Source organism: Lissotriton vulgaris, chromosome 2_1 (genome assembly GCF_964263255.1).
Source record: "Lissotriton vulgaris chromosome 2_1, aLisVul1.2, whole genome shotgun sequence".
Classification (NCBI taxonomy): Eukaryota; Metazoa; Chordata; class Amphibia; order Caudata; family Salamandridae; genus Lissotriton; species Lissotriton vulgaris.
Genome location: NC_141687.1, coordinates 1,090,387,804 through 1,090,531,982, shown reverse-complemented (window position 1 = coordinate 1,090,531,982; position 144,179 = coordinate 1,090,387,804).

Here is a 144,179-nt window from a genome sequence, read left to right as displayed (position 1 = left end):
AACATCATGTCTGCTTATATGTTGTCAATGTGGAAGGAGTGCGGGGTAACCTACAAGTTATCTACTCCCTACCATTCACAAACATGTGGGTTTGTTGAAAGACTCAACAAGACCCTGAAGGGCATGATTAGAGAACTGCCTGAAGCCGTGCAGAGTAAGTCTCTTGCCGTGCCTTCTGGTTGCATACAGAGTGGTGCCACAGAAGGGAGAGAACTTCTGCCCCTTTGAGCGTCTTTGTCGACAGACAGTCAGAGGACCTCTGAGTTTAGTGAAAGATGGGTGGAAGCAAGCTCCTAGGAAGACTCCCCAGAATGTAGTGAGCTACATGCTGGACTTCAGAAGCCAAATGACTAAGTCGTGGAACAAGATGCAGTCAACTTAGAAGCTCGTCAGAATGTAATGAAACATGGTATGACCATGCTTCTACAATTGTGCACTTGCAACCTTGAGAGATAGCGTGGGTTATGGAACCTGTGGCACTCAGGGCCCTCCAAGACTGTTGAACTGGGCCCTCTGAAGTGATTGAAAGGTAGACTGAGGCCACCTACCTGGTGGAACTTAAGACCCCTAGGCAACCCCACAGGGTGCTCCATGTCAATCGTCTCAAACCCCACTTTGGGAGGTCTGAGCTCACCATGCTGTTGGTGACAGAAGAGGAAGAGGAGAGTAACCCTCTCTATGACATCTTTGCCTCCAAGGAGAAAGATGGGTCTGTGGAGGGAATAATCCTTCTGCCAGGCTTACTCCTGAACAGCAGAGGGACTGCCACCAAGTGTTTGGTCAGTACTCCTTACTGTTTCCCCTCATCCCTAGAACTACCGTCCTGTGTACCCATGCTGTCCTTATAGGAGACAAACCTCCTGTCAAAAACAAATCTTAGAGTTGTCTGACAAGACAAGGGCAACCAATATGGAAGAGGTTTCCAAAATGCTAGAGATGAGAGTGATAGTACCCTTCAGTAGCCCCTGGTCCAGTATGTTGGTACTGGTACCAAAAGCTGCCTTACCGGGTACCACATCTGAACTCAGGTTCTGTGTGGGTTATAGAGGGCTCAGCTTAGTCACAAAGACAGATGTTCATCCCATACCCAGGGCTGATGAGCCTATTGACAGGTTAAAGGCTGCCCAGTAATGAAGCATCTTTTATCTTACTTAAGAGTACTGGCAGATCACCCTAACAGAAGGGGCAAAGGAGTGGTCAGTGTTCTCCACTCCAGAGGGCCACTATCAGTTTAGAGTGATGCCTTTGGAATCCAATATGCCCCTGACACCTTCCAGAGGTTGGTGGACCAGGTCCTTACTGGTATGGAAGCATTCAGTGCTGCCTATCTGGATGATACAGCTGACTTCATGTCAGAAGGCTCTCACCCAAATCCACATAGGAGCAGTACAATGTTAGTCCAAATGCCCCTCTCAGAACTTCCCTGGCAGTCAAATAAACTCCAGACTGACAGACCAGCCCAAAGGGGGTAAAGGGAAATGGGATATAGAAGAGACAGTCATGTCCAGTTGAATTCCTTTCCAGTATAACACCTCGCCCTTCTTCCTTCTGTGTTCTCCTGTACTATTCTGCTGTTCTTCTCTGCAGATGAATCTGCTTTTAAGAGATACAAACAGAGACAATACAATGCTAGCTCCTACAGCTATTCTATCTGCTAACTAATTCACAATCCTGACTTGTTAACCGCATCGATGCTGCGGCGATTTTTGCGCTGTGCGGCTGTTTTCCCTTTTCCGAGATACATGACCAGCTCAGCTCGTCATCAGTACACGCCACCCGGGGGTGATGACGAGCATCGAAAGGGTTAATTATCCAACATTTCTATGACTGCTGCCTCTCTTCTTTTGACTTATCTTTCTGTCTTATTCAATTATATTCTTGTCATTTTTTAAACTTTCTATGTATATTTGCTTGTACATTCTTCTAAACACATGTAGTCACTTTTACTTTAAACTGTTAGTTTTCAATGTCAATATAATTGTAATCTTTTGTATTTTTTCCCTAGGGTACTTGTGTATTTTCAAGACTCGTAGATAGAAGAAATGAATCGGACATTCTCCTTCCAATTCAGGTAAGTGTGTTGCTCTCTTTTCTTTTCTTTCTTTTTTTGAGTTCTTAATGTTTGTTTCAGCTTTGGAATTGGGAAACCTGAAAGCCTAGCCCTCAAGCTGTTTTGGAAAGGCTTCTGAGTCTTCTGCAGAATGTAATATCAACCCTACGAATGAAAATGACTAGAAAACTGGGAGGTTTTAAACTTCTGACTGACTTCAGAGAATGCGTTCATACTCTGTGAGGAACGCAAAACATATTCATCAAGGTTAGCAACCTCAGTCGGCTTGCACTTTTCATTCGATGGGAATAGCAGAACAAACAACAACGCGACCAGCTACATGTCTTACTCACTGCCACTACCCTGACTTGAATTTCACAGAGCAATGAGAATTTCACCTGACTCGGAATGATTCTTTAGTCAACTGTACTATTCTGAGGCAGCCTGTGCCAAACATGGCAATTCAGTCTTCAGAGTGACAATACTAGAATATAGAGATGATAGTAGTCTTCCGACAGCCATCTTGGAGTTTCTGACCTTTGTCCAAAAAATCCTACAGACACTCTCCTGCCTATATTTTGGCAAGTATCTTGATTTCTTTCTTATTTCTCTCTGTAACTGTGGGGTTCTGACAGCATCCCCAGGCATGGATGAATCTTTCGGACGAGGTTTGCTTGAACATTTCTTATGAAATGCCTTGATCAAATGAGGGGCATGCACGTCAGAATGTAATTCCCAAGACCCTTCCTCAGGACCATTGCCCTTCAATTCAATTAAGTAAAAGACCTTACTCTTGAATTTCTTTGAATCTAAAATTAGTTTTACTTCAAATTCTGTTCCTACTTTAGTTTGCACAGGTTTTGGCAGCAGAGTTACTCCTAAACCCTTTTACACCTTTTTTTGTAAAGAGACAAGAAACACTGGATGCTGTTGCGGTCTGAATACTGTGTTGCTGTTCTTACTTGATGTGTTGTTTTCCTTCTTTCTTCCTGTTTCTGTTGAGGAATCACAGGGTGGGATCAGCGGGTAGGCTCACGGGGCGGGATTGCGGGCGGGATCACCGGGCAGGATCATGGGCGGGATTGCGGGCTGGACTCCTCCTTTCTTCAGTCCTGTGTATGCGATTAGCTTTCTTTTGCACAGCCGCAGGTGGGGGTCAGAAGTCGGAAGGTATGTAAGGGCCATCTGCCCTTCCCTCACTGCTTGGGTACTCTTCTGGTTGTGGCCCCAGAAGCACTTTGGTTGTTGGCGTCCTGGTGTCCTGTTTCAGCCTGATTTGCTGAACTTCTGGATTTTTTGCCTTGACCTGTGGATGAGTCAGAGCATCACGTGGCAGGATTTCTGTCAGTTCCGTCTGGAGCAGACCTGCATTGTGTCTTCCCTGCATTCCATGTGATTTTTCCAGAGACATCAGTAAAATAATAGGTGGAACAATAAGGATACTAGGAGTCAGTTGATCCATCCAGGATTGTGGCTTTTTCATTTCATTTCATTTCAATCTTTATTTCGATCGATTTAGATCATAAAAGATGTACAAACAAGTATTCAATCAATATACAGTTAATATCCGCTAAACAACATTAAAAAGGCATTATAAAAGCGTATTAAAATCATTTGCTATGCATTACAAGTACATATCATCTATACAGTTCTTTTATCCCGCGTCTAGCTCATATTTCAAAAGACGGGAGCGAATGTGCCACATCGCAGTTAGAAATGTTGCTACCGCAAACACAATCGGAGGTGAGAGATCCATCTTTAGAATTCTATAAGCAGGGAGGTATCTGCTGAAGCCTAAGTTTTTGAGAAGGGGAACAAGCCAGCATTTCCTGGATCTTTGGTAAGCCTTACAGAAAAAAATTATGTGCAGTTCATCTTCCAAATGGTGTGAACATGACGGGCACTGTTCTCTAAATGGACACTGGGCCCAATGTTTTGTGAACGCCCTTATGGGAAGTGTTCCATAGCGCCATTGCATGAATAATTTTCTAGTAAGGACAGGAGTAATACCATCTAACACACATTCAAGTTGGTACGAGTTTTTAGATTTAATGAACAGATCTCTCAGAGACCCCTCCCGTATATTCCCCTTTGTAGCTGTTAGCTTCAGATCATAAAAGCTCCTCAAAGGAGTTTACGTGGAATCCTACTACATGCATTACATGGATCTAGCCATAATTCTGGTCTACCTAAGACACAGAATCTCTTGAAGCTCGTTCCTGTAGTTCGTAAGTTCAGGTGTACTCCAGATACGGCGCCAGAAGGTTATTGGTCTTAATCCCAGTTCCTCCGAAATTGTTCTGAGACTGAGATCAAGTCTCAGTGGGAGAAGCGGGGTGCTTACAGGTAATGCCTCCAACTGCCTGATAAATTTGTTTTCAGTAGTCTGCAGGTTTTGTGCGGGAGTATGACCCCACATTTCCCCTCCTTGTAGAACTGCCCCTCGAGCCTCCATTTAAATTTCGAGGGCGGCACCAAAAGGTTTGTAGGTCGACCTACTTGCCATCCTAGAAATACCACCCGTTAACTGGACCAATTTCATATTAGCCTTGGTCCGGTGCGTGTCCCACGTCATATCCTGATTGATGGTTACACCCAGGTATTCAAAGGTGAGAACCCTCTCTAGTCTTGATAGACCTATAGTAGGGTTGTGGCGTGTTGAGGGAGGGGGGTTGAGGATCATAAATTTGGTTTTTGAAGCATTGATCTCAAGCCCCCGCTCCACACAAAAAGCTGAAAACCCGTCCAGGACCCTTTGTATTCCCATGGGGGACTTGGACAGCAGCAGGGTGTCATCCGCAAACATAATAGCGGGCACCCTGCTGCCGTTCGACTTGGGCGCATCAATGTCATCCATCCTGGTCAGATGGGCAATCACCCCATTGACAAAGAGGCAGAACAGGGTCGGCGCAAGCACACAGCCCTGTCTCACCCCCCTGTCAACGGGGAACCTACCAGAAAGTGCCCCATTTCTTCCACACCTGACACGTGCAAAATTTCCCTGGTGTAATCTTATCAAAATGGTCAGGATGTCAGCCGGAATGCCCAGCTCCGACAATACGGTCCAAAGTCTATCTCTGGGTACTAAATCGAAGGCCGCTCGCAAGTCCACGAATACCGTGTACAAGCTCCCGCCCTCGATTACCGCAGTCTTCCAATACAGGAGATTCAGGCGGAAGATCTGGTCCATAGAGGAGACCCCTCTTCTGAATCCCGCCTGATAGGGACTAAGAATGGTAAATTCCTCTATCCAATTTTGGAGGCGGTCTAATATCAACCTGACAAATAGCTTCTGGGGTACATCTATGAGGCTAATCGGCCTGTAGTTGGCTGGGAGCAGAGGTGATCCCTTCTTGAATATGGGAACAATCTCTGTGCCCAGCCAAGTACAGGGGACCTCCATACCCCTTAAGACAGCATTAAATAGCAGGACCAAGTAGGGAGCCCATACGCCAGGCTCTTGCTTAAATAGGTCACCCGGCAGGCCATCCAATCCTGGCGCTTTGCCTGGTGCCAGCCCTGCAATGGCTGCTCGCACTTCCGTCTCTGTGAAGAGATCCCCCTCCACTGTTGCATTAATATTAGGAGGAGTGTCATTAATGGCATCATCGGGGGCCTTGTAAAGGGACTGAAAGTGGTCCTGCCAGGTCTTAGCAGAGATGTTTGGCTCAATTGCCGAGGCTTACTCCTCGGACCCCGTGTTAACAATGCGCCAAAATTTACGGGAGTCCCTAATAGTCAATGATGTAGTGAGGTTTTCCCATATTTCGTGTTCCCATTCATCTTTGGCATTGGTGATCAGGCGCTTGTAATCCCTTCTTCTTGCCTGGGTTACAAGCCTATCTGCACCATCCTTGATCGATGTCAGAAGATCTGATTTGGCCTTCTGGCAAGCCTGATTATACCAACTGGGGCAGTCGTGATGTAGCCTCTTTCCTGTTGTGAAAAGGACTTCAGCCACGGACTCAATGAGATTCTCATGTGCCATCCATAGTTCCTTGTGTATGTCCTGGGAGGTGGGGAGCTCCATTGTTATACAGACCTTTTCAAGAGTCGGTATAAGCCGGGGATAAAGTTCACAGACCCTCTCCGAATTAGAGGCTAGCTTCTCCCACCTCACTCGCCGACTGTTGTTTGTCAGTGCCAACCCTAGGGCAACATCATCTAATGCAGCCCCTCTGTCTTCTAGGTCGGGAATGGCGTATTCCAATTCTAGCGCATCGTGGTCGCTGTCTTCCCTGGATATCACCTGAAAGTCAGTGATATGCGACCACAGGGAGAGTTGAACCAGGATATAGTCCAATCTGGACTCCCTGCCCTGTCTATGATATGTACATTTGGGTGGAATATTTGAGCCTATGCGTCCGTTACAAGCCCGCATACCCCACTTCAGAGTTAGGGCAGTAATTTGAAGAGCTAGAGGAGTCCAGGCTCTGGGGGGAGGAGCTACCGAAGGAGGTATCAGCCACACAGCGTCCTCCTCCTGGGATAATCCATCCAATAAACCTGGAAGAGGCTCAAAGTGGCAGTTGAAGTCACCTCCCACCAAGAACGGTGTACCCTGAGGGATATCACTAAGGAAAACCGAGAGTTGATCAATGGTATCTGACTCTTGTGAGATGTTTACTGGTCTAGAGTAAACATTTACCACGATCAACCTACTCGAGTTCGGCCACTCCAACAAAACCCAGAGGATGTCATTGGAAGCTGAAGGGAGAGGTGTAGCCTTACAGCCCAGGTCAACAGCCACCCAGGTTGAAAGGCCTCCCGAGGGGCGCTAAAAAACTGAGGATTCCCTTTTCATCTACTTTAAGTAAAGAGACTGGAGTCTCTAGGGGGTTTAAGCCAAGGATAAAGGGTGAGCCATATGTTGTATCTAAGGTTGCATAAAGAATGACAAATTTACAAATTATAACAACTTTCTTATTTCTGTAATCTTTAAAAACAATACATCAAAATTAAACTGATGAGAATGTACACACAAAATGGGATTTTTTCTTCAAGAATTTATTATCTGTTCATACCAATGTTAAGTTTAAAAATTATCACATTTATTCATAAAATACATTAAAAAACTTTGTACATCGAAATACAGAAAAATATGTCGACACGGCGTTTCGGTGATATGAGTCATCACCTTCTTCTGGACAGTAGTTCATTTACAATGAACTATGAATTTAAAAACAGAAAATATACAATTACTTCGTATCAAATATCATGGTAGTTGTTTACAGAATAGAACTCAACAATCGTAGGCTCACCACACTTTAGTCTCCCCATTGTTATCTGTGTCTGATATCATATGTTCTAACATGTACATCCTCATCATTTATTTATAAACAATTTTTATATATTTTCTTAAAAGGTTAAAAAAAGAGAAGGAAAGATAAACATTCCTAAGTTTGACAAACTTGTATGACTCTCGTGGCCATCTTATCATTCCTCAACTCAGATTCGCATCCTATTCGCACAGTTGTAGATTGTGCATAGTTCTATTAGATTTCGCATTATTGTCCTATATTTAAAGTTACCGGTTGTATTCCTGATACTAATCTAATCTGCATCATTTATTTATGTTTACATTGCAAAAAAAGGGGGACACCTACCCTCGTGTGTCTTCACATCTATTGCGGCGGCCATCTTGTTCAAAGGGGAGGTTAAGTTTTGATCGCATTAGAATGGTGGCCATCTTGTAGTAGCTGGATGTTCATTATTACCGGCTCTAGATTACATATTTATCGAGTTTATTGTGGACCTCTCATGTTATGTAAATTTATATTGTCGGGTCCTGTTTGTGCAAAAATGAGACGTTTGTGAGGTATCTAGAATTATTACGTTCTTGTTACTTGTGAGAAGTTGGCCTGATATGTGGTTTTTCCAATTCTGGAACCACCTTGTATCAGTCCAAACAATCCCTTACGGTGTCTGGTTGTAAGTCAACCTTATTAGACAAGCTATCCTAGGGGTAGGATGGACTAAGCAGCCTTAAAGGCTTAACTTAAGAGGTTGTGTTAAGCGAGCTGTTTTACCACATACAATCCTGTAATACCAAATGAAAGGACACCACACAAGTATATATTATAAAAATATATGTGTTTATTTCTAAATTAATCCCCAGTACTCTTTATGAGCAAAGGGGCACAAGCGTTAAATCAAAAGCACAGTATAACATATAAAGTTGCACAATTATGGATGAGGGCGGGTGGCCACTCAGACCGCATACTAAAAAAGTGGTATAAGAGATACCAATCGAACAGTGGTTAGGCCTAGGGCCTAGAGAATCGCTAGGAGCAGTCAGGACTAGCAATGCTGAAGTCGGGAGAAGCCCGCAGAATTCACGTGCAGCACGTAAAGTGCGGCTTGCACCAATGCAATGCCTCACCCACAGGAAGTGGGTGCACAGGGTCGAAGTGGCGTTGGGCTTTGACACGCAGGCTCTTGGTGCTTGGAGCTGAAGATGCTGCAGGCGATGGGAAGCAGAAGTGTCCGGTGTGATCCAAGGGTGGATTGAAGCCAAGATGAATCTGAAAGCAGAGGGGACAGAGTCTGGGTCACTCAGCAGTGACCAGGGTGGAACCAGGACGGAACCAGGCAATGTCGGGCGCAATCAGATGGTTGTCGAGAGGCTTCTCTCTGCTGTCACGTGGGCTCTGGGGCATCTGCGATGTCCAGGAGCCGGTCACGATCTGTCCCACGCAGGCTCTCGCCGTCAGCGCCGTCGGCTTCAAGATTGCAGCAAACAGCACTTGGCAAAAGCAATCCACGCGGGACCGGGAGATTGCTTCTCACTCAGACCAGGAGGATCAGAGCGGGGGCTCCTTTTCACAGGAGCTGGTGCAGATCTGGAGCAACCAGAAAAGCAAGTCGGTTTAAGGTTTTCGTTGGCACAGGGGCCACAAGCCAGCTGGCAAGTGACCGGGCCAACGCGTCGAGCCAACACAAGCAGAAGGGCCCCACGCAGCACTCGTCAAGTGTGGAGGGGGTAGCTTTGGTGCAAGTGTAGCTCAGGGTTGGGGCTTCTCAAATCCCAGTGTACAGCTTCGAGGGTCACTCGTGGGCTGCACGGTCAGCGTCTCGTGGGCCTTTTCAAGATGGCGTGCCCCACGCTTCCGGTCGCCTCCATGGGTCTCAGCTATGCAGGGACTGTGGATCGGGCTGGAGGAAGGCAGGCAAGCTTGATCTCGTCAATCTCTGTCGCTCGAGTTCCAGCAGGAACTGCAACAAAGCAAGGGTCGAGGTGCTGGATGGTACCTGTTTGCACAGGGTGGTCACTCCTTGACCACAAGGGAGATTCTTCAGTCTTCTACGTTGAGTGGGGTGTCGAAGGGTCCAGAGTTTCATTTCTTATGTTTCTTCAGGATAATCTGAGTTGCATTGGCACTGCTCACACTCTTATTCGAATCTGGTGGGCTGGACATCCTGCTAGGTCCCCTCCTATGGGTGGGACCCAGGAAGGGGGTGGATACACCCCTTTCCTTTGATCCAGGCCGCGCTGGGACTGGGGCTGGTGTGCCCCAGAACCGGTTTGGCCGGATTATGCAAGGGGCAGGCTTGTGCTCCCCAGGCAGTGTCTGGTTTCTTTGAAACCTCCCTGCTACAATCCACTATCTCCTGTCTGGGGTGGTGTAACACCGCCCTGCGACAGGAAACCCTTTGTCCAGGCCACCATTTGCTGAGTTTTGGTCAGCAGCAGGAGGCCAGACCCGTGTCTGTGGCAGAGGCATCCATTTTGTGGATTTGAGGCTCTTTTAAAATCAACCGCGTTTCAATAAAGCAACATGTGTTCTCCCTCTAGAAGGGTGGAATGCTGGGGGTAGTATTCCAATTCGTATGACACCTTACACAACATGTTTTGATAAAGCCAAACCAAAGTTGCTATATAACCGCGAGGATTATAAGGCACTTAATAGTATATGGTATGGCATTATCCCGGATCAGCTTAGGGAGTTGTTCCCGACAGCTGCAGACAGGCTCAGCTCATGCCAGAGCTCCATCTCACATAAAACCACGCACTCTGCCTCCAGGATTGATAAGGCCTTCCATAGGAGTGACTCACAGGTTTATATGTGTCCAGATATAGGTTTAGATATAGGTATACTATATCTAAGCAAGGGGTGATTACACCCACTTGCGCCAGCTGAGTGATCAGCCAGTTGTGTCAATTTAAGAACCAGCCAGGGGTGGCAAAAGATATGCTGCAGCCCCTGGTAGGCCTTGGTGGCACCTATGCCCTGAGCACCTATAGTGCATGGTACAGGGGGTGACAAGGAGTCCATTTCCAATTGTGGTATGTACCTATATCACATGTATTATAAATGTAGAGAGAGAACAGCAGGCTGGGGGTCTGATTAGCATGCCCACAGCCTCAGTAAGTCGAAAAACAGTGAAGCAAAAAGCAAAAATTGGGGTGACCATAGGATAGCAGACCCTACTCTCCTACGTACTAAAAAAATGATCTCGAGTATTAAACTTAATTATTCATCTTGGTTAGGGCGGCCATGTTGGAGTATCTAAACTCGCCGGGGGTTTTGCCCGAAATAATTGGTTCTGTATCAGGATTATTTTTAACTCTAATTTATTTTGGGCAGGTTCTTAACGTATTACTGATGTTCTCAATGCAGTTTATTTCTTCTAAATGTTATCTTTGCCATTATTTAAAACTTATGAAAAAAACATTTTTGTGGGTACTCAATTGAATCTATTTTATTTCTATTTTATTTCTCTACCAGATTATACTCTGTAGATGGTTAGGGCATTGGTTTGACCTACTAAGGCATTTATGTACTGGGATCCTTTTTTCTATTCTACTGTCGTCCAAGTTTAGTCTATTCTTTTAGAGGGCTTAAAGTATTCTGTCCCACTCTTCTCGGCTATTCAGACCACTCCTAAATGTATTAAATTTGGACATATAGTATTGCTCTCTCTTTTTCCGTTTTGCTTCCAAATTTCCTCCTCTCTTATTAAGTGTTACAACTTCAATAATCCACCATTTTAAGTCCTCAATAGTGTGTTTGGACAGTTCCCAATGTTCTGCTAGGGGTGCATTGGTACGTTTGGTGCGGATTGCAGATTTATGCTCGTTGAGCCTGAGTCTCATTTCTCTCGATGTTTCCCCTATGTAGGCTTTTTGGCAGGGGCATTGTATCATATAAATCACGTTCTGGGTTCTGCAATTTACTAGTTCTTTTTGATAATGGGTAACTCCATTGTAGGTAATTTTAGAGCCCTTAATGATCAAACTGCAATTTTTACACGAACCACAGGGGAAATTTCCCATTGGTATTGTACCATCTATGGTTCCCATCCTATTTCTTTTGCTGTCATCTGGGTATGTATGTACTAAACAATTTTTGCTTGTTTTATTCCGTCGGAATGCAAAAATGGGCTTTGGAAGGGGTGTTGAGTTCGAATTTTGAAGCAAGTTCCAATTTCTATTTATGAGATTCTTAATTTTGTTACTTATGTTCGAGAAATTGGTTACACAAACGAACTGTTGATCTTTTGTTGGGACTTGTATTTTGGGCTCGAAAAGACTTTCTCTGTTAAAGTATTTTGCTCTTTTATAGGCCTTCTTGATCATTTTCTTCGGGTAGCCCCTTTCCAAAAATTTGTTAGTTAGGGTTTGGGCATGTTTTTCAAATTCTTTTTTATCGGTACAATTTCTTTTAACCCTTAAAAATTGACCAAAAGGTATGTTATTTTTTGGGTTGCTGGATGGTGACTTTCATAGTGCAGCATTGTATTGCGATCCGTGGGTTTACTAAAAAGTTCCACTTCCAAAGTACCTTCTACATGTTTTATTTTAAGATCAAGAAAATCACAACTTTGGTTGCTGTATGTGGAGGTAAATTTTACATTTTGATCTCCTAGGTTGATCCATTCGAAGAACAATTTCAGTTCTTCTTCCCTCCATGACCATATGAAGAACACATCATCAATGAAACGGGACCACATTCTTATAGAATGGGGCCATTTCATTGAATATGTGCTTTTCCTCAAAGGCTGCAACATACCCTTTATCCTTGGCTTAAACCCCCTAGAGACTCCAGTCTCTTTACTTAAAGTAGATGAAAAGGGAATCCTCAGTTTTTTAGAGTACCTAAACCCCCCCTTTTCATAAAAAGGGTTTCTCCTTAAAACTTCTTAACCTCCCGAGGGGCGCCGCTTACCTCCTCACTTTGCTGGAATCGAAAATCCTGCGAAACCTGTGCGAAGGACAGCCTCTCTAGCCCAAGTTTCCTGGAACAGGCATATATCTTTATCCTTGATAAACGAGCTCCAGTCAGGACAGTTCAATTTGTTCCCCAGGCCGGCCACGTTCCAGGACAGTATCTTGAGTGAGGGTGATCTGGAATTCGGGACGGGAGCAGTAGATGTAACCATATCCATTATACTAGACTGTGATAGAACACTGGAGGATCGTTCCCGTGTTTCAACTCTGTATTCCACGAGATTGGTTAGGGGACATCTAGTATTTGAATGAACCATTTTGGTATTATTGTTATCCTCACCATAGTGATTGTTCTTCAGGATGCTATCAAAGCTTACGGTGTGGGGACTAATGTTTCCTTCTTTGCGGACCCTATGAGAGTCACCCATCTCCCACCTCCTACCCTGATTGTGTCAATCCACCATGTCCAGACAACTGTATCTATTAAATGTTGGACAAAAGTCTGGCTGGTGCGATCTGGGGTAGTGGAAGTCGCCCCTAGCTCTATCAACCCAGCCTCTCCCCCTCCTAGGAATTGTATGCCAGTCCTCCTCCTCGTATGAATTATACAATGGTGGGTAAAAGAAGGATAGGGGTATCGACTGGATAGATGTTCCCTGTTCGGAGTGCGACCAACTATAGATATGAGAAACAGTCCTAGGATCCCTAAAATTAATTATGACGCAATCTCCATTAATTGATTTCTCTGTGTGGCCCAACCATGGGAGTCTCCTAACCATGAGAACCCCGCTCGTGATTCCGTGAGGTGAGGGCCTATTTATAGAGAGCCAATTGATAACCTTGTTTTTCAGAGCAAAGATGGATTCTTTAGCCAAAATGACTGTGTACGGGCTTGCCTCTGGCGGCAGGTTCATTGGCACAGATTTTTTAGTAGTGGCATGTACTTCTTGCATGGCAACAACTTCCTTTTCTGGGCGGATAGATCTTGAGTTACAATCAATTACCTGAGGAGTGGCAGTGGGTGCTGGCAAAGATTGTGTTTGTAAAGTAGAATCAATCACCAGAGGGGTGGCAGTGTGTGCTGAGGGAGGTTGTGTTTGTAATAACTTAGGAACTAGCCCAGCGTCCTTGTGTGGGGGCTTGGGTATGGCCTTCTTACTCCTAAGCTCTACCCCACCTTTTGCTGTATTATTATTTATTTTAAACGTGTCAGCAAGCTGAACTGTTGTTTTTTCTATCGGCGCTAGTCTGGCTTCAATCTTTGATAATAAAACAGGTGATGGACCGAATGTGGATCGATGTCACACACTCACCCCAGTCCAAAGATCTGGGCCCAAATCCATTGTTTTTTTGCTCTCCACACCACCCTGGGTTAGACAATGGCGATATGCAAATCAGCTCTGACCCTGTGCCCCATGGGAACAGTCCAGTCCGAACTACAAAAGCCATGTCCTTCCCAGAACGGAATCAAGCATCCGAGGACCGGACCGGTTTCGAGGTAACACCTCTCATCAGCCCGGCTAGCTTGACTCCAGTGGTGTGGATTGCCTGGGACCCACGTCTGGGCATCCCCAGCGCACTTAGGGCGAAATTTGCAAATAAAACAGGTGATGGACCGAATGTGGATCAATGTCACACACTCACCCCAGTCCAAAGATCTGGGCCCAAATCCATCGTTTTTTTGCACTCCACACCACCCTGGGTTAGACAATGGCGATATGCAAATCAGCTCTGACCCTGTGCCCCATGGGAACAGTCCAGTCCGAACTACAAAAGCCATGTCCTTCCCAGAACGGAATCAAGCATCCGAGGACCGGACCGGTTTCGAGGTAACACCTCTCATCAGCCCGGCTAGCTTGACTCCAGTGGTGTGGAGTGCCTGGGACCCACGTCTGGGCATCCCCAGCGCACTTAGGGCGAAATTTGCAAATAAAACAGGTGATGGACCGAATGTGGATCAATGTCACACACTCACCCCAGTCCAAAGATCTGGGCCCAAATCCATCATTTTTTTGCACTCCACACCACCCTGGGTTAGACAATGGCGATATGCAAATCAGCTCTGACCCTGTGCCCAATGGGAACAGTCCAGTCCGAACTACAAAAGCCATGTCCTTCCCAGAATGGAATCAAGCATCCGAGGACCGGACCGGTTTCGAGGTAACACCTCTCATCAGCCCGGCTAGCTTTACTCCAGTGGTGTGGAGTGCCTGGGACCCACGTCTGGGCATCCCCAGCGCACTTAGGGCGAAATTTGCAAATAAAACAGGTGATGGACCGAATGTGGATCAATGTCACACACTCATCCCAGTCCAAAGATCTGGGCCCAAATCCATCATTTTTTTGCACTCCACACCACCCTGGGTTAGACAATGGCGATATGCAAATCAGCTCTGACCCTGTGCCCAATGGGAACAGTCCAGTCCGAACTACAAAAGCCATGTCCTTCCCAGAACGGAATCAAGCATCCGAGGACCGGACCGGTTTCGAGGTAACACCTCTCATCCGCCCGGCTAGCTTGACTCCAGTGGTGTGGAGTGCCTGGGACCCACGTCTGGGCATCCCCAGCGCACTTAGGGCGAAATTTGCAAATAAAACAGGTGATGGACCGAATGTGGATCAATGTCACACACTCACCCCAGTCCAAAGATCTGGGCCCAAATCCATCGTTTTTTTGCACTCCACACCACCCTGGGTTAGACAATGGCGATATGCAAATCAGCTCTGACCCTGTGCCCCATGGGAACAGTCCAGTCCGAACTACAAAAGCCATGTCCTTCCCAGAACGGAATCAAGCATCCGAGGACCAGACCGGTTTCGAGATAACACCTCTCATCAGCCCGGCTAGCTTGACTCCAGTGGTGTGGAGTGCCTGGGACCCACGTCTGGGCATCCCCAGCGCACTTAGGGCGAAATTTGCAAATAAAACAGGTGATGGACCGAATGTGGATCAATGTCACACACTCACCCCAGTCCAAAGATCTGGGCCCAAATCCATCGTTTTTTCGCACTCCACACCACCCTGGGTTAGACAATGGCGATATGCAAATCAGCTCTGACCCTGTGCCCCATGGGAACAGTCCAGTCCGAACTACAAAAGCCATGTCCTTCCCAGAACGGAATCAAGCATCCGAGGACCGGACCGGTTTCGAGGTAACACCTCTCATCAGCCCGGCTAGCTTGACTCCAGTGGTGTGGAGTGCCTGGGACCCACGTCTGGGCATCCCCAGCGCACTTAGGGCGAAATTTGCAAATAAAACAGGTGATGGACTGAATGTGGATCAATGTCACACACTCACCCCAGTCCAAAGATCTGGGCCCAAATCCATCGTTTTTTTGCACTCCACACCACCCTGGGTTAGACAATGACGATATGCAAATCAGCTCTGACCCTGTGCCCATGGGAACAGTCCAGTCCGAACTACAAAAGCCATGTCCTTCCCAGAACGGAATCAAGCATCCGAGGACCGGACCGGTTTCGATGTAACACCTCTCATCAGCCCGGCTAGCTTGACTCCAGTGGTGTGGAGTGCCTGGGACCAACGTGTGGGCATCCCCAGCGCACATAGGGCGAAATTTGCAAATAAAACAGGTGATGGACCGAATGTGGATCAATGTCACACACTCACCCCAGTCCAAAGATCTGGGCCCAAATCCATCGGTGTTACCTCGAAACCGGTCCGGTCTTCGGATGCTTGATTCCGGTCTGGGAAAGATATGGCTGTTGTAGTTCGGACTGGACTGTTCCCATGGGGCACAGGGTCAGAGATGATTTGCATAAAGCCATTATCTGACCCAGGGTGGTGTGGAGTGCAAAAAACAATGGATTTAGGCCCAGATCCTTGTACTGGGGTGAATGTAAGACATTGATCTACATTCTGTCCATCAAATTGTTTTTTGTAATTTTCTCCCTGAGTGTACTGGGGCAGCTCAGACGTGGGTCCCAGAGCCTCCACACCACTGGAGTCAAGCTAGCCAGGTTGATGAGAGGTGTTACCTCGAAACCTGTCCGGTCCTCGGATGCTTGATTCCGGTCTGGGAAAGATATGGCTGTTGTAGTTCGGACTGGACTGTTCCCATGGGGCACAGGGTCAGAGCTGATTTGCATATAGCCACTGTCTAACCCAGGGTGGTGTGCAGTGCAAAGAAACGATGGAATTATGCCCAGATCCTTGTACTGGGGTGAATGTATGACATTGTTCTACATTCTGTCCATCAACTGTGTTTTTTGCAATATTCACCCGAGTGTGCTGGGTATACTCAGACGTGAGTCCCAGGCTCTCCACACCACTGGAGTTAAGCTATCCAGGCTGATGAAGGCTGATAGCCAGAAACCGGTCCATGGATGCTTGATTCCGGTCTGGGAACGACATGGCTTGGTAGTTCGGACTGGACTGTTCCCATGAGGCACAGGGTCAGAGCTGATTTGCATATAGCCAGTGTCTAACCCAGGGTGATGTGGAGTGCAAAAAACGATGGATTTAGGCCCAGATCCTTGTACTGGGGTGAATGTAAGACATTGATCTACATTCTGTCCATCAAATTGTTTTTTGTAATTTTCAATCTTTGATAGGCGTGTGTCTAAGGGACTTAATAATGTCTTAAAAAGTGCTTCAATCCTGGGTAGGGTGAGATCATAGGCATCTATATTTACAGGGGGGGGTGAAATTGCCGAACTTGGTATCTGCAATGGCAGCGGGACAGTGGGAGGAGGCATAGTTTTTTCCGGTAAAGTGGGTCCCTTTTTGCTTGGTCCTTGTCTGCTACCCTCCACTATACCATTATGTTTAGGGATTTTCGCTTTTCACGCTCCATTATTTTGTGCCCCTCTTTTCCTTTTTGGTATGGCACCTTCCCTTTCCCCTGCGTGAGGCAGCCTGCACTATCAGCGATATCATCTGAGTTAGCCATAGTGTCAGTGGGAGAGGGGAGGGTCTGTTGCACTTGGATCTGGGGTAGGGGTAAAAGGCTAAAATGGTCAGCAACACTTATATCATTATCAATATTGTACAGGGTAGAGTTAGTTAAGTTAGATAAGGCTAACGCCCCACCAACCGCAGTCTATTTTCCGGAGTCTTTGCGTGCGCTATGGGCCCTATATAAGACCTTCGAACCCATTCTATTTCTTGGGATATGCGCCTCTCCAATATCATTATCTCATCGATCAAGAGAGACCCAGCTTTGGCAAAATAATTATCCAAAGTCCCTTTTGTTGCTCCGGCAGTCAGCGTACTCTTGCTCCTGGTTTCTCTGGTCGCCATGATTCGTCTTTTTGAAGCGCGGTAGTAAAACTCAGAGTTAGTAACCGGAGCAAGGGGGGTGGCCTGGCCCCGGTCTTGACCGTTCTCGAACGGCTTCAAACGGCCCGCCCTTTGCCCGGGCTTAGCCCTGCGCCAGCCCGTGCGCGTCCCGTGTGCGCGAGCCCCTGGTCAATGAAATAGAGGGAGGAGGTGGGGGCAGGAAGAGGACCAGCTGCGGCAGATTAGCAACGCACTGCCCGCTGGTCCTCGCAGTCCCGCTGGGGTCCAGAATGAGTCTCTTGACCGCCCTCTGTGCAAAGTCTCCTTACTTGAGCGGCTCCCGCGAAGCGGGGGCCGCGAAAAGTGGGCAAAAGTCCTGGGGGTAAAACAACGAGCAAGCACACCACTCCCGTGGGTTCAGGAACACAGAAATCCGCCGAGATACAGACAGCACGGCACTTTACTCAGTCCGGGAGGTGGGGGAGGGAAGAGGACCAGCTGCGGCAGATTAGCAACGCACTGCTTTGCAGTCCCGCTGGGGTCCGGAATGAGTCTCTTGACCGCCCTCTGTGTAAAGTCTCCTTACTTGAGCGGCGCCTGTGAAGCGGGGGCCGCGAAAAGTGGGCAAAAGTCCTGGGGGTAAAACAACGAGCAAGCACACCACTCCCGTGGGTTCAGGAACACAGAAATCCCCAGTGCACTCTTCAGTGCACTGGGGATTTTTTTAACGTCTTTTTGGTACCAACCCTTTTCTTGTTACCCCTTTACAAATACCCTTATTTAACAGAGACTAGCGGGTTTTTGTCACGCTATGCATTGTTCTTTTTTCATGCATATACTTGAGGACTTTGTTTTATGGGACATAACCAGGAAGCCTACAGCCTGACATATGGTATATATATGGGTAAGCTGAAGGAATTGGGTGGCTCTTTATGGGTATAGACTAGCTCTAGGTTGCTATCTCTTTTGGGTTTATCTTGTGCTTATTTGCCTCTGTTGTCTTTTTCTGGTTTTCTGCAGCATGTTCCTGTTATGGAGTGTCGATATGTCTGTAGCCTAGAGGATAGCTGTTTGAATTCTCATACACCTCCTTATCTGTTACTCCTTCCGGTTTCCCCTTGGTGCGTTGTCCGCTCGTGTCATATTTTCTTTCTCGCACGAGTGGCCAAGCCATTGGGAGAAGGGTGGATCGGGCTATCCTTGTTCCTGTACTACCTGTGGGTCAGGTGAGTGGGGCTGGAACAGATGCATCTTCAGTTACTGGTGTAGTTTTACTTTGTAGTTTATTGAGTTTCTCTTTTTTACTATTGGATATAGGTCCACAAAGCATGGTTGGAATTCCCTAATTCCTTGAAGTGTAAGGTTCTTTGAATTGAGCCAGACTTGATCTCCAATCTTTAAACCTGGTTCCTTTCATCTTTTCCTATCTGCATATAACTTGTAATTTTCTTTAGCCTTGGTTAAGTTCGCAGCTGCCGATTGATAAAAGGGAGCCATGTGTTGTGCTAAGTGTTGTACAGCTGGGACTAACACTTCCTGAAAGGTCACAGAAAAATTTGAATGCGGACCAAAATTCAGATAAAAAGGAATGTAACCTGTGGATATATTTTTAGCATTACTGTCTGTGAACTCAGTTGCCTATAAGAACTCTGGGCAATCTCCCTCTAGATCTAACAGATATAACCTTAAGTATTGTTCCTGATTAGTTCTCTAGGTCTGTCCATCTGTCTCGGAATGATAACTAGTAGAATACTTAGGCCCCGATGTAGGTAATTCTAATTTACCACTTCTTAAATTCCGAATCATACCGATTCGGAATTTAAGAAGTGGTAAATTAGAGGGGGGGAAATGTAGGTAAATCAAAATCGGTAAATACCGAATCGGTAAGATTCGGTATTTACCGATTCTGTAAATACCGAATTGGTATCCCCCATTGATTCCAATGGGCCTTGAAGCCCATAGGAACCAATGTGGAATACCGAATCGGTATTTACCGATTCGGTAAATTCCGATTTTTGCAAGGGTGCAGGTGGTGTCACTTTGACAGCCTCTGGCACCCCAATTCCGGACTTGTGTGCCATGTGGCACACAGACATGCCCTAAGGGCATGTCTGTGTGTCACATTGCACAGGTGTGCATGCACAGATGTGCATGACACCTGTATTCGGTATTTTACCACCCAATAGGATTGGGTGGTAAAATACCGAATCTGACTGGCCTTTGGGACTCAGAAGAGTCCCACCTACATATGGAAGTTACCGAATCGGTAAAATAGGCCAACTACATCAGGAATGACCATTTACCGGTCGGTAACGGCCGAATTTGGCCGTTACCGGTCGGTAAATGGCAACCTACATCTGGCCCTTAGTGTTTATGTTCAGCTCTGCTGTAAAGGCCTTAGAGAAAGTGCAACATAATCTGTGTGCCTCGGTCTGAAACGATTACTTTTGGAATTTCATGAAGCTTTACTATGTTCTGACTGAAGACTTGAGCTACCTTCTTAGCAGTGGGAACTACCTTTAAAGGAACACATTGAACCATCTAGGGAAAGGCATCTATACACACCAAGATGGTGTCAAAGCCTTGACTAGAGGGTAAATTAACTATTAAATCTAAGGTCATTGTATGCCAGGGATAGGGAGAGTTGGGCAAGGTTGCAACAACCCCTTGGGTGATCGCCTCTCTGATTTTCCTTGAGCATAGATCTCACAAGTGTCCACATACTGATGGATGGCTTTAGTCATTTTCGGCCAATAATATATTATTTTCACTAAATCTGCTGTCTTTTGCATTCCTTTATGCCCTGCCAACAGATTGTCATGGCACTCATAAAGGGATTTTTCTTATAGTTCCTGTGTTGGTTAAAACAGAGCCACTTCAAGCAATGGTAGATCTCCTCACCCATCACTTCATCTCATCCTCTGTCATCATATCATATATACATTCTTCCTTTTAATATAGCTCCCAAAATGCTGGCCTCTAAAAGGATGTTTCGGTTGTCAATCACCTTCTGCAAATTTTCTGTACCCATCCTTGATAATGCATCTGCTTTTCCATTTCTTGATCCAGGCCAGTAGGTAATAATAAAGTCAAAATCTGCAAAGTTTAAAGACCACTGAAGTTGTCCTGGGGTCAAAGTTTTTTGCTGATTTTATGAACCTAAAGTTACAATAGTTGGTGTATCCTGTCACTGTATGCCTAGCTCCCATAAGGTAATGTCTCCATTCTTTAAAGGCATCTTTAATTGCCAGCAACTCCTTCTTCGTGTTCTTATAATTCCACTTCAGGTGGTGTTAACTTTTGTGACCGATAAGCCACAGGAAGAAGCTGTCTGCAACCATATGTCTCTGCGACTGAACTCCAACTAGAGCTAAGTCTTATGCATCAGTTTCTACAAAGAACAGTTCAGATAAGTCAGCATGTGGTAGTACGGGTGCAGAGGTAAAATCTTTTTTCAAAGATATACAGGCTCTTTCAACATCATCTGGCCACACTAATGGGATTCCTTTTTTCAGGAGTTGAGTGAGTGGAATTAATTTTTTAGAAAAATCCTGAAGAAATCTTCAATAGAAATTGGCAAAACCTATGAAACTCTGGACCTCCTTCTCTGTTCTTGGACACTTCCACTCCATGACTGCATTTATTTTCTTCACATCCATGGTCACTCCTGCTGGAGATTGGACAAATCCTAGGAATTCCACAGAGTTCACATTAAAGCACACTTCTTCAGTTTTGCAAATAGCCTGTTTTCTCTCAACTTTTGAAGCACTCCTCTTACATGTTTTACATGTCCCTTTTTTGAATTTGAGTACATCAATATATCGTCAATGTAAACTATGGCACATTGGTCAATTAACTCTTTCAAAACATCATTAATGAAATGTTGGAAGGCCGCTGGAGCGTTGCATAGAGCCCATATTTTGTTGTGAAGGACGTCTCCCATTCCTCACCATCCTTATTTCTAATTAGATGATAAGCCTTGCTGAAATAAAGATTTGTATACACTTGTGATCCTTTTACTTGGTCTCACAGGACTGAAATTAAAGGAAGTGGATAAAGATTTGTTACTGTGATCCGATTGTTGGCTCTGTAATCTGTTCAGGGCCATAGCTCTCCTTCCTTTTCGGGGACAAACATATTGGTGAAGACACTGGGGATTGAGATGGTTAAATAATCAGTTTTCCAAATACTTCTAAATATTTTCTTTCAAATGCTGATCTTTTTTTCTGTTAAGGCATATATTCTACTGCAAGGTAGATTGGAACCAGACTCTAGCTTTATCATTCAATCCTAGGTTCTGTGGGATCGCAATTTGTTTACTTCTTCTTCCTTGAATATACCCTGGAAATCCGCATACTCAGAAGGAATTTCTGTGGTTTGTACCACACAAACTGTGGTTTCACCATTACAAATTTGTGGTTTGAGTATTTAAAAGTTGCTGGAGTTGTCTCATGGCCGGCTTCTTTTTCTCCAAAACAATGTTCTTTATAGTACTCAGAATTCATCACTTTTGATCTTGCGCTTCAATATTTTGTGGGATTCTACTCTGTGAGCCAGGGTAGACCTACTATCAATTGAAATTGGGGAGGATCAATTTTAACTGTAGGATCTCATGATGTCCTTCCGGAGACGTTAGCTCAATGGGTTTAGTGTAACTTATTATTGGAACAGCAGATAGATGTGTTCCATCTACGGCCCAAACTGGTACATTCTTGTCCTTCAAAATTGCCCTCAACCAAATCTTTTCTGCAAATTTCAAATCATTATAATTTCCTTTTGTTCCAGAGTCTATCATCACTACTACCTCTTCTAACTCTGTTTCTCAAAAACTAAGGGTCATGGACAATATCAAGTGAGGAGATGAAGATTGTAAAGTGTTTGCCAATTGATGATCCTTGGGAGTTGAGTTTAGATCTGCACTTGTCCGCCCAACTCCTCCTACTTCTTGTGCTGCAAGTTTTCCTTTGTGGGTAGCTTGGGTTTCTTTGGACAGTTTCTCACAAAATGCCCACCATCTCCACAATAGAGACACTACTTATTTTGACTTACTCCTTTCTTTCTCTTCTTTTGACAATGATCCTCGAACCTTTCCTATTTGCATTGGCTCCACACCATGCTGACTCCCTTCCACAGTCTTAGAAGTCTCTGCATTGATGCAATTAAATCTAGGCACACTGGGATAAAAATCATGCCTTCTTTCTCCTCTTCTTTGATTTTTGAGAACGTCAATCTCTAATACCAAATCTATCAATGCTGACATTACTGTGGGTCTATTTAACAGTTGAGCAAGGGCATTCTTTAATTCATCCTTCAGACATCTGTAATAAACAGCAGCTTTCTTACTCTCTGGCCACTCGGTTTCTACAACTAATTTGTTGAACTGAGCTAGATATGCCACCAGGTCTCGATTTCATTGTCTTACTTACAGCAACCCATTGTCAGTAGCTTGGGATGCCTTTCAACTGTCAAATATTCTGAGAAACTGCTTTGTAGACTTGTCAAAATCATACAAAACCAGATTGCTCCTGGTGACTGGTGGCATAGACCAAGAAGCAGCATCACCACTTAGGAAGGACAATATGAAGGCCACTTGAGACTGTGCATCGGGGAAGATCGCCGGACAGCACATGAAGTGTAATTATTGAAATGCTCAGGAGAGGTGAGGGGAATAACAGGGGACAAAGAGTGGCTAACCTGTGTTGTGGCCTTGGGCATTGGATTTGGTGTGCTTTGTAAACCTTCTTCTACTGATGATGAGAAACTTAGACCAGCACTTGCTGCAAAATTATTCATTTTTATTACTAAATCTAACGTCTTCCTTCTTGAAGTAACTATTTCCTGTTTTAGATTTTTGTTTTCTTCCATAACCATGATTATATCCTTTTAAATGACCTGCAGTACCTCTCCTAACTTCCTAAGGTTCAAACTCTCTGCCATACTGCTCGTGTGCAAGGAAATACATGGCCACTACACTCTGTCAGAAGGCTGTCACTAAAATCCGCACTGGTGCAGTGCAACCTTAGTCCCAATGCCCCTCTCAGAACTTCCCTGTCAGTCAAATAAACTCTACACTGACAGACCAGCCCTCGGGGATGAAGGGATCCAGGGTCTGGCCCTCAAATGGCTTACGTATTTTCTAGATGACAGCTCTCAATCTGTCCGTCTCTCCAAATTCACTGCCTCTAAAGTCAAAATGACATGTGGTGTGCCACAGGGATCCTCCATGTCCCTGCACCTATTCAATTTGTACCTCTTCCCATTAATTCAATCCTTAGGTAAAAGAAAGGTTTGCACTTTGAACTACACAGACAATCCTCAATTGATTTTTGCCAATGATAAGTCTGCCGCGTCCATCACTAATTTTCAGACAACCATGCAACATATAAGTAGTTGGATGAACAGCAATCACCTAAAATTGAACCCAGACAAAAGAGAATTGATCTTAATTAGGGGCCACCTACACCCCTGGAATTCAAATGTTTTGCCTGTTGAGTTGGGAAAACAACCCTTACCCTCAATTTCAACTAAAAGCCTTGGTGTTACAATTGACAATGGTCTGTCTATGAAATCCCAGAATGGGGACAGTAGATTTTATTTTTTATTTTCGTTTTAGTTTTAGTCATTTCCCATACTGACAACACAAACTCACTTTACTTTGGCTTTCCGGCATATTTAACAAGAAGACTGTAATTGGTGCAAAACCAGGCTGCTAGATTAATCTATCATCAACCAAGATGGCACCACGTTACCCCCTTAATGAAGAACTACACTGGATCCCTGTAGTAGAGTGCTGTGCATTCAAGATGGGATGTCTCATCTTTAAATCTCTCCACAGCACTGAGGTTCCGTGACAATTGTAAGTGGTGTTTTTGACTCGCACGAATATGGTCGAGTCTGGTATCTTTGAACCGCAAATGACGAGTTTAGTAAGTGTGCGCAGTTTCGCTGTGCTAACTTAAACCGTTCGTTTGTTATGTGGGTTTTTCATCTGTACCCACGGGTTCCATCTTAGATACGGCATCCATTTTGTCTCTTGCCCTCAAGTAGCCAGCGAACGGACGATGTCCGCTTCGCGACCCTGGGACTCCCAAGATATTTGCGGAAGACACATGTCCTTTGTAAGTGTCTTTATGACGAGGGGGATGATATTGTAAGGCAGATGGCCCCGCTCGAGGCTCATCTCGCCGTGCCGGTTTATTGTCTCAGCCGTGCATCTCATTAGGCACGTCCCTTTGATGCCTGTATCTCGTGTTTCCCGATACCTCCCCTTTTACACCCTTTCCGATCTCCCCACTGTCTCCGTCTTCCTCTGCACCTGTCTTTTGTTCCTATTTCGATCTATTTTACTGCCGATCGGAATGCACTAATGTTGGGAAGATGGGTTTTTACAGTTGGGAACAGCCAAATGTTTCCGCACTTATGTTCCGGACCTTATGTGTATCAAAGTGACCAAAGCGACCCCTCTGGGGGATAATTATGGGAACCGGGTTGTAAACCTTTGTGTACCATGTTGTTCTATGGGTAAAAACTGTATAAAAGGAGCGATCCGCAGAACCAATTGGAAGCAGTCTCCCCAAGTTGCACGTGTTGTACTTGTCGTGACTTCTGTGTTCCCTGCAGTAAATAAACCTTGAATCTTTGACGCCGAAGGAAGTGTCCCGTGTCTCTGTCATTCGTACGCCGGAGCAGGTTACCCACGAAGGTTTCAGGTGTTGTGCCCTGGCACCGCTGGGTCTTAAAGAACCCAGTCCTTCAGTTGGCGCCCAACGTGGGGCTGCATCAGTGGTACCGGTCCAAGCCCGACGATCATGAGGAACTTCATGTGAAATCTCCGAGGGAAGGTGCACTCCGCTTCATCGATCCTGTTGTCGAAACAAGTGGCCCGAAGACTTTTCCCGCGAAGATTCCCGCCTCCTGACGGCTGCGACGGACTGCTGCCCTGACTGTAGACCTGTTTTGGCGCCTGGCGTAGACCTTGGTATAGCGAGACGATTGACGGGCCTTCCTGGAGACGCCATCGATCTTTGAGTTAAGTATTTGTGGGTCGCTCCCAGAGTTCTTGGTTGTTGACACTTTAGCGAGTGTTTCTGTTGTTGACGCTGTATGAGTGTTTTTGTCGGTGACACTTGGCTAGCGTACTTTGTTGTGTTATTTGACGACTGCAGCCGCCAAAAACCGAGGGTTTTTGTTCTTTGCTGGGACTTGGTAAATCCCGTAACCCTTGAAGTTTGTGAAACTCGGCTAGTGTGCAAGATGCCTGGTCGTAGTACTTTGTTTAGTTGTTTCAAACCTTGTGGTGTGGATTCCCGACTGGAGGACTCGTGTCCGATACCTCCGGTTGGAACTCCGACTTATGAACTGTACAGTAAACATGGGCTAGGCCTGATTACTTTTAATGAATACTGGATCAAATACACGAAGAAGGACGGTGACCTTCGCTGGCCACCACATGGTAGCTTCGAGGCCCCGATCTTAGATAATCTAGAGGTTAAATTGTTCGAGAAAAAGTCAAGGCCAGCCATGTTTGATGCCTTTCGGTTGTGGCGTAAAGAAGCCCGACAGAAAGAAATCAGACAGACTAAACGAAATCAGAGAGATAATGTTGCTACCATTGTAAAGAAAGCAGAGCAGTTTCAGCATGATAAGGAGGTTAAGGAAAAGGAAGTGTTTGACAGATTACAGCGTATGACTATAGATAAGTGCTATCCTGCTTTGCCTACGGAGTCGGAAAAGAAGGATGAGTCAGTTGAGGATCCTTTAATGTCCTATCTTATGAAATCGCCACCTCCGTATGTACAGGGTACCACAGCCCCTGTGATTCCCCCTGTACCTGTTCCTGCACCTATTCTTCCTTTGCCTGTTCCTCAACCTGCACCCGTTCTTCCGACTGTTCCTGCTCCTTTGACTGTTGCTATTCCTACTGCTCCTCCGCTTCCACATACTCCTGCTCACGCTACTGCTCCTGCTCTGTTAACCCCAGCTGTTGTTTCTGTCTCTACTCCTTCACTTGTTAGTCCTGTGTCCTATACTTCTCCCTCTACTCGTAGTCGTAATTCTCCTCTTGCGGCTAGCTTCTTTCATTCGCTCGGACCTGTTCTTGGGTCCGCTGGTTCCGATGGTCCTCAGAGATGTAGTCAGCTTCCTGGTAATAGGGAACGTGCTTCGCTATATAATATGGCGATGGGTTGGATGACGCACCCCCTTAGAAATCCACCACGTATTGTACTCAACACATTTTGTCAGTTCAATATACCAACCCAGAGATTTGTGTTCGAGGAAATGTGTAAGGTCCTTCGCGATCAGATATCGGCCGATGCACCTGACGAGGTGCTGACCGCTTTGTCCGATCTACAACTTCAGTTCTCGGCTGGACTGATAGTGGATACCAATGTTCGACGTGCTGTTGAACGATTGTTATCTTTTCGTCCCACTCCTATACCTCAAGCCTTGTTTGTTGAGGATGTCGAAAGACAGCCAGATGAGTCTGGTCAGTTTCCTATGCGTGAAGTTCCACCCGTGTTGATGCCAGGTGATGCTGCTCACGTTCCACCTATCCTGCCGTATTTTCAGAGAGTATGGATACATCTCCCATGGAAAAGATCAGAAGTGTTGCAGGTGAAGCAATCTTTGCCTGACCCTCGCAAAAATCCTGCAGGGTATTACAAAGAGTTATCGCAGCTTGTAGATGCTACGATAATGAATCTTGCCGATATTGATATGCTGTTTGGCAATGTTGTACCGCAACCGGTATGGGCTAAGATTCGTCAGGAAAATCACGCAAACGAATTAGGTGGTGATTGGGCGGCCATTATAGCGGCGGATGGGTTGCAAGTTGGTGGTGCTAAGCCTGAACAGTTGATTACTGCTCTCCCTCAAAGAATAATCACGTTAATGAAAACTCTTATGCCAGCTATGAGGGTAAATTGGGACAAATTGTCAGCTTGTAAACAGAAAAAGGACGAGAGTGTCTCCGACTTCTTTACGAGGTTCGAGGAGGCATTCATCGACCATAGTGGTCAGGATATGAGCACTGAGGGTGGTCAAAGGTTGTTCGTGGATAAATTTGTTTCGAACTTATTGCCCGATTTGAGCAATAAATTAAAGAATTCGGAAAGTGCATGGGCCGTTTCTACTTCAGCTCAGATATTGGCTACAGCGCAATATTATGAGAACAGAGAGAAAGAAGAGAGCGACCGTGCTGATAAAAAGACGAAAGAGCTAAAAACTAAAGTGCTGCTGCAGCAAGCGTATCCTCCACGTTCGAATCAGAATACTTCGCAACAAAATAGATCACAGCCGCAATCGAACAGATCACAATCTCGTAATGACTCCTCTTCCCAAAGATCTTCATTGGGATACAATCAATGTGCCTATTGTAGACAGGAGGGTCATATCAAATTCAATTGTCCTGTTTTAAATGAACGTAATAGTGGTAACTCATCTAGAGGAGGTCGTGGTGGTTCGCAGCAGGCACCACGTGGTAGAGGTCGTGGTGCCCAGAACGATCGCTCAGATAACTCATCAAATTCCGATAATTGTTTTGATCAACGTGGATCGTCGCAAGGACGATCTGCACAGTACAATGTAGACGATTATTACGTCGATCAGGGAACTGACGACAGTAATTACTAGGACAGCCATAGACAAGGAGAGGGAGTGGTATCAGTTCCGGTTGATCAGAGAGGGCCTTACGTCGCAGTTGCTACATCGGGCGTCGTTGAGCCTTTTCTGTTGGACACTGGTGCAGCGAAAAGTTCCATTAAGCATTCGAAACTCCCTGGCGCACCTTTGTCTGGCTTAACAAATGTTTCCGTTGGATTCTCTGGCGCCCCGGTTAGCAATCCAGTTTCGCGCCCTTTGCCCCTTACAATTGGGCCTCGTGAGCTAGAAGCTCCGTTGATTTTAACCACGGGTTGTGGGGAAAATCTTTTGGGCCTGGATTTGCTTAAACGATTGTATGCGACTTTGTATTGTTCTCCTGCGGGTGTAAAGCTTACGTTGGGAGAGAGGGTTGTCTCTCCCATGTACTTGTCTCTCGATAAGCTTCCACCGGAATTGAGTTCTCTTCCTGCGTCTTTGTGGGCAACAGGTCCCAATGATGTGGGCCTACTTGATATCTCACCTTATGTTGTTCAGTTGAAATCTAATGTGCGATTGCCACGTATTCCCCAATATCGTATTTCCCTTGATGGTGAACGAGCACTGTTAGCGATCATCTATGATTTGATCGAGAAAGACGTTATTGAGGAAACACGGGGAAACGTGTGCAACAGCCCTGTACTGCCCATTCTAAAACGTACAGATCCTTCGAAACCACCTGTTTATCGTTTTGTTATCGATTTACAGGAGGTGAATAAAATTGTGATTCCTCAGTTCCCCGTTGTGCCTGACATCACGGCGCTACTGACTCTGATTCCAGCTTCTGCATCGTGGTTTACGGTGATTGACTTGAAGAATGCGTTCTTCAGCATCCCGATTGCAGAAGAGAGCAGAGACCTTTTCGGTTTCTCTCTTGGTGGACGCAGCTTCCGGTTTAAACGCGCTCCTCAGGGCTACTGTGAAAGTCCATCGATTTACAGCCAAGCCTTGAAGGGTCAACTGGATGCGTTTAGGTTGCCGGCTGGTGCGGCTTTAATCCAATACGTCGATGACCTATTGGTAGCTGCAGATACTCAGGACATTTGCAAAATTGCTACGGTGTCGCTGCTGCAACATCTCTGCGAGTTAAATCACAAGGTGTCACCTTCTAAACTCCAATATTGTTGTCAAGAAGTAACCTATCTAGGTCACTTATTGTCAAAGGAGGGAAGGCGGTTGACCCCAGAGAGAATTGCAGCGATTGCGTGAATGGCTGTGCCAACAACCCAAAGAGATGTGCGTGCCTTTTTAGGTATTACGTCGTACTGCAGGCAATGGATTCCTAATTTTTCATTGCTAGCGAAACCATTGGTGGCTCTTACGTGCAAGGATGTTTCGACTCCTTTACCATGGACGGAAGAATGTCAGAAAAGTTTTTCTGAATTACGTGATTCATTGTGTTCGGCTCCTGTGTTAGGTACTCCTGACTATAGCAAGCCGTTTACATTATATGTTCACGAGAGAGAAGGTTGTGCTTTGAGCGTCTTAACGCAACCTTTTGGTGGTAAGCAACGTCCATGTGCATATTTTTCCTCGACCTTGGACCCGGTAGCTAGAGCATTGCCGAGTTGTTTGAGAGCAACAGCGGCAGCCGCGGTCTCCATCCGACAATCAGCAGGATTGGTCATGGATAATATGCTTACGGTGATGGTTCCGCATGCAGTCGATACTCTTTTGAATCGTACGAAAACTCAGCACTTGACGAGTGCGAGGTTGTCTGGGTACGAGTTGACGCTGTTGGCAAGCCACATTCAAATAAAACGTTGTAATGTTCTGAACCCGGCAACTTTGTTACCAATTAGCTCAGAGTCAGATGAAATAACGGAACACGATTGTTATTTGAGGACAGAGGAGGAAACAAAAGGTCGAGTGGACCTTAAAAACACCCCATTGGAAGAACCAGATGGTACACTGTATGTGGATGGTTCATGTTTCAAGTTGCCGAATGGTGACGTGACTACTGCTTATGCTGTTGTAACGTTGAATACTGTTGTTGAGACTGCAAGATTAAATCAGAATTCTGCCCAGGCTGCAGAGCTGATCGCTCTCACTAGAGCGTGTGTGTTAGGGAAAGGAAAACGTGTGAATGTGTTTACCGACAGCCAATATGCATTTGGCGTCGCCCATAGTTTTGGACGTTTGTGGAGAGAGAGAGGTTTTCTAACATCGCATGGTACGAAGATCCAGCATGGCCAGCTTGTGAATGATCTTTTGGATGCACTTACGTTACCTAAGCAAGTTGCGGTTGTCAAATGTAGTGCGCATCGTAAGGTGACGGATGATGTTGGTCGAGGTAATGCGTTTGCGGATGAGACTGCTAAGGAGACTGCCCGGAACCTTAGCACTCGAATGTATGTGACGAGTTCGGTAAGGTGGCCTACAGAATCGAGCATGTGTGAGGACACTATCGAGAGTGTAAAGGCAATTCAGAATGAGGCTACCGAGACTGAAAAGATGAAGTGGAAAGAGAGCTCGGGAAAGTTGGATGCGAATGGTTGTTGGATTGATTTGTCGGATCAGAAAAGATGGATGTTACCAGATGCGTATGTGCTGGCCGTTGTGACAATGGCGCATGGGTTAGCACATATTAGAGCGAAAGGTATTTGTAAGTTGCTGTCCCCTGTGTGGAAGAATGATGGTATTACGAAATGTGCTGAACGCCTGGTTAAGAACTGTATGGTGTGTATGATGTACAATCCTGGCAAGGGAACCCCAACTCCTCCTGGCAGTTTTGCTCCCCCTTCATGTCCCTTTGAGGTGATTCAATTGGACTTCATCCATATGGAGCGATGCAATAACCTGAAATACGTTTTAGTTGCGCATTCTCCCGATGGATCGAGGCCTATCCTCTCAAAGACAATACTGCTTTGTCTACTGCGAAAATCCTACTGAAGGAATACTTTCCTCGGTACGGAATGCCTAGAATCGTGTGGTCAGATAACGGGAGTGAGTTTGTGGGGAGTGTGATAAAGAGTGTATGCAAGGGCCTTGGAATTAATCAGAAATTCCACAGCGCCAACCATCCCCAGTCAGCTGGTTTGGTTGAAGGGTATAACGGCACCCTTAAACTAAAGCTAGCAAAGATTCAGGCTACGACTGGTCTTTCGTGGCCTGACGCTTTACCTTTAGCACTACTGTCAACGAGGGCGACTGTACACTCCCGAGTAGGGCTTAGTCCCTACGAAATAGTGTTCGGTCGTCCTGCGAATGTTTGGGGGGTTCCTAGGCCAGGTACTTTCTGTGATCTTGAGTACCCAATGTTGATCGATTATCTTCATGACTTGACTGCTAAACTGAGGTTAATTCACCAACAGGTTCACGAAGCATTGCCGACGCAGACGGAGGGTCCAGGCCACCAGCTCCAGCCCGGAGATTGGGTGGTGACGCGGAACTTTTCGCGCAAGACCAACTTGGACCCTAGGTTTACTGGACCCTACCAGGTCCTCCTTGCCACGAGAACTGCAGTTCGTCTTGAGGGGCGGAAGAATTGGGTGCACGCCACCCATACAAAGAAAGTCCCTATCCCGTTGCCAGCAGACTCGTGGGTGAGGAAAGGCATTGCATCAACTGAAACCGAAGGATTGCCGGCGTTTGTACCTTTCAGCGACGCACAACCTGTCGGAGAATCCTCAGTGCAGCAAAAAGACATTGTTGAACATTTGTCAGCAAAGGACTCAAGACCAAAACATTCAGCTGATCAACAGGACGTTGTCCCTTCAACGGATCCTTTGTTTGACGAACAGACACGTCCTGGGAAAACCCGATACTTTTTGCGATCCAGCACTAAAGACTAATAAAAGATCCTGTTCTGTCCCTTGATAATTGCATTATCCCGTTTTCCACGATCAGTTTGAACATTCGTACCATTGTAAATATTTTGTATATATTCATTGAGCTTCGTTCCTTACACTTTTTGCTTCCACAGCTGAGAGACATTGTTTTTGCATATATTTGTGAAATAAAGGCCGTAGGGCCGCGCGCGTACTTCCTTCTGGTTAGTAGGTCTTGACGCTAGGTTAAAGACCGTCGGTTCCTGGGAACTCCTAGGGATTGACTATTGCTACACGGAACGAAGTGCGTCAAGAAACGTTGCGGACGGTCATAGGGAATGGCATTCTCGAAGCTGAAGAACTTGGAATGAGCTCAGGCTCATAGATTCAAGCTGCAGCAACTCAGTCGTACCAAATGTTTTATATTCCAAATATTCGTATTGTTTTTGACTGTTTCTGCATTATTGGCGGGTGGGGTGTATTACACGATGTCTTACTTCTTACCTTCTGCTATACCTACTCCTACCCCTGACCCTAAACTTACCTCCACTGCTTCTCCTCATTCTTTTCATATCTTACCTGAACACGAGCAGGCTAGACGTGCAGAATTCCGCAACAATTCCTTTATTCAGCTCCTCCATCAGCATCAGTTAGTGGTTAACACTACTAATTGTTGGGTGTGTGGGTTGATGCCACATACTACGGATAAGGGAATTCCATATCTGGTGTTACCGTATAGTTCCCAAGGGTCTGCTCGAGCATTTCAGACAATGTTTCGAAGCGCACTGGGTTTCCACCCCATTCGAGAACCACGTTCCCCCTACTCTGGTCCTACCGCGTATCAAAAACCTTTGTCTATAGCAATAGAGGATTTAGATAGCGATATCTATGATCCCTCGCTTATTCCTGAAGAAGAGGTACAAGCCTATAGGGTCCTAAGTAGAGGCGAATATAGTGTGTTCACTAGTGAAAAACAGCTTAAAAGCTCGCCTCCGATATGGGTCGTACCCCACATTGGTAATTTTTGTCTCATAGGTCGTGGCCGAAGATCGAAAGCCCGACTTGGAGAGAGTGCTTGCACTGAAAATTACATTCTGCCGATGGTCTCGTCCCCTCTGTTCCTGGCCGCCAAGGGTACATACTTTATCTGTCATGATCGTGCATATGCATGGTTGCCCGCTGACTTCATGGGCTCATGCTTTATTGCAAATTTGTTGCCTCCGACGTTCACTGTAGATGCAGATTATCACAAGACTAGAGTTGTGAGAGGCGTAATTAGCGAAGAGGATACTGCCGGTCAAGAGGCAGGAGACTTTTTCAAGGGTTTCCTCCCGTTTTGGGGACCTATGGTTAATAGTAGGAACCTGAGACAGTTGACTCGAGTGGTAGAGTCGACAGCTAATATTACTGCCAGTGCCCTTGGTAATATCACCACTGAACTTCAGGCGGATAGGCTTATGACGTTACAAAACCGTATGGTTTTAGACGTGATCTTAGCAGATCGAGGTGGGGTATGTAAGGTGATCCATTCGAGCTGCTGTATTTTCATTCCTGATAATGCTCCGACTGTCTATCAAGCCATCTCGAAGTTGCATAAGATCTCCGAATCCATACACGTGGATGTAGGGGATTGGACGCTACTTGGGTGGTTTTGGGGCCTGATGTCGACTTGGGGTTGGAAGATTCTGATGATCATCGGAGTCGTTGTGGTGTTCCTGTTCACGTGTTGCCTTTGTGTGCAGTGCGGTCCTGCCTTATGTGGCCTCTGTGCTACAACGTGTATGAGACAGCCACCTGTTACCAAGGGGACTCGGTTGGACAGAGCTATGCTACAGCAACATCTCGATGGTCTGATGAATATCGAATATGATTCCGACTAGTGCTTGCCTACATGAGGGCAAAAGGAGCGTCTGAGGTTCCGTGACAATTGTAAGTGGTGTTTTTGACTCGCACGAATATGGTCGAGTCTGGTATCTATGAACCGCAAATGACGAGTTTAGTAAGTGTGCGCAGTTTCGCTGTGTTAACTTAAACCGTTCGTTTGTTATGTGGGTTTTTCATCTGTACCCACGGGTTCCATCTTAGATACGGCATCCATTTTGTCTCTTGCCCTCAAGTAGCCAGCGAACGGACGATGTCCGCTTCGCGACCCTGGGACTCCCAAGATATTTGCGGAAGACACATGTCCTTTGTAAGTGTCTTTATGACGAGGGGGATGATATTGTAAGGCAGATGGCCCCGCTCGAGGCTCATCTCGCTGTGCCGGTTTATTGTCTCAGCCGTGCATCTCATTAGGCATGTCCCTTTGATGCCTGTATCTCGTGTTTCCCGATACCTCCCCTTTTACACCCTTTCCGATCTCCCCACTGTCTCCGTCTTCCTCTGCACCTGTCTTTTGTTCCTATTTCGATCTATTTTACTGCCGATCGGAATGCACTAATGTTGGGAAGATGGGTTTTTACAGTTGGGAACCGCCAAATGTTTCCGCACTTATGTTCCGGACCTTATGTGTATCAAAGTGACCAAAGCGACCCCTCTGGGGGATAATTATGGGAACCGGGTTGTAAACCTTTGTGTACCATGTTGTTCTATGGGTAAAAACTGTATAAAAGGAGCGATCCGCAGAACCAATTGGAAGCAGTCTCCCCAAGTTGCACGTGTTGTACTTGTCGTGACTTCTGTGTTCCCTGCAGTAAATAAACCTTGAATCTTTGACGCCGAAGGAAGTGTCCCGTGTCTCTGTCATTCGTACGCCGGAGCAGGTTACCCACGAAGGTTTCAGGTGTTGTGCCCTGGCACCGCTGGGTCTTAAAGAACCCAGTCCTTCAGCACATGCCCAGAATTTGTATCTACCCGGGTTCAAAGATATGGTGCCACTTGGGATCTTAGGTCTTCTGTTCTTAACCTCTTGGCTACTCCTTTCTTTAAATGCAAGAGATTAGGTGGACTACGATTTTCTGTCTTGGCCCCTCACTTTTGGAACTCTCTTCCTTTGAACATATGATCCACAACAATTTAACCTCAATTCAGGAAACTTCTAAAAACTGTTCCATCAGGCCTATGAAGGAATGATCTAGCAGCAGGATTCCTTTGACCCCTAGTGCCAAGAAACTGTTTGGTGTATGTGCACTCTATAAGCACATTTAACATAACATAACATAAAAAAAGGGGGAAAAGGGGAATGGGAGAGAGAAGAGACAGTCACTTCTGGTTGAATTCCTTTCCCGTATCACACCTCCGCTCTCTTTCTTCTGTGTTCTCCTGTACTATTCTGATGTTCTTTTCTGGAGAGGAATCTGCTTTTCAGAGATACAAAGAGACACAATACAATTTTTCTACATCTCTAGCTAATTCTTTATCCTGATTTGTCAATTACCCAACATTTCTGTCACTGTTGCCCCTCTTTTTTTTACTGTACTGTCTGTCTTATTCAATGCTTTTCTTGTCATTTCTTAAACTTTCTATGTTCATATGCTTGTACTTTCTTCTAAACGCATGTAGTCCTTTTTACTTTAGACTGTTAGTTTTTATTGTCAACATAATTGTCATTTTTGTATTTTTCTCTAGGGTACTTGCGCATCTTTAAGACTCATGGATGGAAGAAATAAATCAGAAATTCTCCTTCTTCAGGTAAGAGTCTTGCTCTCTTTTCTTTCTTTGAGTTCTTAATGTTTATTTCAGCTTCGTAATTTGGAAACCTGAAAGCCTAGCCCTCAAGCTGTTTTGGAAATGCTTTAGAGACTTCCTGCATAATATAATATCAACTCTACCAATGACAACAACTAGAAACCTGGGAGGTTTAAATCTCTGACTGACTTGGAGAATACTCTTTGAGGAATACAAATAATATTTGTCATGGTTTGTGACCTATCTCGGCTTGCAGTTCTCATTCAACGGAAATAGCAGGTAAAACAACAAAGCGACGAGCTAAACGTTGTTCCTCACTGCAACGCCACTACCCTGACTAGACTTTCATTGAGCAACGAGAATTTCACCTGACTTGGTAGGATTCGTTAGTGAAGTGCACTGTTCTGAGGCAGCGTCTGCCAAACATTCCAAACCATGTTTAGAGTGGCAACACTACAAAGTGGAGATGATTGTTGTCTTCTGGAGGACATCTTGGAGTTTTTTTACCTTTTTCCTAAAACTCCTACAGGCACTCTTATGCCTAATTTTTGGCAAGTATACTGATTTATTTCTTATTTCTCTCTGTAACTGTGGGGTTCCGACACTTCAGTAGCCGCTGGAAGTACCACCCTTTTCACCTGCTGGCAGTGCTTCAGGCTCTGCAAGAAACAGGCTTGACTTTAAAGACCAGTAAGTATCAGATAGGGCAGAGGTCTGTGACGAACTTGGAACACCTGGTGGGCAGGGGTAAGGTGCAGCCCCTTCAGGCCAATATAGGGACTATGATGGCCTAGGAGTCCCCCTAAACCCAGACAGAGTTAAAGCATTCTTTGACCTCACTGAGTGCTCTAGACAATTGTCAAAGGATATGGCACCATTGTTGCCCCTTGACAGAGCTGACTTCATGGAAGCAGCCCAGAAATTGATTTGGATAGAGGCATGACAAAAAACATTTGTTACCCTTAAACAGGACATGTGCACAACCCCTGTGCTCAAGGCCTCTGACTGTTCGATGGAGCTTATTGTTTAGACAGATGAGTCAGAGCATGGCAGAGGGGCAGTACAATCACAGCTTAATGAGGAGGGCCTAGTCCAACCTGTAGCCTTCATCCCCAGGAAACAAAGGTGTAGTGCTATAGAAAGAGAAGCTTTTGCTGTTGTCTGGGCACTGAAGAAGTTGATATCATAACTCTTTGGTACTCACTTCCTGATTCAGACTGACCACAAGCCCTTCAGGTGGCTCATGCAATGCGGGACAATAATCCAAAACTGTTAAGGTGGTCAATTTTCCTTATGGTTATGGAATTCAGCATTAGAACACAGACAAGAGGCAGACCACGCCAATGCTGATGGTCTATCCAGGTTTTTCCTCCCTAGTGATGAGGACTCCCTAAAGGGTCGGGTAGCTCTCTCCACATTCAGCTGGCGTGTAAGACCTGTTAGCCTTAAGGTAGTCTTCCACCAAACATTTTGCCCCCTTACATCCTCTTTTTGGTGATTATTTTTGTCGGCCTTAGGACTCTGAACACTTTACCACTGCTGACCGAGGCTAAAGTGAATGTGCTTCTCCACTAACCATTGGTATATAAACAATTGGTATATTTAATTGTATGTTCCTTTTGGAGTGGTATATCATGTACCCAGTGGCAGTAAATAAAAGGCAACTTCTGTGCCTGCAGCTCTGATTCTGCCAACCACTCAAGCAGCCCTTTCAACATGTCTCAGGCCTGCCACTGTATTTATTACACATAATTCACGCCTAAAGTAGTCCCTAGGTAGCCCCTAAAGCAAAGTTCTGTGGACGTCAATATAGCAGGACATGTACTTTTAAGTTTTGCTGTCCTGGTAGTAAAAAAAACCCTCTAAACTCACTTTTTAACTACTGTGAAGACTAATTCTCTCATAAGTTAACATTGGGAACTCCTCCATACACTTTTAAGCTGTAATTCCTGATTGGTGAAGGAGTGGCAGTGTCATGTTTTATATCTCTGATGCTAAATTTTCTTTACTGATAAAGTGGAATTTAACATTACTATTGCAGAAATGCCACTTTTATAAAGTGGATATTAATCTGCTCTTACACTCTGTGTGCCTGCAGCCTGTCTCTACTACACATCAAGGGCGGGTGACAACTGCACTTTGTGCATTCCTCTAAACAACCACAAACACACGAAGATTAGCTGTGTCTGAGTACTAATCCGCATTCTGAGGGCTCTTCTTGGGCAGGGAGGGAGGGAGCGAGGGAAAGACACTTACTTCTGAATAGGCAATGCCCTGTCCCCACCCAAAGGGCTGATCAGCACATACTGATAGTCTGGCACCAGAGCTGGGAAGAAAGGACTTCTGTGCACTTCAAATATCCTTCTTTGAAGTCATCCCCCACTTCAAAGGCATAACTGGGTATAAGTACGGAGGCTTTGACCTCATCAAATCAGACACTTTGAGACCTACAACTAGAATCTGTCAGAAGAACTGCCATGCTGAATCGAGGATTGACACTCTGCTGGACTGCAGACATGGAAGACTTGCTATTCTGTTGTGCTGCCCTGCTGTCTGCTGCTTTCTGACCCTGTTGGGGAAAGTTGCACTCTGTCTTGCAACCAAAGTGATCTCCAAATGTTGTATGGTGTTTTAGGATCCGAGCGCAATTTCCCGATTCATGCCCTTATATAGTTACAATTCACGTTGCCCTAATATAGCCATAGAAATCATACCCATACTTAGACATAGCCCATGCAGTCCAAATACAGGAATGGCTACTTCCACCTGTACCAGAAAACCACAACGATTTCTTAGAAAATCAGCTTAAGCAGTCAGGGACATCCCCTTGCTTGAATATTGATTTGTCCAAGAACTCAAGGAGTTTTCAAAGAACTACCATTCCTGTGGGGTTCTTTACTGACGTTATTATGCCCGTCTTTACGTTAAACTAGGCACCTGCATGGTATAAGTATGCCTACACTTGCCCTAGCAAACACACATGGTGGTTAGGAGCAGCTCGACTATCTACTTGCCCGACGCAGCTCACTACAGAAAGTGCCGAAGGAAGCCGACCCTCCAGCTGACCCACTGATCGAGAAGCTGTCCTTTCTCTCGCTGAGAAACCAGCTCCAGTGTTTCCAAGATCCCCTTGCGGGGTGTGGGGAAATTGAGTCCCGAGACAGAGATACCAGACCTCCTTCATTCTAAACTAAGGTATGGAGCTTATTAGACCCTAAGAGAAATCTTGGATAGATTCTTGGCAAAGAAACTAAACCTATGCTACACCACACTTGCTTCTTCCCTCGTACTAGACTTAGGTTAGGTACATTGTGGTAGGCGTGTTTTAGAAGCACCAGTTGAGTACTTTGGTATTTATGTATGTATTTATCTATGGTTTAGAAACCGTACAATACTTTTACAGTATTATTTTATAATACTCTTCACGCTGTACTCATTATACTTTGCAGCCTGCATTTTGATTGTAGCAGTTCACTTTACTTGCATGAGAAAGAAGACTGTTCAATAAATCCTTTTATTGAAAACGCCTGCGTCTCTATTTTCTCTGCACCTCTGATGAAATGAAGCATGCACGATTGACTGAGTAAAATATCTATCTATTATTTCCACTACTCTGAAGATACGTTTATTCTTGGGGAAACAAAGTTGTCATGTTTATGCTGTTGTCATAAACTAATCCCTTCTTGTTTATTCGAGAAAGTTTCTAGTGACCTCTGAGCTAGCTGGCACTCACAATTAAGTCTAATATATTCTATAGAGACCTAGTAGACCTCAGTCCTACGTCAAATCTATAGGATATATTATTCCAATGCGCAGAGCCTATTGGGAATATAGGAACTACACTACATGGCGCCCAACGTTTGGTAAGGCACTAATTTACCGCTAGATACTAGAGTAACTTAGTCGTGCTTTTCTCAGAGACCCCTTTTTCCCATAAAAAACTGCAATAGACTTCTGGAGTGGGTAAAAGGATAAAATATCAGCCATAACTGAGTAGGACGAAAATCCTATGTATTAGTTTTTGATTTTATTCAACGTTGAAGGATACAGTGTTCCAAAATATTGTGCACCTTATCTTTGTTTCCTTGAAACTTGCTCTGCAAACTTTCAGTCAACAAAATGAGTGACAAAGAGAACGGTGGACCGGCAGGCAATAATGCCCTACCAGATCTTAACGTTACAGGTTTCCAACAAAAAGATCTGGATGCTATAATCATCCCGAACAACTTAAGGAAAGCCATCACTATAAAACTTATAGCACATGGCCTATCGACAAGAGGGGGTAGGGTAATTTTTGTCATAGAGGCACATGAATATCGGCAGACAGAGGTATTCTATTCATGGATTTTCTTCCCTGAAGCAAATTCAGTAACACATGTGTTTCACTTCTACAAAAAAAGGAACTTCCAACCGAATACACTCCTTTCGAGGATGTTGAAATTCCACTAACTTACCAAGAGCATGCTCTCTGGTTTAAAGGCACCCTACAACATCAAAATCACATTACCAGGCTCGGTCCATTAGGTAGACCGGGAGCAACATGGCCAGTTCTAGCCAGCTATACACCACATCCTGCCATTGAAGAAATGACAGGTGTAGAACTATTAGTTCAACTATAACAACTAATCAAAATCCATAGACAATTGGTTCAATATGTCATGAGGACTCTAACAGTCCAACCTCCTATAAGGATTTCACAACAAACCCCTCACCAGGGGAACACAAATAAAATCACACCACAGACTATACAATCAGTCATTGGTAAATTGCCCGCAAAAAGGGAACAAATTTCATTCTGGATAGCTAAAAAAATTACTCAAATCGAGGCAGTATTTCCCGATACTACTCCTCATGAGAAACACAGGATTCTAACAATCTGTTTATCAATGGGGATCGCACCATACCTGGAGACTGTGACCCTTGGGGTACAGTCTTTGCTGCAATCTACACAAAAACATATGGTGTTCCGTCTATGGCAGTAATACCAGACGTCCTGAAAAAGTTTCAAAATGAATACGGGGCAGAGCCTGCTTTAAATCTGGGTATGAAATTACTGAGAGATTTCAAACAGGTCTCAGCTATAATATTAGCTAATATTAAAGGTGAAGCAGCATCCGTGGTGATCCGCCAAAAGCTAAGAGAATTTGATGAAACTGAGCAACCATATGAACTGGCCAGAATAATTGAAAAATCCTATGGAGAACTAGGTAGCACTAGTTTGGGTAGGAAACCAGTAAAACCCCATCTAACTGAAAGTCCTGACAAGGTCTATATTGACAACACTCTCACTACTCCCAAAAAGAAGTGGGAGAACACTAAACAAACTTCTAAAGAGAAGCGTTCTCAGTCCAGAGGTAGGTCTCCTCAATAGGAGCCCTCTGAAAAGAGATATAACCTCAGGAACAGGGATAATTTGAAAAAACCTGATAGATATCAAGATACTGATACACGTTACTCTCGTACCTTTCAGACTTCCTCACAGAAACTGGAAAGAAGAGTACGGTCAGAACACAAGGAAGAATGCGTGAAGTCCAAAGACAATCAACACGTTTCAAAAAATAAGAAAGCCCAATACACCAATAATAAGGTAGCAGGTCTAAAAATCAGACATGCCGAGGATCTTGAGGGCACAACTCAAGAACGGGGAGTGGGCCCAAACAATGCTGGACTGCGCAGCAGAAGTCACCATAGCTCGCAAGATCTTGAAGGATCATCTGGAAACAGTGGACTTGAATGAGTACATCCAAGTTGAAACTGCCAATACCAAGGTTAGTGTGCCCCATAAGTTATATGAAGTAACGCTCCGGATAGAGGGGGACATAACTAGGAAAATAAGAGCACTCTTTTGGGAGAAGCTCTCTAAGGGTTATGACATTCTTCTAGCTGAAAAAGACTGCCCACCGAAATTTGTCAGGGAGTGCCAAAATGGCGAAGACATCATTATGCCAGCCTTCTCTAATCACATTCCAATTCACAGCTATGCTAGAAACTGGGCTGTAGCCCTGGCTCCAGCATTATATAAAAATCATATGGGATGAGGAATTTCCTCACCATAAAATCCAGGTAAAAACTCAACCAACTGCACAGAGGCAGTATCCAGTTAAGCAGGACGCTAAAAAACAGGTGAGGGAGATTTTAGATCAACTTGAATATCAATGGGTGATTGAAACATGCCCCTTGTCATTAAACAATCCTTTGTTTCCTGTCTCCAAACCAGACAATACATATTGTCTAGTTTTGGACTACAGACATTTACACTCTTGTTGCCAAACCTTTGCAGTACAAAATGCACACAGTGCAGCACTAATGAATAATATTGTGCGTAAAAAATATAAAACTACATTAGATATTTCTAACGGTTTCTTCTGTCAAAACAATGCACCTGAAAGCAGGTACTTGACCTCTTTCTCAATTATGGGGACACATCGTCACTTCTGTCGTCTCCCCCAGGGATGCAAGAACAGTCCAGGGTTATTTTCAGCTAGCGTAACAGAGTTACTACAAACGTATGATGATGAGGCATTATCTTATGTCGATGACATCTATCTAACAGACAATGACTTGGACAGGCACTTGAACAGGGTAAACACCATAATACTTGGCTTCGCATCTGAAGGGTACAAATTCAATTTTAAGAAATCAAGAATTGCCCACTTCAACGTCCTTTTTCTGGGATATAAGTTATCAAGTGAAGGCAAAGGCCTGACAGCCAACTTTTTAGAAAAGTGTGCATTGCGTCAACCTCCAAAAATGCTGAAAAACTTACAGTCAATTCTAGTTTTCCTAAATTTCGGAAGAACTTACATTCTAAACTACGCAGAAAGGGTTAAACCTCTCTACGAATTAAGCAAACCTGATTTCAAAATGAATAATTCCACTAAAAAACACACAGAGAATTTGCGTTCAGTGCAAACAGATGCGTAAACATACGCAACCTTGTAATCCGAATCATTCCAGGAAGATTAGGCTTCTCGTACTTAACCTTTAATGAAGGTGAAAAAGTACCAATTGCTTATAAATCACACTTTTACACACAAGCTGAAATGAAATTCACTTCCCACTAAAAAATTCGGAAAGCAGTTCAAACTGCAGTAGGAAAAGAAAGAGCCCTCAAACAGGGAAAACACATAATGGTCGTTACTCCTGTACCTGCTTTAGAAGCAGTAACAAAAGCGAGCATGCCGAATGCAAAGACTTTACATCCAAGATGGATACAATGGGTTAGCTCTCTTGCTGCAACAGACGATGAATACGTTTTTGACCCCTACTTGAAAACACAAGAATTTCCACAATACGAACAAGAAAGTCCTCTACCCACTGTGATTCTGCCTCTAGAACACTATGAATGTATAATTTATACAGACAGATCAGCACAGCCCGCAATTGGGGGTAAACAAGCTTATAGTGCTGCGTGCATGATTGCTAAAGGTCGCTGGCGCGATAGTAAATTCCGACCTATGGTAACAAAAACACAATCTCTCAGAGATTGTACAGCCAGCGAGCTGAACTACAAGCATTCAAGATGGCGCTTGAAAATACCGATCGCGAATTCCCCACACTCATAGTGTGCGATTAGTATTCCTGCGTTCAATCTTACAATGAATACTTGCAGAATTGGATTCAAAACGGTTTCAAAGATGTGAAAGGTGGCACAATCAAACATAAGTTGCTTTGGGAACAAGTAGCTCAATTACAGAAAGAACTACAAGAGACTCACGTGATCCATACACTGAGTCATCACCGTGATGGTGTTCATGTTGCAGGGAATTCCTTGGCTGATGAAGTCACGTAGGCAGCTGTGCAAATGGCTTCCATAGCTGCAATCACTCGTTCTAAAACAAAAATAGACAGCAAAATAATGCAGACTGTTGCCGCTTTCAACAAAGACAGCGGTAAAACTTTACCAAAAGGCTTTCCTCTCAAATACTCGTATATAACTGATGTGAATAATGTTCGTTTTGCTCTAATCCCTGGAGTGGAGGATAGAGTAATTCTAAACATGGGACATAGATTAGGACTAATTTTAGCAGCACATGAAGGGCTCGCCTTTGCACACGCAGGTGTTTCTGCCACAGTGTCATTATTAAAACAAAGATACTGGTGGCCACGCATGAGAAACAGACCAGAAACTATGTTTTGGGATGTGAAATCTGCCGGAAAATGAAGGTTTCAACAATGAAACATCCGGCACAGACGCCCCTGTTAATTTCAGATAAACTATTAGCTTGCATTTACCTGGACCACTGCGGTCCCTTACAGAGGGATGGCAACTATAAATATATCATGGTCACAGTGGATTCATGCTCAAGATTCATTTGGATGTGGCCTCAGCACTCGGCTGACGCCCGAACTGTTATAAAACATTTGCCAATCTTTATCGGCACATATGCAGTCGGCACGCTACATTCTGAACAGGGTCCTGCGTTTAGCTCCTAAGCTTACACGGAGGCCATGGCCAATCTGGGCGTTGCATTGCGGTATTCAAGTCCATTCCATCCTGAGGGAAATTCTGTAGTGGAGAGAAAAAAACGGGACATAAATCAATCTATAAAAGGTAGGGTATTATGCTCGGGTGACGGGTGGGTCAAACATCTAATAAGTGTCCAACTTGGTCTAAATAATAAATAATCTGCCAATAAATTCTCTGGGTGGAATCACTCCATATGAAATCCTTTTTGGCACTAGAATGATTGTCCAGGACCTTGATCATCACACTTCAGTGGTAGAACAAAAACCCTTTGATATGAAAGACTGTTTGGCTGTTTTGCAGGACTTAAATGAAACAAGGATAAGTCAAAGCAACACATTACAGAAGCCAACGACGACTGAAGGGGAACCATCCGTCCCAGCAAGACCTGCCTGGATTCCAAAGATTGGGTATTAGTCAGAGAAAAGATCGCAGACAAGAAGGAATTTGGACATTCTTACAAACAACCAGTACCTGTGCTAGCAATCCACGGATCAAGAACAGTGTTACTGCCGCCCCTTGCTGGAAGAAAGGAGAACAGGTAAAACCACATCATGAGGCCAATAATAAGTAGTAGGTCCAGTGGACTCCAAAGATGTAGCAGGTGACCAAATCTTGCTACTATCCAAGAGGTTGAAACTGAGAGACTCATCACCTTTGAGGAATCTTCAGTACGAAAAGAAGGACTAAGCAATAAAGCCATGGAACTTGTGTCTCTTGAGACCCAAATAACAGTTTGTCAAGACACTCCTGTCTACAATGATATAGCATCTGACTATACTAATATGACAAGGGATCCAGTAGCTCCAGTGATTTAAAGTAATCCTGATGCAATACCTACAATTGACAGAACTGCCTCTGGCTATTTTATTAACTTTGATACGTTTTCCGAGGATCACAGTGAGCCTGAAATGACGCCAGCAAAAAGAGCTTTCAAAGAACAAGCAACAGAACTTTTTCAGTAACTTGAAAAAACTTATCTGGTTTCACCATGGGTTGAACTTTGGATTGTGCTAGGTGAACTTTTTCCTCCTACTTTGGCTAATTCTTGTATTAAGTTTGGGAATAATGATAAATGGAAGATATAGTAAAATGGACACAGAAAGTAAGAACATCAACTTACTCCTCAAGCCACACAAATCATCTCATCGTGAACAAAGAGACTTGACATCAGTGAACATCACAGTTGTTCCTATTCCTGGTGGTATAGCATGGGACAGAACTGATTATGACATCTTTGGCCCTGCAGAGCTGTTGAAGATTCCACATCAATTCAAGGTTTCCTTGAGTGACTTTGTTTCACCCAGCACATTCTCTGATAATTGGCACTTTGAGACTGTTAATAATATGATTAAGCATGGGCGAATTTTGCGAATCTGGCGGAATTTTTTTTTGTGTTCGCAAGGATTTTTGCCAGTTCGCGAGGATTTTGTACCAGTTCGCAATTGTGAACTTACATGTCGGCTCGTAGCGGTCGGGATTATGTTGTTTCTATGTCTGGTTCATCATCACAGGTTCCCAGCACCCTCTGTTTCACCCCTGCCACCCTCTGTTTCACCCATGCCACCCTCTGGTACATCAATGCCACCTTCTGGTTCATCATCACTGTAGATTATGGGGGGAAAAAGCAAGCACACCTGCCCTGCTTCAACTGACATGAATTAATTTGGGGTTGATTTATTAATGTGTCACTGTTTTAAAATTCCAGTTTGGCACCTGCTCCCTTATCTGTAATTTGCTTTCTGTTGCAGTGCAATTTTTTTTCCAGGACCTGTGTGGCCTACTTGTAGCTATTCTATGAGCCTGCTGTGAGGGTCAGAGCAGGGTCATACAATTGTTGCAACTAGCAACTGAACTGGGAATTTGGGGATTTTTTTGTGTGTTCGCAAGGATTTCTGCCAGTTCGCGAGGGTTTTGTACCAGTTCGCAATTGCGAACTTACATGTCGGCTCGCAACGGTCGCGATTATGTTGTTTCTACGTCTGGTTCATCATCACAGGTTCCCAGCACCCTATGTTTCACCCCTGCCACCCTCTGTTTCACCCATGCCACCCTCTGGTACATCAATGCCACCCTCTGGTTCATCATCACTGTAGATTATGGGGGGAAAAAGCAAGCACACCTGCCCTGCTTCAACTGAAATGAATTAATTTGGGGTTGATTTATTAATGTGTCACTGTTTTAAAATTCCAGTCTGGCACCTGCTTCCTTATCTGTAATTTGCTTTCTGTTGCAGTGCAATTTTTTTCCCAGGACCTTTGTGGCCTACTTGTAGCTATTCTATGAGCCTGCTGTGAGGGTCAGAGCAGGGTCATACAATTGTTGCAACTAGCAACTGAACTCTGGACGGGCCCCAGTCAGGAAGCACTACAGGGAATGGTTACTAATGATGAGTTTGAACTTTTGCACCTGCTGAATGCTTTCACTTTTGCAAAACTCGTTTTTCTGCAGAACAGCATTACAGCAACTGTAATGCCCCAAACAAGCTTACTTGTGAAAGTTGATTTCTAATCCAAAAGTGATCCAAAGAAAGTCAAAAGGCCTCAAATCCAAAAAAGTGCAGGCAAATGTTAACCTGAGGAGTTATTCTGATAAAAATCATCATTTTCAGAAGGTCTATGCTGCTTGCTAGTGGATTTCTTGTGCAGAATTGCAATTTTTGTAATTTCGCGAGTGCGAGATTGTTGCTGCCCGCTGCACCTACATGTTCGCAATTGCGAACTTACACCGCACGCCGCAAAATTGTATCACCAAGAAAAAAAAATCCGCTGCGTGCGAATTTGCGGATTTTCGGTAAATTCGCAAGCGTTCGCGGATTGCAAATTTACCGAAAATCCGCAAAATCCGCAAGCGTAACGGATTTTCCGCCCATGCTTAAATATGATGTCAGACTTAGAGATGTCTGCAAAATTTACAAAACATGAATACTTAGAAGGTTCATCAGATTATGAACAAATGTACTGTTATAATCACTATGGTCATCATTATTTGTACAAATCTGCAAACCCTAGAAATATTTATACCTATAATCAATGGGAACATTGTCCAACGCCACCAAAAGGTAGCTCAAAAAGATTTTATGAAAAATGTCCATACTTCTCAGGTTTTAATGTCTCAAATCCGGAAATTTTTTATTTTAAAAGTGTTAATAAGACCGGAATAAAAAGTATGTTGACTAATACTAAGCAAATTTATTCTGCAGCCTTTTATGCCCAGCTGTCCTCATTAGGTTTTGACTTTTGGAGAGACAACATTGAAATAAAAACTGTCTGGGGCACAAAAGACTGGCAGGTGCAGGGACTAGAAGCTTTATTTCGAGCATGCATTATCCCTGAACAAATAATGTTTTTGAATGACACTGTGCAACAGACATCCTGTCTTGGACTAGCCAAGATAAAAGATTTGATCAAACCGTCCATACCTACACCCACACCTAATAGGAAAAACACTTCAGAAGGAGGGGTCGACGTAAAAACAATTTTATTTAAAAACAGAACTGATCCTGATTGGAAGAAATGGTTAATCTGGCCCACAGACACAAACAAATGTCAAGATAGATTCCTGAATAAGACACAAGGGTTTACATTCACTAGGCCAGTTCCAAAATATGTCCAGAGACTACATCCAGGGATAGTAACTACATACAGTGTAGGAAAACTGTGCCTTGACTGGCTACAAAAGTCCACACTAACAGAGGTAAAACAACACTTATCTTTACTTAAAGATGGCGAGGATTTAAGGGACTTCTTACAAGGACCTACGAAACAGCGTCATAAACGCTTTATATATGCTGGTATATATGCCATTTATAATGAAGCTTGGAAAGCGACACAAGCAGAAACTGCAGAACGAATACGAGAAATTGATCGTATTAATTTAGAGAAAGCTCTCTCTGTAGTTGACAATGGGTTAACAACTCTGTCATCCAGAATTTATTCTTTGGACAGCATAGTATCCTCTGCCATAGACATAACGGAACAGGATTTGCTCCTGCTACAGCATGGACAGTCACAATTGCGTTCTATAATGCTTTTAGGCTGGACGTTACAAAATCTTCGTTCTGGATACATGCCATAGCGTCTAATAAACACACCACCTCATTGTTTTCTGTATTTAACCTTACAAATCCCTTTGGCACAAAGAGGAGCAGACTATACAGTGCGGAGCATTGAAAAACTGGAAATATTACCATTAACTGTTTCAGAAAAACCTGTAACAGAATGGCTAATACACGGGTCAATCACTCTGCCTGTCACAATTTTTCATTTTCAGTATTGTTTGAAACATATGCCAGCTGGCGTGTATGAAAGGTTGGGTAAAGAGTACATTAAGTCAACCTGGGAATTACCATACACACACAGATGTTGGAGTGTGGGAAAAGAAGTATGTCTTAGTGGTACAAACTGCAAAAGCACACTAAGCGGTGCACTTTTATGTCAGGATATTAATTTACATGGAGCCTGTGACGGTTCTTCTACTAATTTATCCTGCCACTTGCAAGGTTCTCCAGCTGCATTGATAGATCCAATTTTTAGGCAGCTTTCTAACGGAAGCTATATAATGTTGAATGATCACAGCTGCTGTGGCATGTTGCCAGGAATAGCCTATCTCGTAACTGTGTCAGCCAGGGTCACTTGTTGTATGCAAGTATTGTTTCCTAAAACTAAGACAGACGGGGAGTCACCGCTATGGCCTTCACTGAACATCTCTTCTAAACGAATTGATACTTTAAGCAGAATGAAAGCCATTCTTTTACAAAAACCTGTGCCACTGACCTCATCCAAAGAGAAGTATGAACTGCAAGTTGCAAGGTTCACTGCAGAGATACAAGCCCTTTTATTGACAAACTGCCCTGTACATTTCGTAGAAATGTTAGGCCGTTTCCTAAACATGTCTGATACCAGTGGTATTATACATGTATTTAAAACACTTTTTTCGGGACTGTTTGCACCTTTTGAAGCAGTTCTCAGCACATTTCCAAACTTCATGCACTCTGTGTTTGGCAGCCTGCCTCTCATTTTGGGACTCGTAGCAGGAATACTATTCTTGTTCCTTCTGCTCTGATATGGCAAGTCCGGTCACCAGCGACACCCAGATTACCATAGAGAACACTCTCCTGGCAATGAAGTGTCATGAGAGCATGGTACAGCTCCTGGGCTTGGCTCGTTTAAGAGATCTGAACACCAAATTGCTTCTATCATTCCGACCAATCTGGCAAGATTCTTACCTGTTCTACGATGTCTGCTATGTGGAGAAGAATGCGTTCTAGACATGTGTCTGAAACTTCCATCAGTCCTGCCAACGGATGTTGATACTTTGCTTGGTTCGGTAACGGCTCATGCATTGTGTTGTCCCCAGCAGCTACCAATCCTGATGACGGCATTCATTGAGGTCTCACAGACACAATCAGCTGACGGTAAGATACGTGGATCCACAGGCACACAGGTACCATCTCCATCTCCATTGAACATTGCTAATGCGGCTAACGCTGACGGCGATGCTTCACATTTTTGTGCAAACGGTCTACTTAATGAAGTGGTCCAACTTTCACCTACTGTGGTAGACAAATTCTTTACCAGCTTAGAAGATTTGATGTTTTCTCCAAACAATGAGACTGACTTTTGAAATTAACACACATGGGACTCTGTATTCGAACTTCACCTTTCAAAAACAAAACTTTTAACTTTAGAACTCTATTTTTCTATGATTTGACTTTTTCCAAAATTGAATTTCTTTTGGCACGAAGTAATCTGCTTAAAGTAGAACTATTCATAGAGAACAAGAGTTCTTTGAATACTTCCAAGAGACAATATTTAAACTTGTCCACAACCAAAACAATTTGTATATTCTGTCATGGAATGGTCTCAACCTTTTCTTCTGTATTTAAGAACCATTTCATAAATGTACTTTCATGATTCATTCGGATAGCATTTACAATGTCATACTATATGCTTTGAATGAAAATATTGCTTCTAAAATGCGTACAGCACAAATGCTTATTTTTGTGTACAACCATTTCGAATGCATTTTATGTATTGTGGGTGGGGTTTTTACACATCATGCTTTAGATATGTTTTAAATGCTTAGAATTTAGTAATGTCGAACATAATAAAGTGGAGTGAGTGTTGTATGGCGTTTTAGGATCCAAGCGCAATTTCCCGATTCATGCCCTTATATAGGTACAATTCACGTTGCCCTATATAGGCATACAAATCATACCCACATGTAGACATAGCCCATACAGTCCAAATACAGGCATGGCTACTTCCACCCATACCAGAAAGCTGAAACGATTGCTTGGAAAATCGGCTTAAGCAGTCGGGGACATCCCCTTGCTAGAATATTGATTTGTCCAAGAACTCAAGGAGTTTTCAAAGAACTACCATTCCCGTGGGGTTCTTTACTGACGTTATTATGCCCGATTTTATGTTAAACTAGGTACCTTCAAGGTATAAATATGCCTATACTTGCCCTAGCAAACACAGGGTGGTTAGGAGCAGTTCCATTATCTACTTTCCCGGTGCAGCTCACTACAGCAAGTGCTGAAGGAAGCCGACCCTCCAGCCGACGCACTGATCGAGAACTTGTCCTTTCTCTCACTGAGAAACCAGCTCCAGTGTTTCAAAGATCCCCTTGCGGGGTGTGGAAAAAAGTTGAGTCCCGAGACAGAGATACCAGACCTCCTTCATTCTAAACTAAGGTATGGAGCTGATTAGACCCTAAGAGAAATCTTGGATAGATTCTTGGCAAAGAAACTAAACCTATGCTACACCACACTTACTTCTTCCCTCGTACTAGACTTAGGTTAGGTACATCTGGGTAGGCGTATTTTAGAAGCACCAGTTGAGTACTTTTAGCCTTTGTTATTTATGTATGTATTTATCTATGGTTTAGAAACCATGCAATGCTTTTACAATATTATTTCATAATACTCTTCATGCTGTACGGATTATACTTTTCAGCCTGTATTATGATTGTAGCAGTTCACTTTACTTGCATGAGAAAGAAGACTGCTCAATAAATCCTTTTATTGAAAATGCCCATCTCTCTATTTTCTCTGCTCCTCTGATGAAACGAAGTATGCACGATTGACTGAGTAAAATATCTATCTATTGTTTTCACGACTCTGAAGATACGTTTATTCTTTGGGGAACAAAGTTGTCATGTTTATGCGGTTGTCAGAAACTAATCCCTTCTTGTTTATTCGAGAAAGTTTCCAGTGACCTCTGAGCTAGCTGGCACTCACAATTAAGTTTAATATATTCGATAGAGACCTAGTAGACATAAGTCCTACGTCAAATCTATAGGATATATTATTCCAATGCGCAGAGCCTATTGGGAATATAGGAACTACACTACACAAATGCTTATTAGCTTGCCTCTTGTTGCTTGACACTCAGGTCTATCAAAATCTCTGCACCTGCTCCAGTTCCTGTTTCACCTGGAAGTGGACCCAGATATTTGTACCAGAGAAATGGGAGCATCTTCAGCCTGCGAGTAGCAGAACCATGAGTTGAATTGGCGCATTGAACATGGGACTGCCGTGTCACATCCAGAACCTCTGCTTCTGAACCAATACATCACCGCCACTGTGTGGAGATGATTGACGTATCGCCCCTCCAGCATGTGTTAATACGGGGCATCGTCTTCAGAGCGCCAGCAATCAGAACAAGTGCTTTGTTTAATAGACCGAGGCATCACTGCCACTGACTAAGAAAATTGCTGCATCACTCCGACTGCGGGCTCGACATAGAAATTGCTTGTTCGCACCCGCATCTCACTGTTGCTACCCAGGATCAGAGTACTCTGTTCACTGGGCCAGCATGGCTCTTGTCCATGGCCAGCCCTATATTGCAGTCACCTGGAACTGTAAACAATGTCCCGGTCCAGCAGGACCATATAACACCCATAGGCTCTTATTTCTTCTAAGTGCTAGAAACACTTTTATTCTTTACAAATACATAATTAATTTCAACTTGTTGGTTGTTTTTTCATGCATGGTGTTTTTATTGTGTTACTGTGTGTGTGTGTGTGTGTGTGCGTGTGCGTGTGTGTGTGTGTGTGTGTGCATAACACAAATATTTTACTCATTGCCTCTTTAGAAAAGCCTGACTTCTCTGTGCAAGCTACCGGAGGGTGAGCACAGGTTATCTTTTAATATGTATCTAGCTTACCCTGACTAGAGGGGTGGTCCCTACTTGGACAGAGTGCATATCTCTGTCATCTAGAGACCTTATTTCTAACAGTATGGAACAATACCAAAACCTAATACTTCTCTATATCTAAGGTCTTAACCGGGAAGCTGCAGAAACTGTGGTAAAAACGACCTGCCTGCCTGCCTTTTAGTTTTGTAAATGCAGACATGCTACATCACTCTACATCACTTCACTGTATGCCACTCTACTGTATGCCATTCCACTCTGCCTTTACACACTATGCCACTCGACTGTACACCGGTCCACTCTATTCCACTCCACTCTATGCCACTCCACTCTACGTTAATCCACTCTATGCAGCTCCACTCTGCGCCACTCCATTCAATGCTATTCCACTGTTTACCACTCCACTCTGCGTCACTCCACTGTACACCACACTCTTTTACTCTATGCCGCTCCATTCTACTACACCCCACTCTATGCCACTCCACTGTATGCTATTCCACTCTACACCACCCCACCTTACCCCACTACACTCTACATCACTCCACTGTAGGTCACTACAGTCTATGCCCCTCCAGTCTTTGCAACTCCACTCTATTCCACTCTATGGTTTTCCACTGTATGCAATTCCACTCTACGCCACTCTACTCTACAGAATTCCCCTTTACAGCACTCAACTCTACTGTAGGAGATGACACTCAACTCAATGGCATTCCAGTCTGCGCCATTCCACTGTTTGCCACTCCATTCTGCTCTATGACATACCACTGTACTGTGTGCCAGTCCACTCTATGCTTTCTACTGAATGGAATTGCACTCTATGCCATCTGGCCACACCACTCTGTACCACTCTGCTCCACTCTGCTCTATGCCACTTGTCTCCACATTATTCCACTGCATGCCACTTGACTCTACACCACTCTACTCAATTTCACTGCATGTCAGTTCCTTTCCAAGTCACTTCACTGTGTGCCACTCTACTCTACTCCACTCCACTTTACACCACTTCTGTGCAAGCTATTGAACTCTATGACACTCTACCGTGCGGCACTCCACTGTATGCCACTCCACTGTACACTATTTCACTCTTCTGCACTCGACTGCACGCCCCACTATGTCTCTCCATTCTATACCACTTCACTCTATGACACTCCACTCTATGCCTACTCTGCTGCATGCCACTCCACTCTACGCCACTATACTCTACACCACTCCACTCGAAGCCACAGAACTGTATTCTACTCCACTAGTTGCAGGTTGACCTTACAACAGTCAACACCAACCCACTCTACGCTATTCCACTCTACACTACTCCACTTCAAGTCACTCTACTCTATGCTATTTCACTCTATGCCACTCAACTCAACACCACTCCACTCTATGCCACTCCTCTCTTTGCTATTTTGTAGTACATAACTCCACTGTAGGCTCTCCCACTGAATGCCACTCCACTATATGCCACTCCTCTGTACAATAAACCACTATATTGCACTACAGTGCATATGACTCAGCTGTACAACAATTAACTCTATGCCACCCCACTCTACGCCATGCCACTTAAAGCCACTCCAGTCTATGCAATTCCACTCTACAGCACTGCACTCAATGCCACTGCACTGTATGTCAGTCCACTGTGTGCTATTCCACTGTTTAATCACAAGAACAAGAGGGGCCCCTCAAACCAAAGGGAAAAAGCATTGCAAGAACAGTAAAGTAAAAGCTCACTTTGAAGAATCTAGATCTCACACCACTGATTATTCAATTAATCACAACACTCAATCATACCACATATGTGTTCAATATGGACTCTCTTATACACTGAGGCATATAAATTATATCAAGCGTTCATGTTGTGTGTTCAGCGCTATTGTTTGAATCATATCTACATTGAGCATTTCACAAATTAAATAAATCACTTTGCATAAAAACGATAACATATCCAATTAATTAATTAGGACCTCACATGCTCATGACGAGGTCAGCTCGTCATGAGCCATGGTGCTCGTGTGCTCATGATGAGCTGAGCTTGTCATGACCGTTGGAACGCTCGCATGCTGGGCTAATTCCCCTGCTGTGCGAGCGTTCCACACAAACGGGTGTGGTCATGACGAGCTCAGCTCGTCATGAGCACACAAGCACTGTGCCTCATGACGAGCTGACCACATCATGAGCATGGGGGCGCTGTGCGTGCCCCCCCTCCCCCGAGCACAGCTGGGGAATATGTCCCGCAGGGAAGGGGTTAAAAAACCATACACTGCAAAACCATCCAAATATGGCACAAAGTAAAATATACAAACAAATATATACAAAAAATGGTAGAACAACTCAAAACTACTAGTATAGGGGTTACTTTTGCTGATCCAATTTAATATAACAAGCACGAGTCCTGATGAAGCAATTATTTTTCATTTATGGTCCCTCGCTGTTAGACAGATTCTGCATGAGACATGCTTCAATGCATTTCAGTGGCTTAAAATACTTTTGTGGGATTTACTTTGAGCAGTAATTGACCTGAAAAAAACAAAGGTTACATGGACGTTATAGTTAGGTTCAGATTTCACACACACAGAACCAAAGAAATTCAGCAGTCATGAATTACACCTTTACAAGCACTGCTTATGACCTCACATAGTACATCACTGACAACATGGTCAGTGACACAACTAACGACATCTCAAATGACATCACAGATGACATAATGCAGTGATTGTGAATGTTTTCTAAGAGTTCCCGACTGTTAAACACAGTGGCAGCCGGCTCAGGTAAATTTGGGTATTGCTGTGTGGCAGTGCGGGGGCAGGGTGGGAGTGCGGGGGCAGGGTGGGAGTGGGGGGGGGTGTCGACATAGGACAGATAGGCAACATTAAATAAATAAATAATTCCAGTCATCTGTTAACTTCAGTTAACTTCAGCTGCATTGCCCTGCCCCGCCTCAAATGTCTTGATTACCATGCAGCATTTGGGCTGACAAACTAAAAGCAATATTTACTAGCAGTCATTGGCATTTTCAAGGGCCTTTAACTTTCAACTGTTTTTTTGTGTTGTTTTGGAGGTGTACGAGTAAATTATAATTGTATTTCTCTCTAATTTAGGTAGGTTGTTCTGATCCATTGTACTATGGTGTGTCATGTGTTAACCAACAATATCATTGAAATAACCCATTAGGTAACAAATAAAATGAAAAAGTATGTTGTATTCATATATTTGTATTTACATGTGTATGTATCTATTTTTATTTATTGGATATTCCAGTAGAATCACATGCAAACGTTTGAAGTTTTTCAGAAAGCAACAGTACTTGTTGTTATAAGGTGTTTTTTCTCGAGTCAGTTCAAATTGTTTCTAGACTTCACGAAGCTATAATATAATTCAAGATGTTACTAGTTTCCCCTTGAGTACGATCTAACTCCCTAAAAGGCTTCACAAAGCTGCAGTACCTCGAGTTGTTACTTGGCGTCTCTCTAGGACCAGATGAAGTTGCTTTGAGATGTCATTCAGAAAGCTACAGGGGCGTGCTTCAACCTAGAAATGTGCATAAAGTCAATTGCTACTCTGATATTTTGTTCTCATATTCTGTAGCATAAATAAATATGCCAAATCTGGTTTATGATGATGTTAACATTCAACTTTCAATAAATGTCTTGATTGTTATGGAGATAATTGAAAGCACTCTGCTATACATAGGCACTTGCAATCACTGGGAAATAAAAGTGTATTTTAATTTTTGTGTGGTATATGTATATGTGTAAGAACAGGTTTTTGGGAATGAAGAGGAGGTATTGAGCTGCCAAGCATCTTCATCATGTCTCAACGGAGATTTGGAGAGTATACAGCTCACTGAATGAATGTTATGTACCTGCAGCTATTGTCAAACGTATGGGAAATTTTTAATATTGCCAACTTTCTCTCAGTGGCTGTAAGAACCTTAAGGCAAACAAGTTAAGCTCAAATTGTATATATATTAATTAATTGTTGTGTCCTGATGTAATTCACCCAAACTACCTTTTCGACTTTTTTATGTATGCAAATATTTGCATTTTTTTTAAGTCTATTTATATGTAATCCATGTTTTTTAATTCTTCTGACATTGTATGTCGTTTAGTATGCTTTTATGGTTTGCACATAAACCAAATAAAGTAATTTTGACTGACTGAATGTTATGCACAACTCAAGTGGCTGGACATATCCTTGGCCCAGTATATTTAAATCTAGACAACTTGGGAATTAGGGATCCAATTTCTCAGATCTGCTCCCATTAATTTAGCCATTCTAAAGTCAATGACGGTTATGGGGATTAATAATGGCCACACGCCTCCACCTTTAAAGTCGAGATGGTGGGCCAAGGTTGTTCCCAATCATTAAAACCTTAGCCAGCTGGTTTAATACTGAGCTATCCATCATAAAAAAAGTATAAAGATTTGAAAGCCCATGGCAGAATGCCCATGATCCGACATGTATACTAAATTATTTGCCAGCGTTTAAAAACTAACATCAATCAATTTAGGCAAACTTGCAAAAAACAATTTTGGGGAAAAAATTCAGAATCCTGCTAACGCCTCTAGAGAAATGTTTTCTATAGTCAAATCATTAACTACATTATCATCATTATCTATAAAACCGCTTCAATCAAAGGTTTTTGATTTGCAACGAGAAGTCCCTTAGGGGTCCTCCGTGAGTCCTGCTCTCTTAATTGTTATGTTCAACCACTTGCTGATGTCATAAAAGTGTTAGGCTTACCAATATTTTCTTACATGGTTGATGCGTAGTTAATGATCACTCTGTCACAAAATACCAGTGTGACTACCTCCTAGCTGAATCTATGTCTTTCGGAAGATGCAAAATTGATGGATGACAATTCTCGAAAATTTACGGTGACGAGACGGAGGTCAACCAAACTAATATTTGTTCACCAGCTTGGTGGCCTGCCCGTTTGGGCCTTTTTACCCACCCAAAACACAAAAAATAAAAATGTAGGCTTTTGGCTAGATCAAAAGCTTACATTTGATGTCCAATTAATTTCTCTAGGAGCCAAATTATTTGGGATAGTAGGGTTTCTCAAGACGATGTTAAGGTTTTTACGCTCTTCAGCCCAGACAACCATAATTAAAGTACTGGTAATTTCTCATTGAGACTATTGTAATGTTCTCTATTTAAGAATCTCTCAAACAATAGTTAACTAACTAAAGAGAATCCAAAACTCAGCAGCACGGTTGCTGTTTAATATCCCAGCCATGCTTCCATCAGGGCTCGCCTGGGAGACATGCATTGGTTGCTGATCGAGAAGCAGATCCAATTCAAAGCCTCATGCTTTTGTCAAAAGACATTGTTGAATTTGGGTCCATGCTTTCTCCAATCTCTTATCAAACTCTACATCCCTGTGAGGATGCAGTTTTATATAACATATGAATGTAAACATATTGAAGTGCATTTTTATTCATATATAAACTAAAATATATGTAAATACTTTTGTCTATGGTTACAAATCATATGTATCTGAAGGCAAATGTTAAAGTGCATATTAAAAATAATACATAAAAGGGCTTTCAGACAGCCACCTTCAGCTATAGCTTCCCCTTAGTGTCATTTAAATGTCTACACTCTCTATAGGCAGCATATACAGAGTGAGGCAGGGGCATCCCATTTCAGCCATTGCTTTATTTAAAACATCACTCATATTACAGTCAGCCACAGGGCAGCCACTTGGTGCTTGAGGTGTCAGGCATTGTTTCAGGGCAATTATCCCCATTATGTCTGCCTTTGTTGTTGTCACTAATTTCCTTGTGCTTTAGATAACAGACTGCTTGTTGTCTTTAAAACTTACCTCCCAGACACAGTCAGTGCACGCAGCGGAGCCAGCGCTGACGCTGCACGCTGGTCGCATACTCCCCCTCGCGCCCTCCTGCCACGAGCGGAGGCCACGCCCCTTCTAGGCCACGCCCCCTCTATCCCCTGCCCAGAGCAACATAAATTATGTGCATTTATCTGTCGCGCAGCAGGCGCGACGATTGCGCGCCGAAGGCGCGCCTAAGGCAAGCCCGTCTGCGCCCGTCCGTGGCCGGGCGCGGTCCAGGGCCATAATCCCTGTCCGTTCTCCCAATGACCCGATAAACTACAACAGACAGGCTCTATGGAACCTATGCCCGACAATAAATGAATGCTGCAGGCACAAAATGGAGGTCATCTCCGCTATCAAATGCCGACATTGCCCATTTCAAACGTGTAAACAGATAGGCGACGAAGAACGGACTAAGAGCCTCAGAGGAGGTCTGTTAAATTGTCGATCCCTCCCGAGACACGCCTTGCAAATTTGGAACATGCTCCTAGAAGAGGGCCTCGATATACTCTTTCTGACGGAGACATGGCTAGGGGCAGATTCCGACCCTGAGATTATCGAATCCCTTCCACCAGACTTTAGTATAGCCAGGGTGGATCGACCATCAGGACGCGGAGGTGGCATCGCTGTGATCATCAAGGCCCCCCTGGTTTGCTCCCTTGAACCTCTTGGAATAGAAAACTGCGAAGCCGGAAAATTTTCACTGAAACTTGGCCCTCAGGACCATATCTCGGGTGTCCTCCTTTATAGACCTCCTGGGACCCTGGGAAACTTTAGACCAAGTTTACAAGAACATCTTGCCCACTTAGCGCTGAGACGTAGGAAGGTCCTCCTCCTGGGTGATCTAAATATTCATTTTGATGATATCCAGCTAAAGGAAGTCACTGGCATGAAGCAGGAATTACGAAATACGAATCTGGTTCTAAAAAACCTAACACCTACTCATATTCACGGCCACTTATTGGACCCGGTGTTCGCCAACTGGGAGGGCATAACTACGAGTACTCCTAACCCACTCCCCTGGACAGACCATTTTCTTGTCCCTTTTGAAATTAACACTGTAAGCAAGCTTGCCCCCAATTGAGTAGCAATAATAGCTACCCATACCGCAAATGGAAAATATTTTCTCAACCCATTTTTAACGAGATGCTAAGCTTAGGTGGGATGCCGGGAGTCACAGATAGTGAAAGTGCTAATCAAAACCTAGAAACCCGAATCCTTGACGCCTTGAACAAGGTAGCCCCTCTATCCACAGCCAAAAAAGGGAGCAGAGCTAGGAGATCGGCCCCATGGTACAATATAGATCTGCAATCGCTCAGATCGGAGTGCAAAAAGCTAGAAAGACTTTGGCGCAAGGATAAGAATGATTGCACTAAACTTCAATACAGAACAGCCCAGAGAAGCTATCAAAAACAGGTCAGAGCTGCAAAAGCAACCTTCTATGGAAATAGAATTAGCGAGGCTGACTGCTCATCTAGAGAACTCTTTAAAATCTATAAAGAACTCTCAGTCGTCTCACTCTCCAATACTCCGGAAGCTGATTCCGTCATGGAATGTAACAAGGTGGCAGAATATTTTGCCAACAAGGTTAAGAAAATATACAGCTCTTTCTCCAGATATCCTGCGGCTGGAGAAACCTTCACAGAACTGAAGGAACTGGAGATGGCAAATTCAAAACCGAGGTTAGAATGCTTCACCGTACCACCCAGTAAAGAACTTGTAACCATCTGTACTAGCATAAAATCGGGCTCTCCTCGTGACCCAGCTCCTCCAAGGGTCCTGGGCGCAAGCATAGCTGCTTTAGAACCGTACATCCGCCATGTCCTTGCAACATCCTTTGACTCCCAGACCCTGCCAAGAAACTGGAAAAAGGCAATTGTATTACCTATCAGGAAAAAACCTAATGTAAGCCATGATGTCCTGGAGAACCTACGACCTATCTCTCTGCTACCCTATACCGCTAAAATTGCAGAGAAAATTGCAAATGTGCAATTGATGGCATTTGCGGAGAAGAACAATCTCCTGCACCCCTCCCAATCGGGGTTCCGAAGAGGCTTATCTACTGAGACGGCCCTATTAAGAGCCACCGAAACTCTACGTCAAGGAGCCGACGCAGGCCTAACCATGGCACTGGTCATGCTAGACCTTAGCGCAGCGTTCGACACTGTAGCACATATCACCTTGCTACAGTGTCTGAACAGAGGAGGTGTGACTGATAGAGCACTCGGTTGGCTTAAATCGTTTCTGACAGGCAGAAGCTTTCAGGTTCAACGGGGCTCATGTCAGTCTGAAGAGTGGGTATTAGAACAGGGGGTGCCTCGGGGCTCTGCTTTAAGTCCTACCCTTTTTAATTTATGTATGGCCCCCCTGTCTGAGCTAGTTCAATTGTTCGGCGTAGAGATTGTATCCTACGCCGACGATGCACAGCTCTTACTCACTCTCACCCAAACACCGGCTGCTGAAGCCAACAACTTCAGAGCCTGTATGCAAGCACTGGCCACTTGGATGGATACGCACTGCCTTAAATTGAACGGATCCAAGACAGAAGTCTTGGTGGTTGGTGGTGATCAACGGCTTTGGACATGTGACTGGTGGCCAAGCTGTTTAGGCGATATGCCTACACCATGTACTGAAGCTAAAAACTTAGGGATATGGATGGATCCCACACTCTCCTATGAGTCACACATCAACCGTTTAGTAGGCAAGTGCTTTGGAGTCCTAAAGACTCTAAACAAAACCCTAGATCTCCTTCCTTTGGAGGCTCGGCGTACTATGACCCTGGCACTGATTACGTCACGCCTCGACTATGGGAATGTCCTTTTCCTAGGAGCTTCTAGTAAAAGCATAGGACGACTCCAGATATTGCAAAATGCTGCAGCCCGCCTGGTGCTTAGACCCCCACGAAGAGCCAATTCTAAAACCACCCTGGATGCCCTCCACTGGCTCCCAGTGAAAAAAAGAATAAAGTACAAAGCCCTCCTAATATGTCATCAGATCGTCTGGCATAAAGCCCCCGGCTATCTGACAGAGCTGGTTACCAGGTATGAACCACGCAGATCACTTAGATCAGGCGGCATGGGCACGCTTGTGACCCACCGCTACAGGAGAGAAAAAATGGGAGGTCGGTCCTTCAGAGTGGCGGCTGCCATTGCATGGAACAAACTTCCCATCAATCTCCACCTGGAGCCTTCAGAAACTATTTTCCGATGGCAACTTAAAACTCATCTGTTCTCCTTTTAGCTTACTTAATGCCCTATGCCTCGCACTGTCCTCTCCCCTAATGAGTTTCTCCTCTCTCTTAGCGCGGGGACACGCCGAGATGGAGTACTTTTCATGCGCTCTATAAATGTCTTTATTATTATTATTTTATTTGCATGAGCAAGTGTCAGCAGTACTTTGCTGGGATTAGTTCAAGATGACTGCACTGTAGCTGGAGTAAAATGGCCATTCTGGACTTTGTTTAAATATGGCAGCGTGAAACTCTCAGACCTGCTACATTGGGCCCGATACTGGGTGGTAGGGTGGGCCATGCATGTACTTGGGTAGATTCAGATGCTTGAAGACTCTAGTGAGGGTACCTGTGTTCAGCATGCCATGGTCCCTACACTGAGGATGTAGCCCGAGCATATAGTGTCAAGTAGATTTTCAGACATAGGCTTTTTTGCCAATACATTGCTTAACAATGTATTATTTGAGCCCATTTTTAAAATAATTCTTGAGGTAGAACTTCCTTGAACCTCCTTGAGGAAGGCAAACAATTCATGTCAGGACTACACCCTGCTTTGGGTTGTGTCCTTGAAGGCTGCCGGTGATGCCACTGTTGGAAGTGGTGCGTGCCACTGGTGGGTGTGGCTGATTTGCAAGCATATCATTAGTTGCTGCATGGACTGAACTTCCAATCTTGTTAATATATAATGTATTTGTAACATTAGTTTCCAGTTGTTGCATGAACCCAGGGATGCCTTGCTGACGATTTCTCCCAATCTTCACATGCTTTTTAGGACTCTATTCAGACTTCACATGCATCCTCAAACACGTTAGTGACTTCTGTCTTCCAATGAGTTGTTTAAAAATTGGTTTCTAGTGTTGTCCTCTTATGGAGGTATTTATCTCTCTGTAGGCAGACATTGCTGCTATTAAATGGTTTCCCTTCTAAAGTTGTTAGTCATGGGCCTGTGCGCTGAAAAAACTCACACGTTAGCCTCTAAAAGTAAATATTCCATGTGAATATGTCCAGATGTCATTTTTGAGGAGATGAGTTATTAACAAGATCGTTTAAGTCACCTCCTTAGAATTTCGATGGTGAAAGGTGTTTTCCAGTTGGGGTATTCAAATCACCTTTTGATTTCAAACCGCCAATTCTGGCAGGTAATCACAACAGTGTTTCAAAGGACAGGGCTGTCTTTAGATCATCAGGGTGTTGCACTGTTTAGAGCAGTTCTAGATAGATTATTGTTATTATATATGCTCACCATGGACCTAGTACATCTCAGGCACTCAGCCATATACACCACAAACACGAACACACCTATAGACATGCATCATTTTCCAATACTACAGACACAGAGTCAAGCACAGCCTTATAGTTGAACTTTACGATTAAATATTTAGTTTAAATGACCTAGACCTACTGGCTCTACCGATGCATGTTTATATTTAAAACTCATGTTGATAACAGGGATGACATAAAGTCTAAGGATGTTGTTTATTATGCTTCGGAAAATGTAAAAAAAAGTGTATGTTTTATCAACGCATTAAAGAGGCAACACGACTACATGTGCTTTGCAAAAAAAACATAACACAGAGCTAGCAGAACAGTTTGATTTTGGATTCACTTTTTTGAAATCATAAGAATATTTTCCAAGCTAAAATGTAGCTTACAAATTACTGGAAGTGAAATCCTTTTTAAGCATCTGTGTGGTATTTGGTAATTGCAATTTTAAACAGCTTTCACTGGTACATAAAAATACAGTCGCACATGTCATATTATAGAGTTAACAGTTTATTGATATGTATTTGTTTCCTGCGGGTGTTATTTCAGTAGCTTCAAAGCACAGGCTTACTTTCCTTCCTTGTTAATGGGTGGGGGCATAACTGTGTGTAGGTAGATCTTGTGGCCCTTCACAGTAAAGAACCAAGACTAACTGCCTCCTGGGCTATTTTCACAGGTATGCTATAATTGATGCAGGATGCTATAATTGAATGCAATGCCATATAATGGTTGAAAATGCACCCATCTATACTTGGAAGGGCACAAAGGGACACTACTAATCTCTCTCTAAAAATAGTGGGGGCTTCTTAACCCCCGCCCCCCCACCCACACATGTGCCTTGTGTTCATCTTCAGAGCTCATCTTCAAACTAGTTTCTTTGTGGATCGAACAGATGTGCTATGACTGCTCTGGTTTGCATAGTAATTAAATCTTTGTATCAAATGTGTACTCGGGCATCTTAAGAGTGAAATACAACAGTAAAACCTTGTTAGCCTGAATACGAGTGGGTCGTTTAATTCTGACTCATGCATAAACCCATGTTTAGGCACGGGTTGGAATTATGAGTTTTGTTTTATTTAATGCATCTTATTATTCTTAGATGCGTTAAATAACTCAACCTTCGATGAGGCAGGACAAACCTGCTGAAATTTAACAGGGGATAATGTATGGTATTTACTGTACAATGCACATTTTGATGCATTAAACACCAATGTCTACATGTTATTCTCCACAAACTCGTAATAGGTGTTTTTTACTGAACATGGTAAATAACGTACCCCGTGGAATCGTTATTAGCATTTGCGATAAATAACAACTAAACTTGTAATCAGGCCCTGTATTTTATTTTCCCAGACATTTGAATCACTTACTAATACCTTTATTATATACTACCAGAATACTGACATTTTAAATATAATTCCACAAAATGTATTAGCCATATGGACACACGTATATAGTAGATGTGGAGCTAAGAATAGTAAATTGATACTTACATGCACCACCTATCGACCATGGAACAAACTCAATTGGGAACACTTAGAAAGACAACTAACATCCAGTACAGATCTAGAAAAAAGAATCATTAACACGTCCTTAACTACCAGAATATTTCCAGAAGAACTCAAAAAGTCATACATATGCCTATTGCTGTAGAAAAGAATCTTGGACCTGCTGAACCCTGACAACTACAGACCGATTACAAATAGAGCTTTCCTGGGCAAACTGATAGAAAGAGCAGCGTTCACCCAGATATCAGAATTAATTGAAGATTATGCCATAATTTAAGACTTCCAAATGGGATTCAATCTAGGAAGAGGAACAGAATCTGCTTTCCTTGCCATCTGGTACGACCTGAAGAACACAGTTAACCACGACAGGGTTGCTGCTCTACTTCTCTTGGACCTCTTGGCTACCTTTGACATGGTTCACAGTGACACTCTGATGCAAAGGCTCTACGAAGCCAGCACAGAGGAGACTGCTCTCGACTGGATCACATCCTACCTTCGCAACAGAGCTAATGTCATCCACACACCCCTTTCTCATCCAAGCCGTACTTCACAAAAGCAGGGATTCCTCAAGGCTCTGTCATCTAGCCCATGCTCTTCAACATCTATATAAAGTAATTTCCAGCACTGATCAATCTATTTCTCCTTACCTGCTATAACTATGCCGATGACATACAAATACTCCTTCAACTGGAATGCCTCATAGACATTGGAAACTCACCAATTTTCTGTTGTATCAGAGCCATGGATGAATGGATGATATTATAGTCCCCCAATATATGTTGAAGAAAAAAATGCCACTTGTGGTGAGGATGTATACAAATTGTATTTCTGCTCATTCAAATGGTAATAGTGGCCCCAACAGTTTGCAAGCCTGTCCTCTTCCAAAGTTATCAGGCGAAGCGATTATTCTAATCCATTTCATAAGTCATATTTGTACTTGAATCTTGATACATCCAAGGTTACACTCCTTATAACTTTCAATGCGAGTTCCGACGAGCCGAGTGGAGCCGAGTCAAGATACCAAACTCCACTCGGCTCGTCGGAACTCGCATTGAAAGTTATAAGGAGTGTAACCTTGGATGTATCAAGATTCAAGTACAAATATGACTTATGAAATGGATTAGAATAATCGCTTCGCCTGGTAACTTTGGAAGAGGACAGGCTTGCAAACTGTTGGGGCCACTATTACCATTTGAATGAGCAGAAATACAATTTGTATACATCCTCACCACAAGTGGCATTTTTTTCTTCAACATATATTGGGGGACTATAATATTACCCGTAAGAAGAGTGATTAAATAGCCTTGAAAAAGCCCTGTGGGCGAAACGCGCGTCGGCTGCTGTCTTTCCTCATAAGAACTTGGGAAATAAAACACCAGATCTCAACCCAAGAAGATTTGTGTGGATATTCTTTTGAGAAGTTCTCTTTGGGTTTTGGAAATCATTGGATGCTGAGATTATATGGACTGCTCTTGAGATAAAATATTTTCATCACTTGATGCGTTACAATAACATGGTGTGCTTGGGTGTGTTACATATATATGTTTGACCTAGATTCAATTGGATACTAGGACGGATTGGCACCTTGGTGGGTAGGTGTCATACACCTTAAGAGCACCCTAGCCATAGTTGCTGTCTCCAAACCACTTCTATCTAATTTACAATTGGTGAAACTTTGTGATGTGCGGTTAAATTATAGCAAACCCATTGCCCTTGACTGTTATGAATGGATGATGTGGAGCCATCTCAAATTGAAAGATTCCAAAACTGACATACTCACCCTTGGCGATTGGAAATATTATGACCTGCTCGCTGCATGGCCTGATGAGCTGGGAACACCACCTAAAGTATTGAAGGAAATAAGAAACCTCGGAATGACCATGGACTCCAAGCTATCGATGAATGCCAAAGTGAACAAACTAGCAAGATCAAGCTTTGTTACTATAAAAACTCTGCGACTAATCTTCCTCCATTTGGGATTTCCACACAAGGTCCAAGCTACCATCTCCCTTGTTCTATCCAAACTCGATTATGCCAATAGCCTCTGCCACAGATCACCTTTAACAACCACGAAAAGACTACAACGGATACAGAACTCGGCTGCCAGACTATTTTTACATATAAAACTGCAAGACCACATCTCCCCTGCCTTGAAAGCTCCGCATTGGTCACAGGCTGCCAGAAGATCCACGTTCAAGCTGCTTTGTATCATCCACAAAGCAATACATGGAATGGGAACGCTGTTCATCTGGAATAAAATTACCAAACACATTCAACAAAGGAACCTCCGCTCTAGGCTGGCACCTTGCCCCAAAATTCCAACGTACAAGAAAAAAATCATGGGTTGCACATCCTTCTCTGTTCAAGCAGTCAAACTATGGATCTCTTTCCCCCCCCAACATAAGATCTAAGTATAACCACTTTTTCTTCCGAAAACTACTCAAGAATTGGCTCTTCCCCACATAACCACCATACGCAAACAGAAATATAGAGCATACCCCTCTATAGACAAGCATTTATTTGTACTATAGATATGTACCTGTATGTGTATCGCATTGTATAAACATGTCATATAATTATGTTTAAAAAAAATATAGATATTCTTTAGTTCTGCTTAACAAATGTACATATTATCGAAAGTTACATTAGTCTATGTTTTTAACATGTATATGAGTGACTGCATAAATAAGTAAATCTTTTATCATAACTATTTATCTAAAATTGCTTCACTATTGAATTACAAAAAAATTATAACTAAATAAAGTAAATTAATTTTAAGTACAGCAATACTTGAAAGTCAGAGTTTATTTAATGCATCTTTAATCTACATATTCTCCCTTCCTTTATGCATCTATATATCTTCCATATACTTATGGATCTATTTATTTATTACTTATCTTCTAATTTAGCATATCCAATGCACTACCCTATTTATCACCCTATACCACCACCCTCAATATATCCCCTACCTCAATTCTCTGACTCAACTCAAACCTCTTTCTACTACTCTTTCGAATAAACTACCCTATGTCTCACCCTACACTTCTACCAATATATCCTCTACCTCCACTCTCTCATTCATCCCAAACCCCATACCACTACTATGTTCCGCAAAACAACCCTTTCTAGACTCTTCTCTGCTCTCCCCCTCCTTACATCATCTCATACCTTTTTTACTACTCTGATCCCCAAAACAAGCCTTTCTAAACCATTCCCTCTAGCTCTTCCCCCTCCACCTCCCTTTTACTCATCCCAAGCCTCCTTCTACTGATATGAGCTCAAAAACATCCCTCTGCTATCTTTTTCAATCCAAATAAGAGACTAACATGTCCACCACTCAAATTAATTTCATATTTCACTATACTAATTCTCCACTAATCCTTTATGAGTTCCGAAGTAGCGTGCTACTCTCCGAAAAATCGCTTCAACACCTCATCTGGGGTAGCTAGCTCTATATAAATTCAAACCTTTTTCCCTCTTCTATCCCTCCACTATCCTTCTCAATCCAAATAACTGACTAACATATCCACCACTCAAATTACTTTCATATGTCACTATACCAATACACCACTAATCCTTTATGGGTTCCGGAGTGGCGTGCTACTCGCTGAAAGAGCGCTTTCACAACACATCAGGGGTAGCAAGTGCTATATAAATGCAAACCTTTTCCCCTCTTCTATCCCTCCGCTATCCTTCTAAATCCAAATGACTAACATATCCGCCACTCAAACTACTTCCGTTTTTCACTATACTAATTCACCACTAATCCTATATTGGTTCCGGAGTAGCATGCTACTTGCCAAAAAAGCGATACAACGCCTCGTCAGGGGTAGTTAGCACTATATAAATGCAATTAAACTACAGTACAAAACAATACTTATGTATAATCGCCATCATGATAATCCTGCTAGGCTATTATTGTCGCACAATATTTTTGTGCTTGTTATTCTGACATCCAGTCACATTAAGAACACTGCTCGGTGGAATTGTTTTTTATACTTAAATAGATTTCATAAAATAGTCACAGTGTTTCCTAAATAGTTGCATAATTATCACAATTGATTGTGAGGAGGAAATATTTAATTGAAAAAACGCATTTCTTGGTCTCTTCGGATACTGTTGATTAACATTATGTGTTGCGGCACATCAATGCTTCTATTCCACTTTATTTTTAAAACCAAGCCTGTGTTTTGTCATGTATCCGAGTGATTATACGTACCTAGTAACCCCTAGCCATGAGTGCACACCCTTGGTGAGCAGAGCTTTTGGTAGACAGAAAAAAATATAATGGGGCTTTTATAAAAGTGACGCACCGGTGGCGTAAGGGGCTTGTAAATAAGCCCCAATGTGGTCTAATATCACTGACAAAGACTGTTTCTGCAGCTCAGCTCCAGGATGAATAATACAGTGTGTGACACCTGTCGCTAGAGCTTACTAGTCAGAACCTATACACTAGCTGATCCACTTCTCAACACTCGGGGGCTCATTAACAACCCCCTTGCGGCGCCAGTGCGTCACTTCACAGAAAAAGTGACGCATCAACGACGCATGGGGCTTGTAAATAAGCCCCTCTGACTCTACCGGTGACCAGGAATGCTTGGTACTCGATGTCTATCACTGAGGGCAGGCCAACAGTCTAGGTGACTAATGATGGTTTCGAGCTCAGACATCTGTCACGAGTGGTCCTTCAGTTCGCTAAGCACTGCTGCCGTGTATTTAGAACTCGCCCGCAGCTTATTCACCCAATAAGAAACGATGAGCTTGGAAGGGTGTCCTTCCTGCCAGGGATGTGCCAGGCTGCAGAAGTCACATAGATTACTGAACCCGCCTGATCTAGAGTGCCATTACTTCTGAGCCATGCCCTCGCATTGCCCAAGGCCCGCAGAGACTATCATGAGCCCGCAAGGACACGGACAGCTTTTCCTTGCTCGATTAGCCTGAATGGGATGCGATGTGACAAGATATTCCGCTGTTCCATCTGCGCGGGCAGAGCGGTGAAGGAGAACAGAAGCCCCCAGGAGGTGGGCAGCGTGACTGGTCTACGCGATCACTGCCCTTCGTCCGACAAATGCCAGCAGAAGGGAAATGTCACCAGTTCAGGAAATGGTAGGTGAAGAGGCATCGCGTGAGCCTCGACTTCTATCAGTCGGCCTCTTAGAAAGTACAAGGGGACGGTGTGACCGACTTTCCATTGCCTTGTACGACTCCTGCTTGTCGTAAGATTCTTGTAATTTATGTTATGTTCTGCCTCCTCTTTAAATCTCCATTTTCACATGGAATGAGTGAAGACGCAAACGTTTTTTTTCAACCATTGCTAACCTCTGTGAAAATCTTCATAAATATACAAAGGTTGCATATTTGACTGTTTTGAGAATTTCACATTTTTTAAAATATTATTACAAAATATGCCACATATATATCCTTATCTGTAACTAACAAGTTGGTTCTGCTTAAGACATGTATTTTAGGAACAGTTGGTGTTCTCCTTGCAGAGCAACTTCCTGCAACTCTTCTCAGCTGAAACTGAGGTGTACAGAGGCACTTACAAACTGTAAGGGATGAAGTTGGGCACTATGTGAAACTGTGACAGCGGGGTGGGGGTAATAGTCATGCTGTGTGGGGGTGTCCAACACATAGAAAAACAAGCATTGGCACAGCTAGTATGTCACGCCAATGCAAGAGCTATTGGTCATGTCAATATGTTTTTTTGCCATGTTGTACACCAGTGTGGCTGCTGTTCAGCATTGATAAAAGATTGCGGAACAGAGGAGAGTGGGGTGAAGTGGAATGGTGTAGAGTAGAGTAGAGAGGCTAAGAGTGAAGTAGAGTGGCATGGAGTTTCGTGGAGTGGCCTAGACCGGAGTGATGTGGAGTGTCATAAAGTGGAGTGGCATTGAGTGGAGTGGTGTAGAGCGTCATAAAATGGAGTGGGCACAGGAGGAGTGGTGTAGAGATCATAGAGTGAAGTGCCATAGAGTGGAGTAAAGTGTTTTGTAGAGTAGTGTGGCATAGAGTGAAGCGGGGTAGAGTGGTGTGGCATAGAGTGGAGTGTCGTAGAATGGAGTAGAGTGAAGTAGAGTGGAGTAAAGTGTTACAAGCTACCTACTAATTCAGTAAGACTGTGCTTTTGGGCAACAGAAGAGTCAAAAATATGGGGCCTGCTGTCAGACGCACTAACCTGAGATATCCTAAATGCAGTGGGAACTATGTTCATACTTGTCCTACCATACCCCTCACTGCGATGCAGACCACATTTCTTCAGGTCCGTGTTACAATGAGAAGAGTAGGGGGGATGGGACAAAATCTAAAGAAACAAGATCTGGCCCGTTGGCTCACTGAACACCCTAATCTGTGGTTGCCGGGTAGGTTTTGCCCTTGACGTCACGCCAGGTGGGTAAACAAAATTACTCAGAGATCATCACACCTAATACAAGTACTACCAATCAAGCTGGGTATTAGATACTGAGGAAAGTGTCAGACATGTAAGCAGTTGTAGTCCTGTATGTACTGACTGCTACCTTTGTCGAGAGCTGCTGTGGCGAGATTCTATTGTAAGGCGTTAAAGATGCTCCTTGGGGGTGCATGATTGGCGGCGTGACTTACTGTACAATTTCAGACGCGCTGATGTCCAAAGCAGGTCTGTGGCATAGGATGACGTGCTGATGTCTAATGCTAACACAGGATGACGAAGACGACTGCAGACTCATGATACAGAATGATGCGCCAATGTCCTCTGCAGGCTTGTGACTCAGAATCCACTAGATACCATTATCGTGATATCCAACAGCAACCAGAGCTGCTCTGAAGATTAGACCAAGGCCACACCAATTCTTGATTGCCTAGCAACCGGTTACAGACTGGGAGTGCCTTTACAGTTCTGGCGCAAGTAAGATGGCTGCTGAGTGGGTGACTTATTGCCTGATTGCATAATCACTAGGCTGATTGTATAATCATCAGGCTCAGTCTGGGTGACTCATTTCCTGATTGTATGATCACCAGGCTCATACCATGAGGTGTTCTGGATGACTCATTTCCTGATAGTGTAATCATCAGGTCCAGTCTGGGTGACTCATTTCCTGATTGTATGATCACCAGGCTCATACCATGAGGTGTTCTGGATGACTCATTTCAAGATTGTGTAATCATCAGGCCCAGTCTGGGTGACTCATTTCCTGATTGTATAATCATCAGGCCCAGACCATAATGTAATGGTTTCAACACAAAAACTACACACAAATGATATGGTGTGAGAGCACAAACACAAAATTAGATGCACACATGGAAAGCACACAGATACGCCATACAGATGCACATGTGTTATGAATGTGGGTTTATGCAGAGCTCATGCTCCAAGATCGCACATTCCCGGTCCAGGGATGCCCATCTCAACAAGCATTATGTAGGCATCCCTATGACAACTACATCCACTCATACCAACAGAATATGTAGATAACATGGCAGGGAGTAATTGGCATGGAATTAAAGAGGCCTGAGGTGGATTCAGGACTGTGCACCCTTATATTTTATAGATCCAGCCGCAGGTGTCTGAGCCGTACTTTGAGCAATTGAACCCGTCATTTTACAAATAAAACACTGTCTGGGTAGGGGATATATTATAGTGGCTCCAAGACCTACCCCACTTCACAGTTGTTTTTGTTTTCCTTGTCATTGTGCTCGAAGGTGCGGAGGAGAAGCTGGGAAGCACTGTTCCAGAAGTGGTCTGTGGAAGCATCGGAAGGGAGGCCTCCAGATAGCGAGTAACTTCTTATGAATGAATAATTCTCTGAAGTTTTACGTGCCAACTTCTTGGAACATGCAAGAAAGCTGAGCTTTGAGAAAGACAACATTACAAATGTAATTACTGTTTCCATATTTCCTTATGCCAATGGGTTCTTTTTTAGCCACACATTGTTTGTACAATGTTGTGACCGTAAGACCAGCCCATGGTTTTGTTTAGTTGTGCATCTAAAACAAAGTCGCCTCTGTTAAAAACAGCGGGATAAATGCCACCCTAAGCACACAGCTCACCACAGCTCTCACTAGTCCACTTCCAAGCATTCATAGCTTTTCAGCAAACAGCAGTTTTTTACAGGCCAAGATGTATGTGCCTACCACAGGGCTGGGCCAGGTGGCAGCATTGCTGGGGAACCATCCTGTGCTGAGAAGAACCTCACACTGCTTTGAAGGGTCCCGGATTGTTGGTGCTTCAGTCTGGCATGATAGGGATGCAGACATAGACGCGGAAGTGCAGAGTATTTGTCCCAGCGTGGAGGGCGGTGAGCGGCCGCACAGGGCGCGCAGCATCTCACTTGGAGCAAGCCACAGCTCCACTGCCGAAACGCAAAGCCAAGACTGGCAAAACGACCCATGACTCACAGCCTCCTGGTTCTCGACACACATCCTGGACTGCTACGAAAGACGCCTTGGCAGAGTAAGATGTCAAATAAGGCGGTGGAGCAAATGCAAGGCCCCAGGGACGTCAGAACTATACTGGGACTTCGGAAAGGCAAGGGAGTGGCAGCAGCGTTTCCCTGCATGCTCCTCTCCCCAGCCCATAAGCCTCCACAGTGATAATCCCAGCTCACCTGCTGCACTGCCCTTGGCCCTGGCCTACCCTGCCCCCCAGTCTGCTCCCAGCCCACCAGGCCAGATAACAGCCTGAAAACAGCAGCAACCGCAGCAAGTAACAGGTAGGCAGCAGTGAGGCTTTGAGGTGGTTGATGTGAGGTGTGTGACAGCAGGCAGTCGTGGCCAGTGCAAGTAAACGTGGTGAGGCGGGAGGGGGCGTAAGTCGCAGACAACAGAATAGGGGAAATTAAATACATTAAACAATCCTATTCCGTCTGTCAACTACCCCCTGCTCTGCCAGCCACACTGCCACACCGCATTTAGCTGCACCAACCGTGCCTGGCAGCAGAGTTGAGGCAGAGGGGGACTAAAATGGTCGGTCCAGCTCCGATGCGGTTTGTCTCCCTCTGTGTGCTCTCCTACCTCATACAGTAACAGCAAGACACCACTTCTACCCAAATAGCAAAGGCAAAGGGAACCCTTGCGTAAGCACACAAACTTGTGCACGTCATCCAGATACAGTCCTGTACGGCCAAGTAATCAATGCACAAATCCATCAACTTTCCGGTCTCAGGCCCCAGGCCTCAGCACATGCCTCCTCTCTGAATACATCCAGCCAAAGTAAAATTACAACTGCAGCCATTGAACATAACCATGATTTGGGGGATCTCTCTGCATCTTTCTACTATAATTTGGAGTCCAAAACAGAAAAAATGCACAGGAGCTCACTCCAAAGCTGTTCAAAACCCCGGATATGACAAGACAATCATCCCCCCAACAGCCAAAGCACCAAAGGGATGGTGAACCAGTGAATCAGTGCTGTACAAATCTCCCTGGCCACGGCATTGCTATAGTACTCCACCAAAATGGAGATACAGAAAGAGCTCCTACAGGCAATCGCACATTGTCTCACCGACCTGAGTGCTAAGATTAAACTCTTTGGAAATAAAGACTAAGACTGTCAAGAAGACAGTTGCATGATAGTACAATGCATGCCTGAATAACGCATTCTTGTATCACGCGGTCTCTTTCACGACTGCATCTCTGGCCCTCATGCCTTTACCACGCATGTCTTTACCACACAATTTTGTGGTAAAGACATGATGTGTAAAGGGGCATGCAGGCATACATATAGCATGAACAAGCAAGCTGGGCTCAAGGATCTTGAAAGTGCTAACTGCATGCCTGTGATTTTAACATTTCCAGAACCCTCCTCACTCAACTCAAAACTCACAGCAGGCAACAGCGTGCGGATGGCTCTCGCAGCCCTGCGGACAGTCGGCAAACCAGAGCATTCGGGCACTAATTCCTTCAGAGTACGTAACAGGGGCAGTGTACAGGGTAAAATAATTTAACAACAGCATGCACAGAAGGAAACCCACTGCACCGTCCAAGTTGGCCACTGAGCGAAAAGCATCTCCTGCCTCAGTGTTCCAGGCAGGTCCAACCCCCTAGTCCCCCCCCCAAGGACTCACCAACAGGCCGTATCACGCAGCACTTCCAAGATTCACACACTCACAGGGACTAACCCGCTGCAAACACTATTAGAAACACTTACAGCAAACAGGCGGCGCCACCCAGAACCTGCTAAAGTAGGCCCAACAGTTTGTGCGCTTAATGCACCCTACTATTAAACTAAGGTCCTGATCCTGCCCAAGGCTGCACAAAGCACCAAGGAATGCTCAATGTAACTCCTGGCAGTCCTCCAACACATTATCCAACTCCTTGGACTTAGAATCTCTGGAGTAGGAGCAAACAACACCTGACAATGCGCTGAAATTTGAAGTGCCATCAAAACACGGCCAAGTAATCAATGCACAAATCCATCAACTTTCCGGTCTCAGACCCCAGGCCTCAGCACATGCCTCCCCTCTGAATACATCCAGGCAAAGTAAAATTACAACTGCAGCCATTGAACATAACCATGATTTGGGGGATCTCTCTGCATCTTTCTACTATAATTTGGAGTCCAAAACAGAAAAAATGCAAAGGGAGCTCACTCCAAAGCTGTTCAAAACCCCGGATATGGCATGACAATCATCCCCCAACAACCAAAGGGATGGTGAACCAGTGAATCAGCGCTGCACAAATCTCCCTGGCCACGGCATTGCTGTAGCACTCCACCAAAATGGAGATACAGAAAGAGCTCCTACAGGCAATCGCACATTGTCTTACCGACCTGAGTGCTAAAATTAAACTCTTTGGAAATAAAATCTAAGACTGTCAAGAAGACAGTTGCATGATAGTACAATGCATGCCTGAATAACGCATGCCTGTATCACGTGGTCTCTTTCACGACTGCCTCTCTGGCCCTCATGCCTTTACCACGCATGTCTTTACCACACAATTTTGTGGTAAAGACATGATGTGTAAAGGGGCATGCAGGCTAAAGATCTTACCCCTGCCCTAAAAATGAAGCCCACACCCCAAAACCTACCCAGACCCCGACCCCAACCTTGAGCCCTAAAAAACTGTTCCCTTCCTCCGTGAAGTACCCCAACACAGCCCCCCACCCGCCCTGAGGCCTAAAACTGTCCATTGCCATGAGCCCCAAAAAACGATTCCCTACATCCCTAAACTAACCCGACCCTTCCCCCTGCTCTATAAACTGCCCCTTCTCCCCCTGCCCTGAGCCCTAAAAATTTAAGCCCACACCCCAAAAACTAACCCAACCCCAGTCCCCCTGCCCTGAGCACTAAAAACTATTCCCTACATCCTTAAACTACCCCAACCCTGTAAACTGTCCCTTTTACCCCCACTCTTAGCCTTAAAAACTGTCCCCCCTAAAAACTACCCGACCCCTTCCTGAGTCCTAAAACCTACCTCCATCCTGAAAAACTACCCCCTCCACCCCCTAAGACCAAGCCCCAGCGCCACTTACCTCACCATGTCCTTAGCCTTAAAAACTGCCCCCACCCTAAGAACTACCCCAACCTCCTTCTGAGTCCTAAAACCTACCCCACCCCAAAAAACTACCCCCTCCACCCCCAAGACCAAGCCCCAGCCCAACTTAACTCACTGTGTCCTCTCCTAATTCCTGATAGTCCTTCCTCTACCTGTCTTCCTCTTCCTATCTCCCCCTCCTGTGCCTCCGCTTGGCAACTAGACAGTGCCTTGCTTTAACCATGCATATGCGTTGTTAAGGCACATGCTTTGTTAAGGCAACTGTGGTATGGCTTGGGGGGAAATGGCACGCATGGCTCAGCCCATGTTGTTAAGGCTATTTCCCCTAGAAGACAGATCGTGCTCCTGTTCATGCACAGCTATCATTGAATCATTGACAGACTGGCCACTCCCATATATGCTTTGCCACTCTGTAAGTCAGGAAGGGACATTATCCATGCTGCTTGTTTACAATGCTGTTTCCTTTAGGAACTTAAATGCCATTTATAACGCCATCTCTTTTTAAGAAGTAGTGTTGAGGCCATTTTTAACATGGCTTTAATATTTTCTGCTTAGGAAAATATTTCATTCTGTGTTCCACATTGTCGTGTTCTCCCTGCTCACAGATAGGCTGGACACGAGAGTGATCTCAGGCAAGTCTTTATTTGGTCATATTGTTACAGCTGCATTGTATTGCGACCTCCTGCCCCGAGGTCCTCCTTCGTCTGCCCAGTCCCCTAGTAGTCCCTCCCCTACACCGGACGTTTGTGTCCAGTGTCCCTTGGCCTCTGCCCTTTTCCCACGGTCCTAGTGCCCTTGTCCAGGGCACGATATCTCCCCCCTTGTTACGAAACAAACATTTTGCTTGACGTTACATGTGGCCGTGGGGAGATCGATAGTTGGAGAGAGAGAGAGAGAGAGAGAGAGAGAGAGAGAGAGAGAGAGATAGAGTTTCCACGGCCTCCTACTCTTTACATCTCTTCAATCAGTCTTTTGGTCTTTTTGCATTCTCTTCTTGGTCGTTGTTCTCTAACCTCCTCTTGTGTTCCTTCCTCTTGTGCGTCTTCCTTCAGCCCATTGGTCGCCAGCTCTTCCTGTTTAGTCTTTAGTTCCCTAAAGTGTGAGCTGTTTCTGGTGATTCGATATTGTCCTGCTGATGCCGTTACCATTGGTCCCTTCACTTCTGTTACTGTCAATGGGTCTTTTGAGAAAACACTGTCTGATTTTAAGAGTTGTCTTTGCCGTACTACCACAGTGTCCCCTTCTTTCACTTTCGCATCTGTTGCATGTCTCCTTCGCTCAGCATACGCCTTCATTTTTGCTTTCGCTTCCTTGTCTCTTTCGGCTATGTCTTTCTGATCCACTCTTTCCGCTTCTTTCACTTGCGGCAACCTCGTTCTGCTGGATCGCCCCAACACTAGTTCTGAGGGGCACTTTCCTGTGGAACTGTGAGGTGTGTTCCGATAATCCCTCAGCACTTGGCATAGTGCTTGCCCAATTGAGATCTGTGTTAGCTTTGCTCTCTGTATTGCTTTTTTGATTGTCCCCATGAACCGTTCGGCCATTCAGTTCGCTTGTGGCCACAGAGGCGTTATCCTTCGATGATGTATTCCAAGGTATTCCATGAACCTTTTAAATTCTTCTCCAGAAAATGGCGGGCCATTGTCGGTCTTCAGTGTCTGTGGCGAGCCCCATGCTGCGAAAATGTCATCCAGGACGGGTAGCCTTGCGTTTGCTGATGTTGACGCTACTTGTATCACTATTGGGAACCTTGAGAATTCATCTGTTATTACCAGTAGATAATTTCATGTTTCCAAAGGCCCATAGAAATCTGCTGCCAATTCTGTCCACACCACTTTTGGAAGGGTGGACATTTTTAGTGGCTCCTGCTTTGATGGTGGCCCGGTTATTTGACAGATGTGACAGTGCATCACAATTTCCTCTACCATGTTATCTAGTCCCGGAAACCATACTTTTTCTTGCAGCATTTTTTTTGTTGCTACAATTCCTCGATGTGATTCATGTGCTAGTTCTACTGTCCTTCTTCTTAGTGCTCTGGGCATTACTATTCGGGTGCCACTCATCACTATTCCATTCTCGCTTTCTGACAGTTCCTCACTGATCTTTTTGAACGCTAACAGTTCTTCCTTCAGTACTCCCTCTTCGCAGTTGCGGTTGCTGTTTACGTGCCTCCACCTTTGCTGCTTGGTCACTCTCATTGTCACTTGCATGGTGACGTCTTGTTTTGTTTCTTGCTCTAGCTCTTCCATCGTTATGGTTGCCGGTGTGTTGTGTTTGAGTGCAAAATTCAGATATTCTTCCGCCAGAGTTGTCATTTGGGATGCTTGTGGCAGGGGGTGCCTTGACGCAGTCTGCGGGATTGTGTTCCTTTCCGGGCTTGTGTATTATCTTGAAGTTGTAGTCCATCAGTCTTATCCCCCACCATTCTATCCTGGGCGGTATCTTTGCATTTGGGTTTCCATGTATCGTTATCAGTGCTTGGTGATCCGTTATGATTGTGAATGGCTTTCCGTTGATGAACATGTGGCAGTGTTCACATGCCCATACTACAGCCAGGCTTTCTTTTTCCGGCTGAGAGTATCCTTTTTCTACATCCTATAGGCTCTTGCTTCCATATGCCACCACTTGTCTTGGTTAATCTTTTCCTTGTTGATTTTGTGCTAATGTTGCTCCTAGACCTACTGGGCTGGCATCTACAGTCAGTTCAGTGCATAGCCTCGGGTCGAAATATGCCAGGTGATCCACTGCCGTCACGGCATGTCTAACTTCTTGGAACGCTTTTCTGCAGTCTTCATTCCATGTGAAGCTTTTTCCTTGTTTTGTCAGCTCCCTCAGTGGTGCGCTTACAGTCGCAAAATCTTGGATTTATCTTGCACAGTAGCTTGCAAGTCCAAGGAATGACCTTACTTCTGCCATGTCTCTCGGTTTGTTTGCCTTTTCCAGTGTCCTTACTTTGTTTCGGTCTGGCCGCATTCCTTTTTTCGAGAAAATGTGGCCAAAGAATACCAGTTCGTCCCTCTCCAGCTCACATTTGTCCTCATTTAGTGTCAGACCTGCCTTTTCTAGGTGCGAGCACACATCTCTTAGTGCTTTGTCATGTTCCTCGTCTGATTTTCTAAAAACTAGAATGTCATCACTGCAGTTGAGACTGTTTTTCACTGGTCTTATTATCTGTCTTATCGTCTCCTGAAAAATCTCCGCTGCGGACGATATTCCAAAACTCAACCGTTTATACCTGAAGAGACCTAGGTGTGTGGAAAATGTCGTGATGTATCGTGACTGAGGGTCCAGTTCTAACTGGTGATATCCCTTGCATAGATCTAGTTTTGAAAATCGTCTTGTGCCTGTTAGGCAGCTGATCATATCGTCGAGGTGCGGTCCGGGATGTCTTTCGCGTTCAATTGCCTTGTTCCGTATCCTCATGTCGACACATATTCTTATCTTAGTTGTGTCTTTCTTTGGTACAGCCACAATTGGTGACACCCATGGTGTTGGTCCTTCTGCTGATCTCTATGATGTCTTGCCTGAGGAGTGCTTCCAGCTCTTCCTCTACTTGTGGCTGCAGATGTATTGGTTCTCTCCGATGGTGTTGCGCTACTAGTCTGACTGTTTCGTCAATGTGCAGCGTTATTTGCCACCCTTTTAGTTTCCCTAGTCCTTGTAACAGCTTGGGGTATTCCTTCAAGATGCTCCTTTTCTCTGACATGTTGTATGTCATTGCCATGAGACCCATTATCTGAGCCGTGATGTTGCTCAGTAAGCATGGCGCTGGGATGTCTCCCTTCAGCATGTGAATGTCTTCTTTGATCTTTTGGTCTTTGTACGTCAGTTCTTCTCTAAATTTCCCCATATTTATCAGTGATTTCCGCGATCCCCACGTGAATACTTCAACTCTGGACGGTCTCAATGTCGGCTTTGTCTTCATCCTTTCATACTCCGATACACACATGATGTTACATGTTGCACCGCTGTCCAGGACAAACTTTGTTTGGTGTGGTCCTACTCCTATGGTTACGGACTCTTCATTTTGCTTTTGTCTATCAGGCGTATTCTTTCTTCTTTGTCATCTTCATCAGTATTTTCGGTGATAACATCCGACATAAGATATAGTCGTTCAGTCGTTCAGTCTTTTCTTCCTCCTCTTCTTCACCTGATTCTAGTGATGAGCTTCTTGTTCCTGTTTCAACATGTCTGACATGCCTGGTTGTCGACATTCGTGATCTTCCTGTCCTTCCCCTGTCGTTCCTGAACTGCACTCCTTGACATACACTGGCATAGTGATTCCTCCGGTTGCAATTTCTGCATGTCTGACCAAACGCTGGGCATGGGCCTCGATGTGGAAATTCGAGCCCGCATCTGTAGCAGGTTCCCTCAGGTTGTTTCTTCGCTGCCTGTTCATTTCTGTCTTTTCTCCACCCTCCAGCGCGATTCTTGCTAGTTATGCGGTGTGCCTGTTCCACTCGCTTCTCTTTTCCTCGCTCCATTTCCTTTGCGTGTGCTGTTGCTCTTGCCTCCGTTCTGGCTGGTGACAGGATGTTCTCTAATGATGTTGGTTCATTCAGGATCCTTGCACGGAACTTCGTGTCGCGGCAGCCCTCAATGATGCGCAGCCTGATTGCTTGCTCGTTGTCGAATTTATCAAATTCAGAGTGAGTCACTATCTTTCTTAGTCTTGTCGCAAAGTCATCTAGCGTCTCATCGAGTTGTTGAAACGCGATTGCAAAGGTGTATCGTTCAAAATCGACATTTCTCTGCGGGTCAAATTTCGCTGTTAGACACTTTTTTAATTTGTCATATGTGACAGTTTCCTCGCTTGGCAATGTCACTAAAAGGTCTTCAATGTCATCCCCTACTAAATTTAGGAACAGTCCTAGTTGCTTTGTGTCTAATACATCTGTCGCTTCCATGTATCTCTCGAAGCGTCTGATCCACTTTTCCCATCTAATTCCTACTTGCGGGTCAGACAAGTTGAATGGTAGTGGTCGTCTGTATTGTGCACTTTGTCTTTCTGGCTTCGGGTCTGCCATTTCATCTTTCTTGTGCTCTTCCTGGCACTCCTTTGTTATTTTTCTTTATATCCTTTTCCTATGGCCTCTTTTCTTATTTCCTTTCTTTTAGTTTCTTTGCTGTGCCTTTGTTGCCTTTGCCTGTGCTTTTTTTCTTATTTGCTGCCCAAATCGGCACTTTTTGGCCTTTCCTCGCGTTTGCCTGGCCTCAAAATGGCCGCCACGCTGATCTCTCTTGTGATTGGCTGATTCGCCTGACTAAAGATGGCCGCCGGTGGTCTCGCGAGACTTCCCAGCCAATCAGCCCTCTGATCTCGCGATATCTCGCGTTTTCTTTGTTTTAGAGCGCGCGCTCTTTCACTCGCTTTTGGTCTGCTTACCGGGCAATGCAGACGGTGCTGTTTCCTTCGACGGCGGTTGGGATAAGCTCCCACGCCGCTTCCTCCTCTATCCACGAGACAGGGTGGGCTCCCGGTCTCGATTTTGTCGTCGTCTTTCTCGCGACGGACCGCAGCTCTTCTTTTCTTCGATTTCGGTCCTCCGATCACACAGCCTTCGCCGCCAGTTTTCAGGGAAGGTCATAGAGGCCAGTAGACACCATACACAAAATAGCTACCCTTCCGAGCACCTAGTCAGGGCCGGACAGGGAACCAAAACCGGCCCTGGCAAAGTGCTCGGACGCCCGCCCCCTCCCCCCCGGGTTGCGGGTGCCGCCGAGCTCTTTGCCGTGGCCGGTTTTCGACAGAATTTGTTACAGCAAAATGGCCCTGTAACAAAAACGGCCCCCAAGGGCCCCAAACCGGCCCCCCACCTGTGCAGCGCACCGGGGGATTGCCCGGTGCCCGCTACGGCCAGTCCGGCCCTGCACCCAGTACAAAACCCTGGACGTCTGTTTACTGAATATAGTGTTAACCAATCGAGGTATATAGATTGCTCTTCCCTGTTGAGCCCAGATCGATATAAGGGCATTAAACACTATTCATGAGAACTGCTTTATACACACACGAAGACAAGCATCTTAATACAACCATTGATGCTCTATCCACAGAGGGGCTGTCTCCAAAGCACTTTAAAACACAGATAATGACTATAGTCGAGGAAATTAGAGCTCTGAAAATAACGGTTAGCAGCTTTTCAGATTCACTAAACAAAGTACTCTCTGACGTGCAATATATAAAAAATCAGATGGGAAGACATATGGATAACGATCGAAGGGAAGTGTGCCCTGCAGGAAAAATCTGTGGATTTGCCCAGAGCTATACAGGGTTGGCTAAGAACGGAGGGTGTGGGGATCATCCAATTTTGTGAAAAAACATGGCTCACCAAGTTGCCACTTGATCCAGCGGGTCTAAAGAAATTCAGTCTTATATATGCAAACTCTACACCAGGATACTCGCCATTATTTATAAAAATATCACTAGGCCCATTCTTGACTGAGACTTGTATTTTGACCTACTGAATCATATGACCTAATTATTAAAATCTAGCAAACACTTTAATCAAGTCACTTTTAATAGGCAATGGATTAACTAATGGTAACTCGAAGAAACGATCAAGACCAGCTTGTCATTTCAAAATCTATTTTATTAATTTTATTTCAAAAGGAGAAGCCTTTCTTTTTATTAGCAAATTTTATTTCAGCAACTTAATTCATTAGAGGCACAAAAGATTAGCAAATTCAAAGAATCAACATCAGCATGAGTAAAAGCTCAAACAGTTATTTATTCATTTTTCCATAACCTATTTCCCTAACTTAGCTAAAGGAAAAACCTGTAAATAAAGAAAATCTCCAAGTCTTACGTGAATGGGAAATCTGGCAGCGTCTCTGGAGCACAGGATCGATCGAATAGTGCTCTTAGCAAGGGGGCAATTCTTATAGTATTTTCCTATCTAAAACTAACTAAAAGAATACAAATATTCGAGCAGAACAGGATTTCATTGGTCAATAAATGTCTTTCGATGCGGTCATCCGACTCTGATCTAGCCAGAGTCACGTTTTCAAAAGTGCCATTGTCTATTAAGTAAGTCACCGTCAGTTTCCGAAGAAAGTAACATTTAACAAAAAGCAAAACTTCCTTCGTCCGCTCATGCTTTTCCGCTGCCAAACGACAAGTAGAGCCTTGACCATGAAGCAATCTGAACCAAATGTCCTAAGCTTCCACACAGCCTTTGTTTGCAAGCCTTTCCCCAAGAATTAATGTAGAAAAACATTTTCACATTCCAGCGTAGCTGCTGTGCAAGGCCCACTTTGGCTAAGCTTTTCAGATGTCCATTTTAGAAGTAGGCCACAAGCCTTTTGCATGAGGGTGAGTCTAGTATGCAAGGAAACACAAGACAATAATTAATTCAAGAAATGATCATTATTCTGTTACCCACCCCCTCTACTAAAATTAACCCATTAGCTATGTTACCTAGTTTTGCATACAAACAAATAAACAAACACATACACATGAAACGACAATACATAAACAAAAGCACATTTAAAAAGAATGCACATGCTATTATTTTCAAAACAGCTGCAGTTAATAAATAACAAAACAAGAGACAAAGTAAATATATTATTCAAGCAAAACGAACAACATAACAAGAGCACAAATGGTTATACCCGCGTGTTTATGATGGTGTATATTACTCTAGGTTGAGTCAGTAAACATGCAAATCATGCGACACATATTAGTAAAAATAAAAATCATGAGAGTTTCATTTGTCACAAACGTTTCAGAAATAAAATTGAAAGTCCGCTCCATCAACTCCCTCCTCTGGTGATTTTGAAATCACCAAACAAAACCCAAAAATGTATACAAAATGTTTACTTTTATAAATGTCATATAATGATTTCTCTCAGTATTAGTAAGTCTATACTCCTGTCTCATCAGTCTGTCTTTGTCTGGAACTATCATTTTGAGTCCTACGAAACTCATCCATTTCAATCTCCTTCTCTTGAGCCTTTCTGAGCTTATAAATCCTCTTCTTTTCCCTCACATGCTTCTTTCTTTTGTGAATCATGCAACTGATTTTTAACAGAAGGGTCACTATAACAATAACTATAACAGGGTAGAGTACTTTGCCAATGATTGAACTGCCAATGTCAGCAAACCATTCCTTGATTGCCCTAAATCTTTTTGCCAAATGTTCAGAAAAACTGTCATCTTCCATAGGTTCTATTGCTGTATGAAATTCTGTAATATTCTTAATTAAGGATTCAATATTCTGGCTTTTATCTGGGATATATGTACAGCAGTGCTGAACATGCAAAATCCCACAGACTCCTCCCTCTTTTGCTAAAAGGATATCTAGGGCAAGCCGGTTTTGCATAACCATGCTTCTGGTAGCAATCAGCTTTGTATTGACCAACTGGAAACCACTTGCAGTATCAGTGGACAGTCTATCAACAATTGTGAAAACCTTCCTGATCTTTATTGCATTCAGGGTAATTCCCACCATAGGAATTATTACACCATATATATCCCCCATGATTTCTGAAAAACTTTCCCTTTTTATCCTATTCAGGTGTTTGCCAATTTCGAATGATCCTTTTTCATTTCTGTCAACATGGAAAATTTTAGGAAAAACAAGACCAAGGTAGCATGTGCCATACCAATGGTCAGGAAGACTGAAATATGTTTTATTACCACAGACAAAATAAATCCCTGGGAAAATTGGGTCTTTGCCACCTTTAAATTCCCAGCCCCCAATAATTTGATAAGTGTCTTCACATTGACTAGCACCAACAAAATAGTTATCATAGAGCGTATCATCTCTTCTGATACAAAGCTTTCCACTAACTGGTTCATCTATATGGATGGCAGCAAATCTGTTTTCACCATTAAGTTTTTCATCTTCTATCTGCCAAAATTTTGATTTAGTCTGTTTCAGCATTTCATTCCTATTATAAATTGCTCTTCTCTCCTCAACCTGATCAAGGAAAGATTTTTCTTCATCCCTCATTTTGCAAGTTAAATTATTCTTAAACGCATATTCATAAGTTAATTCATTAGTAACCAGGAAAAATTCCCTCATTTGTTTAGCAGGCTTAACTTTGTTTAGACTATTCACGACCTTCAAATTAGCAAAAATCTCATCATAGCCTGAATAATAGTATTCCAGACGACCAGTTTGATAGAACAAGCTCGATATAACACTGCAGGTAATTCCATAAGTAAGGGGAAGCATATTGTACTTCCCTTCAGAAACAGAAGTAGGAAGCTTAACACATACATAACAATCCTTAACATCCATGACTCTAACATATTCTGAAAGTAATCTGGAAAACGAATTAGTAGAAAAATCCCCAACTGATCTGTCCTGATGGACATCTGGTTTATGCTCAATGATTCTGTTAGTTTTGCCTGCAACATCATTATCAATTTGTTTTGATTCAGCTTTGCTTGTTATATTTACTCTAAAATGCTCTTTGTCAATTCCAAAAGGGAAAATAACTGCTAAAGTGAACCAAACTAAAATAATCAAAATAACACAAATAGAAGACATTTTGCAACATCTTCTAAGAATTGCACACCTAGAGTTATCAGTGTTAGGCATTGCTCAATAAAACAAAAAATGTTTAAAAATTACCCAAATTAGTTTGTATAACTGAATAACACACCCCCTCCCCTTTTAAATTTTTTTTAAGTAACCCTCTAACAGCTTTTCTTCGACCTTGCGTCCATAAAAGTATTCAGCTAACGCAATTTCTTCGACCTTGTGTCACCGAAAACAATTTCTTCAGCCTTATGCCAAAAAGGAAAACCAACCCTAACTGTAATTAAACCTCAATCATTGTCACTATTTTCTTCCAAATCTTCTTGGCTACTGCTGCTCACCTCAACTATTGGTGGGATAATCAAGTAGGCCCACTCTGGAGATTTATACTTCTGATTAGACTTCAATGGTCTCTTACTTTTTCTATTTATAACTTCAATTTTCTTTCCAACTTGACCCTTTTTGTCTGTTTCACCTTTCTGACTCGTTATTTCATTGACTTGTTCTTTCGATTTGTTGACCAATTTGAATTTCAAATCTTGTCTAGGCCAAATATCGCCTTTTCTTAAGAGTTTCTTTTTAGGCTCTATTTCATTACTTTCAGCTTTCCAAGCCCTTTTTCAGAATTTTCTTATTTCTGAATCTTCATCACTGTCGTCTGAGTCAGTTTCAGAGATTTCAATACTATATCTAGGAACTTCTTTACTCGGCAGTTTCACTCCGTTAGGAACAACATCTCTGTTGCTGGTACTTGGCAATTCGTCTTCTTCTTCTTCTGGAATTACTTCTAACTTCCCAGTTTCAGAATTTCCGTTCCTGCTTTCAGAACTTTCAATCTGCTTTTCAATACTCTCCTGATTTTGAATCTCTTCTGACACAGTTTCCTTTTCAGTTCTTTTTTCTAGAACATATTCATCATTATCTGAATCAACAACAACGATGTCTAGTTCTTTTTCATTTGATGCTTGTCTCACTTCTGATTTCTCCAGATGCCGACTTCTTTGTCGATCTTCAGAATCTGAATTTTCAGGATTTTCTTCTTCCTCAGAATCTGAATCTGATGTAGTTTTGTCACGGTCTTCCTCAGGGTTATCTGGTGTAGGTACACAAAGGGTATGGCTAGCATGCACCCACCTTTTCAAGCCCTTGCATTTGACAGCATTGGTTGTCACTAAAATTACTTGCCTTGCTTTCTGCCACCTGGGTAACAAACAGTTCCTTCTTTGATGAACCTTTGTTCTGACCCAATCTCCTGGCAAAAGATCATGAGCTTGCTCCTTTTCTTTTGAAATCACATCTGTTCCCACCTGATGGAATACAGAGGTTACCACGTCAGAGAGTTGCTTACAGTAGTCTAAAATTGCACTGTCATTTATTGCTAGCAACTTTCCAACCGGAATATGAGCCTGTCTCATTACTCTTCCCATAAGTATGTCATGAGGGCTAAGACCTGTTTTCTTGTCTGGAGTACTTCTCAATGACATCAAAACAAGTGAAAGAGCATCTGTCCATTTGATTCCTGTAGCTAGACACATTTTTTAAATTCTATTTTTAATTGTTCCATTTATCTGCTCTACAACACCTGATGCCTCTGGTCTGTCAGAGCTCGCCTTTTCCCCCCTTCCCCCCCGTTATGAAGACTATAACAACCGTTTGTGTGGAGAGGCACAGAATCACACGCAGCACGAAGTTCTGAGGCGGCTGGCGGTAGAACTACAATTCCCGGCATGCCGAGAATCTCGGCGCACAGGAGACGCAGGGTCAGGTGCTCACCCGGAAATAAGAAGGCATCTGAGACCAGCGGCGGCGCCGATTATTAGCTGAACCCAGAGACGTCGGTGCGGTAAGCCTTGGTATCGGTAGCCGGTACGTTTTTCTTCACGACCCTCATTGCTTTGGGGGAGATCATTATTGACTTTGTAAACACGTTCCTAACGAGTTGGAATGGAATTCTGGTGACTTTCGGTAAATGCCTCAGTACTGGATACGCAGGTAGCGTATGCTTAAGAGCTGTACTCTCTCTCTTGGCTGAGAAGGGGATACAAGGCTCGGGGAGGACATTGTTTTCACAGAAGTACCAGCGAAGTGTTGCAAATTGGATTGCTGCTTTTCTCATGGTTAAAGTTACTGGAAGTGCAACACGTGCATAAGTGACACTGTGACATTTGTACAAAGCAAACAATGTTAAGGACTGATTAACATTGATTGCTGTCTTTTGTTTGTTTCCACAACCCTGTTTTGTTTTATTTTCTTATGCAGGAGAACCGAGAGAGGGGTACCTTAAGTAAGGGGTCCTGTGCTGTTAGGTGAGCAGTGCAGTGATGGTATGCGTGGATTCGTATGAATGTTCCTTGTGGTCTTTAATAGCATTAGGGTTTCACGCTGGTTCCCTTTGTCTCCTCTACAGCGAAACAGAATCCCTGGTATCACCTCAAGTCTCTTCTCCTCGCATTTAATCCCTATAATCTTCCCCCCACAGGTAGGAAGGAAAGGTTATATAACTGCTTTGTACTTAAAGAGGAGGAACGTTAGCAGTTAGAGGGCACGGGGGGACTTCTTCTAATTGTCTGTTCATTTGTCGTTTCAGATCTCCCTCCCCGCTGTTCCCTTCCTTTCCTTCCCTGGGGGAATTGCCTTTATGGTCGGTGTATACTTCAGACGTTGGGGTGGTTCTTCGAGGGAAGGGAGAGGTCTTTCGGCGCAGCTCCGAAGAGATAGAGGCGGAGCCTGACATGGTCTGTATGCACAGTGCAGCTTCTGTTTAATGCCAAATGATTCACAAATTAGTTCAATTAATCTGTTTTCAAAATGTCTTCCACGATCACTTTCAATAGTTACTGGAAAACCATATCTAGGTATGATCTCCCTCAAAAGCTATTTTGCCACAGTGATTGAATCATTGTGACGAGTTGGGAAAGCTTCGACCCATCTTGAAAACAAACAGACAATTACAAGCACATACCTGAGCTTATTGTGTTGAGGCATGTCAATGAAATCCATTTGCAACCTGGTAAAAGGACCACCCTCCCAACCTATGGTTCCCATGCTTACCACTGTTTTTCTGTTTGGATTGATTTGCTGACAGATCAAACACCGCTGGCAAAGTGACTCTGCAATGACCCTGAATTTTGGATTATACCAAGTCTCTCTGAACTATCTGATCATTGTGTCTCTTCCTAAATGACCTGGTCCATGGTACATCCGTGCCATGTCAGCAATCATGCAATTAGGCATAACAGGTCTTCCATCTTTGTAAACCCAAATTCCATCTTCCTCACGCTGTCTGCAATCTTCTTTGAGCCAAGTATTTTTCTCCTCATCCTCAGCCTCATCCTGTAAATCTTTTACTCCCTGACATGTTTCTACCACAGATATTAGCATGAGAGAATTCATTACATGTTCATTATTCCTCTCCCAATTAGGTGAAAGATTGTTCTTTGCACAGTAACGTGCAGTCTCATCTGCAAAAGCATTTCCTTTAGTAATGTTATCCTGACCCTTTTTATGTGCACCACATTTAACTACTGCTATTTTTTCTGGTAATTGAATGCCATCAATTAGTCTTTTAATCAATTTTGCATTTCTGATTGGAGACCCTGCAGAGGTTAAATAACCTCTTTGAGACCAGAGCTGCCCATAATCATGGACCACTCCATAACCATACTGACTATCAGTCACTATGGTAACTTTTTTCCCTTCAGCTCTTTCACAGGCACAAATTAAAGCGACCAATTCTGCTATTTGTGCTGAACGAATTCCTTCAAGAGTTGAACCTTCAACTATTTCAGAAACTGTACAGATTGCATATGCTGCTCTCAGGATGCCCTCATCTGTTCTTAAACAAGAGCCATCCACAAAGTAAACAATATCTGACTCTGGTAAAGGTACATCTTTAATGTCCTTCCTGGGTTTGGTGCAGTATTCTAGAACATCCAGACACTCATGTTCTACATCATCATCATCATCAGGAGTCACATCTGGCAAAAGTGTGGCTGGATTGAGTTTCAGACATCTCGCAATAGATACATTATCTGATCCCAGAATAACCTTTTCATATTTCGTTAATCTATTGCTAGACGGGTGTTGTGTTTTACTTCTAGTAAGAAGTGTTTCAACTGAATGAGGTACATATACTTTTACAGGAAACCCCATTATAATTCCTTCACTTTGCTCAAGACTCACACTTGTTGCAGCCACTGCTTTTAAGCAACCTGGCAAAGCCTTTGCAACAGGATCAAGGACAGCTGAGAAGTAAGCTATATGTTTTCTCATGTTTCCATGTTTCTGAATTAGAACTGATAAAGCACAACCTTCTCTTTCACTGCAATACAGTTCAAATTCTTCGTCATAATCTGGCATACCTAGTGCAGGTGCTTCACAAAGACTTTTCTTTAGCTTTTCAAAAGCCTCTAATTCTGTTTTTGTCAAAACAATTGGATCCTTAATGTCTGCTTTTGTTAATCTTTGTAATGGTTTTGCAATAACTGAAAACCCACAAATCCATTGGCGACAATAACCAACCATTCCTAGAAACATTCTGATCTGTCTCTGAGTTGTTGGTGGCTGTATTGCTCGAATCATTTTTATTCTCTCAATTGTCACCTGTCTAATTCCTTTCGCAATCCTGTGACCTAGGTATTTAACCTCTTGCTTGCAAAACTGTAGTTTTGCAGGCGACACTTTATGCCCTTCATCTGCCAAACTATTCAGAAGTGTAATGGTATCTGTCACACAATTTTCTCTTGTTTTACCTGCAACAAGAAGGTCATCAATATACTGGACTAATGTTGACTCTCCAGGCAATTTTAGATCTTCCAGGGACTTTTTTAACAACTGAATAAAAATAGATGGACTCTCTGTATACCCTTGAGGGATACAACACCATGCTAATATTCGATCCTGGAACCGAAATGCAAAAATTTGCTGGCTATCTGGATGTAAAAGAACTGTAAAGAAGGCATTACACAGATCTTTGACCGTGTACCATTCTGCATCATGTGGAATCTGATATAGAATTACTGCTGGGTTTGGTACAACTGGACAGCAAGGAACAACTATTTTATTAATTCTTCTCAGGTCCTGAACTATTCTGTACGTTCCGTTTGGCTTTTTAATACCCATAATTGGTGAATTACATGGGCTGCTCTCAATTTCTTTTAAAACTCCTTGCTTAATGAATTTTTCAATAACAGGAATTACACCTTCAATTGTTTCAGGTTTCATTTTGTACTGAGGAACATTTGGAAAATCTATTCCCTGCCTTACAGTAATTTTAACTGGGTCTATATGTTTCATTAAACCCATTTCATCACCTGTCAAATCCCAAGTTTTTGGATTCACTGCTTCTTACAGTTCTTCTGGTAAATTATTTTTATCAAAAGTAGGAAACATTGTATTTTCTTCATCAACCATTAACAATGTCAATTTGTACAACCCATCTTCTTCTAAGGTTTGAAGCTCAATAACCTTCAGGTGAACAGTATATTTTACAATTCATCTTACACAACAGATCCCGACCTAATAGGTTAACAGGACTGCTGTTACAGACGATAAATCTGTGTTTGTCTTTGTAATTTCCTATTTCTACATCTACAGGATTTGTCAGATTAGTTTTAATATGCTGGTTAGCTACACCAACAACCTGGATTGTATCACCCGAGAGAGGAAGATTTTAATTTCCACTGACCTAACAGTAGAACGGGTAGCACCAGTGTCCACAAGAAAAGTGATATCTTTATCATTCACCTTACCATTTACAAATGGACCTGACTGATCTACCTCTAGAGTGGCTCCAAGTACACACTCTTCTTCCCCTCTCAGGCACCGTCATGAGCAATCCTCTGAATCACTGCTCTCGTTTTCTTTTAACCAAAATTGCTGAGAAACGTTTGACACATTTTGTGATCTTTTTACCTGTTCAGCTCCGCAGAAACCTGTTTCCGGATTGTATCTTTGTGTATTTCTGCAATTTGGCAAAGGTGGCTGTGGAATTTGGCTTTGCTGAATGAATTGATTTTGCTGCTGCTTCTTTAAATTTCTGGGCGGATTTTTACACTCTCGCTTCCAGTGTCCAATTTCCCCGCAATTAAAACAGGGTAGCTTTTGTTTCAATTCTTCAATGTTTATATTAAATTTTGGCTTATTCGTAAAATTTCTTTTAAACTTACCAGGATTCTGATTCTGCTGAAAATTTTTATTTTCTGTTGCTCAGCTACCTTCACTTGCGCCCACATTGCCTTTTCCTTGAGTTTCTTCTGCTTAGCATCTATCTCATAACTGCAATATTTTGCCTTTCTCAGAATGTCATCAACTGAAAGTGCTTGCCAGCCAACAATTCCAGTCCTAATCATGTCCCCTATTTCAGGTCTCAGACCATAAACAAATCTATAAATGAAGTGGCTCATGTCACTTTCACTTAATTTCTCATAGCCACTGTACTGTTCAAATACCAGAAGCAATCTTTTTGCAGGAATTTTGTCTTTCAACCAGACAATTACTTTGTCATAGAAATCCATGACAGTATCTGAAGGAGCACCTGTTACTCTATGCCTTTGTGGTTCCTCCTTCGGCCAACCCACAGAAATGTTGCATTCTGTCCAAAGATCTGACGGGACAACAATGTCAAAGAAACCATCAAGATCAATCCACAGAACTTTGGAAACTTTAATAAACCTGTCTACCTGACAATACCATTCCACTGGCTTTTCTCTGAGTCTTGGGAAATCATTTGTAAATCGTAATATATCCTGTCTTGTCCATGGAACATGAACATACCCTCCACCAGCTATTTCTCTCATTGGAAATTCACCAAAAACTTCTCCCCTGTCCCTCTTTTCTTCTTCTCTCTTTTTTGTCCATTTAACTCTCCATTTGCTTAAATCACCTAATCTTTTCAAGAACACAATTAGTTCTTTTATGTGAGTCATTCTACCTGTAGTATTAAGATTTTCTATGTCTCTTTCAGAAAAATCCACTCTGTAATGCTTTTGTAATTGTTTCTGATGCGTTAAATCTATTTCCAATTCAGCAGCCACCTCTTCAAACTGTTCATATTTATTCTTTGTTTTCCATTGTATACTCTTACATATAGCAATTCATCATCCTGATATTGTTTCAAACAATCAGTACCAATTGTGCCAATAATCAATTCTTCTAAATCTGCTTTTAATTTAGCAATATCAAGCTGTCTTGATTCAGGAATTTGTGTTAACTCTGTTTTATTTACAGAGCCAGAATCTGATTCTGCAACTGATGGTGTGACATTTGGCAATCCTTGATTTAAAGTTAAATTTGGCATTGTTTTATCTTTATGAATCTCTGTTAATTCAGAATAAAAGTTTTCAGCCACTTTCTGAATCTCTGCATTCAAAGGATTTGCTATTATTGACTGCCTGTTCTCATTTTGATCAAAAACTGGTACAACAGGACCAATTGTAACTGGTACTGTCACTGCTTCCATGCCTTTAGTTAATTGTTGAATAATTCTCTCTTTACCTTCAGATAATCTGTTATATTTGGAATATCAGGTAGAATCCTTTTATCCTTCTTTGGAATATTATTCCCAGAATTAGAATTTTCTCTCGGGGATCTTGTTTTACTCCTTGACCTTTCTCTATCAGGTAATCTCATAAATCTGGGTGAATCCTCAACTTCTTCCGTAGGTGCAGAAGGAGAAACACCTGAAAAACTTCTTCTTGGAGTAGAATGTGAACAACCTGGTTGTTGATACGGCGGAGGACTGTCTAACATATCCTCTAAAACTGCATCAAATTCTTGATCAAATTTACCTTTCTCTTGAGAATTCTTTTGACCTGATTCTAAAACCATTTCTAATACTGGATATAATCCTTCCTGCATATCTCCTTTCCTCCAACGACGTACCTTTTCCTGATGAGTTTCTTTATATAAACTCCTTGGTATTCCCCAATTTTCACGCTCAAGCTCCATCATTTCAATTTCCCATTCAACTAAAGCTTCAAATTGAGTGGGTCTGGGTCTTGGTGAAAGAGCCATCATTTTATCTCTTAAGTTTCTTAGAACTTTAACATTAAATGACCCATCCTCCGGCCAGGATAAAACACCGTCTCCCTTAGTATATTGCATCCAATTTTCAAACCAGAGAACGGTATGATATCCGTATTCTCCTTCCATATATGCTGAGGGTGTTTTATACTTATGAAGCAATTTTCAACCACGCGCTTTAATTTTCTTGTCAGGATTAAATACATTTTTAATTTTCTGAACCCATGAAGGCTTTTTCTCTTCTTTATACCAATAACTCATGTTTTAAAATGAATTTGTAAAGCTTAGAAAAGATCATAAATAATTTTTCTGTTGTTCCGCTGTTCTAACCAATCCGTGTGCGAAACTCACCAACACGCCAATCTGTTTAAGCTACGTCACCACCTTGCTCAACCAATGAGAAACCAATTTTCAGAAATTACCAATCAGCTAACAGCTCGATTTGATCACGTGAGCCAATCAGCGCGCTTGCTGTGACGTATGTCAGCCAATCACAGCGCGAACCCTGTGACGTACACTGCCGCTGCAGCGAAGCTGCGCGTGTCAGTGTCACTCCGTAACTTACCCCTCCCTTACAAAATATTTTCACAGCGCCATTTTAAACACTTCTTTTCGAAGAGTTTTAGTTAATAACTGCAAAAAACAAACCATTTGTCCGATTTGCTAACAAAGTAATAGTTTTATCAAACATTCAGAAATTTCACTCGCATGAAATAGAGGACGCTATTTTCATAAAAATAATTTTTCAGCTTTCATACACTTTCATACAAAGAGAAACCTATCCATACATACATGAATTCTTCAGTAGGACTTTAACTAAACAATAGATTCCCTGTTACGCTAGTAAGAAAAAGCTATCTTACCCTTCACACAAGTTCGGAAAAATCCTACTACTCTTTTCACAACGAGTTTTAAAACGGGCTCCAAGTCCCTATACTCAAAGTTACGATTTCATAGTCAATTCTCACTATTCATGCAAACTATCATATATCTAAATCCCTAAACTTGTGTTGTACGACCACAACACTTAGTGATATTTCTGTACCACTATTTTGAAACGGAACAAATGAACTGTGTAACTTCACTTGTCACACTACTCTCTGCCGGCACATAGGCTTTTCACACTGCTGGAAAAACCTAACAACAAACATATAACATCTAGACAAAACTTAACATGTGTTAAACATGTATCCTATGTAATTACCATGTAACATGTATGTTACCATATTAACCATCCTCTGCTACCAGGAATTTGATCCAGCGGGTCTAAAGAAATTCAGTCTCATATATGCAAACTCTACACCAGGATACTCACCATTATTTATAAAAATATCACTAGGCCCATTCTTGACTGAGACTTGTATTTTGACCTACTGAATCAAATGACCTAATCATTCGAATCTAGAAAACCCTTTAATTAAGTCACTTTTAATAGGCAATGGATTAACTAATGGTAACTCGAAGAAACGATCAAGACCAGCTTGTCATTTCAAAATCTATTTTATTAATTTTATTTCAAAAGGAGAAGCATTTCTTTTTATTAGCAAATTTTATTTCAGCAACTTAATTCATTAGTGGCACAAAAGATTAGCAAATTCAAAGAATCAACATCAGCATGAGTAAAAGCTCAAACAGTTATTTATTTATTTTTCCATAACCTATTTCCCTAACTTAGCTAAAGGAAAAACCTGTAAGTAAAGAAAATCTCCAAGTCTTACGTGAATGGGAAATCTTGCAGCGTCTCTGGAGCACAGTATCGATCGAACAGTGCTCTTAGCAAGGGGACAATTCTTATAGTATTTTCCTATCTAAAACTAACTAAAAGAATACAAATATTCAAGCAGAACAGGATTTCATTGCTCAATAAATGTCTTTCGATGCGGTCATCCGACTCTGACATAGCCAGAGTCACGTTTTCAAAAGTGCCATTGTCTATTAAGTAAGTCACCCGCAGTTTCCGAAGAAAGTAACATTTAACAAAAAGCAAAACTTCCTTTGTCCGCTCATGCTTTTCCGCTGCCGATTGACAAGTACGGCCTTGACCATGAAGCAATCTGAACCAAATGTCCTAAGCTTCCACACAGCCTTTGTTTGCAAGCCTTTCTCCAAGAATTAATGTAGAAAAACATTTTCACATTCCAGCGTTGCTGCTGTGCAAGGCCCACTTTGGCTAAGCTTTTCAGACGTCCATTTTAGAAGTAGGCCACAAGCCTTTTGCATGAGGGTGAGTCTAGTATGCAAGGAAACACTAGCCAATAATTAATTCAAGAAATTATAATTATTCTGTTACCCACCCCCTCTACTAAAATTAACCCATTAGCTATGTTACCTAGTTTTGCATACAAACAAATAAACAAACACATACACATGAAACGACAATACATAAACAAAAGCACATTTAAAAAGAATGCACATGCTATTATTTTCAAAACAGCTGCAGTTAATAAATAACAAAACAAGAGACAAAGTAAATATATTATTCAAAGCAAAACGAACAACATAACAAGAGCACAAATGGTTATACCCGCGTGTTTATGATGGTGTATATTACTCTAGGTTGAGTCAGTAAACATGCAAATCATGCGACACATATTAGTAAAAATAAAAATCATGAGAGTTTCATTTGTCACAAACTTTTCAGAAATAAATCTGAAAGTCCGCTCCATCACACTCATCACATTAGGGTTGCACAAAGGCCTGAAGGGTATCGGCTGCTAGCTAATCCTACTGTGGCCCTAAGACCTGCACCAAGATTTATATCCCCCGCAGTCAACCTCAGTGCAAGCACAATGCCAAGTAGTGAGGGCTCCAGACATGAGGTGTTTAGTGTACATAACAAATGGGATGTACCATGTTACTCCGCATACTTTTACTCCGCATACCGTTACAACACGACTTTTACAACGCATACCATTACAACGCATAGCGCTTTGGGGTGCTGGATAGTGGTAAGTATAATTTACTATTCTAACTCCAGTCCCCGTGGACCCTAGGGAAGGTGTTGGATAGTAAATTATACTTATTCCCTATCCTAGAGCGCCCCCCAGCGCAATGCGTTGTAATGGTATGCGGAGTAAAAGTCACGTTGTAATGGTAGTGCGGAGTAAAAGATGCGTTGTAACGGGTGTATACCTAACAAATGTACCTAAACCTCTGACCAGTCTACTTAGACACGCTGTCGGTCTATAATAAGGGATGATATCCAAGGGGCTAAAATATGTTCCTATTGGGGGGGCTCTCCCCGACTCCATTACATTAACAATCTCACACCAAGATTCAGTCGAGAACCTGGTGGCTTTCGACTCTCGCACCGAGCACCTAGTTAAAACCAGTTATTCGCTTCAAGTATAACCTCCCAGAAATGACCTCACAGACCTGCCCAGCTAATTTACCTTTGCTCCCCACAGTGATGACACCAACACGGGAAATAGACTGATGATTACAGTTACCCCCCAAGGACAAAGTCGGACCTTGAAACCAGCATACACCAGCCAGTCTAAGGACCTGTATTCAATAGCGAATTGGCACCTGGTGATCACAGATATCATTACAACCAAGAACCGGGTGAACCATAATCCTTGCTTTGTAACTCCTGGGGAAAGAACATCAATAGAGTTGCATCCAGTGTAACACCAAATATCTCTCATGTCCTGGAATATTGCACGGTTAAGATCGAAGGGCGATTCCCCAATTTGGAACAGCTTTGTGGATCTGCATAATATCTGTGCATTCCAGGAAACCTGGTCTGTAGATCCAATATTTCACCCTGGGTATCTGAACTATTATGTCCCTTCTATCCATGGCAATTAGGGTTGGCCATCTGGGGAGAGGGGGTTTAAAAATCTGGGTCCGACAAGACCAAGTCTGTGAGATACAGGTGCTACAGACTCAGTGCCCGGATAGCCTTGCCATTCGGCTGTTGAACAGTCCCTATGGCAAAATCGATATTTACAATGTGTAAGCTATAGGACATAGAGGTGGGCAGAGGTCCCCAACTATGACGGCCCTAGACTAACCACTAAATAAATATCCAGGTGCAGCATCACCAGTAATAGCAGGTGATTTCAACACAACGTTCAAGCCATTTGACAGTAAGGATATTGATTTGGTGGGGGAGAAAGATGCACTCTGGGGTATGCCTAATCTCAAACTAACCCCAAATAAAAAATGGACAGAAGTGGCTTTTCAACTTAAAGCACTCTGCCTGGAAAGAGGAGTAAGGGCAGCCAACAGTAGAACAAACTCAGATAGGCATGAAGCCACTGCATATAATAATGGATATCACTCAAGTAAAATTAGTTATTGATTTAAAATATGACCTAATCTCCATGATAATAGAGCGAGTTGAGAATGACCATAACCCATTGAGTTCCGTATTTAAACTTGCAGAACAAAATGAGGCAACAAACTACTCCATTTTTACATCTACCAGAGATTTATTAACCTCAAATGATATGCGATGAGTTAAGTGGCCCATGATGGTAGAAAAAACAAACATACTGTCTGACATCACCAGGGATGTTGAGCTTGCAGCCGTAGAAATGGAAGTGCACCTGTGTAACACACAGGCACCTGATGTCATAAAAACTATGCAAAATAAATTATTTGGCAAAATGCGAACCTTTTTCCTTAAACCCTATAGAGCCTAGGATAACTGCGCCAAGATAAGGCATTGCTGGTTTAATAAAAAATGTAAGCAAAGTCGTAGATCCCTAGTGGAGGCCATCAGATAGAAAAACTGAAGCAGTATTCAGAAAGCTAGGAAAATCTACAGGAAAGCGCAGGACAGTGCTAAAAAGAAATGGGATGAAAACAGATGGCTAGATCTCAAATCGGCGTGCACAAGAAATAACCTTCAACATTTCTGGAACTTGGTGAAATGGGACAGGTTTGGGTTTTCTCTAACACCACAAAATCATGTAGCCCTAGACTCTTGGGTCAAACACTTTGCTAAACAATATGATAAAAATGAAGAACATGAAGGCAAATCCTTTACAATTCATCCTTACACAACTGATCTGGTTTTTGTGCTTGCAGACGTAAAAATTGCCCTTAGTGCAATTACGAAGGGGAGGGCTCCCGGCATGGACAGTATCCCAGCTGATGTTTTTTTCCAGGATAAGGATAAGTGGGCCAGGCACATCATATTGTTAGCTATCGCTCATGGTGCTCCCATCCCTGATTCATGGATGGGTGGGGAGATCATACCAATATTTAGAAAGAGCGATGGGTCTCTGCCTGGTAACTATAGGCCCATAAGCCTAATCGACTCAATCCAAAAGGTGGTAGCCCGCCTCGTCCTGGGAAAAGTCAAGAAGTGGATTGATATAAATGACATTTTAACCCCCTTCCAAGTGGGTTTTCGTGCACACATTAGCACAATAGATCATGCCTTTTGTTTTCTTTTTATATACTGGCGGACTGCTGTGTTAGGCAAGGGCAGTATGTATGCTGCTTTTGTAGATCTAAAATCAGCTCTTGATTTAGTTTCACGTAATAAGTTATGGAAGGTCCTTCAGGAGATGGGAATGCCCATGGAACTTCTATCCCTCATCGTTTGATTACATGAGAACAGTTTTGCACAGATCTGTTGGGGCCTTCAGGGTAATTCTCATTTGAAAAGGAAGTCCGCCTAGGGTGTGTAATGGCACCTGGACTATTCTCCTTTTTATTAATGGAGACTCCCAATTTTTGGCTACCTTTCCCACAGATGCTCTGGTCTTAGCAGGAATAAAGATTCTGATCCTAATGTTTGCAGACAACTCACTTATCATCTCAAAAATTCTTAGCGTATTACAGCGTTCGTTAACATGTCACGCTGCGGCCACATTACCCCACACCTAGGAGACCTGCACTGGCTCCCCGTCAACAAGAGGATGTCCTTCAAGCTCCTCACCCACGCACACAAGGCACTCCACAGACTGGCCCAGCCTACCTCGGCCGACGGCTCTCCTTCTACATCCCTAACCTCCAGCTACACTCCGCCGACCTCTCACTCGCCACCGTCGCATGCTTCCGAAGAACAACCACCGGTGGGAGATCCTTCTCCCACCTTGCCACAAAGACATGGAAAACCCTCCCACTGAGCCTACGACAGACTCAAGACCTGCTGACCTTCAGGAGGATACTCAAGACCTGGCTGTTCAATTAGTAGCGCCCCTCCCCAGCGCCTTGAGACCCTTACAAGTATGTAGTGTGCTTTACAAATGGTTGATTGATTGATTGATTGAAGATTTCTGCAAAACAAGAGGGTTGGAAATAAAGCAACCACAACTCAATTCATGGCTTTTAACCAGCACAGTGCTTTTAGGGGTAGAATAAACTTGGCTGGGGAACCCTTAGAACAGGTAGATGCATTCACATTTTTAGGAATCCTACTGGAGAAAAAATTGAGCTGGTGGCCACACATCAAAATCCGGGCACTGAAACATCGCCAGCTAGCTGGTGCTCTGAATAATGAATTTAAAACATCTCTGACAAAGCCAGTCAGCCTGGTCTACAATGCAAAAGTGGTGAGCTTAGTCCTATATGGGTCCGAACTATGGGGCTTTGAGAAAATGAACCAGCTCACCACAGCAGACAATAGGTTTTTTCGAATGATCATTCACTTACTGCAGAGCACCCCTGTGACACCTATACTTAATGATCTAGGAAGGAAATCGCTGGTAGACATCGCTAGACTGCACCCTATATTATTTTGGCGCAGAATTTGGTCCACCTGGAGTCTGCCACTTATGCCAATTCTCTTAGGGATGTTATTGAGGCTGACTGATTTCATAAAATTGTTTGGCTGCTCGAAATCAAAGGTGCTTTGATCAGTATGGAAATGTCAAACCTATGGGAAAATCCATCTACCATGCAGTTTCCCACCAAAGCAGAAATTGAGGAAAGTTATTGGGAAATGGTTGAGCAAAATATCGTCAGAACGAATGACCGCACCACTCTGACAGGGAGATTCTTATCATCTAAACCCGGCCCAAACCTTGAGCTTTACTGGGAGGTAATCTCAAATCCTCTTGATTGGAAACTCTATTTTAAATTCAGAGTGGGCTACTCTCATTAAAATCTTTCACTTTCAAATGGTCTTTACCTGTTGACAATAAATGCCCTCATTGTGTAGGTCAAGTTGAAACCTACCACCATGTACCGTTTGTCTGTCCTGCCTGTGCAGGCCCACGTAAGACTTGGCTCTCACCAATCTGTAAAAACCTAGGTACCAGACATAGCAACGTTGCCCTGAGAATGTTGTGTACAGATGTCTCTCCCTGCTATGCAATTATTATTGCCAAATGTTTAAGATGGATGTGGACCATAAGATCAAAATTTCCGTCTCCTCAAGCAAAATAACAATAAATAATACTGGAATCTAACTGAAAACATTGAGCTTTTTTAAACTACACTGCGGAATCTGTCTCGCTCCACAAAGTCGTGCTAGTTTATTATCGTTGTGTTTCAGTCCTGGTCCGTTTTCCAAACGTGTTTTTATGCTCATTTATGCACCTTGCTGTTTTTATGACTTGTATTTTTTCTCCTACTGAATCATGATGATACTGTTTAGTTGCACATTTATGAACAATATTTTATCTCTTCTAATTATTCTCATATATAAAAATGTTATGTAATAATGCTTTTATGAAATGTAATGTCGAAATAAAGCTGATTGATGATGATGATTAAATTATATGTTGATGGGATATATAAATATGTATAATATCAAAAAGTTGCGAACACAGAGGATGTACTAATCATGAGATATAAAGAAAATATTCTTCCTAAGGGGAGCTTGCTGATGCTTAGAAGAAAAGCTCTCGTCATAGGTTTTGCTTCTATCTGCAACAGTTGGGATGTGTTTCTCTTTATTTCCTCTTTCTCCTGTCCCTACTGCTGTGCTCTCTTCTCGCTCGCCTCATTGCACTGTCTGAAGAATCATGAACAGTTTAATATTATTATCCATTACTATAACTTCCCAAGGCACCTGTTATGTAGGCCCAGGAAGGATGAAAGGGAGGGCTGGGACTCACACGTACAAACTAACCTTCGGGTTAGACACAGACTTCTGGTTTGCTTCGGGTGCAGCAGTCTACTGTGCTGAGATAGCCTATTGGTTATAATATCCCTGCACCACAGTCATAAAACTAGGAAACCGACACATTTCAAAGGGATGGTGTTTGTGATTTGTGCAGGTTAGCTTGAGAGAGCAAAATGCAATGCATTTAACCTAGAGAACGCATGATGGAGTAAGGAGTAATTAATGCAGTCAATCCAGAAGTTCCTTTAAATGATTCTGGTCAGTGTGGATGGTCTCTCTTAAGGTTTTACTGGCAGTAGTATGTAGAAATGTTAATGAAAAGACGGGTACCGAGGCCATTTCCTTACCCCTAGAATTCATGAGGAGTTGGTAGATGAGAACTGTGACCTACCCCCTCATCTCCATATTTAGCTGCACCAGGAATATGAAAGTAGAGGTGTCTGTGCCAAACTGCGGGGTGATGATCGGGGCTGGTCTTATGCCCCCCTGACTGACCATCATGTGAGAGATGAGCCTTCTTCATGAGGGGTTGGGGGAAATTATTGGGGCTGCATACTGTGAGGTGCTGGTTTTCCAGTGCAAGGGGCCATAATGTTATAGTGGGAAACAGTGGTGGCCCACCTTCTCCTCTCATCAGTACAGAGGTGGTGAAGACTAAGCCTGAGCGGAGTTCACGGAGTTCCGCAAAGTGCAAAAAAACTCCTCTGCACTACGCAGAGCTCCATGAGGAGCGGAGTTTCATCAGATACATGCAGTTTGCGGTGATTTTCAGTGTCAGGTGCTTGTCTGTACTGTTCAATCATCTCGAACGGCATCATGCACAGCTCAAGTGTGCGCTGCTTCCTTTCTGCTACTCGAGTAGATTTTTACTCGAGCTGCAGCTTTGTCAATACGTGCAGGCGGTTTCTCAACACGAGTGGTCGTGAGTATACGCGACACCTCGCAATGAGAAATCTAACCACCAGTGTTGAGAAATCTCACCGGGAGGTTGATCTTTCATGCTCGCGCTCTCCAACTTGATGTTGACAATCGCGAACGAGGAAAAATCTGTCCAGGAGGTGGATTTTCCCTCACCAACTTGACATTGATGAATGCGAGCGTGGGGTAAAGTTAGTTTTTCGTAACTCCGGAAGCTCCACATAAAGCAGAGTGCAGTAACTCTGCAAGCTCCACAAGCGGAGCGGAGTTCACAGCGCAGACTTAGTGAAGACCTCACTTGCTTCACAGGTGCATGATTGAGTATCTTATCCAGTCCAGGTTTTATATTTCCTTTGCATTCTATAATTCTATTTCTTATTTCTATTGGGATAAACAGAACTACAAGTCCCAGAATGCAAAACCTAAACCCTGTCTGGATTAACTACTCATGCATGCACATGAGAACCGTGACAACCCTGTAAAGTACAGGTAGTATCACTTTACTCCAGGCGTATTAGTAAATTAAATGTGCCAATTGGATGAACGCCAATGTTACCATGTTTTAGGGAGTGGACACACACACTTTAGCAGTTGTAAAATGCAGAGTCCTGAGGCCAACAAAAACATGAACAGCAAAAAAATGGGGGAGTAAGGCAAAGTAAAGTTTGGAGAAGACCATCCTAAGGCTGACACGTCCAACAAAATTAGTAATACTTCATAATGAAAACCTCAAGAATCAGAATACAGAAGCACCTGTGCCACAAGGAACCTGGGGCTTAAGTGAAGTAGGGGGCAGAACCAGTTGGTGCATTGACTTTAGGTCACCCACTGAACACAGTTTTGGTGGTCCTCAGCTATTCTTCAAATGATCATTGTGTTCGAAAAGTCCTTCAGGGTCCATTATGGGGCACCAAGGTGAGAGTAAGTAAGTAAGTGAGTGTTTTATTAGCATAGTTAATTAAAACCATTGCAATGCAAAAACAGAATAAAAGAAATATTTAAAATGACGTATATGTTAAAACCAGCATAGCATAGACATCGCTTTTCAGTTTGTCCTACGCTCAGAATTGCTTCATGTTAAATTTAGGATTGAAGTTGCTACAGTAATATAATAAAGTGTGAAGTCCTTTCATTTTTTGCGCTAAAAGTGCATAGGCAGTGGATAAAGTTTTGTTTTAGAGGCAGGTTAAAAATCAGTTTTAGGCATTTTTTTCCCACTGCCTTCATGAATTTCACAATGCTGCAGCTCAGCTGGGGGTCCTGAGATGAAAAACAGGTGAGAACTGCATTCTTTTGTGTGCGTATCCCGCAGCGAATAAAGTGGCGCTTCAGCAGGTGTTTCCGCTCGTCCAGCAATTTCCCACAGGAGCATAGCAAGTGCAGCATATCCTCCTGCATAACGCGCATAGCCGACATAGCGTGCCTGCTTTCTCTTTTAACCAATATGGAAGGTGCTGAATGCAGGGTAGCAATCCTAACCTGTACCTTAGAAAATGCATTTTGGTGGTTTTGGCATAGCCCAGGCCAAAGTAGCTCTGAGGAGCTTTTGCCGAATACGAATTCAGGGTCATCCAACCGTGCGTTCTTTTTGAGAAGTCTGCTTTGTCTTGAGCCCACGATAGTTGTTTGATCGACTTCTTGACCAAATTTTTGAGCGTTGTATGACTTGTGGAGGTGTCCCAGAGCTGTTCTAAACCAGTGTTTGCAAGACTACTTGCCAGGTACTTGGCTGCTGGTGAGGTTGGGTGCTGCTCTAGCTCCCTCCATAGATAGTCGTTCAATGTTCCTTGTGCGGATTTCTTCACTTTATCCCAGGCACAAATATGGCCCCCCTGTCTTGCCAGGAGCTGTTGTTGAATACCAAACTCTAGCCTAATCTGTGATGGAGAGGTTTGCTTGGGAAGACTAAAGATAATTCTATATGCAGCTGTGATCGTACTGTCAAGTATTCTTACGTCTCTGCCTCGCTGCACCTCACTCCGATAGGTAATTGTTGGCAGCAATTTGGCACGGATTACTTGTACCAGAGGTGTGAGAGAAGGACCAGAAAGTTTGTTGTTCAATGTTTTTAAAGAGATTGCCAACGCGAATCCTTTTCCTCTGATACTCGATCTTTGCACACTGAATTGACCACCATTGTCAATCTTTACGCCTAGGTATTTGTATGTTGACGTGTCTTTAATGCGAGAGTTGTTCCAAAACCACGAAAAAGATTTCCTTTTGCTTTTACTGATCGTCATCGTCTGGGTTTTATCAAGGTTTATTGTTAGGTCATTTGACTTAGAGTAGCTCTGTGTTGTATTCACAAGGTGTTGAAGCCCTTCCTTTGTGTGGCTTATTAGGACTATATTGTCTGCATATAAGAGACACAGTAGTTGAAGCCCTCCTAGTTTGGGAGCATGAGAGTTACAGTTGTTCAAGATTGGTACCAGGTCACCTAAGAACAGGTTGAACAAAGTGGGGGCCAAGAGGCAGCCCTGCTTGAGACCCTTGTTGGTCTGTATTAAGTATGGGCACATTTTGTGAATCTCGCGTTCGCGAATTTTGCGGATTTGCGAACTCGCAATCCGCGAATTCCCGCGAATTTGCGTATTTTTTTTTTTTTGTGTTCGCAAGCGTTTCTGCCAGTTCGGGAGGATTTGGTACTAGTTCGCAATTGCGAACTTACTTGTCGGCTCGCAACGGTCGCGACTATGTTGTTTCTACGTCTGGTTCATCATCACAGCCTCCCAGCACCCTCTGTTTCACCACTGCCACCCTCTCTTTGACCCATGCCACCCTCTGTTACATCAATGCCACCCTCTTGTTCATCATCACTGTAGAAGATGGGGGGAAAAGCAAGCCCAGGCCACCTGCCCTGCTTGAACTGACATGAATTAATTTGGGGTTAGTTTATTAACAACACCTGCCCTGCCCCAACTGACAATAATGAATTAGGGGCTAATTAATGTGTCACTGAATTTGAAGTTCCAGCCTGGCACCTGCTTGTCTGCTCCCTTAGCTGTAAATCAGGACCTTTGTGGCATACAGTTAAGGTCAGAGCAGGGTCACACAATAGTTGCAAGCAGGCAACCGAATTCTGGAGGGCCCCCTCAGGAAGCACTACAGGGAATCGTTACAAATCATGAGGTTGACCTTTTGCACCTGCTCATTGCTTTTGCTTTTGCAAAAATCGTTTTTCGTTTTTTTCGCGCTATTCGCGGGGCGCGGCGTCGTGCGAAACCGACCGCGGAAGCCGCCAATTCGTGCGAATGAGCTTTATATTTTTTTGCGGCTTGTTGTTTCGCGAGTTTTTTTGCAGTATTCGCGAGACGCTTGCAGCGCAACACGCAAATTTACCCCAAGGTCGAGTACGGGCGCGGCCATTTTGTTTGCGTGACGTATTTCCGTTTCCGCCCGCTATGTATAATCTCGCGCAGTAAGCGCATTGCGAGTATAAGTTCGCACGAGATCGCGAGGAAAATCTCGTGCAAACTTACTTTCGCGCTCGTGAACGGGCGGCCATCTTGTTTTTCATTCATTTCCTGTGTCTGGGCATGGTGTTTAATCCTCTTGCTATCTTTTGCTTGTTTTCAGTTTTTTGTTAACGATTTTGCTTCTTATCTATCCCTCTCTTTTCCTAGCTGTATATTTTTGTCTTTTCTGCTATTTTTCTTTACTTTTAAACTACTTTTTTAAACTCTTTTCTTTTCTTCTTCCCTATCCTATTCCTTCTTAATTTTCTAGTTCCTACCTTACCTGCGCAGACCATGGTGAAGCCAGGCGCCGTGAAGCTGCCCAGGCACTTGAGGGCCGCAGAGGCGGCGGGGAGGAGGAGTCCTCCTGGACCCCGTGCCAGGACAGCATGCGGTCGATTGAGGGGGGAGCAGGTGACGCGACGGGAGATCTTCAGCCCGGAGGAAGTGGGAGCGCTGGTCTACTTCGTCCAGCGCCGCCTGCCCAGGACCATCGCGGGAGGCGGCAGGATCGCGGCCGGCGGCTACAACATCCGGGAGCGCCGGAAGCGGTGGGAGAAGGTGTGCTGGGCCATGTCCCACCTCTACGGGGTCCAGCGCAACTACAGCCAGGTCACCCACCTCTGGACGGACCTCCTGGACCGGGAGCGCGACCTGCTGGACCAGCTCGGCTTGGAGATCCCCGGGCTTGGTGAGTAGTACTAGCTATTTCATCACTCACTACTATGATGTTTTCTCCTGCTCTGTGTTGTTGTATTGCAAATATTTGTTTTTTACATGGAGCAAGCCAATAATGCCGCTGATGACGATTACATTGTAGTTAAATTATATTTCAAAATCTTCTGTGCATTTCAGGTGCACTGCTCTCCTTCTCAGTGGCGTTGCTACTATGCTTATTTGTTTTCTATTTTGTGGTCTCATTGGCCTGAGTAACTATTATGTATGAGTGTACTTTACAGAACTGCGTAATGCTAGACACTAGGGGGCAGATTACATTTACAAGCCCCTTGCGCCACTTTTACGTTGCCTTGCGTGACACAACAGCGGCGTAAACGTGGCGCATCCCTGCGAGTCATTTACAGCATGACGCATCTAGGGAGATGCGTCACGTTATAAAGCCATGTGCCTGCACCACAATGGGTGCGTTCCTAGAACGCAGGGTGGGCGGTCCGGCGGCTGTGCGCCTCGCAAAAGTGCCTGCGTGAAATCTACAAGATTTAACGCAGGCACTTCTGCAACGCTGCTACGTCAATTCAATTCCTTATGCCTGCTTGAAGCAGGCGTAAGGACTGACACAGCATGTTAAGTATTGGGTGGCCCTGAGCATTACTGGAGTTGCATTGCGTTGGCGACGTGACTCCAGCGATGTGCCGCTCTTACGTGACGAGATGCGTCACGCAAGTGCCTACCCTTGCGCCAGGGTGCGCCGCATTGTAAATGAGGCGCATCTGCCGTGTCGAAAGGGTAGTTTTGCGTGACGCATTTGATCTGGCGCATCTCTGGAGATGCGCCAGAACGTGTAAGTAAGTATGCCCCTAAGGGGCAGAATTGCAATTACCGTCGCATCCCTGCAAAGTAGCAGGGATGCGCCATTAATTGTGCGGCCCGCTACCACCACCAAACATGGTGCGCCGTATTTGCAATGCGGCGCACCATGGGCCCAAAACGTCACCGAAGCTTTACTGCTGGAGTTGCGTCGCAACGATGGCGCAGCTCCAGCAATGCTCTGGGGTACCCTATCTCCCCAATGCTGGGTCAAGCCGTACGTCTGCTTCAAGCAGGTGCAGGGTTTGTGTGACGCATCATTGTCCTAAAGGTGACTGATTGAAATTTTGTAGATTTCCCTCAGCCACTTTTAGGATGTGTTCCAGCGCAGGAATGCCCTCCCTTGCGCCGGAACGCCCCCTGATGGCGCAGGGCTTTATAACTGGATGCATCTCCCAAATGCGTCACGTTGTTATAATATTATACGCCGCACCATGGCGCCTCTTTTGTTTAGCTGCTGCGTCACAAAAGTCACGCAAGAACGGAGCAAAAGAGCCGCAAGGGGCTTAAATCTGCCCCTTCCTTTGTACCCCTGACAATAAGAAAAATATTGGCGGTGGATTGATAGTTTGACTATTTAAATGACTGGTAATGTAGCAGGCAACTGTTAGTGTTGTCACTGATCTGACTGAAATCACAATGGAGTTTGTGTGTCACTTTGCGTCTTGCCTGCGGACTGCTGCCTGCCAGTCCTAGGTGAACCTTTCAGTACTTTGTTTAGTGAGTTACGTGACTTTCGAAGTCACAGGTCCGCAAATCAATGAAAACTAACCCTAATCAATATAATTTCGCGGAAATATTTTGTTATTGTTGTTTTGAAATGTTTGATTTGGTTGACATTGACAAGCAACAATCATCCATGTTTTCTGTTCTTTCTTTCATGTTGTAAGTCAGCTCCCCCCAAGGGCGAGGGGAGGACACAGGAGCAGCAGGCGGCGGATGCTGTTGAACAGGGCCAGGATCGGGCAGGCGAGGGCTCCTTTGCTGGCCCCAGTAAGTTTTCATTTTAGACTAGTACCTATTTTTCCTAGCGTTCCTCATTTGATTTTTTCAAAATCGTCTTTGATCTTTTTGTAGACTGTATCTAAATTCTTATCCTGCCTCTACTATGACTCCCTGTGGTATTACTAGCTTATTCTTATTAGTCTGTCTGTGTAGCTAACTAAGATTGCACGGTTGGCGAAACTCCCATTCTAGTCAGCAATAGCTCTATCAACTTAGTGCAGTCCTCTGGGATTGTCCATAATGTCTTTTGAAGTGTTCTATCTGCTTTGAAAATTCCCAACTATAAAATGTGAATGACCACCAAGAAAGAATAGATACTACCTTTTGGTTTGGATAGGAGGACAATCCATACCACTACAGTGGCGCGGACAATTCTTCTGCAGAAACAGAACTATGGACAATAAATAGTGCATTGCTTATCAATTATAATGGGCGCTGTTAGAGTTTCCACATACCTCTGTGATAACAGACTTTGAACCCCCAATGTCCTTACTGACTGACTAGACTACAAAGTGTGGCACAGTCATTTACCTCCCGAATTCATCGCTGATTGATCCCCAATGATCCAACGTAGCTGAAGAGTACGGAGTCAGAGTCAAGAAGTGTCAGAGGCACGGACTCATGCTTGCAAAAATTGCAAAACCTTTCGCTCAGTCACTCAAGTCTGGACCAAAAAACACAGAGTCTCTCTAAGTTTAAAAGCTTTATTAAAAGTAAACACATTTATTAAAATGAAGTCATAATAAAAAAACGAAACGTTTAACTGAGAATGGAAAAGTGGTTAGTGCTGACGATTAATTGAAGACATTTCTTGTGGTCGAGCCGAGCTCTCACCTTGTTTCAACTTGATCTTGTTGTTAGAAGTCCATCTTCTGTCTGTGTGGAAAAAAATGGTGCGTGTTAAAAAGCCAGCCTTCATCAGTTGTGCCAAAAAGTGCTGCATTACATTGTTTTCACATGTCTTCATTCCTAGACAAAATACTAGTGAGTGGTTTATTCTAACATTCTTAAATGTACTTTGTAGGTGGAACATCTGGTGACGGGGCCAACGCGGAGGTGGTGGTGCTCGACACGGAGGCGGAGGGCAATTCCTCAGGGGAGGATGCGGCGGTTCCAGTGCCGGCTGTGAGAGTTCAGACGGTGGTGGTGGCGGGCAGAGGTAAGCTCTTATATATTCCTTACTTATTGAGATTGAAGACGTGGCTGGGAAGGAAAGAATATGAGATGCATGGCTGGGTGAATGATGAAGCAATGATTGGTGGAAGGACAACAGCCTCGGTGGGTGACACAGAAACTGTATGTGTCCATATACCTGGATCATGCTACTATCTGACTCTTAGATAGCATATGTGTATCTAGAGCAGGGGTACTCATAGTACGGCCCGCGGGCCGGTGGCGGCCCGGCAAGCCTTCCTTGGCGGTGCGCAGACCTTGCAGACAATCACTGCTCCCCCGGCCCCCACAGAGCAGAGTGGAGATGCAGGGCCACAAAGAGGTGAAATAGAACAAAGCCTCTGCTCTGTGGGGCCGGGCAAGCAGTGATTGTCAGGGACAGGTGTAGATGCAGGGGCACTACAACAAACAAAGCCTCAATAATATGTTAATGGTCTTTTAAAGACCTGGTAAGTACTTTGGTGTGGCTGTCTGTGTGTGCGCGTTGAGGAATCTGTCTCAGCCCGGGCTGAAGGCTGACACAGACAGACACACACACAGTGAGATGACAGAGGGGGAGGGAGAGGGAGGGCAGGAGGGAGAGAGAGATGGAGAGGGAGGGCAGGAGGGAGAACATGAGGGAGAGAGATGTATGTAAATGCTGGGTCTGGTGGCTCAGTGGATGAAGGCATCTGCTGCAGGGACCTGTGTGCAACCTCATGGTCACAAGTTTTCGTTTTGCTTTAGCCCCGCCCCCTCTGACTCCGCCCCCACCAGTGCGGCCCTCGGCCACAAACTACACTGTAAATTTAGCCCCTGAGAGAAAGTTTGTGAGTACCCATGATCTAGAGAGAGTAGACGGTCAGTGGATGAACTAAGTGTAACTTTGAAGAGCATGGAACACTGCACCCGCACGTCCGTTCCAGTGTAGGAAAGGCAAGGAAAAGAAGTTTTAATTTTGTCCAAATACTACCATCAATAGTAGCAGTAGTTTGTATTGCAAGCACAGCATAGATCCGGTTATTACGGTGGCCACTCCCTACCTCTCTTAATAAGTTTAGTAGTACTCAGTCATTCATGTGTGGATGTATCACTGGTCACTCAATAAAAAGCAAAGCACCTAAAGTCATCCCATATATAAGCAAAAACATCCCATGTGAAGTGATAGATAATCAGATTATTTATCTTCTTCAATTTTCCATTTCTAGTACTCATTTGCACTGTAGGGTGAAAGTTAAATTAATTAAGCAGTAGCCCTTGTAACAGAGTATTCTCAGTGCCACCCGTAATAGAAAAGTAAGAGCTTCACCACCTGCATGTACTGGACCGGTAAAGTAACGCAAGTCTGTCTCACTCACCATGGTGTGCGTCTGTTTTTCTCGGGTGCAAGTTCACTGCGCTGGCATTATGCCGGCTTGCAGAAGATAACGTACCAATTTTCCTAAACAAGAGACAAGAAGAAGAATAAGACTGGTGTACTTTCATAGTCGACTCCAATGGAAGTCCATAGTGCTCGTAGAATTTGTTCCTTAAACTCCCACTAATGTTAGAGCAAGGATGAAGAAGTGGGAGGTTAGATAGATACTGGCCTCAATAGTTATGTAATGCGCTTGCAAGTTGCTAGTTGTACTGCAACACAAATTTCTGCTGAATGATTGAGTTAATCTTAAAGAGCATTGGTTACAGACTATGTCTTTCTTTCTTCATATAGATGCTCCTTCCAAACCAACAAGGAGGAAGGAGCTGGCTAGAGCGGCCTGCAACGGAGGATCGATGCCACTGTTGCGGAATATCGGCGGCTGGTGGCCCTGGAGGACGAAGAAAGTGTGCAGTCGACCACAACAACAACGTCGTCTGCATCGGCCTCCGTGCCCCCACGGGCTGCCACCCAGCACAGTGGTCCACACAGACTGAGCCGGGCTGCCAAAGCCAAACGCCACCGCCGAGCAGCAAGGAGAACAGCTGCCTCTCACAGCCATTGCACCTGCAAGGCAGTCAAGGCACGCCTGCGCCGCAGTACCCTGATGGTGTCCCGCCTTCAGCAGGAGCTCCACCACTTCACAAACGTGTTGGAGGGGCTCCGCTTAGAGCACGCCTTGCTCCGCGAGGAGCATGATGCCCTGGCCCAAAAAGTAAACAGCATCAACCCATAGTGTCCCTTGCCCCTTTTTTAGAGACTTTTGGGGGGTGGGAATTGGGAGTTGGGTTTTTGGGGACTTTTGAAGGACACTCGTTGGGGTTAGGGAGGGTCTTGCGGGAGATTATTTTGTTAGGGATATAAATATACTTTTTCAAACTTTATCTGAGCATACCTGTTTTTTACTGCTTGCCTGGTGGGTGGGGGTTTAACAGTGACTTTGTTTTCCTTAAAGTTTACTTCCATTTTCTTCCTTTAAGTGTAAATGCCCAAATGTTTTCAACACTAAGTGCCTCTCACAGAGTAAGTGAAGTGAATTCAAGAGTCCTAGGACTTTAGTAGTACTACCGTCAGTCTCTCGTCTCTCCTAATACTCCATTATACCCCCAAACCACCAAACGCTTATCTTACCTGTAATTTGTGTTTGAAAGTAGGGCTAGACCCAGGGCTGGCTCCACGGGAAACAGCGAATAAGGTTGGCAATCCTGGGCGGATAAAATTTCCTCATAGCGGTGGTACTAGTGGTGTGACACAGTGGCAGTTGCATGCCTATGAAAAAAAAGAAAATTAAATCTGGTTTGTCCTCCTGAGCAATTCAACGGTACAATAGAGAATATAGCAGGTGACAGAAGTACACTAGAACAGTGCCATATTGTAGCCTAACAAATGGTAAAGTATAACTACTAATTTGGTTGAAGTTCTTTGACATTAGCCATGGGTCTTTGTCAAGCAGAGTAAGAATATATCCTCGGATTTCTTCACCAGCCTGTTGCTATCACCTTATCCTCCCCAGCAAGTGTGTGGATTTATTGCTGTAATTTAGTCACACATCAATCAAAACCACACAGCCCGGGGGAAGAGGGTTAGGGTTTGAAAAATGGATGGGTACGGGGGTTTTTGGGAAAGGTTTTGGGAGACAAGAAAAAATAGCACAGCATGAACAAACAATTGTGAACATAAACAAATCTTTGGGTACAAACCTATCCATCAATCTTTGAAAGTGCATGCACTACTGCATGCATGTCAGTGAAAAGTAAATAGTACTTTCGACAACTGTGGAAGAAAGAATGCGACAGTACAGGGCGTGTGTGGAATTATTGATAACTATATTCAACATAAGGTCTCTGTTGCCAGATACCTGAGAGCCTTGCTGGTCACTATAAATCCATCACAACACTCAATGGGGTTGGTCTGGAAGGTATAGTAGATAGAAAAGGAGAAATTGCTCTTTTTCTAGGTGTCCCCTCACTCACCAGGGTTGCCCCTTGGTGACATGCTTCATCATTGGGGCCATCCCAGTCCTCTACGGGCTGGGGCGTGCTGCGACTTGCGAATTACGTAGGAGCACTTAGAAATGACTATGTGTGGTGCAGATGTGATAGAGGAGTGGACTAAGTGATGTGTTAAGGGATCAATTTAGAAGCAGAGAGAGATCCAAGAAATGCAGTCACAGTCAGAGAAAAAGACAAAGGATACTGTATCTGTATGTTGTTGTAGTTGTCCTGTTGAATTTGCTAAGTAAGTTGCCTGCAGAAAAAAAATCCTCTTATTAGCGGCACTCCTCCATTGCAGCCGACGCTTCGTCCATCGATGTTGGTCACCACCAGAAGACACCCTGTAAAAAAAGCACAGCATGGACAAACAATTGAACATAAACAAATCTTTGGGTACAAACCTATCCATCAATCTTTGAAAGTGCATGCACTACTGGATGCATGTCAGTGAAAAGTAAGTAGTACTTTCGACAACTGTGGAAGAAAGAATGCGACAGTACAGGGCGTGTGTGGAATTATTGATAACTATATTCAACATAAGGTCTCTGTTGCCAGATACCTGAGAGCCTTGCTGGTCACTATAAATCCATTCACAACACTCAATGGGGTTGGTCTGGAAGGTATAGTAGATAGAAAAGGAGAAATTGCTCTTTTTCTAGGTGTCCCCTCACTCACCAGGGTTGCCCCTTGGTGACATGCTTCATCATTGGGGCCATCCCAGTCCTCTACGGGCTGGGGCGTGCAGCGACTTGCGAATTACGTAGGAGCACTTACAAATGACTATGTGTGGTGCAGATGTGATAGTGGAGTGGACTAAGTGATGTGTTAAGGGATCAATTTAGAAGCAGAGAGAGATCCAAGAAATGCAGTCACAGTCAGAGAAAAAGACAAAGGATACTGTATCTGTATGTTGTTGTAGTTGTCCTGTTGAATTTGGTAAGTAAGTTGCCTGCAGAAAAAAAATCCTCTTATTAGCGGCACTCCTCCATTGCAGCCGACGCTTCGTCCATCGATGTTGGTCACCAGAAGACACCCTGTCCACTGCCTGCCTGATGCTGAATTGTGGCTCGCTAATGTGAAGCCTGACTCCATCCTTTTTTCCCCATTGCACAGACTGAAACCCGGCCTGTAATTATTCAACGAAAAACAGGAAGTGATATAATATTACAACACCACTGATAAATAAATATAAGGTATGTAGGCTGTGGAGTGCAAAAAGTCACACTTTGATTTTCCTAGTAGACAGTACAATATTTTTGAAAGTGCGTACTCTGTCAGAGTCACCTTTTGAAGGATAAATAAGTATGGGCAAATTAATGTAGCGGATCTTTCCCCTCAAGCTAGGTGTCCTGTAAACTGTGTTTTAGAACAAAATTAGATCTTCCCAGCAGTGCTCCCACCCAGACCCTTACTAAAGCCAGTCGCAAAAATGTAGAAGACCCCCAATCAAATCTCAAAAAACTAGGCCTAGCAGAAAACTGGTGACAAAACGTACTTTGAAAGTAAAAGTAGGCCCAAGTACCCCCTTACCCACCGTGGATTGCATTCAAACCAAGCAACCAAGCAAAAGTATCCATAGCCAGCATCGCTCCAAGACTCGAAAACCCCCACACCCAAACACATGCAATAGAAATACTGCTAACCCTAACGAACCCTAAGTTAAGAATAGTGGCAAAGGCTTTCTTTAACTATGCCAAATCCCCCCTTTCCCACCATGGATTTTCTTCAAATGACTTGCAACCAAAATTACACATTCTCACGAGTGTTCTAAGACCCCAGAACTCAGTTGCAAAAATCTAGAACACCCCGAAACACATGCAATCCTGCTGCTAGGGCTAACCCTAACGAACCCTAAGTTACAAAAAGTGCCAAAAGGCTTTTCCGCGAGGATTTTGTCCCAACCACTTCTACCCGGTATTAGACCTTCCCAGGAATGCCCCAAGACCCGCCAACCCACCCGCCAAGAAGCATAACACCCCCAAACAGGCCAAAAGCAAAATCTCATACTTGCAATATTTCTCGGCCTTCGGTCCAAACGCGCTGCGTAGCTAGGCCATAAGTAGGGGTTGCCACCACGGATTTCCTGAAAAGCAAATGCAATTAAGATTAGAGTGTCCCAGCAGTGCTCCCAGACCCCGAAACTCACCCACAAACACCAGGAAGCCCCCCAAACAGGCCCCCGAAAACGCTACATTGAGCAAAATGTCAGAAATAGCAACAAAAAAAATCGGCCTGGATTTTGTCCCAACCACTTCTACCCGGTATTAGACCTTCCCAGGAATGCCCCAAGACCCGCCAACCCACCCGCCAAGAAGCATAACACCCCCAAACAGGCCAAAAGCAAAATCTCATACTTGCAATATTTCTCGGCCTTCGGTCCAAACGCGCTGCGTAGCTAGGCCATAAGTCGGGGTTGCCACCACGGATTTCCTGAAAAGCAAATGCAATCAAGATTAGAGTGTCCCAGCAGTGCTCCCAGACCCCGAAACTCACCCACAAACACCAGGAAGCCCCACAAACAGGCCCCCGAAAACGCTACATTGAGCAAAATGTCAGAAATAGCAAAAAAAAATCGACGTGGATTTTGTCCCAACCACTTTTATCCGGTATTAGAGCTTCCCAGCAATGGCCCCAGAGCCGTTAACCCAGGAGAAAACGAGCAGAAGACCCCCAAACAGCCAAAGAGCAAAAGTACAAAAATGGGGACTTTGTCATTTTTTTCCAAATTTCCCAAATCACTCCGCGCGCGCTCTGCAGCTAGGCCCTAACTCCCCTCTGCCACCATGGATTTGCTTCAAACCTCTTGCAATGTAAAGTATATATAGCCAGCAGTGCGCCCAGACCCCGAAACCCACCCACAAACACCAGGAAGCCCCCCAAACAGGCCCCCGAAAACGCTACATTGGGCAAAATGTCAGAAATAGCAACAAAAAAGAATCGGCCTGGATTTTGTCCCAACCACTTCTACCCGGTATTAGACCTTCCCAGGAATGCCCCAAGACCCGCCAACCCACCCGCCAAGAAGCATAACACCCCCAAACAGGCCAAAAGCAAAATCTCATACTTGCAATATTTCTCGGCCTTCGGTCCAAACGCGCTGCGTAGCTAGGCCATAAGTCGGGGTTGCCACCACGGATTTCCTGAAAAGCAAATGCAATCAAGATTAGAGTGTCCCAGCAGTGCTCCCAGACCCCGAAACTCACCCACAAACACCAGGAAGCCCCCCAAACAGGCCCCCGAAAACGCTAAATTAAGCAAAATGTCAGAAATAGCAACAAAAAAATCGGCCTGGATTTTGTCCCAACCACTTCTACCCGGTATTAGACCTTCCCAGGAATGCCCCAAGACCCGCCAACCCACCCGCCAAGAAGCATAACACCCCCAAACAGGCCAAAAGCAAAATCTCATACTTGCAATATTTCTCGGCCTTCGGTCCAAACGCGCTGCGTAGCTAGGCCATAAGTCGGGGTTGCCACCACGGATTTCCTGAAAAGCAAATGCAATCAAGATTAGAGTGTCCCAGCAGTGCTCCCAGACCCCGAAACTCACCCACAAACAGACGGAACCCCCCCTAAGAGCACCTCAAAGGCAAGCAAGTCAGCAAAAACACTAAAAAATGTGCGCCTCGGATTTGGTCCAAACCACTTTTATCCGGTATTAGAGCTTCCCAACAATGGTCCCAGAGCCGTCAACTCACCTGCAAAGAGGTAGAACAACACCCCCACAAGTGCTGAGTCTTTCTTCATTGGGCGTAAACCAGCCCTCTGGTTTGATGGAAATAGGAGTCTGGAGGAGGAGGATAGAGGAGCATGTTCTTCTGAACTTGTGAACCTGAGGAATGCAGACTGCAGCAACTTCAAATCAATTAGCAAACCAGTGAAGACAGTTCTGCTGATGGGCTTGTTTTTGTGATTATCTGATTAAAGTTTGAAATATATTAACTGTGCACAACAAAGAAAGACAGACACACAGGAATAAAAGTGAATAAGGACGAAAAAGAAAGTTATTGATTCGTTGTCTCATTTTCAGGGCTCGGTATCACGGTCCAGGAATGAGAATAAGGCTTCGTCATCATACTCTGCGAATTCAGGCAGGGTGAGCTCAGTGTCACCTGACAGAGTAGAAATTCCCTCATCTATGTTGCTGGCCACCTCGTCTTCATCTGGCGCGCTTTCTCGTACTCTGAAATCTGGTGGTATGAGGTGCTGATTCATCTTGATCATTGTTAACCTCTCCACATTTTTGGGCGAGAGGCGGCTCCGTTTGGGAGTTACAATGCCACCAGCAGCACTGAAAACACGTTCAGAAGACACGCTTGCGAGTGGGCAAGACAAGTAGTTTAAAGCCAGGTTGGTGAGCTGTGGCCACAATTCTTTTTTCCCATGCCAATACGCCAATGGGTCAGAATTAACATAGACCTCTGTTGAGTCATTCAGATAGTCCTTCACCATCGACTCTAGGTCCTCATCCAAGGTTCCTCCACTTTGCTTAGCTCTTGCTGTGCCTCTGACCTTTTGAGAACCAAACCCACGCAGAGCTAGCCAATCCTCTTCAGCCTCCAATGTTTCTGTTGTGTCTGGTGCAGATGATCCGGTTGCCGGTGTCTTTAACGGCTGAAAGGTCACTTGTGCCACAGCCACAGGTGCAGAAGTGGATTGTTTTGACTGGGGATGGCCTGCTGATGTACTGCCATTTCCTTCAATTTTCTGCCGTTCTCTTTCAAACCTCTTGGCTGACAAGGCTAGCCAATGTTTGTACTTTGGAACATGTTCATCATCAAAAGGAAAGAATGCTTGGCCTGCCAGCGCCTTTTTGTAGCGTGGATCCAGAATAGTAGCACAAATGTAATGCTCTTCTGAGTGGATCTTTTTAAGACGTTCATCACCTTGTAGGAGCTCTAATAATTTCTCAGCCAGAACAAAAGAGTCTTGGTTTTTTACATCTTTTTCAAACACAGAACACACCTCCTTCAGTTGGTCCTCCAGCATGTACAACAATGGGATAGCTTTTCCCAAATTACAGTCCTCCTTGCTGACTGCATGCGTGAAGAACTCAAAAGGACGAAGTATGCGTGTCAGGCTTTGAACTATGTTCCATTGCGCCGCACCCATCCTCAGGTCATCCTGAGCTGTACCCTCTGTTAAGAAATATTGATCGAGTACCGTATACTGCTCATACAGACGCTCAAGCATGTAGAAGGTTGAGTTCCAACGTGTTACCACCTCCTGGATGAGTGCTTTCACTGGCATTTGACGTTGATATAGCAGGCTCCTCAGCTGCTTCCGGGCCTTAAAAGAATGGCTGAAATGGTTGCACATTTTTCGGCAGGTGTCCAATACTCTGTACGCTGCCTTTATTACCCAAGAATTTTTGGACAACCAGGTTTATACAGTGCGCCAAACACGGCACTCTGAAATAGTTACCCTGCCTCATGGCCTTAACTATATTGGCGCCATTGTCCGTGGAAACATAACCAACCTGGCGTTTTAGTGGGGACAGCCAGTTAAGGACCTTTGTGTTAAAGACATCCAAAATGTTTTCTGCTGTGTGACGTTTCTCCAAACCAAACATGGCTAGTGTTGCATGTTTCCGAGCAGCTTTAAAAACAATGTCCGTGTCAACACCTGTGTTTAGCTTTGCTTTAGCCCCTGAAAAAGAGACCCAGTGTGCAGTGATGCACATGTAATCAGCGCCTGCGCCACTGGTCCACATGTCTGTTGTCAGATGTATAGTGTGAACAGCACTCTTCTGCAAAGCTGCCCCAATCACCTTCAGAACATCTTCATGTAGTGCTGGAACCGCAACTCGGGCAAAATAGAACCGACTAGGAACCTTCCATTTAGGGCAGAGCGCTGCCACTAATTCTAGAAAACCAACCCCTTCTACAAAAGAAAAAGGGAGAAGGTCCAGAGCTAGCATTTTAGCCAGCTTAGTGTTATACAGACGCGTCAGTGGGTGGTTGCGTTCATATTGCGCTTCTGTAAAGAACATCTTTTTAATGTTGCCCTGGACCAAGGATTTACGGGATGATGATGATATCTTCGACCCAGTTACGCTCGCTGATGAACTTTTCCGCATTGATGTCTCACTCTCTCCCACACTCTTAGTGTGCCTCACATGGGGTGTGCTGCTGACAGGGGTACTGGGTGTAAGTGAAGTGTTTGAATCGTCTTCTTCCTCCTCGTCATCATCAGATGAAAAATCAACGTTTTCATTACGTGCAATTCGGGCTTCCTTGACCGCCTCTAGGTGCGCAAACCATTGGACAGGGTGCGCTCTCCTAAGATGACCTCTCTGGCCTCCGGTACCATAGTTGGTACCAAACTTACCACGACTAACTCGAAGCTTACACATGCTACAAATGGCTACGTTTTCCATTCTTGGGCAAACACTAAAGAAGTCCCAAACTGGAGACTTGAAATGTCTTTGGGGGCCGGAGGAGGCGGCGATACTGGTGGTGGTGGTCCTGCTGCTAATGCCAGATGAAGTGGAGGATGTGGATTGCCGAACTTCAGTACGTTTTGCACTTTCACCACCACGAATTGAGGTCGAGGTGGATGGAGGTCCCTTCTTGCGAGGAAGAAATATGGAAGCGGTAGGTGTTGGTGTACTAGTTAACTCCAAATCTAATGATTGTTGTGTTTCCATTTCCATTGCCTCCTCGTCGACATCATCATCACGCTCAGCAGCTTCTCGGGATAGGGTCAAAATGTCTCTTTGCTGCATGCCCGCTGGGGCTGCAGTGACCTTTATGATGACTGGATCGTCGTCGTGAAGGGCTTCATCAGCAGCAGTATGCGTCACTTCTTGTTGAGCCTCATCACACTCCATAGGTATGAGTTTTTCGACGACCTTCCTTTTACGCTTAGGTATCTTTGTCAGATCATGGTGTGCCTCACTCTCAGGCTGCCGTGGTGGTACCCATTCGTCATCCAGATCATCAGAAGGCGGTGGGCTTGAAGAAGATGTAGACACCAACCTTGATCTTTTCCTTGCTAGGGATGTGGAAGACAATGAATAATCATCAGGAGGAGTGGCTTCCAATGATACCTCGGCTTGATTGTCGATTTCCTGATGTGCCCCTACTTCGGGAGGGACAACTATTGTGGGAACTTGTTGTGACCCTCCATGCACCTCTGCTTGCGCATCTCCTTGCGCTGCCTCTCCTTCAACATGTAATTGGGCTTGTACTACTTGCACATGTTGTTGTTGCGGCTGTGGTTGTTCAACACTTGTCAGATGAGTTACAACAACCTGTGTTGATTCAGGGACATTGCTGCTACTTTCTTGCGATGAGCCAACATCACTGGTCGATGGTGATTGGAGAAGTACACTGACTGCCTCTGAAGCACTCAAGGGCTTTGACTTAAGTTGGCGTGGTGGTGGAGGCACTGAACCCAATGGAGCGGGGGTGCTGCTCCCAGCTTGGTCCCCAGCAGATCCTGCTGCTGCAGGCGTACTTTTTTTTTGCTCCCAAAAAACGTGGCGGTTGGCACACCAGCCTCCTTGGTAACTTGCTTCTTCTGCTCCTTACTAGCAACTTTCTTGCTAGAGGAGCGACGGACACCTTTTTTTGGGGCCATCTTCTTCAGAGCAGGTCAGACAGCAGGCCGCAGTTGCACGAATTGTAGAGTTGTCCGAGGCCAGACGTGACGTCGCGTGACGTTATGCTGCACACACACACCGCTGCAGGACTTCTTCCTGGCACTGGTGGTTCTCTTGAGTCTTGTGCACCTAAAAACAATGGAAGACAGAGGAACATCAGTTCAGTTATACACCCCAAAAAAATCGGAAAAAAAACCCAGAAAAATCAGCACAATCCCATTCCATCCATGCCCTCCATGATGTTTAAGTTCAAGACACCCCACAGAAAGACTAGGCCCATGCTAGACTCAAATACCCCTGGTGAAAAGGCCACAAGTACAGCCCCCAAAAACGAAAATCACTGAAAAATCAGCACAATCCCATTCCATCCATGCCCTCCATGATGTTTAAATTCAAGACAACCCACAGAAAGACTAGGCCCATGCAAGACTCACTACCCTTGGGCATAAAGGTTGAAAAGTAGGCAAAATGGTTGCAGGCCTAACAACAATGCCTGCATTCAAAATGGCCACTTGCCTCCCAGCACATGGCCAGGGTCTGTAGCAGCACTCAAAATGGCCCCCAGCCACATGGCCTGTCCCTCCCCATGAACACCCCCAAAAATCGAAAAACACTGCAAAATCAGCACAATCCCATTCCATCCATGCCCTCCATGATGTTTAAGTTCAAGACACCCCACAGAAAGACTAGGCCCATGCTAGACTCAAATACCCCTGGTGAAAAGGCCACAAGTACAGCCCCAGAAAACGAAAATCACTGAAAAATCAGCACAATCCCATTCCATCCATGCCCTCCATGATGTTTAAGTTCAAGACACCCCACAGAAAGACTAGGCCCATGCTAGACTCAAATACCCCTGGTGAAAAGGCCACAAGTACAGCCCCAAAAAACGAAAATCACTGAAAAATCAGCACAATCCCATTCCATCCATGCCCTCCATGATGTTTAAGTTCAAGACACCCCACAGAAAGACTAGGCCCATGCTAGACTCAAATACCCCTGGTGAAAAGGCCACAAGTACAGCCCCAAAAAACGAAAATTACTGAAAAATCAGCACAATCCCATTCCATCCATGCCCTCCATGATGTTTAAGTTCAAGACACCCCACAGAAAGACTAGGCCCATGCTAGACTCAAATACCCCTGGTGAAAAGGCCACAAGTACAGCCCCAAAAAACGAAAATCACTGAAAAATCAGCACAATCCCATTCCATCCATGCCCTCCATGATGTTTAAGTTCAAGACACCCCACAGAAAGACTAGGCCCATGCTAGACTCAAATACCCCTGGTGAAAAGGCCACAAGTACAGCCCCAAAAAACGAAAATCACTGAAAAATCAGCACAATCCCATTCCATCCATGCCCTCCATGATGTTTAAGTTCAAGACACCCCACAGAAAGACTAGGCCCATGCTAGACTCAAATACCCCTGGTGAAAAGGCCACAAGTACAGCCCCCAAAAACGAAAATCACTGAAAAATCAGCACAATCCCATTCAATCCATGCCCTCCATGATGTTTAAATTCAAGACAACCCACAGAAAGACTAGGCCCATGCAAGACTCACTACCCCTGGGCATAAAGGTTGAAAAGTAGGCAAAATGGTTGCAGGCCTAACAACAATGCCTGCATTCAAAATGGCCACTTGCCTCCCAGCACATGGCCAGGGCCTGTAGCAGCACTCAAAATGGCCCCCAGCCACATGGCCTGTCCCTCCCCATGAACACCCCCAAAAATCGAAAAACACTGCAAAATCAGCACAATCCCATTCCATCCGTGCCCTCCATGATGTTTAAGTTCAAGACACCCCACAGAAAGACTAGGCCCATGCAAGACTCAATACCCCTGGTGAAAAGGCCACAAGTACAGCCCCAAAAAACGAAAATCACTGAAAAATCAGCACAATCCCATTCCATCCATGCCCTCCATGATGTTTAAATTCAAGACAACCCACAGAAAGACTAGGCCCATGCAAGACTCACTACCCCTGGGCATAAAGGTTGAAAAGTAGGCAAAATGGTTGCAGGCCTAACAACAATGCCTGCATTCAAAATGGCCACTTGCCTCCCAGCACATGGCCAGGGTCTGTAGCAGCACTCAAAATGGCCCCCAGCCACATGGCCTGTCCCTCCCCATGAACACCCCCAAAAATCGAAAAACACTGCAAAATCAGCACAATCCCATTCCATCCATGCCCTCCATGATGTTTAAGTTCAAGACACCCCACAGAAAGACTAGGCCCATGCTAGACTCAAATACCCCTGGTGAAAAGGCCACAAGTACAGCCCCAAAAAACGAAAATCACTGAAAAATCAGCACAATCCCATTCCATCCATGCCCTCCATGATGTTTAAGTTCAAGACACCCCACAGAAAGACTAGGCCCATGCTAGACTCAAATACCCCTGGTGAAAAGGCCACAAGTACAGCCCCAAAAAACGAAAATCACTGAAAAATCAGCACAATCCCATTCCATCCATGCCCTCCATGATGTTTAAGTTCAAGACACCCCACAGAAAGACTAGGCCCATGCTAGACTCAAATACCCCTGGTGAAAAGGCCACAAGTACAGCCCCAAAAAACGAAAATCACTGAAAAATCAGCACAATCCCATTCCATCCATGCCCTCCATGATGTTTAAGTTCAAGACACCCCACAGAAAGACTAGGCCCATGCTAGACTCAAATACCCCTGGTGAAAAGGCCACAAGTACAGCCCCCAAAAACGAAAATCACTGAAAAATCAGCACAATCCCATTCAATCCATGCCCTCCATGATGTTTAAATTCAAGACAACCCACAGAAAGACTAGGCCCATGCAAGACTCACTACCCCTGGGCATAAAGGTTGAAAAGTAGGCAAAATGGTTGCAGGCCTAACAACAATGCCTGCATTCAAAATGGCCACTTGCCTCCCAGCACATGGCCAGGGCCTGTAGCAGCACTCAAAATGGCCCCCAGCCACATGGCCTGTCCCTCCCCATGAACACCCCCAAAAATCGAAAAACACTGCAAAATCAGCACAATCCCATTCCATCCGTGCCCTCCATGATGTTTAAGTTCAAGACACCCCACAGAAAGACTAGGCCCATGCAAGACTCAATACCCCTGGTGAAAAGGCCACAAGTACAGCCCCAAAAAACGAAAATCACTGAAAAATCAGCACAATCCCATTCCATCCATGCCCTCCATGATGTTTAAATTCAAGACAACCCACAGAAAGACTAGTCCCATGCAAGACTCACTACCCCTGGGCATAAAGGTTGAAAAGTAGGCAAAATGGTTGCAGGCCTAACAACAATGCCTGCATTCAAAATGGCCACTTGCCTCCCAGCACATGGCCAGGGTCTGTAGCAGCACTCAAAATGGCCCCCAGCCACATGGCCTGTCCCTCCCCATGAACACCCCCAAAAATCGAAAAACACTGCAAAATCAGCACAATCCGATTCCATCCATGCCCTCCATGATGTTTAAGTTCAAGACACCCCACAGAAAGACTAGGCCCATGCTAGACTCAAATACCCCTGGTGAAAAGGCCACAAGTAGTCAAGTCAAGTCAAGTCAGAACATTTATATAGCGCACTACATACCCAGAGGGTTTCAAGGCGCTTAGGAAGGGGAGGTGGATTATTTGTCAAATATCCACGTTTTAAGCTGCTTTCTGAACGCTAGGTGATTCTGGGTGAGGCGAAGGTGAGCGGGGAGTGAGTTCCATGTTTTGGCAGCCAGGTATGAGAAGGATCTGCCTCCCATGGTGGTCTTGTTGATGCGAGGTACAGTGGCGAAGGCTTGGCTGGAAGAGCGGAGATGGCGGGAGGGGGTGTAGAAGGACAGTCGAGAGTTGAGGCAATCTGGTCCGATGTCGTAGAGTGATTTGTGTGCGTGGGTAAGCAGTCGGAAAGTGATCCTCTTATTGACGGGTAGCCAGTGGAGGTCTTTAAGGTGATCGGAGATGTGTTCGTTGCGTGGGATGTCTAATATGAGCCTGGCTGAGGCGTTTTGGATTCGTTGAAGTTTCTTCTGGAGTTTCGCGGTGGTACCTGCGTAGAGGGTGTTTCCGTAGTCCAGTCGGCTCGTGACTAGAGCGTGGGTGACTGTTTTCCTTGTTTCGGGGGGGATCCAGCGAAATGTTTTTCTGAGCATGCGAAGAATGTTAAAGCAGGAAGAGGATACGGCGTTGACTTGTCTGTTCATTGAGAGTGAAGAGTCCAGGATGACGCCAAGGTTCCGTGCGTGGTCTGTCGGGATGGGTGCATTTCCGAGGGCTTCCGGCCACCAGGAGTCGTCCCATGCAGAGGGGGATTTACCTAAGATGAGGACTTCTGTTTTGTCTGAGTTCAGTTTCAGACGGCTTTGTTTCATCCATTCGGCGACTTCTTTCATTCCTTCGTGTAGGTTAGTTTTAGCGGTGCTGGGGTCCTTGGTGAGAGATAGGATCAGTTGAGTGTCATCTGCGTAAGAGATGATGTTGAGGTTGTGTTGGCGGGCGATGGCCGCGAGGGGGCTCATGTATACGTTGAAGAGGGTGGGACTGAGTGAGGATCCTTTTGGTACGCCGCAGATGATTTCGGAGGCCTCGGACTTGAATGGTGGGAGGCGGACTCTCTGGGTTCTTCCGGTGAGGAACGAGGTGATCCATTCCAGTGCCTTACCTTGGATTCCGATGTTTCTGAGGCGTTGTAAAAGGGTGCTGTGGCAGACTGTGTCGAAGGCTGCAGAGAGGTCGAGGAGGATGAGGGCGACTGTGTCTCCATTGTCCAGTAGAGTTCGAATGTCGTCTGTAGCTGCGATGAGGGCGGTCTCAGTGCTGTGTTTGGCTCGGAAGCCAGATTGTGAGGGGTCAAGTGATTTGTTGTCTTCGAGGAAGGCGGCGAGCTGGTTGTTGACAGCTTTCTCGATGACTTTGGCCGGGAATGGAAGAAGCGAGATGGGGCGGTAGTTTTTGTGTTCGGTGGGGTCTGCTGTTGGTTTTTTCAGAAGGGCGGTGAGTTCAGCGTGTTTCCAATCTTCTGGGAAGGTAGCGGAATTGAAGGAGCAGTTGATGACGTCTCGGAGGTGCGGAGCTATGACGGAGTCTGCTTTGTTGAAGATGTGGTGGGGGCAAGGGTCTGTGGGGGATCCTGAGTGGATGGAGTTCATCAGGCGGATGGTGTCCTCAGTGGAGATTGGGTTCCAGGCGTTAAGGGTGTTAACGGGGGGAATATGGTCAGTTGATGGTGGGGTGGGTTGGCTTCCGGGTTGGTTGTCGAAGCTGTTGTGGATGTCTGCAATCTTGTTGTGGAAGAATGAGAAGAATGAGGCCCCAAAAAACGAAAATCACTGAAAAATCAGCACAATCCCATTCCATCCATGCCCTCCATGATGTTTAAGTTCAAGACACCCCACAGAAAGACTAGGCCCATGCTAGACTCAAATACCCCTGGTGAAAAGGCCACAAGTACAGCCCCAAAAAACGGAAATCACTGAAAAATCAGCACAATCCCATTCCATCCATGCCCTCCATGATGTTTAAGTTCAAGACACCCCACAGAAAGACTAGGCCCATGCTAGACTCAAATACCCCTGGTGAAAAGGCCACAAGTACAGCCCCAAAAAACGAAAATCACTGAAAAATCAGCACAATCCCATTCCATCCATGCCCTCCATGATGTTTAAGTTCAAGACACCCCACAGAAAGACTAGGCCCATGCTAGACTCAAATACCCCTGGTGAAAAGGCCACAAGTACAGCCCCCAAAAACGAAAATCACTGAAAAATCAGCACAATCCCATTCAATCCATGCCCTCCATGATGTTTAAATTCAAGACAACCCACAGAAAGACTAGTCCCATGCAAGACTCACTACCCCTGGGCATAAAGGTTGAAAAGTAGGCAAAATGGTTGCAGGCCTAACAACAATGCCTGCATTCAAAATGGCCACTTGCCTCCCAGCACATGGCCAGGGCCTGTAGCAGCACTCAAAATGGCCCCCAGCCACATGGCCTGTCCCTCCCCATGAACACCCCAAAAATCGAAAAACACTGCAAAATCAGCACAATCCCATTCCATCCGTGCCCTCCATGATGTTTAAGTTCAAGACACCCCACAGAAAGACTAGGCCCATGCAAGACTCAATACCCCTGGTGAAAAGGCCACAAGTACAGCCCCAAAAAACGAAAATCACTGAAAAATCAGCACAATCCCATTCCATCCATGCCCTCCATGATGTTTAAATTCAAGACAACCCACAGAAAGACTAGGCCCATGCAAGACTCACTACCCCTGGGCATAAAGGTTGAAAAGTAGGCAAAATGGTTGCAGGCCTAACAACAATGCCTGCATTCAAAATGGCCACTTGCCTCCCAGCACATGGCCAGGGCCTGTAGCAGCACTCAAAATGCCCCCCAGCCACATGGCCTGTCCCTCCCCATGAACACCCCCAAAAATCGAAAATCACTGAAAAATCAGCACAATCCCATTCCATCCATGCCCTCCATGATGTTTAAGTTCAAGACACCCCACAGAAAGACTAGGCCCATGCTACACTCAAATACCCCTGGTGAAAAGGCCACAAGTACAGCCCCAAAAAACGAAAATCACTGAAAAATCAGCACAATCCCATTCCATCCATGCCCTCCATGATGTTTAAGTTCAAGAACCCCACAGAAAGACTAGGCCCATGCTAGACTCAAATACCCCTGGTGAAAAGGCCACAAGTACAGCCCCAAAAAACGAAAATCACTGAAAAATCAGCACAATCCCATTCCATCCATGCCCTCCATGATGTTTAAATTCAAGACAACCCACAGAAAGACTAGGCCCATGCAAGACTCACTACCCCTGGGCATAAAGGTTGAAAAGTAGGCAAAATGGTTGCAGGCCTAACAACAATGCCTACATTCAAAATGGCCACTTGCCTCCCTGCACATGGCCAGGGCCTGTAGCAGCACTCAAAATGGCCCCCAGCCACATGGCCTGTCCCTCCCCATGAACACCCCCAAAAATCGAAAATCACTGAAAAATCAGCACAATCCCATTCCATCCATGCCCTCCATGATGTTTAAGTTCAAGACACCCCACAAAAACACTAGGCCCATGCTAGACTCAATACCCCTGGTGAAAAGGCCACAAGTACAGCCCCAAAAAACGAAAATCACTGAAAAATCAGCACAATCCCATTCCATCCATGCCCTCCATGATGTTTAAGTTCAAGACACCCCACAGAAAGACTAGGCACATGCTAGACTCAAATACCCCTGGTGAAAAGGCCACAAGTACAGCCCCAAAAAACGAAAATCACTGAAAAATCAGCACAATCCCAATCCATCCATGCCCTCCATGATGTTTAAGTTCAAGACAAACTGCACTGTATGAGGGTCACGGTGCACACCTTCTTTTCTTTCCAATTATGTTGTGTTTATCTCTGTTATTCTCTCTGTCGCGTGCAACTCCCCGGTTTTGACGTGGACAGCCCTACCACGTTGCTTGAATGAAACGCACTGTAAGAGGGAGTGATTCCACTCCTCGCCGGGTGCACAGCTTAAATGTTCTAGGCATCACAAAATATGCCACCAAATAAGTCATTTGTTTACTTTTCTTCTTCTTTATTTTTCATCACAGTTATCAACATTTAGTTTCATTCTTCTTATTTTTACATATTTTTGCTCCTGTCACAAGGAGGAACGCTTACACTTGGCTGTATTCTAAATGAGGCAGAAATGCTAATCCAAGCCTTCTTCTGCGCCACGATAGCACATGTAAGTTTTGTTCATGTCCATAAAATTCATATACCCAATGCATTGCGGGCCTTTTTATTTGGCCCTTCGTCAGGGGTTATCTACAATGCAAAAATACATGATTAAGTCTGTGTTTTACTCAATGCCATTGCACCTCAAGTACCAATAAAACATTTATCCAAGCGAAGCTGTTTCATGATCTAACGTTTTCCCGCTAATTAACGTAGCCTAGTGCTACACGTTGCCATGAGTTACTCTATCCCCTTCCCTGCCTTTCCAAGTGCCATAGAACCTTCCGCACCATCGTTCAATCTCCCCTTGTCACCCCACCGTATTCCTCCTTCCCTTACGCGCCTATTTCCACATACCGCTGTTCCGTTGTGCAATACTCACTCCCCCGCTCTTTTTCACCATTATTACATATGCGTACCTGTTTACAAAATGCCTGCGTTCTCGTTCTTTCGTCCGCTTCCACATCAAAACGATGTTAAACTCTTTCACTCCATAATGTGAACCCGCCTCCTTAAACCTGTCGTTTTTCCCGCCCCTCTATTGCACCTGTGTGTAATTAGTCAGTTTTTATTCTATTCGCGCTGCTTTTTCATCCTCCCCAATCAATCACCGCCTACATACCCCATAATGCAATTCATGTGACACTCTGAATATCCGACTTCCTTAATCCTCATTCAACCCTTCCGATATTCGACAACCCAAAATGTACTCATCATTATTACCCCGCCCTCCCGTAGATGTCATAATCACGTTAGTCATTTGCAACGAGAATACGTAATACTTGGGAAACACACTACGCATACCGAGGCAAATGACTAACGTGATTATGACATCTACGGGAGGGCGGGGTAATAATGAGGAGTACATTTTGGGTGGTCGAATATCGGAAGGGTTTAATGAGGATTAAGGAAGTCGGATATTCAGAGTGTCACATGAATTGCATTATGGGGTATGTAGGCGGTGATTGATTGGGGAGGATGAAAAAGCAGCGCGAATAGAATAAAAACTGACTAATTACACACAGGTGCAATAGAGGGGCGGGAAAAACGACAGGTTTAAGGAGGCGGGTTCACATTATGGAGTGAAAGAGTTTAACATCGTTTTGATGTGGAAGCGGACGAAAGAACGAGAACACAGGCATTTTGTAAACAGGTACGCATATGTAAAAATGGTGAAAAAGAGCGGGGGAGTGAGTATTGCACAACGGAACAGCGGTATGTGGAAATAGGCGCGTAAGGGAAGGAGGAATACGGTGGGGTGACAAGGGGAGATTGAACGATGGTGCGGAAGGTTCTATGGCACTTGGAAAGGCAGGGAAGGGGATAGAGTAACTCATGGCAACGTGTAGCACTAGGCTACGTTAATTAGCGGGAAAACGTTAGATCATGAAACAGCTTCGCTTGGATAAATGTTTTATTGGTACTTGAGGTGCAATGGCATTGAGTAAAACACAGACTTAATCGTGTATTTTTGCATTGTAGATAACCCCTGACAAAGGGCCAAATAAAAAGGCCCGAAATGCATTGGGTATATGAATTTTATGGACATGAACAAAACTTACATGTGCTATCGTGGCGCAGAAGAAGGCTTGGATTAGCATTTCTGCCTCATTTAGAATACAGCCAAGTGTAAGCGTTCCTCCTTGTGACAGGAGCAAAAATATGTAAAAATGAGAAGAATGAAACTAAATGTTGATAACTGTGATGAAAAATAAAGAAGAAGAAAAGTAAACAAATGACTTATTTGGTGGCATATTTTGTGATGCCTAGAACATTTAAGCTGTGCACCCGGCGAGGAGTGGAATTACTCCCTCTTACAGTAAGTTCAAGACAACCCACAGAAAGACTCAGTCCACCCACCACCGAGTACCCCTGGGCAAAAGGCCCCAAAACAGCCCAAAAATTGAAAATTCCAAAATTGTAGTTGCAGCAACTGTAATGCCCCAAACAAACTTACTTGTAAAATTTCTAATCCAACAGTGATCCAAAGAAAGTCAAAAAGGCCTCAAATCCAAATATCCAGCAGCATCCACAAAAAGTAATCCTTCCAGCTCCAGATCCAAATGAAAAGTGACCAGGAGATGGACAAAGCACTGGGAGGAGCCTGCTGGACAGGAACAGGAAGTTGAAGACTGTGGGGCACTTCCTTCCTCCCACCCCCCTCCCCCCCTCCCCAAAATGGACTCCTCGCTAAAAAAGTGCAGGCAAATGTCAACCTAAGGAGTTATTCAGATAAAAATCATCATTTCAAGAAGGTTTATGCTGCTTGCTGGTGGATTTCTTGTGCAGAATTGCAAATTTTATATTTTCGCTTGTGCGAGATTGTTGCTGCTCGCCGCATCTCAAATCTCGCAATTGCGAAGTACGCGAGACGTGATCTCGCCGTACTCGCGTTGACAAACTCTCGCTGTGCAAGTTGGCAAGCCGCGATGACGTAATCGCGCTCGCCAAATTCCCGCGGGATCACACAGCAAGATCCAAAATGGCGCAGCACTCGCAAAATATCGAGAAAAACAACTCGGCAAACGATGATAAACGCCGCGCGCCGCAAAAATTGTATCACCAACGCCGCGCGCCGCAAAAAAAATCCGCTGCGTGCGAATTTGCGGATTTTGCAGGAAATTCGCAAATCTCGCGGATTGCGAATTTACCGAAAATCCGCAAAATCCGCGAGCGTAACGGATTTTCCGCCCATACTTAGTCTGTATGCGCCTCGACAGCAGTGAGCCGTCCCCCACCTTTATCTGAACCCAAGTCTCCGTATGCAGGTTTATCAGCAAGTCCAACAATGGTCTTGAAATCCCCCAGCCATTCAGTTTCGACCATAGGATGTTCCAGTTAATGTGATCAAAACCAGCTTTGTAGTCTATGAAGCAGAAGTGAATGGGCATTTTGTTTGATTCTGCCTTATCTATTAGCATGCCCATAGTTAAGTGTTGGTCATTGTGCCGACTGATTTAACAAATCCTGTCTGGTTACCTTATATATTGGGGAGATGATAGAGCCCTTCCAAGAGTCTGGCAAGATATTGAAATTTTTGATCTCCAGGAATAGGGGTTCGAGAGCTGCTGCCCAGCCATTCACGTCTTGTTTATAGAGGATTGGCGGGATCCCATTTGGTCTGGGAGCTCCTTCCCTTCTGCCTTTTTTAATTTGACGCTTGATGTTGTGTTGCAGTTTTGGGAGATCAAATAATTCGTGACTGTCCTTAGGATTTTTGTGCAGTTGCGTTAATTGTGCATTGTCATCTTTGTGATCAGTTGTAGTGTCGGTCGTTAATAGATCCTGGTTATTGGGCATGGCTTGATTGAAATGATTGCCAAGATAGTTTGCCCATGTTTCCTCTGTGATGTTAGATGAAACCCCAGTATGTGTTGGCCTTGTGAGGGAGTTTATGGTTTTCCAAAACCTTGCCCCGTCATTCTGTTTGATGTCTGAGTTAAGTCTTGCCCACAAGTTGTCCTCCATTGTTTTATTAGCTTCCCATTTTAGCTTTTTCAATGATGTTTTCAGTGTGCGTAGGTGGTTATGCTTGGCAATATCCCTGGGTTCCTGCTGTAGTTCTCTCATCAGGCGATAAATCTATGGTTTTTTTCCTTGATTTTTTCCTTGTACTCTCTCTCTCTCTCTCTCTCTCTCTCTCTCTCTCTCTCTCTCTCTCTCTCTCAAGAGAGAGAGAGAGAGAGAAAGAGAGAGAGAGAGAGAGAGAGAGAGAGAGAGAGAGAGAGAGAAAAGTACCTACAGACATGGATCACTGTAGAAGGGTTACATTCGATAAAACCACAGGTCATTTGAGTGTCCCAACTATGGCAAGCCAGCTTTGTTTTATCGTTTCAGTGCTTTGAGGTAGTTGAATGTGTTATTTATGTGCTAAGTGTGCATACTCACTCAGTCTGTGGAGCTACCTTATATTCAGGGAGCACACAGTACCCATCTATTTGCTATTTATGCCATTCCTTGCTTGGCAATTTAACTACACAAGTCATGTATGACCTCCAGTTGCAAGCACAACATTTGCAATGAAGACACTGCCGGGCTTGTTACCAGTGCTTAATTTGAGCCAGTGGTTTCCGGTGCTCGGCACCGGCACTTAATTGTCAGTGCCGGAGCTTGTGACAGTCTGCCACAAGGTGGTGCTACCAAGCTAATTTATAGATGATCACAACAACAGTTAATCATTAATGTTATATTAATTCAAAATGACTATTATCTGCCTCCAAAGCAATTGTTATAGCTTTGGGGGTCTGAAATAGGCCGAATTGTCACACTTGTAGGAGCGTGAGAGTTAGTAGTTGTGTTGTTACCATCACTAGAAGCATAGCAGGGACAATGAGTGGTGCAAGCTTAAGTGGCCTCCTGACGAGAGGCCTGGCACTTATCATTTTACAAATTAAGTACTGCTTGTAACAAAGAAATGCAAGATGGACCCTGTCAAAGAAAATACCTCGACTGCTAACAAACAAGGACCCAGGACGCCATCCTGACACAGGTCTGCATACCATCTTTACTTCTCCACTAAAAGAAGATGCTGAAACATCTAATCTTCAAGAAAGAGCTAATTTTGATTTCTTGCCCACACAAAAATAAGAAAGAGAGCCCTCTCATTTCTAAGCAAGTCTTACTTGACTTGACTTCCCTTTGTATCCCTGCTATTGCACAACACTGTTTGGCCTTGTAGCTAGGTTTGTGCATGTAAATATCCACACATGCAATGTAGTGAAGCAATTTTGTGCTTGTGTGGCTATATAAAGTGTAACTTCACTTTGGGTGGTTCTGCAGTCGTGTGTAGAATACTTTATTCAACGCCTGGTATCTTTTGGTGTTCACGGAGGTCAAAGTGAACATAGGGCCTGATTTTGACCCTGGCAAGACTGCGACAAAGTGGGCTTGTTTGGCAGTCCTACCGCCCTCCTACCTGGCGGTCCTCTAGCCCGATTTAAATGCTGAATTTCAACGGCTGAGAAGATTGCCACGATCCTGCCGACTCCGCCAGGACTTTGCTTTCCCCCTCGACGGTGGGATGGGCTGGAGACACCGCTGGCGGGACTCCAGCAATGATTTTTGTCTTCTAACATGTCCTTGTGTATCTCGTGTTCTGTGTAAACACACTAATACCTAGCATTGAAACAGCAATGCACTCAAACAATAAATAAATATGTGCCATATTTGTTATCAATTGTGCTATTCTATGGTAAAATTATGGTAATAACTTGGAAACCACACGGGGACATCCAATTTTCACTCTTGATCATCATATTTACTGCTCTTTTTATTTGATTCATATATGTCCAACATAGGTCCAGCAGGGCAGGATCCATTCCAGAGTTTCAGGAGTAGCATTGACCATGTAAATGAAGTGAATTTAGAATGGATGTCTGCACAAATGGAGTCTGAAGGTCTGGAGTGTATGCAGGCCTCCTGGACGTACCGTGTGCACCCCTTGTGTTAGCAAATCTGAAAGACATGTTCTTATTAACTCTTTAAGTGCACCCGTCGGCCAACCGTCGTCGCGAGCGCTACCTCGGTAGTGCTACGCACATCCGTTGGCCGACGCGCCCCCGCCCACTTAATGGAACACCCCGCACCGCAGCAGAATTGCTGCTGCAGTTAGAGCGTTAACGGCAATACTACTGCCTTGTTATTTGCTTCTATTCATTATAATAGTTTGTCTTAATGAGGCAATTTTTAAAACACTGTATTTAAAACCAATATTCATGCCACCTCCCTTCAGAAATCCTTGCCTGCTCAACTACAGCTACCACTGGTGAGTTGGAGAAACCGAGAGTAGCCGAAGCAGTCCTGGTACTCATTATCCCATGCAGAAGGGATCTCTCACACTGCCGTGATGCTCTCTGCAGATCACTGGATCTGGAGAAAGAAAACCTGACTATTTTGATGTCAAATGACGTGGTTCATTGGAGCTCTGATGTCTAATGGATGGGCAGTGGAAATCCTGGTCATATATGTTATAGTGACAAGAGGAAGCGAAGCGGGAAATTGAGACATCAATCTCTGGGCTGGAACGAAGTGTATGGCCTGCATGAAAACACATTTCAGTAAATACCTTAAGTATTTCCCTGGTTCTTTATAAAAAGCTATAAGTGACAGCAAAGGTCCTTGGTGCTGCGTGGTCCAAAGCTCTGGGGAGAAGCGTGGACCTTTATATTTTTGCTTCTATGATGCACAGAGCATTCTTGAATTGGACCGAGTTTATTGTTTATTGAATTTTCAGTTTGTCATCACTGAGTACAGTAATGAACTTTTATTTTTGGCAGCGCGAAGTCGACCCGAACATATCAGAGCGCTTTACATGAGCACCCCTTGCATTGCAAAAGGACTGGGTATAGATTCATTTTTTGGCACGGGGAGATTAAGTGATTTGCCCAAAATCACAGGGTATCTAAGACTCCTGCCAGGCTCGACCCTGGTTCCTCAGTTTCAAGGTCAGCTGTTCTAGCCGTTTAGCCACATCCCGTCCTCATCCTACCCATACATCATAGATAAGCTAGGACGTGGGAGCCCAAACTGTGCACACCCCGCACTGCCCTAACCCTCCTAAGTGGGGTCTATGGGCAATGATTCATAAACTGTATGCATGGAGGATCTGCGATTAATCCCCTAAATCTAACTAAAAAGAAATGCTCCCCCGGTGAAAGACTTTTATCAGCAATCCCTGTCATAAATTGTCAAAAAGCAATACAATTCATATGCCATGTATGCTGTGAGTAGACAAAAATATATACTCTCATGGCATATCATTCACCAGTGTTTAATATGTAAAATTCAATTGATAAGAAATAGAACATTCCAAGAGAAATCTCTTTTCTTTAAAAATCGCATATATGACTCACACTCTTTAACAATACACTGCCAAAGAACCTTACATTTGATGCAATGCAGCACAGCAACCAAAGTTGCTGCTCTGTGTTGTGTCAAAGGGAGAGAGCAGAACAGTGCCATGTCTACTAAGACATGGTTCTCGTTCTCTCTCTGCCAGCGCTGGTGCACCTTAGGTAGTCTTGCGTGTCACACAAATCCTTGCACCATAGTGAAAACGTGCCTGCATGATTTACCCTTCCTTTTCAAAATACTATGCTTAGATATAATTTAATATGTTTTCCAGGGTTGGGGAGGGGTTTGTGTGCGTGTGTGTGGGGGTGTGTGTGCTGTAGATTACAGCAAATATGCAAAAGAAAACATTTCTCCGACATTACACCTACCTCAAAGAGATACACATTTTAGGCAATGTGTACCTTTATGGTGGATAGGGATTTGCTTCAAAATCAAATCCATGGGTGGTTGCATGGTAATGTCCCTGTACCACCATGACATAAAACAGGGCAATGTAGACGTAGGCCTACACTGCAATACTGTAGGGCAAGTTTTACGGTGGGATTTATATCTTAATTTACTCTGCTCTGGTGTGTGTCACTTTTGTAATGCCAAACCTGGCGCAAACTGTTAGTACATCTGGGCCATATTATGTACAGACAATAAGTCTACTTTAAAATAGATGGATGGATAATCCGTAATCAATAAATATTCAAGTCAATGTGCACAGTACAGGCAGAAGTCTTTCTTGTAAAAAAGATAACGCAGTGTTTCAGTGGTTTTTGAAATCCTATCACCACATTCATCAGGACTAACAAAAAATAATACTCATGCATACAAATATGCTTCTCAAAGCATACCTCATTGGAATGTGTTCTGAATTTTTCGATCTAATACTGAACATGAATAAAATATTATACTTCACAAATGAAACATATATTTTAGTGTAAACACTCAGCATAAAGTAGCCTATACCTACGTGGCAATTTATCTTCTTCTGCATCCCACGACCCAATATAAATCATATACGAAGAATAATGATTTATAATAATTATTCTGCCTTTAGTTTATATAGCTAATCAACACACCCTCAAATTGATTTCAGATGCTCATAAAAAAAACTCTATTAATTTCAGGGATAACAAAATACATTCTTATTTCCAGTGCAGCCTGTTGTGTCTTCTCTTCTTTTTCATGGTCAAATCACCAGTTTTGAATAAAACATTTAAATTAATTGCACTTAAGCCTCTGAGTTGTTACCAAAGCAGGGCACTGTAGTGGTGTAATATTGGTATATATATTTATATGCATACTTTTTCTTACTTATTTTTCCTTCTTCTGTTATTTTTCAAAGTTGTTGTTTACTTCCCTCTAAGAACTACCTAAAGTACTCACCATGGGACAACTTGATAACAAAGTCATGTAGATACTTGATCCATGTGATCATAATTCCATGATATGCATGTAACATAAATAACAATAGATCTGTAATAACATATGGTTTCACTTACATCTGAAATACTAACGTGTCATCTCCTTCACACTGCACATTTTGCAATAATACTTTTTTTAAATCCTCTCCAGTATTTTGCTTACTGTTTTTCATTCACACCTTTATTCCAAAAAGATGCAGAAATACATTTAAAAAGAGCTCTCTTAAATAACTCTAATCTGGTGGCTCCCATACCCCGGACACTTTCTTCCTTGCTGACTTGTATCAGACAGAAGTCCCATATCGCCTGATTATGCCACTCAATTAGAAGCGCCCACAATCTGGAAAACCCATAAGGTATAGGTGAACTCATGTTTCGATGCACTATATTTAGCCCATCAAGAAATGTACATGTTTTCAACCTATTTATTAAACTTGGAGAGGGATATCAGCTCCTCCCACCATATATTGAGGAAAAAGTATGCTCCTCTTATCTTCAATATCGACTGCTTCTTTTTTAAACAATCACAGTTTGGTATTAAAGAAGATGACTTCTGTAAAACTTACACCTTCATATTTCCTGTGAATATTTGTATAGGTTTGATAGAGCTGGATTTCATCAAGATTAAGCATCGCTCTGTTTTGTGTTTCAGACAGACTGCCTTTAAAACGGCACGCAGATTTTGGTGCAAGTGAAAACATGGCACATGAAACATGAAATGAGGCCTAGTCAAATGCATTTTTTTTTTAAACAATTTTTATTATTTTCAGTGTAACAAACATACACGTTGACATTTAATACGACCATTACATTATGAGTATTGAGATGCACAGGTCTACATGTACGAAATATCACGGTACAGCATCAAGCATGATATATCACTATTCACATTGTGCAGGTCATTAGTCCCTCAAAACTTATCTTATTCTAGATCTTCTTCCTCATCGGAGCTTGCAACATCCTCCTCCGGCAACGGGTCACATAATTCCCCTCTATATACATTCCATGAAGTCCACACTTTGTTCCATTTGCGAGGACACGCCCTAGTGATATACACCGCCCGTTCTGTCAACATTAGTAGATCCATGTTTCTGCTCCAATGCGCCAAGGTGGGTAGTTCTGCTGCTCCCCACTTCTGTGCTATAGCTCTCTTTGCTACGATTATGGCCAATGCGCCCCATATTTGGCCATATCTGGATAAATCATTCGGCTCCCAAATATTCAAGATACATTTACGTGGCTCTGGTGTTAAGGAGATCTTAAGTGTTTGTGAAACAGTGCGCATCACTTGTCGCCAGTATTCAGTTATGAATGGGCAGTCCCAAAGGGTATGTAGTAGTGTAACTTCTTCACCACAACCACGAAGACAATAAGGATGTGGTGCTCTTTGTAGTTTGTGCAGTGTGGTTCTAGTGTAGTATATCCGATGTAGGATTTTAAGCTGCACTAATCTAAAACTAGCCGAGATTCCAACCTCCCTGGGGGATGCTAATGCCTAATTCCATTCTGTGTCATCCATGTCCCCAAGTTCCTCCACCCACCTCGCTCGTAATTTCAGTGTAGGGTCTGACAGGTTATTGATCAGCTTACGATAGGTAAGTGAGGTTGCACTATGATGCATGTAGTCAGTGAGTAATCTATCTTCTAGCGGTGATGATTCCGGGATGTCGGTGTCTGTCGGTATTGCCTGTAACAATGCGTGCCTGATCTGCACGTATCTGTGTGTTTCATTCGACCCCCGATCATACTGTTGTTGGAGCAGGGTGAACGGGATCACGGTCCTTTTATCTCATAGGTCTCCCACCGTGGATATTCCGATGTTATCCCATCGCGTAAATCCCTTACTCTGTCTCAGCTGCCCCAGTGCCTTAGTGTCCCAGAGTAGGGTGAGCTTAGTAATTGTTCCCTTCCAACCCAATTTCGCTTGCGCCGCGTGCCATAATGTGGCTGTGTGCTTCGCGGGTCCTATCAACTTTGCTGCTTGGCCTTTGTTATAGAGCACTGATAGCATGCTGTCCGTGCCCAATTGCGCCCTGTCTGCCCTGTATGCCGGGTCATCCCGAGGTGTATGAATCCATTGATTCACAATTTTGAGCTGTGCGGCCCAATAATACATTTGCAGGTGTGGCAACGTAATCCCCCCCTCGTACCAACTCCTATTTAGCTAGATGTGGGCAATGCGGGCCAGGCGGTTACTCCATATTAGATTGGAAACCAGCGCTGTCACCTGTTGAAAGTATCTCGGTGAGACCGGGTATGGGGTGTTCTCTAGGGCATAAAGAAACCTTGGGAGAGCCATCATTTTGTAGAGTGCAGCTCTACCAAGTAGCGTCAGGTGCAATGACGCCCAGTGCCTCACATCGTTTCTCAGACGTTCCAGGGGAGGTTTCAAATTCCTATCCAAGAAGTCTGTCGAGTTGTCAGTGATATATATGCCAAGGTATTTGAAGGAGTTCGAGGCCAGCATCAGCGGGCAGTCTGCAGCAAGGGAGGGCCTTGGGCCCTTCAATACGTATATTACAGATTTCAACCAATTTAGAGTGTAACCTGATGTTTTCCCGTGGGCATCACAAAGTGCAAGGAGTGCTGGGATGCTCCTGTCTGGGTCTGTTAAATACACCAGCATATCATTTGCGTAGAGCGACACACGACCCTCCAATCCCTCCTTCCAGCTAATCCCTTTCAGCAATGGCTTTGCTCTAAGCAATGTCGCTAGCGGTTCCAGGACCAGGGCAAACAGTAAGGGAGACAGGGGACAGCCCTGACGGGTCCCCTTGCCAGCCTGATTGTGTGTGAGATATGCCGTTAGCCGTGATCTGTGCAACCGGGTTGGTATACAGGAGGCGTATCCAAGCCATGAATTTAGGGCCAAATCCCATATGGGCCAGGACTGCGAATAGATGCCCCCACTCCACCATGTCAAATGCCATTCGGGCATCTAAGGAAAGGATTACCGCTGGTTCCTCTAGCAGCGGAGCTCGTGCCAGGACCCCATGCACACGTCGGAGATTGAGAGCAGTGCTTCTATTGGGCATGAAGCCCGATTGATCCGGGTGTATCAACAGCGGGAGATGGGCCCTCAATCTATTGGCTAACAGTTTCGCAAGAATTTTCACCTCCGCATTGATAAGCGATATCGGGCGGTAAGAGGAACAGTCTACCGGTGGTTTACCGGGCTTTGGGATCGCCACTATCGTTGCGGTGCATTGATCCAGCGGGAGTTCTGCATTCGCCAAACTCTCCGTGTACATAGCCAGCAGTGGTGGGCTAAGCGTTTCAGACATGAGCTTGAACCATTCTATGGGGATCCCGTTTGGGCCAATCGCTTTCGAGGATTGTATTGCATGTATCGCCAGTTTATTTCCTCGACCGTGAGATCTGCCTCCAATTCCTGGACTGCATCAGATGGAAGTGTCTTGACCACTATGTGGCTAAGGGATTCTAATGCTTCACCCTCCGTGACTTCTCTCTCAGGGGTAAACACTGTTTGGAAGTGTTCTGCCAGTGTGCGCACTATCTCCTCTGGGTGTGTCTGTAATAGTCCCCCACTCGTATGTAGCTGCGGCATGCCTCTGCTGCCTTCCCCTTGTTTGCCTAACCACGCCAGCATTTTCCCGGCCTTATCCCCTACATCATAAATTCTGTGGGCTGTAGTTGAGATATTATCGACTACCTGTAATCTGAGATGTTCCTTATACTGCTGCTGGCGTAACTGCAGAGTATGTGCAGATTCTGCCGTGGGGTCCGCCATATGGGCCACATTTGCTTCGTGCATTAATAGTTCCAACTCGGAAAGCTCCTGTTGGTGTGACTTTTTGTGCCCCGTTAAGGAAGCCATTGCTTGTCCTCTAAGGACTGTCTGGTACGCCTCCCACAGAACCGAGGAGAGGACACCGACCTTTCGTTTTCATCAAAGTAGTACTTAGTTGTTGTTTTGAGATCTTTCTTAATTTTGGGGACCTTCAGATAGTTAGGGTATATGGGATATATCCTTTTGCGTGTCTTTTCCCCGCTGGAGAGAGTTTATACTATTGGAGAATGGTCTGATATTCCCCTGGGCAGTATCTCTATGCTATCTACTTCGTTCATTCCATTACCAAGCATCAAGAAATAGTCGATGCGGGACAAACTATTGTGTACTGCTGAGTGATAGGTGTACTGATTCGTGTTGGGGCATTTGTGCCTCCAAATATCTGCCAGGCCCATTGCTTCCAGGAAGCTCTGGAGAGTGGAAGGTCCTGTCGTGTGAGCCCTTATCGGGAATTTATTTAACACTAGGTCTGTCACTAAGTTAAAGTCCCCCCCAATGGTGGAATGTCCCGCTGGGAGATTCAGTAGAAATTTTCCCAGTGCCGGCAGTGTAACCAGTTGAAGGGCCGGCGGTATATAAACTGACACTATATTAAGAAGCCGTCCCTCCCATTGTCCATGGATCGCCGCAAAACGGCCTTGGTCATCCAACCAGTGCTGTAAAAGTATGAACGATGCGTTTTTTTTACCAGGATGCCTGTTCCCCTTGATCGTGCAGCCATTCTGTAGCCTCGCCTGTCTAGTGCCTGGTGTGCCTTCCCTGTGAGATGCGTCTCCTGTAGTAAGACCAATGCTGGGCTTTGACGCTTAAAAGCTTGCAGCACCAGCCCCCCTCTTCATTTTATCCCCCAAGCCTCGCACGTTCCAAGTGAGTATCCGCAGGGGTGCAACCGCGGTTTGTTGCATTATGCCACTATGGGCGGTAGTTTGTGAGTGTTGTGACATAGTGAGATGATGCATTTCTTCGCCATCAGTGTGATATATCTGCTGTCCTGTTGAGTGGTGTGTGCGTATTTTTTGTCGTAATTTGTCGCCACGTGTGTAAATCGAACAATAACATTTGAACCCCCCCAACCCGCCTCCCTGCCTCCCTGCTCCACGGACATATAACCGCCCGCCTCCCCAACTTAGCAGAGTGCTTTTCCCTGTCCCAAACCATTGTACTTGCTTGCGGGGGTAAGGAGTCTCATAGTCTCATAGCGGCAGCGGCCCCATCCGCCCTCCTTAGCCTCTCCTGGTCAGAGCCCAAGGGCAGCATGCCCGGTCCAGCAGGCGACAGCCGCCACAGTTGCTTGGTCCAGTCCCTCAGGAGTCCGGTTGTTGTTCGCCATTCTCGGAGCCCACCTCCGATTGGTTTTCCAGATTGTCGTGTCCCGATGTTTGTGTCCCTATAAGGACCTCGCTCTGCAGGTTCCGGAGGCCTCTGTTGGTTCGGCGGGGTGCTCCCACTTGTCGCCAGCCCTCCAACCAGTCCTGCGCGGCTTCTGGCGTGTCGAAAAACCATGTCTTGTTGTTGTCAACTATTCTCAGTCTCGCCAGGAATAACATCGAGTAAGGTAGTTCTTTCATTCGTAGTGCTTTCTTGACCTCCGTGAAGGTTTTCCGGCGTCGGGCCACTTCCGCCGTGTAATCCGGGAAAAAGGCAAGTGTCGAGTTCTGAATCTTGATTGGCGGTGAGGCCCTCGCTGCTTGAAGTATTGCATCTCCATCTCTGAAATTGAATAGTCTGGCTAGTACCAGTCGTGGTGCTGCACCCGGCTTCGGTGCTCCGCCGGGTACTCTATGCGCTCTTTCTACAGAGAAAAAATGCGACAGTCCTTTGGGCTGTAACTTGGTCTTAATTAGTTCCTCGACGTAGAGGTCCATCGCTCGTTTGCCTTCTGATTCCGGCACTCCTAAAATTTGCACGTTGTTCCGTCTCGAGTGCCCTTCCTGATCATCCTGATCATCCAGTTTCTCTTGTATATGTTTATTTACGGCTTGCATACGTTCCATCGCTTGCTGCAACTCTGAGTCTTCAACCAGAGATTTTGTGACCACCTCCACCTGTGCAACCCTCTCCGTCATTTTGGGAAAGTCTGCTCGCAATAGGCTCACATCCTTGGAGATCGACCCCACCGTCGTCTGTACATTGGACAGTGTTTTCATTATGTCCTCCAAGGTCACTTTCTTGGCCCCCTCTCCATCCACGTTTTTCCCCGTGGAAGTGCGTCCTTCAGTCTGTGGCGGGTTGTTCTTCTCGTAGGCGTATATTTGTCCAGCTTGGCTTGCGTCGTGGTATTTCTCCACCCTCTGCCCGACATGTTATCCGTTTTTTCAGCACCGTAGGGTGCAGGCAGCCTCCCACCAACACTTACACTGTCCCTGTTGCTCTGCGCCCCAAACCGCCGCAATTACAACTGTGCAGAGACGTCCTTTAATGAGGTACTGGTACCTCCATGTATATCACAATACCACTGTGTCCCGGGTCTCCAGAGGCGTGTCAGTCCTGTCGCCTTTAGGGGTAATTGTTATGCGCTCATCGCCGGGATGCGGTCACCCAGTATCTTTGTTTTACTGGAATTATGAAGCTCCCTGCAATTGCTTCAGCCCATATGCAGCCGTCCACCCAGGCCTCATGTACTGCCTCTGCGTTTTCTTCCTAAGAGCCCCCAATACATATTTTGACCTTGGGCACATTCGTTGGCCTCTTTGACCCCCTCCAGGAACCGGTGTCCCACCCGGGCTTTTCGTATCGCCCCGCAGCCCGGCTGTGGAGCACGGGCACGGATCAGTCAGGATACCCCTATGAATGGGCACTTCCTTCACTTCGCGGGGCCCCCGCGCTTCCCGGTTCTTCTGAGCGCTGTAATGGCCGCAGTCTCTTCGTGCCCGCTTACGGGCAGTTTTTGGAGGATGGGGGGGCAGCTAGTGTGCGCGATGATTGTCCCTCGACGAGGGATCACTTGTTGTGCCGATCCTCGTGGCGAGATCTGTCCATCAAGCCCGCAATGGCGGGGTGCGACCTATGCCCCCGCCGCTTCTCAATGTGGCATCGGCAGTTGGACGTCCCAGTCTCCTCCTGTATAGTCCTTGTCTATGGCGGGCCCCCGCTGGCTCTCCGCCCCGGGTCGTGCCTCTTAGGCGGTCTTTCTTTTCATTGAAGTCCGGGTTGGCTTCCGTTCGTCGCTCCCGCTCTGCCCTCACTTCCACTCGGGCAGTCAGGTACTCGGGACCGGTGCTGCTGGGTTGCTGTTAGGCCCTCACTGGATACTGCATGGACTTCCAGGTTCCCGGCATTGGATTTTCACCGGGATTACACCGGACGGTGCCGCCTGGTCTCCGGCCTCGGTAGCTGCCCCCAGAGACGGATTTGTGTCAGATTATGGTACAGATTAGTGATACTGGGCTGCCTCGCTTACAGAGCTCCTAAGCTACACAGCCGCCATGCTTGGCTGCTAGCCACGCACCTAGTCAAATGCTTTTTAAAAGTGGCACTTTTGGTGCATGCAAAGTGAAAGACATGAAATGAGGCCTGGTCAAAATGCTTTCAGCCTGAAATGCTTTCATTTAAAACCATGCTTAAATAATTTATCATGGATGTTAATGTGTTTAGTTTAGATTTCACCTCACTATAGAATGTACATTTAATTTAGAGAATGTTTTCTTTGAACTTTTAAAGTAGCACATAATTGTGCTGAATTAACATGTTTTTGCAGTTTAGAAAAACTTTCAGTGGCCTCTTTAGCTTTGAAGATACGCATGGAATGAGTGTTTTCTCCTCCCAGCTCCCTTTCCTTGTAATCTATACTCCCTGTTCCTGTCTCAAGAGACCTTGGCTTTGTTGCATATTTAGACAATGCATATTCAGTGCATAATACATCCTTCTCATAATGTGTATTAATTAATCAACATTGCATCAACACTACACATGGGGCAAATGTATTTTGCATGAAAAACTATCTAAAACATTAGAGCATGTTGCTATGAGTATGTATTAACTGTTTGTGCTTTGAAAATGTGCACTGGTACATGTTTATGGTATGTTGTACATTGCACATTTTTGCAATTTGTGCACAAATGATAGAAAAGCTGCTTTAAACTAATATTTTTTGCTAGGTAATAACTAATACAGGGTTCTAGTATGGGGAGGCAAACATAATGGGTTTTAATTCATACATTAATATTCTTTTGTGTTTGTTTTGTTTTTGGGCCCAAAGTAAAATGGATGCCTAAGAATCCAGCATGGCTGAGAATTGTTAGCAGTGTGCTGAATGAGAGATGCATGCGCAGAAGAGTCTTCCAGCTGCATGAACTGCCAAGTGCCTCAAGTGAAGACAGATGGGTC